The sequence below is a fragment of the Oncorhynchus mykiss genome, chromosome 3 (assembly GCF_057628025.1).
Source record: "Oncorhynchus mykiss isolate SJ-2025 chromosome 3, ASM5762802v1, whole genome shotgun sequence".
In the NCBI taxonomy this organism is placed as follows: domain Eukaryota; kingdom Metazoa; phylum Chordata; class Actinopteri; order Salmoniformes; family Salmonidae; genus Oncorhynchus; species Oncorhynchus mykiss.
In genome coordinates, this window is record NC_143024.1 from 37,997,812 (window position 1) to 38,119,707 (window position 121,896).

General features: G+C 43.2%; 7 protein-coding genes and 2 pseudogenes across 12 annotated transcripts in view; 4 read left to right on the forward strand and 5 right to left on the reverse strand.

Annotated features, from left to right (window-relative positions):
* Positions 1-2,718, forward strand: part of LOC110516250 (uncharacterized) — a 6,194-nt gene extending 3,476 nt beyond the window's left edge. Inside the window, exons 3-8 of the mRNA XM_021594774.3 lie at positions 1-110; positions 270-344; positions 489-689; positions 961-1,233; positions 1,495-1,613; positions 1,752-2,718. The exon at positions 1-110 is cut by the window's left edge and continues 7 nt beyond it. Coding sequence (XP_021450449.2) covers positions 1-110; positions 270-344; positions 489-689; positions 961-1,233; positions 1,495-1,613; positions 1,752-2,033 — 1,060 coding nt within the window. The 3' untranslated portion in view covers positions 2,034-2,718. The remainder of the gene's footprint in view (positions 111-269; positions 345-488; positions 690-960; positions 1,234-1,494; positions 1,614-1,751) is intronic.
* Positions 2,719-2,859: 141 nt separating this feature from the next.
* LOC110516260 (apoptosis-associated speck-like protein containing a CARD) lies at positions 2,860-4,725 on the forward strand. Of its 2 annotated transcripts, none has more exons than XM_021594781.3 (3): positions 2,860-3,293; positions 3,689-3,757; positions 4,324-4,725. In XM_021594781.3, the coding sequence occupies exons 1-3, from the start codon at positions 3,029-3,031 to the stop codon at positions 4,584-4,586; spliced, it is 597 nt and encodes a 198-aa protein (XP_021450456.2). In that variant the 5' UTR covers positions 2,860-3,028; the 3' UTR covers positions 4,587-4,725. The 2 variants fall into 2 exon arrangements, with proteins under 2 accessions (XP_021450456.2, XP_090085317.1); XM_090229191.1 differs by having other exon boundaries at positions 2,869-3,293; positions 4,159-4,725.
* A 4,942-nt stretch (positions 4,726-9,667) lies between these two features.
* On the forward strand, positions 9,668-11,221 carry LOC110503991 (dnaJ homolog subfamily C member 28-like; annotated as a pseudogene).
* A 553-nt stretch (positions 11,222-11,774) lies between these two features.
* LOC110505173 (potassium voltage-gated channel subfamily E member 1) lies at positions 11,775-12,472 on the reverse strand. The gene has a single exon (XM_021584202.3). The coding sequence runs from the start codon at positions 12,329-12,331 to the stop codon at positions 11,909-11,911; it is 423 nt and encodes a 140-aa protein (XP_021439877.2). The 5' UTR covers positions 12,332-12,472; the 3' UTR covers positions 11,775-11,908.
* Positions 12,473-27,017: 14,545 nt separating this feature from the next.
* Positions 27,018-30,268, reverse strand: LOC110516273 (uncharacterized). The gene is made up of 5 exons (XM_021594792.3): positions 29,815-30,268; positions 29,286-29,502; positions 28,061-28,205; positions 27,791-27,845; positions 27,018-27,572 (listed from the first exon to the last, which is right to left on the reverse strand). The coding sequence occupies exons 2-4, from the start codon at positions 29,416-29,418 to the stop codon at positions 27,800-27,802; spliced, it is 324 nt and encodes a 107-aa protein (XP_021450467.2). The 5' UTR covers positions 29,419-29,502; positions 29,815-30,268; the 3' UTR covers positions 27,018-27,572; positions 27,791-27,799.
* Positions 30,269-37,031: 6,763 nt separating this feature from the next.
* On the forward strand, positions 37,032-71,623 carry LOC110503999 (protein Aster-A). Of its 4 annotated transcripts, none has more exons than XM_090229193.1 (19): positions 37,032-37,674; positions 48,397-48,613; positions 50,510-50,530; positions 52,938-53,022; positions 53,171-53,274; positions 53,564-53,659; positions 58,612-58,692; positions 59,261-59,379; positions 59,719-60,025; positions 60,584-60,740; positions 61,625-61,771; positions 62,695-62,816; positions 63,155-63,297; positions 63,754-63,857; positions 64,866-65,084; positions 65,398-65,476; positions 67,013-67,120; positions 68,828-68,948; positions 69,094-71,623. In XM_090229193.1, exons 1-19 carry the CDS (start codon positions 37,556-37,558, stop codon positions 69,193-69,195), a joined length of 2,451 nt encoding a protein of 816 aa, XP_090085319.1. In that variant the 5' UTR covers positions 37,032-37,555; the 3' UTR covers positions 69,196-71,623. The 4 variants fall into 4 exon arrangements, with proteins under 4 accessions (XP_090085319.1, XP_090085320.1, XP_036829500.2 ...); XM_090229194.1 differs by having other exon boundaries at positions 37,092-37,225; XM_036973605.2 differs by lacking the exon at positions 37,032-37,674 and adding an exon at positions 39,070-40,665.
* Positions 71,624-72,837: 1,214 nt separating this feature from the next.
* On the reverse strand, positions 72,838-97,209 carry LOC110516285 (sodium channel regulatory subunit beta-1). Of its 2 annotated transcripts, XM_021594796.3 has the most exons (6): positions 95,436-97,209; positions 84,057-84,223; positions 79,314-79,551; positions 75,371-75,512; positions 75,076-75,147; positions 72,838-74,815 (listed from the first exon to the last, which is right to left on the reverse strand). In XM_021594796.3, exons 1-5 carry the CDS (start codon positions 95,485-95,487, stop codon positions 75,081-75,083), a joined length of 666 nt encoding a protein of 221 aa, XP_021450471.1. In that variant the 5' UTR covers positions 95,488-97,209; the 3' UTR covers positions 72,838-74,815; positions 75,076-75,080. The 2 variants fall into 2 exon arrangements, with proteins under 2 accessions (XP_021450471.1, XP_021450476.3); XM_021594801.3 differs by lacking the exon at positions 75,076-75,147 and having other exon boundaries at positions 95,436-97,207.
* Positions 97,210-105,140: 7,931 nt separating this feature from the next.
* LOC149984531 (uncharacterized) lies at positions 105,141-109,764 on the reverse strand (annotated as a pseudogene).
* Positions 108,712-121,242, reverse strand: LOC110505184 (uncharacterized). The gene is made up of 4 exons (XM_021584224.3): positions 121,057-121,242; positions 114,230-114,592; positions 113,841-114,113; positions 108,712-113,630 (listed from the first exon to the last, which is right to left on the reverse strand). Exons 1-4 carry the CDS (start codon positions 121,130-121,132, stop codon positions 113,521-113,523), a joined length of 822 nt encoding a protein of 273 aa, XP_021439899.3. The 5' UTR covers positions 121,133-121,242; the 3' UTR covers positions 108,712-113,520.
* Between the last annotated feature and the right edge of the window lie 654 nt (positions 121,243-121,896).

Sequence of the window (121,896 nt, forward strand, 5' to 3'; positions counted from 1 at the left end):
TGATGAAGACCTGTCTTTTCTATTGGACAGTAAAGGACCAGGGCAGCAGCAACAGTATCCAGAGAGTTATGGAGAGCTGCAGAAGAATCCATGTCCGTACGACAGCAAAGGTACGCATATGAAGACTCTTCTAGAGGCTGTTATTTGACCACTCTGATAAGCATTCTGGGGGAAAAATCACAAGATAGTCAATGGTCACTGACAGGCCTAACTTCCAATGTTGCTCACGTGTTTTATTGTTGACGTCTTTCATTCTTCTTTTTTTTCAGTAACCTCCAGTGACTCTGTCCTGTTCAACCTGGATTCATACCCAGAGTTTAACTGTTGGGCATCATACCCAAGTGGTGAGTGTCAGTCCCCTGTTCTCCAATCCATATGTTTCTATCATTTTGAGAATGATTCTATTATCAACACCTGTTGTAGTATTAGAAATGAATGAATATTGATCATGATTGTTCATTCCTTTTTCTCTCTCTATCCATTACTAGATGGGCTGACTTTGGACCAGTCTCAAGCGGGGTTCCAGGATTCCACCCAGACGTATCACAGCCTTGTGCCCCTGTGTTCTCCAGCCCAGAGTGGACAGTTCAGCCCGGGCATGGAGGATGCTAGCACCAGCAACTCCTTCCTCCCTGGAAAAGGAACGAGCCACGGCGGGTCCCCCAGCACTGTCAGCCTGGACCACCTCAGTAAGAAAGACCACACATTTGAGACATAATGCAAAAAAAAATGAAATTAACCAATGCATGACCATTAGGCCTATTTGTGTTCAGAAACATATTGGCAGTTGTTGTTTTTTTTGTAGGCTGTGTAATGTCTAATTCAAATCATTTTTCAAGCTGTCTGTTATTACCAGCTCTTCTTGGTTTATTTAACTTGTAAAAATAACCACACAGAAAAATCCATAGGCTATGATTACATGAATAATATATGCAATGTCTAACTCCTCCTCTTCCATAGGTGAAGCTGAACAAAGCTACACCCGTCACTCAGGTGAACAACTGTACGACTCAGAAGCACAGAAGAAGTCACCCTCCTTCTGGCCAGACTACCCCTCTTCCAGCTACAGCGCATCCCTGCTGCCCCCTCACCACCCTCCATCTTGTTCCTCAACCCCTGGACCACAGCAGCCTTCAGAGCAATACTGCCCCCGTGTGGCCAAACGCAAAAGTACACACTCCCAAAGACACGAGAGGGAAAGAGGACAAGTGATGGGAATGTCAGTTTATCCAGGTGAGACTAGTCTCTTATCATGACTTATCATTACTACTGTTATACAAGTGTGAGCGTGGGTAGTGTGTGTCGGTAGTGTGTGAGCCTGATTGTGGGTTTGCTCGAGAATGTGCTTTTGTCATTACTGTGTCTTCTTTTAAATTGAAACAAATTCATAGTATATCTTAAGAGTAGCAGGCAAAAACAACTTTTTTGTTTGCAGTCTAGGGCTAAAGATAATAAAATTCTGATTTTTTTCATATGCATTTTCTCTCTATTTAGGATCAGGGCCCATCCAATTGTGGCAATTCTTACTGGAGCTGCTTCTAGACTCCGCCTGCTGTACCTTCATCTGCTGGACAGGAGACGGTTGGGAGTTCAAGATGTCCGACCCAGCAGAGGTGAGTTTCTCTACTGATTGTGAGATTTTAACCACTCGCACGAGGAGTTGGAAACCAGCATAGGATTGAGCAATGGGAATATGCTATCATGTGTTTGTGGTTATTTTTTAACAATCACCCCCTTTGTGTTTCATCCAGGTGGCCAAGCGCTGGGGCCAGTGTAAGAACAAGCCCAAGATGAACTACGAGAAGCTGAGCCGTGGCCTGCGCTATTACTACCACAAAAACATCATCCACAAAACGACAGGCAAGCGCTACGTCTACCGCTTCGTCTTGGACGTGCAGGGGATGCTGGGAAAGACGGCACAGGAGGTCCTGGCCAGCCTGAACATTTTACCCACGGGGACAGAGTCCTCCTGGCAAGGCCAGGGGGCACCAGTATCATCACCAGTGTCCAGCGAAGCATGGGCGTCGCAGTAGAAGGAGTGTACCAGCAGCACTGGTTCTCATTGGTGCTATTGTCTCTTGATAGTGTTATGGCTACATCACTAGAAATGTGCTATGTAGAACAAGCATGCCTCTTTGACATGTAGAAAAGGAATAACATCGGCTCTATTTATGGGATTTCTATCTGCAACATTAGACAATGTTCGGTGTAACACTTTTATTACCAAGTGATACAGTAGTAGCCATAGCTGTGGGAAGTAGGCGTGTTGAGGTTGCTGCAGCACTACTAAAAAGTATGTAGTAGCCTTCAATTTGATTATGTTTTAGTGTATGACTTACCTCCTATTAACATCAGCAGAGTAAGAGCTCAATGAAACGGTAAGCCCAGCTGTCTCCAATACTGATGTTCTTTATGGTAATGACATGGTTAGTATTGAACAATCCTCCTCCATCCTCAAGTACTTCTTGCCCCCTCTAAAATAATGGGTGCATGACACCCCTGCTTAGCACCCATGCTGTTGAACAATGTTTGACAATAACTTTGACTGTGAGGATCTGTCTATTTTTATACTCTTACATATCTACCTCTTTTATTGCTGACAAAATAAAGCTAAGAGGGACAATGCTTGTTCTGTTGAATATAATGTGTGATTTACATGATTTAGGGAACAATGTTGTTTGTAAAATGATTGTAAATAAACTGTACATAACTTGAAAATACTATTTACATTTTCTGTATTATTTCGAAAGGTATAAAACTAAAACGAGCAGGCAAAAATATATACAAATAATATAATAGATTTGTTAAGATAAATTCGATATTACATTTTTGTAAAAATTGAATGGATTAGGCTGTTTTGTTTCTGCTGGAGTCTGCTGATGGACCTCCCCTCGGCCTATGACGTGTGACGGTGCGAATTGTACAGTATCTTGAAGATAATACAGTCAGTAGCCTATTAGACAACAGAATAGAAGGCACGTAGCCTAATGTTAGAAAACCTTGTTTAAATTACAGTTTGGCATAAAAAATGTCGAAAACCGTTGGCGATATATTAATTGAAGTCCTGGATGACTTGGGAGAGGCTGAATTGAAGAAGTTCAGACGTAAACTCTGTGACCGCAAGCAGGAGCCAAAAGTTCGCAGGGGCATTGTTGAGAAAGCTGACCCAGTGGACTTGGTAGACATTCTGACCCGTACCTTCACTGAAGACGGGGCTGTGAATGTGGCTATAGAGGTCTTGGCTGCAATTAACTGCCAAGATGTCGCAAAGGAACTGATGGAATTCAAGAAATGTAAGTCGAATAAAGTAGGAGGCACGTCCATTGGACATTTACAAATATTTAATTTCATATCTTTGAAAGGTTTAAAAACACTTCAGTTAACCCAAAAGTAGGCTAGAACAAAACTTGATTTGATCTAGGGCCTAAATAAATTACATTGAAATGTCCATAACGTAGGGAAGGAAAACTATAAGGAAGTTGACAGTTTTACTTTCACTTATGCGAGCATTCTATTTTGCTCTTCTGACCAGAATGATAGCGTACAGTAGTATATATTCATTTTCAACTAAAAGTAGGCCTAATACATTCTGCAATAAACACATTTAGATTGCTTGCTGATTTATCTTTAGGCCTACTATTCAATATTTTTATTCGATTGGTGGCGTCTCATGAAGTCTATTTTACAGCTCCGGGATCTTGCGTAACATCTGGTGATAGAATGGAAAGTGCAACTGGACCAACGAAGATGAACCAAGGTAAGCACTAAACCAGGTGTTATATAGCCTAATGTCTCAAATAGGATGACGTTATTAAAATGTACACTACCGTTCAAAAGTTTGGGGTCACTTATAAATGGGCCTCTGTACTCCGATGCATTCCATTACAAATCAGCAGTTTCAAGCTACAATAATCAGTTACAACATTAACAATGTCTACACTGTATTTATGATCAATTTATTGTTATTTTAATGGACAATCAATTTGCTTTCCTTTCATAAACAAGGACATTTCTAAGTGACCCCAAACTTTTGAACGGTAGCGTATGTTTACTGTAATTAGTGATGGTTTATGGGGAAACATTCAATACCCAAAGTATTTATCTTGATGAACAATCACAAAAGTCCTTCCTTTTAATTTCTTCTCCAACATTCTGTAGGTGCTACTGCTGCCCTCTAGGATCTTCAACAGCCTTTTTTCACTCCCCATAGCCTATTTAATCCTGTATGAATTAGAAAAAGTGCCTCACGCCTATCCTCGACATACACACGCAACATTAACATCACTGCCAAAAGTCCCAAGCCATGTCCTGTCTCTACCTCAGATAAACACTTTGTGGACCATCACCGGACGGCCCTGATCGACAGAGTGAGCCAGGTGGAACCCCTACTGGATAGACTCCTGGAGAGGGGAATCATCACCCAAAACGCCTACAGTGACGTGAAGGCTAACAGAACCACCCAGAACAGGATGAGGGAGCTCTACGATGGCCCTCTGAAAGCATGTGGGCCCAAAGGCAAAGATATATTCTTAGATATCCTGATGGAGATGGAGCCATTCCTAATCAGTGACCTGAAGGGGGAATAATGGAGATAGGGGCCATTCACATTTTTTTTTAAGGCAAGCGACAAAAATGTGATGATAATAATGCCCTCTGTTTTACAGTACATTCTTAAATTGGAAAAATGAATTGTCTCCAAAGTTTGCAATAAATTAATACATTTTATATTGGCCTCTGTTTTTTTCTTTTCATTAGCATATACTGTGTGGTGAATTATGATCATCCAGCTTTTTAAAAAACTCAACAATAGAAAACATACGAATACATGTAGTAACATAGTGTTATGCAACCTATACAAATTAGTGAACAATTATTTGTTTCTTGAACATAAACAAGCATACGGCCATTTGAATGTAAACGTCTGCTTAACGTAAGAGAGCCATTGACAGCCTGGTCCTAGATCTGTTTGTTCTGTCTGGTCAATTAGTTGCTATTCTTTGCATAAGGAGCGGCAAGGACTGGCATGATGACGGCACAAACAGACTGGTAACCAGGAGTGTATTTTTTAGTCTCATTAGAGTTTCCATTGGACACATTCAGGTAGGTCCCTCCGTTTCGTTCTTTCTGCTTTGTTTGCATCAGTCTTCTGTTTGGTTTCTTTTGGTTGCTAGCTAGTGATTACAGGCTAACATCCATATATGGCTGTCTGTAAACGTAAACGTAAACGGCATAATGCCGCGTTCATGTGCTAGTTGGAAAAAGGAAACTGCATTTTCGACTTACGAACAGGTTGAGCTAGTCTGAACTAGGAAATTGACATTTCCGACTTCCTTGCTGGTTGTAGTTATACACGTGCTGCATTCAACAAGTTAGCAAGTCGGAAATGCCGTTTCCTAGTTCCGACCAACACACAAACGCAGCATTAGCCAGTTTTTAAACGTTCCAAGTCGTAAATGCCGTTTCCCAGTTCCGACCAACACATAAACGCGGCATTAGCCTGTTTTTAAACGTTCCAAGTCGGAAATGCCGTTTCCTAGTTCCGACCAACACATGAACGCGGCATTAGCCTGTTTTTAAACGTTCCAATGAATTCTGCCTTTAGTTGCATGTACAACACATTCACCGTGTCTTTTTTCTTTTTGGGGAGGACACATTGTTTGAATGTTAAATGACGAGACAGAGGCTTTGTTGCGAGTAACCAGTCTTGTTCAGGTACTTTCTATTGTATGTAAAGAATCCAAACAGTATATCTCTCCACAATAGTGTAAAATCTTCATAAATGTGTTCAATTATAAACCTACTGATGTCTTCCCACAGTTTTCTTACATGCATACAATGCCAAAAAAAATGCACAACTGTTTCTGGGTGGTCATTACAAAAGGAGCAATTTGAGTTGATGTTTTCCTTAAACTTCTTCATATAGTGGTTGGCAGGATAATATTTATGAATAATTTTAAAGGAAACTTCCTTAATTTTGTTAACAAGTAGGTGTGTGGCAACATCCAAACTTTTTTCCAACAGATATTATCAATAAATCCATTCCAATAAGGCATGACATAAGGTATAGATACAACATCCTGCTGAAACAAGGATCGTATCGCTCTGTTGTTGAATGGACCAAAAGAGAAACAAATCTTTCCTACTGATGGGTCAACAGGGTCAACAGAAGGTAGGCTCTGAGGGTCAGGTCTTGACACGTTCCTGAATAACATAACAACACCTGAGGGAATGGCATCTAAAACAATTGCAAAATCTTTAGGTGTTACAGGAATCATTTTTATGTAATTAATTTCATTATTCTTTTGGCCAAATTTCATATACACAAATGTAAATTTACAAACAGAAAACCACATTTTCGTACCCTACAAAAAGAAGTTGAACTGTATTTTAAGACAGTTAAATGCTTTACTAACAAAAAAGCTGTTAGAATTGTAAGTATATGCATGTCCCTTAAGGGCCTTGTGTAATTGTAATGTGATATTGTACCCCCTAGCTCGATTGTCTATTATTTGTAATCTATGTATGCTTGTGTTCCCTCATGTGCTTTATGCATTGATTTGAAATTAATAAAAAAAATAAACAGTCTTGTTCAGGTACGTCACAATCACATCCGGGTATCTCAAGCACACCGGTATAACACATGAGTTGCAGTAATGAACATTTACCAACAGATGGCATCACTGTGCCATCTGACACCCATAACACACATCATCTGTTTAAAAATGCAGGCCACTTGCACAAAATGTCATTTTAGTAGGCTTGTGTGACAATGCTTTGTTTAAACAAAACAAATTAATATTGAACAGTCAACTCAATGTATTAGAAATAAAACGTAATAAAACAAAATCAATAGACCATGCTGCTAGCATATTCAAAAGCCACATTTGTTCACATTAGGTTTGTCTTCAGTGTCTATCTGTAGTTCAAAAAAAACACAGGATTCGATAAAAACGTCTACTCCCTGCATTCATTGGGAGAGTTAGCTAACAGCACCAAACAAGCATGTCCGACCCGTTCTTATTATAACTAGGAGATCCGACCTGATTGTCGTCTGGCGCTGAACCTAGTGTGAAATAATACTGTCTGAAACGAATGAGAAGGGTTTGCATAAATTCGAATCTGGTATCAAGATAAATATAACAATGAGTCACCGATTTTATACTATGTATTTTTTATTAGCTAAGTAATAAATGGCAAATGCAACTTTCGTATATACGGGCTCACTGTAAATGCCACGCAGGGCAGAACAGAGAACTGACAAGATGTATGTAAATAGTGTTCTTATACTGTGATAGACATTGTCCCAACCCGTCTGTTGGCCTATCACAGTAGAGGCTGGGCGTGGTTTAAACTTGCCCAGCCTATCGCAGGCGCTCAGGCGGGTCCCCGCCTCTTGGCGCTTCTTGGAGTCCTCCCTCCGTCGATGTATAGATTCTTACTGTTCTGGTATCACCACCTAGTTATAACAGTTGCTCAGTTCCTGCTATTGTGTTGTTCAGTATTTTTCCATTTCAGTTAAACCTCGTGATGACCACCCCTCCCTATCACAACTTTGTAAGATACAGCAAGTCACACCATGTGCTCAATATTGTTACATACAAACACAAGGACAAAGCATCTGCTGGGCTGTTATCTACAGTTTTGCAACATGCAGGTCACACCATGTTACTCAGTTCTTGTCACACACAAACAGGCAAGTAGCAAGCAGTTGTTTAATCTCATAATGATGCTCCAGTGCACAAATGCAGACACCTCACACAACCAACATCAGATAATATTTAATCATATACAGTGCCTTGCGAAAGTATTCGGCCCCCTTGAACTTTGCGACATTTTGCCACATTTCAAGCTTCAAACATAAAGATATAAAACTGTATTTTTTTGTGAAGAATCAACAACAAGAGGGACACAATCATGAAGTGGAACGACATTTATTGGATATTTCAAACTTTTTTAACAAATCAAAAACTGAAAAATTGGGCGTGCAAAATTATTCAGCCCCTTTACTTTCAGTGCAGCAAACTCTCTCCAGAAGTTCAGTGAGGATCTCTGAATGATCCAATGTTGACCTAAATGACTAATTATGATAAATACAATCCACCTGTGTGTAATCAAGTCTCTGTATAAATGCACCTGCACTGTGATAGTCTCAGAGGTCCGTTAAAAGCGCAGAGAGCATCATGAAGAACAAGGAACACACCAGGCAGGTCCGAGATACTGTTGTGAAGAAGTTTCAAGCCGGATTTGGATCCAAAAAGAGTTCCCACGCTTTAAACATCCCAAGGAGCACTGTGCAAGCGATAATATTGAAATAGAAGGAGTATCAGACCACTGCAAATCTACCAAGACCTGGCCGTCCCTCTAAACTTTCAGCTCATACAAGGAGAAGACTGATCAGAGATGCAGCCAAGAGGCCCATGATCACTCTGGATGAACTGCAGAGATCTACAGCTGAGGTGGGAGACTCTGTCCATAGGACAACAATCAGTCGTATATTGCACAAATCTGGCCTTTATGGAAGAGTGGCAAGAAGAAAGCCATTTCTTAAAGATATCCATAAAAAGTGTTGTTTAAAGTTTGCCACAAGCTACCTGGGAGACACCAAACATGTGGAAGAAGGTGCTCTGGTCAGATCAAACCAAAATTGAACTTTTTGGCAACAATGCAAAACGTTATGTTTGGCGTAAAATTAACACAGCTGAACACACCATCCCCACTGCCAAACATGGTGGTGGCAGCATCATGGTTTGGGCCTGCTTTTCTTCAGCAGGGACAGGGAAGATGGTTAAAATTGATGGGAAGATGGATGGAGCCAAATACAGGACCATTCTGGAAGAAAACCTGATGGAGTCTGCAAAAGACCTGAGACTGGGACGGAGATTTGTCTTCCAACAAGACAATGATCCAAAACATAAAGCAAAATCTACAATGGAATGGTTCAAAAATAAACATACCCAGGTGTTAGAATGGCCAAGTCAAAGTCCAGACCTGAATCCAATCGAGAATCTGTGGAAAGAACTGAAAACTGCTGTTCACAAATGCTCTCCATCCAACCTCACTGAGCTCGAGCTGTTTTGCAAGGAGGAATGGGAAAAAATGTCAGTCTCTCGATGTGCAAAACTGATAGAGACATACCCCAAGCGACTTACAGCTGTAATCGCAGCAAAAGGTGGCGCTACAAAGTATTAACTTAAGGGGGCTGAATAATTTTGCACGCCCAATTTTTCAGTTTTTGATTTGTTAAACAAGTTCGAAATATCCAATAAATGTCGTTCCACTTCATGATTGTGTCCCACTTGTTGTTGATTCTTCACAAAAAAATACAGTTTTATATCTTTATGTTTGAAGCCGGAAATGTGGCAAAAGGTCGCAAAGTTCAAGGGGGCTGAATACTTTCGCAAGGCACTGTATATATGCTAATGGCTATAATGTAAAATACAGAATCCAACATTAGCTAGATACTTTGTTTACCCAAAACTCACGAAGAACGATGCAGTTAGCCGTGGAGTTCAGCACGCTTTAGCTTCTAGCTACCGGGGTAATAAAGATGACAGCTAGCTACTGGTGTTCTTTCATAACACGGGCATAGTTACTGTAGTCACCGATTGATTACATGTCTTTGAGGTTACATGCTGTATCTTTAATGCATGTGACAGTACGTGTCAAATGAAGAAGTGCATAATTCCATCAAATAGTGGACTACTACCAGCATGGGTACCACCAATCTGTTTATAATATCATTCCACTCTTTACCAATCCCTGGCAATGGCATGGAGTACAAGGAGGGGCATGTTAGCAAAAGTGGTTCTGGATTTCAGGCTAGACCGCTACCAACAAAATGTAAACAATGGATCAAAAGCATCCTGTGACCTTTTCAAATGCATGTTTTACATCCCCATGCTAACCATTAAGTGTGGGAACAAGTACAACAGGCATAATCGTGTTTCTTGTCACTGTTGGGTAGGTGTGTGCCTCTGTGTGTCACCAGCAGAGATGAGTTACGCCATACAGCTGTTGATTTACGGTGGTGATTAATGCTGCTCCCCCTGGCCCGCCCAGTTCCTTCTCCGCAAACTGAGTTCTGGTCCCTGTGTGAGCTGCAGCCTTCGGGAGAGCTACCAGCTGCTACAGCTTGAGCTTCTGGATGAGGGTGAGAGTAGCCCTGCGCAGGTTGCTGCGGCAGACAAGGTACTGTTTGCGCGGGTAGAGGAAGCATACGGCGCCCTGCTGGTGCACCAGTCCCGGCTTCAGAGCTGTGGGGGTTTGGTGGAAGATGAGGAGAAGGTGAAAGACGTGGCTCCTCAGCACTGCCACGACCTGAGCTATGAGGGCGTGGGCTCAGGGACGCCTAGCCAGCGCGAACGCCAAAACCAGCAGTTCGGAGTGGATTAGGGAGTGAGGCAGGTCCTCGACTACCTCCAGAAGGAGCTTGAGACGGCGGCTGCAGCCGAGGGGGCGCTGGTGGAATGGGACGCCCGCCAGCTCAGCCGGCAGATCAAGGTCACGCAGGCAGTGGAGAGGCTGGTGGAAGACCTCATTCAGGAACCCATGTCCCGGGGAGACTTCCGCAACCTGAGTGGCGCTGGGAAGCCCCTCAACTGGTTTGAGCACAACCAGTACGACGACCTAATTACCCTCAACCGCATCCTCATCGACAACGGCTACCAGTCACCCTGGATTGTCATGCAGCGTGACATCAGAGAGGACATCGCTCAGATCCGAGATAGACTGCTGTAGGGCTGGGCGCGGCTCACCGACCCCATGGGTCCCAGGGAGCATGCCCAGTTTCAGCAACTATGTGGGGCGGTGGCGGAGGACCTTAAGAAACCCAAGTTAGACGTTGGATAACTTCAACCGGATTGCGCCCATGCTTACCATGCAAATGGTACACTTCAGTTTGGAGCACGAGATCGACCGCGCAGAGAAAGCAGCCATTCAAGGCAGACAGGAGAGGAAGAGGGAAAGAGTGAGGGAGTGGGAGAAGCAGAGAAGAGAAAGAGAAGGGAGCGAGAGAAGATAAGATTAAAACACATCAACACTCTTAGCAAGGTGGCCTGCTGGCATGGATGCAGCATTTACTCAAATGAACAACGGACCATGAAGGCAAAATTAGATAAAAAATGATATTTCAAATCAAACTTTTATCTATAATCCATTTACACAGGTGGCAACACACTTTGAAGAGGATAAGACGGAGGTGGTGAATCATTTGTCTATTATGTCATTTGGAGTGTTTTTGCTACATTGGGTTGATTACAGTAGCGTGTTATAACACACAGAAAACTAGAACCAGCCACTACTACAACACGGTTACGTGACCTTACTGTAACTCAACTGTGCTTTACATTAATGCTACACCGTGTCAGTGTCTGGACCTGAGGACACAATGGTAATGGTATTAGACTACAATAATCCATTTAATGAAATACTTTTTGTCTACGTTTATAAGCTAAGTGATTCTAATTACATTGATTGGCTTCTTTGCTGAATGAAGGAATGAAAGCATAGAATACTCAATGTTCCTTATGAATGAGCAGTTGACTGAAACTACGTACTCAAATACAGGGAAACAGAAACCTCTGAAGATTTTTTCGTAGACTTACAGTCAGATGAAAAAATATGGAAATAGGAGGTAAGCTTTCGGGTCAGTCGACCTTCATCAGAGTCGATTGACCGAATGCTAAGCTACTATGAGTGGAAGTGTTCGGTGACTTTTTCCAGTTTTGCATTTTGCCTCCCGCAACTTCACTAGTCGATTATGGGTGTGCGGTAGATTCTGCCTATGATTGCATTGCAATTAAAAGAGGTACTGTAACTCAATCTCTTTCTCACTTGTCGTCGTGATTATAATATGTTATATTAGGATTGAGAACATCAACACTATTATCTCCTCACGATCCATCCCAATCTATCCTGGGAGCTGCTCCAATGCAGCAGGGTTGAAGATGACCATGGGGTTCTTCCCGTTGTCTCCAATACGTGTGTCTGCCCCGTGCAGTGCCTGTGTAACGGCCCGTGGGAGGGTGAGTCCTTTGGTCCAGTCGTGGGCAATGTACTGGTGATACGGATTGTGGGAGCTCTCTAGCTTCTTGGAGCGGATGTAGCTCAGCATGATACCAAACGTGAAGAAACTAAACATACCTACCATCAGTAGAATGTACACAAATCCCTGAGTTTGAGCCTTAGGCATAGCTCCGCCCACTGGGAGAATGGCCTGCTGGGTAGTGTAGTTCTGAGAGAGTACTAGGACCGGTAAACCTGTGCCATTCAGACATTGCTGTAGGAAGGATAGCAGGAGAGTCTGCAGCTCTGTGCCGTTTAGGTGCAGCATTGCTGACCTCTGCTGTGGAAGGGTACTGCTGCTCTGTCAACTGATAAGGGAGGAGGAGAGTCTTGGTCAGTACACTCGCCCAATGAGGCACACACAAAAACACACATTGCAGAAAGTCTAACACAGACACACCACAGCCAATTCGACATGAACACACACACGAATGCTGTGGACCTCACTTCTCTGTTCTCTTGCTGTAGATCAATGTAATTTTAGCTTTAGTTGCTCGTATGGCTTCTGCTTCAGTTTCTGTTGATCTGCCTGAGAGAACTTGGTGTTACACATCTGAGACACAAGTGTAGGACAAATTAGCAATCATAGAAGAAATATGTAAAATGAAGAGTGCAAATACCTTTGGAAGCTCAAGCTATTGTTGCTCACAAAGGCGCCAGTAGAAGATGATGATGATGGTGACCTTTTAAATAGAGTACTCCGTTGATTGAGGTCTTCATATCCCATAAGAGTATAAACTGTAAGGTAATCTGGTTCCACCTACTCTTCCTCTCCAAGACTTCTCTCTCTGTCTCTCTCGCTCTCTCTCCCTCTTACACACATACACACACACACTGTGGCAGACACAAAGAGCCTTAACCACGTCAACACGTTTAATGAGATATAGATGTCAGGTCAGAGGTCAAGGTCAGAACCTCCCCATGGTATGGTAGTGGTGCTGTATGATTTACTCTTATGACCGCAGGACATCGTGGTTCAGTTCCGGACACTTCAGTACTGTTAAACCTGTGTGGTAATACCTCTGTTACAGTTGTCTCCATAGCTATGATCACCTGGTCAACATGCTTCAGTGCTGTAAGGTGTATGGTCAGTTTGTGGTCATGTCTGTATTGTCATATCTGTATGGTCAGTGTATGTTCATGCGTGGTTGAGATGGAGCCAGGCTGTAGAACAAAGCAGCATTCAGACAGGAGGGAGAGTGGCGAGATTACATTCACAACAGGAGCAAATCACAATTCGCCCCCAAACGTCCTAGCTATCCTACTGCTTTTCCATGTGTGGGCGTGCGTGCATGCATGTGTTACCTGGAGACTCACCTTCAGGGGCCTAAGTGGTGGAGTGAACATTCAGCATTGCAGACGGAATGAACAACATATAATTGTGTCAAAACTCCATTCTGCATGATAAACATATCCCAGTTAGTAGACCCCAGGCATTCTGCACCTAAGGAGTCCTTGGGATAATCTCAGAATTTGCAGATAAAATATTGTTTGACTACGCCTTTAGATGTTTGGTGTAAGCCTATACAAAAGCAATATCCTATAATCCCATTGTATGTTTTTCTGTGACCTCTGGAATAACTGGATAATTTATCCTTATTGACTGTAACTTACTATTTCTGACTGCAATGAATATCAACGTTGTGTGGTCTAAAGTCTCATCCGATAGCAGAGTTTGCCACCTGCTGGTCATTTTGGATTAGTTTGTGACAGAGAACCACTGGCTATGTTGCAAATGTTCAAGACAGATACATATGTCACGTTCGTCATTAGGAATGGACCAAGGCGCAGCGTGCGTAGAGTTCCACATATTTTAATAAATAGAAACTCACCAAACAAAACAAGCACAAATGAAACGTACTGACTGCTCACAGGCAGCCACACAAAAACAAGATCCCACAAGGCACAAAGGGGAAATGGCTGCCTAAATATGAACCCCAATCAGAGACAACGATAAACAGCTGCCTCTGATTGGGACCCATAACAGGCCAACATAGACATATAAATACCTAGATGACCCACCCTAGTCACACCCAGACCTAACCAACATAGAGAATAAAAAGCTCTCTATGGTCATGGCGTGACAACATCCTTCATACACAAAAGGAAAAGTCCAGAGTTTGTGAGCACATTTGATTAGATTTTGCCTTGCTCCATATATGACAGGTCAAATTCTGCTTACAAACACTACGAAGAAATATAGTGGCAGGTCTAGACGATCACACTCAACACTCCCACCTGCAAATCAACAGTCATCACATTCCTAAAACATGCTTAGGCAAGCCAAAGTATCGGTTGATCATGTCAAATCGTTTTTTTTTTCATCGCTTTGGTACTATTTTCACAAGTATGTGATGAAATTTCACAACTCTAACTACATGACTCAAAAAAGATCATCAAAAAGGCAGTTAATTTTTTTTTGGACAAGTCATTATTGCTAATTGATTTCACATAGTGTTAACCACAAGTGGTCACCATATAAAAGGGTGCGTGTCAACACTTGCAATTTATTTCAACATGGAGCAGGATAGACAGCAAGGGTGAGGAAGAAATCAGAGAGGTGGGCATGGGCCCCGTCAAAGAGGTCAAAGAGGTGGGCATGGGCCCCATCAAAGAGGTCAAAGAGGTGGGCATGGGCCCCATCAAAGAGGTCAAAGAGGTGGGCATGGGCCCCTTCAAAGAGGTCAAAGAGGTGGGCATGGGCCCCATCAAAGAGGTCAAAGAGGTGGGCATGGGCCCCATCAAAGAGGTCAAAGAGGTGGGCATGGGCCCCATCAAAGAGGTCAAAGAGGTGGGCATGGGCCCCATCAAAGAGGTCAAAGAGGTGGGCATGGGCCCCATCAAAGAGGTCAAAGAGGTGGGCATGGGCCCCATCAAAGAGGTCAAAGAGGTGGGCATGGGCCCCTTCAAAGAGGTCAAAGAGGTAGGCATTGGCCCCTTCAAAGAAATCAGAGAGGTGGGCATGGGCCCCATCAAAGAGGTGGGCATTGGCCCCTTCAAAGAGGTGGACATCAGAGAGAGGGGGGCAGATGGCAGGGAACTGTTGTGTCTAGTGAAGTCCGGGCCATCGTCGTTGACCATGTGGTAAACAGAGGCCTTACTATGGCAGAGGCTGACAGATTTGTTCACCCCAATCTGGAAAGATCAACTGTCAATTCCATCATGAGAACATTTTGCCAAGAAAACCAGTAGATCTGTAGGATATGCACCATTACAAAACATAGCTGCTATGGCTGACTTGCTTAAACAAATGTGGTTTCTACTGACAATTGAGATGTACAAACTATGACATAAGGGAATGATGAGCGGATAACGATGAGGCATTCCGTAATTTTGATTAAGACATTAATGAGCGAGCTAATACGGACATAGTCAATATAACTATGTGTTCAGCACTTTTGAAATGTGCAGCAACAGAATGCAGAACACGGGCTGCTCTTACAGTAGTCAGAACCGTAGGATTAAGGGGGCATATAAACAGACAATGAAACCTCTAACAGTATTAGATTACATTTCTCAAAAACAGATTATAGGCTACTTGAGCAGTACCACCGAGTTAGAACAGCAACGTTAGGCAAAATTAAGAGGTGAAAATAGACCAAATTATTTTGGTGAGGCACATGGGCTACTAACAGCAAATTAGCTACAATATACATATCTCCCTTGCATATTACATCATTTATGCATCAGCATACAAGACATTATTGGATTTACCTTGGCTTGTGGTGTGCTCACTTAAACATGAAAGTGGCACGGCGGTCCTTTGTCTGAAAATTTGTCATCTAAATCTGGCAGTCTCTGGATTATTGGTGGGAACTCGGACAAAAAAAACACAGCCACTCCATTGAGCTAGCAGGCTAGTGGTTGCTTTGCAATGCTTGCAGTAGTTAGCCACTGATTCCTTCCAAATGACTCTGTAGGAATTTGCGATTTCCAACTTAAATATCTTTATGTCCAATGGCCGATGAGAACCGATACATTTTATCTTTAATTTCTCTTCATTATTTCTCTTCATGTGACAAGGATTTGGCAGTAGATTGCTAACTTGATTCATGATGATGACTTCTAAGACTTTGAAAGTAAGGATTTGACACGATCAGTTCAATCAAAGCTACTGTACATATAACGTGATTTGACTTCATTTTATCTGTGGCCAATGACCTCCTTCTTCTTGGAAGGGCATTTGTAATATAACTTTATGGCAGGACCCAAAGGGCTGAAATTTTGGATGTCTACCCTTACTAAGGATTTAAACTTAACGATGACGTAGTGTCCCCATGAGTGACAGAACACTGAGCCAACCACGGCGCAATGCTCCTATTTTTTGCTGGCTTGCCCCACCACCACAGAAAGCACTGGGCTAGGCTAAAATACCTGTATTTTGGAGTTGCCTTACTCAAGAAAACAAAAGATAGTCTGTGTGTATGTGGCTTTATTAACTCAATGATATATATATATATATATATATATTTTTTTTTACATTGTTTGCAAACTGATATGTGACACATAGTAATGCCGAAATAACATGCAAAACAGGCAAGCCCACACCAAAAAACAAACATATATATATATATATATATATATATATATATGATAGGCTAATTGACATCATTTGAGGCTATTGGAGGTGTACCTGTGGATGTATTTCAAGGCCTAACTTCAAACTCAATGCCTCTTTGCTTGACATCATGGGAAAATCAAATGAAATCAGCCAAGAACTCAGGAAAACAATCGTAGACCTCCACAAGTCTGGTTCCTTCTTGGGAGCAATTTCCAAACTTCTGAAGGTACCACGTTCATCTCTACAAACAATAGTACGCAAGTATAAACACCACGGGACCACGCAGCCGTCATACCGCTCAGGAAGGAGACGCGTTCTGTCTCCTAGAGATGAACGTACTTTGGTGCTTAAAGTGCAAATCAATCCCAGAACAACAGCAAAGGACCTTGTGAAGATGCTGGAGGAAACAGGTACAAAAGTATCTATATATCCACAGTAAAACAAGTCCTATATCGACATAACCTGAAAGGCCGCTCAGCAAGGAAGAAGCCACTGCTCCAAAACCACCAAAAATAAAGCCAGACTACGGTTTGCAACTGCACATGGGGACAAAGATCGTACTTTTTGGAGAAATGCCCTCTGGTCTGATGAAACAAAAATAGAACTGTTTGGCAATAATGACTATCGTTATGTTTGGAGGAAAAAGAGGGAGGCTTGCAAGCCGAAGAACACCATCCCAACCGTGAAGTGGGTGTGGCAGCATCATGTTGTGGGGGTGCTTTGCTGCAGGAGGGACTGGTGCACTTCACAAAATATATGGCATCATGAGGTAGGAAAATTATATGGATATATTGAAGCAACATCTCAAGACATCAGTCATGAAGTTAAAGCTTGGTCGCAAATGGGTCTTCCAAATGGACAATGACCCCAAGCATACTTCAAAAGTTGTGGCAAAATGGCTTAAGGACAACAAAGTCAAGGTATAGGAGTGGCCATCTCAAAGCCCTGACCTCAATCCTAACATGCTGACCAGACCGGACACGTTGCGTGCGCGAGCATCGCAAAATAAATGTAGAAATCTATGTTATTCAATTATTGCACCCACACTGCTCGCGCGCCAACGAGTGTCTGCGATGCCAAGGGCTAAAATAGAAGTCATTCCTATTTCTGATGCAGATTGCGCTGAAAGTCCTGCCTCTCCCATCTCCTCATTGGTTTATAGAAGCAGGTACCCACGTGCCATCTCCTCATTGGTTATTCCAACGTGGGTGATTGAAAGACAAACTGTTTTGCTGGTAGTCGTGGTAATTAATAATATGAAAGTTTAGATGCGATCACCATATAAGTTCAACGATGAAAAATCCTGGAAGGAGGAGAGATGACTAGAAACTATTCGGTCGGCCGTTTTATGTGTGGATTAATTTGTCGGAGGACCTTGTACAGTTCAGGTAAAATAACAACTCAATGTTTATATCCCAGGACAAATTAGCTAGCAACAGCAAGCTAGCTAAATAGGACAAATTAGCTAGCAAGTGCAAGCTAACTAGCTAAATTGCCATACATGTTTAATGCTTTTCGACCTGTCTCCAAATTAATGTCATTGGTTCAGAGTTTGTTTTGATATTTTAACCTGCGTGTCGTGATCGCGTTTGGTGTAGGGGGACAAAATAAATTCATGCACGATAGCGCACAATGGCGCATGCAGCCAGTTATGGTTCCGTGTAAGTGATTTGAACATGTTGTACCCACTGTGACTATTAAAACCGACCCTAACCAGAAACCATGAATGGATGGCAGCATTCGCACAAAACTGAAGGCGCAAACCACTGCATTTAACCATGGAAAGATGACTGGGAATATGGCCGAATATAAACAGTGTACTTATTCCCTAGGCAATTTAACAAGCAAAATGTCGGTATAGGAACAAAGTGGAATCGCAATTTCAAAGGCTCAGACACAAGACATATGTGGCAGGGTCACAGACACCAACATCTTGCTTCCAGACAAACTAAACACCTTCTTTGCCTGCTCTGAGGATAATACAGTGACACCAATGCGGCCCGCTGCCAAGGACTGCGGGCCCTCCCTCTCCATGGCCGACGTGAGTAAGATATTTAAACGTGTTAACCCTCGCAAGGTTGACGGCCCAGACGGCATCTCTAGTCGCGTCCTCAGAAAATGCGCAGACCAGCTGGCTTGTTTGTTTACGGACATATTCAATCTCTCCATATCCCAGTCTGCTGTCCCCAAATGCTTCAAGATGGCCACCATTGTTCCTGTACCCAAAAAGGCAAAGATAACTGAACTAAATGACTATTGCCTGTAGCTCTTACTTCTGTCATCATGATTGAGAGACAAGTCAAGGATCTCATCACCACCTTACCTGCCACCCTAGACCCACTTAAATTTGCATACCGCCCCAATAGGTCCACAGACAATGCAATCACCGTCACACTGCACACTGCCCTATCCCATCTAGACAAGAGGAATACCAATGTAAGAATGCTGTTCATCGACTACAGCTCATCATTAAGCTTGAGGCCCTGGGTCTCAACCCCGCCCTGTGCTTTCAACCCCGCCCTGGTCCTGAACTTTCTGATGGTCCGCTCCCAGGTGGTGAAGGTAGGAAACAACATTTCTACTTCGCTGATCCTCAACACTGGGGCCCCACAAGGGTGCGTGCTTAGCCCCCTCCTGTGCTCCCTGTTCACCCATGACTGCGTGGCCATGCACGCCTCCAACTCAATCATCAAGTTTGCAGACGACACAACAGTAGTGGGCTTGATTACTGTAACGGCGTTCGTCTGTAGGAGGAGGAGAAGCGGACCAAAGCGCAGCGTGGTGGTTATTCATATTTTAATAAATCACTACACATGAACAAACTAACGAAAACAAGAAATGTGAGAACGCAAAACAGTCCTATCCTGTGACGACAAACACAGTGACAGGAACAATCACCCACAAACACACAGTGAAACCCAGGCTACCTAAGTATGATTCTCAATCAGAGACAACTAATGACACCTGCCTCTGATTGAGAACCATACTAGGCCGAAAACATAGAAATGCCCCAAAACATAGAAAAACAAACATAGACTGCCCACCCAACTCACGCCCTGACCATACTAAATAAATACAAAACAGAAATAGAGGTCAGAACGTGACAGTACCCCCCCCCAAAGGTGCGGAGTCCGGCCGCAAAACCTTGACCTATAGGGGAGGGTCTGGGTGGGCGTCTGTCCGCGGTGGCGGCTCTGGCGCGGGACGCGGACCCCACTTCACCATTGTCTTAGTCCGCCTTATTGTCCGCCTCCCTGGCTTACTCACCATGGCCACCCCTCTCAATGACCCCACTGGACAGAGGGGCTGCTCGGGACAGAGGGGCAGCTCGGGACAGAGGTGAAGCAGCTGCTCGGGACAGAGGGACAACTGCTCGGGACAGAGGGGCGATAGCAGCTCGGGACAGAGGGGCGATAGCAGCTCGGGACAGAGGGGCGGCAGCTGCTCGGGACAGAGGGGCAGCTGCTTGGGACAGAGGGACAGCTGCTCGGGACAGAGGGACAACTGCTCTGGACAGAGGGGCAGCTGCTCGGGCGGCCCCTGGCTGACTGACGGCACTGGCGGCCCCTGGCTTACTGGCGGCCCCTGGCTGACTGGCGGCACTGGCGGCCCCTGGCTTACTGGCGGCCCCTGGCTTACTGGCGGCACTGGCGGCCCCTGGCTTACTGGCGGCACTGGCGGCCCCTGGCTGACTGGCGGCACTGGCGGCCCCTGGCTGACTGGCGGCACTGGCGGCCCCTGGCTGACGGGCGGCACTGGCGGCCCCTGGCTGACGGGCGGCACTGGCGGCTCCTGGCAGACGGGCGGCACTGGCGGCTCCTGGCTGACGGGCGGCACCGGCGGCTCCTGGCAGACGGGCGGCACTGGCGGCTCCTGGCAGACGGGCGGCGCTGTGCAGACGGGCAGCACTGGCGGCGCTGGGCAGACGGGCAGCACTGGCGGCGCTGGGCAGACGGGCGGCACTGGCGGCGCTGGGCAGACGGGCGGCACTGGCGGCGCTGGGCAGACGGGCGGCGCTGGGCAGACGGGCGGCACTGGCGGCGCTGGAGAGGAGGAAGGCTCTGGAACCGCCGGACTGACGGGCGGCACTGGCGGCGCTGGGCAGACGGGCGGCACTGGCGGCGCTGGAGAGGAGGAAGGCTCTGGAAGCGCCGGACTGAGTAGCTCTCGTAGCGCCGAACAGGCGGGAGACTCCGGCAGCGCTGGAGAGGAGGAAGGCTCTGGTAGCGCCGGAGAGGCGGGAGACTCCGGCAGCGCTGGAGAGGAGAGAGCCCCTGCAAGGATGGGCCGGAGAGACAGCCTGGTACGGGGAGCTGCCACCGGAGGGCTGGTGCGTGGAGGTGGTGACGGATAGACCGGGCCGTGCAGGCGCACTGGAGCTCTTGAGCACCGAGCCTGCCCAACCTTACCCGGTTGAATGGTCCCGGTCGCCCTGCCAGTGCGGCGAGGTGGAATATCCCGCACTGGGCTATGCAGGCGAACCGGGGACACCGTGCGCAAGGCTGGTGCCATGTAAGCCGGCCCAAGGAGACGCACTGGAGACCAGATGCGTAGAGCCGGCTTCATGGCACTTGGCTCGATGCCCACTCTAGCCCGGCCGATACGCGGAGCTGGAATGTACCGCACCGGGCTGTGCACCCGCACTGGGGACACCGTGCGCTCCACAGCATAACACGGTGCCTGCCCGGTCTCTCTAGCCCCCCGTAACCACAGGAAGTTGGCTCAGGTCTCCTACCTGGCGTAGCCATACTCCCTGTTAGCCCCCCCCCCCCCCCCAATAAATTTTTGGGGCTGACTCCCGGGCTTCCTTGCCAACCGTGTTCCCTCATATCGCCGGCTCCTCTCTCCGGCTGCCTCTGCTCTCCTCGCTGCCTCCACCTGTTCCCATGGAAGGCGATCCTTTCCCGCCAGGATCTCCTCCCATGTGTAGCAACCCTTGCCGTCCAACACATCATCCCAAGTCCATTCCTCCTTGTGCCGCTGTTGCCCGTTACCACGCCGCTTGGTCCTGTTGCGGTGGGTGATTCTGTAACGGCGTTCGTCTGTAGGAGGAGGAGAAGCGGACCAAAGCGCAGCGTGGTGGTTATTCATATTTTAATAAATCACTACACATGAACAAACTAACGAAAACAAGAAATGTGAGAACGCAAAACAGTCCTATCCTGTGACGACAAACACAGTGACAGGAACAATCACCCACAAACACACAGTGAAACCCAGGCTACCTAAGTATGATTCTCAATCAGAGACAACTAATGACACCTGCCTCTGATTGAGAACCATACTAGGCCGAAAACATAGAAATGCCCCAAAACATAGAAAAACAAACATAGACTGCCCACCCAACTCACGCCCTGACCATACTAAATAAATACAAAACAGAAATAGAGGTCAGAACGTGACAATTACCAACAACGACGAGAGCCTACATGGAGGAGGTGAGGGCGCTGAGAGTGTGGTGTCAGGAAAACAACCTCTCACTCAACATCAACAAAACAAAGGAGATGATCGTGGACTTCAAGAAACAGCAGAGGGACCACCCCCTATCCACATCGACGGGACTGCAGTGGAAAAGGTAGAAAGTTTTAAGTTCCTCAGCGAACACATCCCGGAAAAACTGAAATGGTCCTCCCACACAGACAGTGTGGTGTAGAAGGCACAACAGCGCCTCTTCAACCTCAGGAGGCTGAAGAAATTTGGCTTGTCACCTAAAACCCAAACTTTTACAAATGCACAATTGAGAACATCCAGTCGGGCTGTATCACCACCTTGTGCGGCAACTGCACCATCATCAACTGCAAGGCTCTCCAGAGGGTGGTGCGGTCTGCACAACGCATCACCGGGGGCAAACTACCTGCCCTCCAGGACACCTACACCACCCGATGTCACAGGAAAGCCTAAAAGATCATCAGGGACAACAACCACCCGAGCCACTGCCTGTTCACCCCGCTACCGTCCAGAAGGTGAGGTCAGTACAGGTACATCAAAGCTGGGACCGAGACTGAAAAACAGCTTCCATCTCAAGGCCATCAAACTGTTAAACAGCCATCCCTGACACAGAGAGGCTGCTGCCTACATACAGACTCAGAATTATTGGCCACTTTAATAAACGGATCACTAGTCACTTTAACGTATGCCACTTTAATAATGTGTACATATCTTGCATTACTCATCTCATATGTATAGAAACTCAGCAAAAAAAATAAATGTCCCCTTTTCAGGACCCTGTCTTTCAAAGATCATTCGTAAAAATTTAAATAACTTCACAGATCTTCATTGTAAAGGGTTTAAGCACTGTTTCACATGCTTGTTCAATGAACTATAAACAAATAATGAACACGCACCTGTGGAATGGTCGTTAAGACACTAACAGCTTACAGATGGTAGGCAATTACGGTCACAGTCATGAAAACTTAAGACACTGAAGAGGCCTTTCTACTGACTCTGAAAAACACCAAAAGAACGATGCCCAGGGTCCCTGCTCATCTGCGTGAACGTGCCTTAGGCATGCTGCAAGGAGGCATGAGGACTGCAGATGTGGCCAGAGCAATAAATTACAATGCCCGTCCTGTGAGATGCCTAAGACAGCGCTACAGGGAGACATGACGGACAGCTGATTGTCCTCGCAGTGGCATACCACGTGTAACAACACCTGCACAGGATTGGTACATCCGCACATCACACCTGTGGGACAGGTACAGGATGGCAACAACAACTGCCCGAGTTACACCAGGAACGCACAATCCCTCCATCAGTGTTCAGACTGTCCGCAATAGGTTGAGAGAGGCTGGACTGAGGGCTTGTAGGCCTGTTGTAAGGCAAGTCCTCACCAGAGATCACCGTCAACAACATCACCTATGGGCACAAACCCACTTTGCTGGACCAGACAGGACTAGCAAAAAGTGTTCTTCACTGACGAGTCACGGTTTTGTCTCACTAGGGGTGATGGTCAGATTCGCGTTTATCGTCGAAGGAATGAGCGTTAGACCGATGCCTGTACTCTGGAGCGGGATTGGTTTGGAGGTAGAGGGTCCATCATGGTCTGTAGTGGTGTGTCACAGCATCATCGGACTGAGCTTGTTGTCATTGCAGGCAATCTCAACACTGTACGTTACAGGGAAGACATCCTCGTCCCTCATGTGGTATCCTTCCTGCAGGCTCATCCTGACATGACCCTCCAGCATGGCAATGCCACCAACCATACTGCTTGTTCTGTGTGTGATTTCCTGCAAGACAGGAATGTCAGTGTTCTGTCATGGCCAGTGAAGAGCCCGGATCTCAATCACATTGAGCACGTCTGGGACCTGTTGGATCAGAGGGTGAGGGCTAGGGCCATTCCCCCCAGAAATGTCCGGGACCTTGCAGGTGCCTTGGTGGAAGAGTGGGGTAACATCTCACAGCAAGAACGGGCAAATCTGGTGCAGTCCATGAGGAGGAAATGCACTGCAGTACTTAATGCAGCTGGTGGCCACATCATATACCGACTGTTACTTTTCATTTTGACCCCCCTTTGTTCAGGGACACCTTATTCAATTCATGCTAGTCACATGTCTGTGGAACTTGTCTCAGTTGTTGAATCTTGTTATGTTCATACAAATATTTACACATGTTAATTTTGCTGAAAATAAACGCAGTTGACAGTGAGAGGACATTTCTTTTTTTGGTGAGTTTACCATATTCTACACATCTATTACATCTTGCCCTTGCTGCTCGGTCATCGCTCATCCATATAATTTATACGTACATATTCCTATTCCATCCCTTTACTTAGATTTGTGTGTATTAGGTAGATGTTGTGTAGTTGTTAGATTTCTTTTTAGATAATACTGCACCGTCGGAACTAGAAGCACAAGTATTTCGCCACATTCGCATTAACATCTGTTAACCATGTGTATGTGACCAATAAAATATGATTTGTGACCCTATACCTGCTCCCATACTCTCTTTTTCTCAACCCTATTGAGGAATTATTTTCAGCAGGGAGGTAGAAGGTGTACGATTACTTTCCTCATGAGCGTTCCACCCTCCTTCTGGCCATGGATGAGGCATGTGACACCATCAATGCAGACCAATATCAAGCTTGGATTTGCCTTACCAAAATATTTTTACCGCAATGAATGAACAATGACATTCACTTGTGGATGAGAATTTATGGCCAAATGCTCAAGACAGGCTTGATGCAAATGAATGCATGCTAAACGTTGTTTTATTTTCACTTAATTTCTTACATTTGATTACAGACAGTATATCTATGATGCAATCAGCACTTCTAAGGGCGATTTGAAACACATATCTTGCATGGTTTGCAATTGGATTAACTAGTAATTAAAATGACTCATTTGAAAAGATATCGTTGTGTTTTGGTGATTCAAACCAATTCTCATTACATTTCACAATAAACTTGAGTCAATGGTTGTGTGGTGAGATATGTTTATAATCCAAATGAATGCATAATGACAGGTTTTGAATGAAAGACTTGCTGCATTATAAGTGTGACCAGCTTGGAGTTTTGGATTAAGAGTTGTGAAAATAGCACCAAAGCGATTAAAATAAACTTTAACAACATGGTCGTAGATGAGATCTATCTATGTAGATGCATGGTTGTTCCTGCCAAAGCGTTCTATGTAGCTTAGGTGGAACCATCTGTAATCAGAGCTTTGTCAGAACTGTTGATCCATCACGTGATGACATTCTCTGTTGAGTTGACACACTAAGGCTGTTCGGCACCACCTGTCAATCTAATCACCACTCATGCCAGCTGCAACTACCTCGTACAGTAAATCAAGTACATTGTAAACCACATGTGTTACACACTATGCTAAGACATTCAAATGATGTTTCTATGATGTAATAGCCTACTTGTCATGTACTGTCATGTTGTGTCTTGTTTCTGTCCTTTCCCTTCACCCTGTCTCCCTCTGCTGGTCGTTGTTAGGTTACCTTTTCTCCCCCTCTTTTCCCCAGCTGTGCCTTGTCTCCTCCTAACTACCTCGTCACCCCTTTTCCCACCTGTTCCCTTTTTCCCTCTGATTAGTCCTCTATATCTCTCTCTGTTTCTGCTCCTGTCTTTGTCGGATTCTTGTTTGTGTTGTTCATGCCTGAACCAGACTATCGTCATGTTTGCTGCAACCTTGTCCTGTCCTGTCGGAACCTGCCGGTCCATCTGAGCCTACGTTTTGTTTTGTTATTAAAGAAGCTCTGTTTACGTTAATTCGCTTTTGGGTCCTCATTCACGCACCGTAACAGAAGAATCCGACCCCAGGGCGGTTGGTGCCAGCCCTGCTCTCAAGATCTCCAGTACGCCTTCACGGCCCGGTCTATCCGTCACCACCTCCACGCACCAGCCCTCCGGTGGCAGCCCCCCGTACCAGGCTGTCTCTCCGGCCCATCCTTACAGGGGCTTCCTCCTCTCCAGCGCTGCCGGAGCCTCCCACCTGTCCGGCGCCTCTGCCGGAGCCTCCCGCCTGTCCGGCGCCTCTGCCGGAGCCTCCCGCCTGTCCGGCGCCGCGGCCGGAGCCTCCCGCCTGTCCGGCGCCGCTGCCGGAGCCTCCGGAACGGACCAATGAACCGCGGGGTCAACTTGCGAGAAGTGGTCTTAAGGGGAAGGTTCTGAGTGGAGAGCCAAACTCTCTGACCGCGACAATATCTAGGACTCTTAGTTCTACGCTTATTAGCAGCCCTCACAGTCTGCGCCCTATAACGGCAAAGTGCAGACCTGACCCTCTTCCAGGTGCGCTCGCAACGTTGGACAAAAGCCTGAGCGGAAGGGACGCTGGACTCGGCGAACTGAGATGAGAACAGCGGAGGCTGGTACCCGAGGCTACTCTGAAAAGGAGATAGCCCGGTCGCAGACGAAGGAAGCGAGTTGTGGGCGTATTCTGCCCAGGGGAGCTGTTCTGATCTCAGTTCGCCGAGTCCAGCGTCCCTTCCGCTCAGGCTTTTGTCCAACGTTGCGAGCGCACCTGGAAGAGGGTCAGGTCTGCACTTTGCCGTTATAGGGCGCAGACTGTGAGGGCTGCTAATAAGCGTAGAACTAAGAGTCCTAGATATTGTCGCGGTCAGAGAGTTTGGCTCTCCACTCAGAACCTTCCCCTTAAGACCACTTCTCGCAAGTTGACCCCGCGGTTCATTGGTCCGTTCCGTATTTCTCAGGTCATTAATCCTGTCGCAGTTCGACTTTTTCTTCCGCGATACCTTCGTCGCGTCCACCCGGTCTTCCATGTCTCCTGTATCAAGCCCGTTCTTCGCGCCCCCGCTCGTCTTCCCCCCCCCCCCCCCATCCTTGTCGAGGGCGCACCCATCTACAGGGTCCGTAGGATTTTGGACATGCGTCCTCGGGGCCGTGGTCATCAGTACCTAGTAGATTGGGAGGGGTACGGTCCTGAGGAGAGGAGTTGGGTTCCCTCTCGGGACGTGCTGGACCGTGCGCTGATCGATGATTTCCTCCGTTGCCGCCAGGTTTCCTCCTCGAGTGCGCCAGGAGGCGCTCGGTGAGTGGGGGGGTACTGTCATGTACTGTCATGTTGTGTCTTGTTTCTGTCCTTTCCCTTCACCCTGTCTCCCTCTGCTGGTCGTTGTTAGGTTACCTTTTCTCCCCCTCTTTTCCCCAGCTGTGCCTTGTCTCCTCCTAACTACCTCGTCACCCCTTTTCCCACCTGTTCCCTTTTTCCCTCTGATTAGTCCTCTATATCTCTCTCTGTTTCTGCTCCTGTCTTTGTCGGATTCTTGTTTGTGTTGTTCATGCCTGAACCAGACTATCGTCATGTTTGCTGCAACCTTGTCCTGTCCTGTCGGAACCTGCCGGTCCATCTGAGCCTACGTTTTGTTTTGTTATTAAAGAAGCTCTGTTTACGTTAATTCGCTTTTGGGTCCTCATTCACGCACCGTAACACTACTAGTGTAGTGGTAACAATTGCTTGTGACAGAGTTCTCCACCTTTGATGTTTACCTGTTAGATACAAACAAAATACATCAAGATCGAACATCTGCTTTAAGAATAGCAATGCAAAAAAGCATTTGATTGCAGTAAAATGTGTTCTAATTTAGTATAGTGAAAGTAATTCAACTTATTCTCTACAGTCAGCGGTCTACAGTTAAATCTACGGTACAATCAAGCCTATAAAATCACACTGTCAATCATGTGAGAGGATTTCAAAACAAACTCACCGTAACAAGTCACTCCAGAAGCACTCCATCACAATTGTCCTTTGAGTCTAAAGGTCTGTAAATGTCAAAAGATAGACTGAGTTAATGGTCAGGAAGTAAAAGAGACAGAGGGATGAAGAGAGAGAGAAAAATGACATAGAAAGTGAAGTTAGTGTCTGGTATAGAGTAGACTGGAGAATACCTTTAATTCACAAATGATACAATCTCTGTGGTGTGTACATTTGCACAGTATGAAGTATACATTAGCAGATTGTTAAGACTGGCTCTCACTCGTTTATTAGGGCCAGTTCTTGGGCCCTCAAGGTTTTGCGGGCGTCCCACGCCTCGTGTTCAGCCCAGATCTTGTTGTAGCAGTGGATCAGCACCACAAACATCCACAGCTGCAGCACCACGATCAGCACGTACATCATGATCTCTGACACCACCGATTGGATAGGAAGAGGAGAGGGAGTGCTATGCAGAGATCATGTGTACTTTACTGTATACATTCATTTCATTTCTATAGAGCACATGTAGAGTTCAAGGTGAATCAGAATTATTTTAAGTTGCTGGTTAATGGCCTCATTTTTAAATTGGTAGGGATGAGTAAGTAAGAAAAGGAAATGTGGATATTTAACAGTATTTTGGGATTCATCCTATTGTCACATAAATGTGTGTTACATAAGAGACAGTTTTTTTACTAAGAGGGAAAAGAGTCTAAATATGCAGTGTGGTCAGATTGACTGAAAAACTAAAGGGAAGAACTTCAGGACTTTGTCACATACACAACAAAGACCATTAAAGAGAGATTGACTTAAAAGCAAGCTCCACCTCCTTTTCCACTGTGATATATTCATTATCCAATGGAAGGTATGAACGTGGACTTCAGGAAACAGCAGAGGGAGCAGCCCCCTATCCACATTGACGGAACAGTAGTGGAGAAGGTGGAAAGTTTTAAGTACCTCGGCGTACACATCACGGACAAACTGAAATGGTCCACCCACACAGACAGCGTGGTGAAGAAGGCGCAGCAACACCTATTCACCCTCAGGAGGCTGAAGAAATTTGGCTTGTCACCAAAAACACCAAACTTTTACAGATGCACAATCGAGAGCATCCTGGCGGGCTGTATCACCGCCTGGTACGGCAACTGCTCTGCCCACAACCGTAAGGCTCTCCAGAGGGTAGTGAGGTCTGCACAACGCTTCACCGGGGGCAAACTACCTGCCCTCCAGGACACCTACACCACCCGATGTCACAGGAAGGCCAAAAAGATCTTCAAGGACAACAACCACCCGAGCCACTGCCTGTTTACCCCGATATCATCCAGAAGGCGAGGTCAGTACAGGTGCATCAAAGCAGGGACCGAGAGACTGAAAAACAGCTTCTATCTCAAGGCCTGTCTGATGGCCTTGAGATAGTCTCATTACACTTTACAAAAACATTATACACTTACATAATACACACTAAATAATATACAATATATAGTACAGCTAGTACTATGTAGTAGGCCTACTTATGCGGATGTACTCCTCCTCTCCTGTGGCTCTGAAGTACCAGTCAACCGTGGTATGGGCCTGGACCTCCTCTCTCCTCTTACAGGAGATGAAGTCCATGAGGAAGCTCTCCCCGGCCACCGCCTCTGTCATGGAGTCCACCTCGGCATAGCCCCCATGACAATGTAGCACTCGGGTAACCAGGGGATCATGGTGCCAGAGGCAGAGTAAGAGGAGCTGGAGTTGGGGTCAGAAGAGAGAAGAGCAAGGAATTAGACAGCAGTTTGACATGAATACAAAGTCCTCGCCCAATATCAATGGGGTTATAAATTACTACAACACTAACATGATCAGGAACAATACATTGAATTGATAATTGTCATCATGTATAATATAACAACCAAGCTAATATTGCAATTTTTGCAGGCTACATATCATATTATAACAACAGTACATACTTGACTTTTGCATTAGGCCATAACCTTATAATATGTTATGCAGGCTGATCTGTTATCTTTTTGGTCTCAAATGTTTTAAGGGAAAACTTACCACAAAGACCAGGAGTGTCTATAACTGCTTTATCATTTTTCTTCTAGAACTCTTTCCAGCAAATTAATAGAACAAAATGCACCTTTTTTTATTTTCTTGCTTTACTCCCCACGAGTTTCTTCTGACATGAAACGGAGTGAACTAATTTCCAATAGGTTGCTATGTTGTTAACTTCGCCATTGTTAATCAAGACTTTTTCGACCTTCTTCTGGCAAGTTCTGATCTCTGCTTAATCAGAGTTGGTTTGACATTTCCAATTGATAACTGTTCAGATAAAAACGGAATGAAGGTTACGTATGATCTCTATCAATTAATCGGTGTCCATTACCTATTCATTTGCTTCAAACTACCCAAATAATAAAAATACATACAGAAGCTATCGATGCAGTTTTCAGCCTACACTCTAGTCTACACAGTATGAGTTTGTATTTACAATGCTATTTTTAGACCGTGTGAATTCATGCCTGTCTTGAATGTCCAACAGTTTTAGCGCACCAAGGCGAAAGATAGGAAGTTGAAATCATTGTACAGTCATGGCCAAAAGTTTTGAGAATGACACAAATATGCACTTTCACAAAGTTTGCTGCTTCAGTGTCTTTAGACGTTTTTGGTCAGATGTTACTATGGAATACTGAAGTATAATTACAAGCATTTCATAAGTGTCAAAGGATTTTATTGACAATTACATGACGTTGATGCAAAGAGTCCATATTTGCAGTGTTGACCCTTATTTTTCAAGACCTCTGCAATCCGCCTTGGCATGCTGTCAATTAACTTCTGGGCCACATCCTGACTGATGGCAGCCCATTCTTGCATAATCAATGCTTGGAGTTTGTCAGAATTTGTGGGTTTTTGTTTGCCCACCCGCCTCTTGAGGATTGACCACAAGTTCTCAATGGGATTAAGGTCTGGGGAGTTTCCTGGCCATGAACCCAAAATATTAATGTTTTGTTCCCCGAGCCACTTAGTTATCACATTTGCCTTATGGCAATGTGCTGGAAAAGGCATTGTTCGTCACCAAACTGTTCCTGGATGGTTGGGAGAAGTTGCTCTCGGAGGATGTGTTGGTACCATTCTTAATTCATGGCTCTGTTCTTAGGCAAAATTGTGAGTGAGCCCACTCCCTTGGCTGAGAAGCAAACCCACACATGAATGGTCTCAGGATGCTTTACTGTTGGCATGGCACAGGTCTGATGGTAGAGCTCACCTTGACTTCTCCGGACAAGATTTTTTTCCGGATGCCCCAAACAATCAGAAAGGGGATTCATCAGAGAAATAGACTTCACCCCAGTCCTCAGCAGTCCAATTCCGGTATCTTTTGCAGAATATCAGTCTGTCCCTGATGTTTTACCTGGAGAGAAGTGGCTTCTTTGCTGCTCTTCTTGACACCAGGCCATCCTCCAAAAGTATTCGCCTCACTGTGTGTGCAGATGCACTCACACATGCCTGCTGCCATTCCTGAGCAATCTCTGTACTGGTGGTGCCCAGATCCCGCAGCTGAATCAACTTTAGGAGACTGTCCTGGTGCTTGCTGGACTTTGTTGGGCGCCCTGAAACCATCTTCACAACAATTGAACCGCTCTCTTTGAAGTTCTTGATGATCCAATAAATGGTTGATTTAGGTGCAATCTTACTGGCAGCAATATCCTTGCCTGTGAAGCCCTTTTTGTGCAAAGCAATGATGACGGCACGTGTTTCCGTGCAGGTAACCATGGTTGACAGAGGAAGAACAATGATTCGAAGCACCACCCTCCTTTTGAAGCTTCCAGTCTGTTATTCGAACTCAATCAGCATGACAGAGTGATCTCCAGCCTTGTCCTCGTCAACACGCACACCTGTGTTAACGAAAGAAACATAATGTCAGCTTGTCCTTTTGTGGCAGGGCTGAAATGCAGTGGAAATGTTTTTTGGGGATTCAGTTCATTTGCATGGCAAAGAGGGACTTTGCAATTAATTGTAATTCATCTGATCACTCTTCATAACATTCTGGAGTATATGCAAATTACCATCATACAAACTGAGGCAGCAGACTTTGTGAAAATGCATATTTGTGTCATTCTCAAAACTGTTGGCCACAACTGTACTATTGCATGATAGCTAAGCCATCCAAACCTTTTAATGCAAATCATACCCAACTGATTACCATATGGTGCTGTTTTTTTGCACGCACCATTTAAGCTTTGTTTTAATGCTAAGGTAGGCTAATGTGATTAACATGATGTAAGGTAAGTAACAAAAACATTTCCCAGGACATAGACATATCTGATATTGGCAGGAAGCTTAAATTAATTTCAAAGATGATGGTACAAAAATACATGTTTTTTTCTTGGTATTATCTTCTACTTAATGTTTTATATTCTCCTAAATTAATTTCACATTCCCACAAACTTCAAATTGTTCCCTTTCAAATCGTATCAAGAATTTGCATATCCTTGCTTCAGGTCCCGAGCTATAGGCAGTTAGATTTGGGTATGCTATTTTGTGCGAAAATTGAAAAAAAGGGTTTGATCCTTATGAGGTATTTAACGAGCAAACGATTCTTATTTTATCCATCAATTACATTTTTATTTGTTTGGATTCTTTCAGTGGCCTAACGTTTTGATTGAATGGTCTGTCAATGATGGTTTTAATCTCTGATAATAGATGGACCCTATCGGCAATAATACCATTGCAGTTGTAATGCACATTGTCCAATTAACAGTTTGGTTATGAAGGATGATTATTTTGATAAACATGTTGTCCACACTCTAAATGTAGAGAAAAAAATAAATACGTTTTCAGTTTAATATCACTGACCAGGAAATGTGAAATAATATCAAATTTGTTAAGCAAATGAGGCAAGATACAGACATTCGTATGTGTATTCAAATGTGTGTCTGTGTATAGTTTGCTCATAGGACACACATGATGCACAACTCTATAATGTTCCAGTATATCAAACAATCCATTAATGTATTTGTCATTGTTGGCCTTTCCTATTCGTGTCAGAAGTGGGATGGAAAATGAAGTTATTATATTCTATTGTATTCTATTCTATTTCTAATAACTCCCTTGGCAAAGCTAACTTATTTTCAACTGTCAGTCTGATGCATCAACAAGATGTATCAGATGTCCTCAGATATCTTTTATCAGGATTCTGAAGCTCATTCAATGCCAAATTACTTGGAAACACAAGGCTATTGCAATAGAAGGCAAGGTCAACAAAACAGATGACTGAAGGACAACGTAATGACAAAAAGACACAAGGAACAGATAGCCTACGAGGATCTAATAACACGCCGTTCATCACCTCTTTACCTTGTCTGTATGTACACATATCTACCTCACATGTTTTCAAATGTATTTGTTATGTGGTGAAATCTCAGCCGGTTGATGAAATGTGCTCTACTGATGTACAGTAATTTGATACAGTGCCTTGCGAAAGTATTCGGCCCCCTTGAACTTTGCGACCTTTTGCCACATTTCAGGCTTCAAACATAAAGATATAAAACTGTATTTTTTTGTGAAGAATCAACAACAAGTGGGACACAATCATGAAGTGGAACGACATTTATTGGATATTTCAAACTTTTTTAACAAATCAAAAACTGAAAAATTGGGCGTGCAAAATTATTCAGCCCCCTTAAGTTAATACCCTGTAGCGCCACCTTTTGCTGCGATTACAGCTGTAAGTCGCTTGGGGTATGTCTCTATCAGTTTTGCACATTGAGAGACTGAAATATTTTCCCATTCCTCCTTGCAAAACAGCTCGAGCTCAGTGAGGTTGGATGGAGAGCATTTGTGAACAGCAGTTTTCAGTTCTTTCCACAGATATTCGATTGGATTCAGGTCTGGACTTTGACTTGGCCATTCTAACACCTGGATATGTTTATTGTTGAACCATTCCATTGTAGATTTTGCTTTATGTTTTGGATCATTGTCTTGTTGGAAGACAAATCTCCGTCCCAGTCTCAGGTCTTTTGCAGACTCCATCAGGTTTTCTTCCAGAATGGTCCTGTATTTGGCTCCATCCATCTTCCCATCAATTTTAACCATCTTCCCTGTCCCTGCTGAAGAAAAGCAGGCCCAAACCAAGATGCTGCCACCACCATGTTTGACAGTGGGGATGGTGTGTTCAGGGTGATGAGCTGTGTTGCTTTTACGCCAAACATAACGTTTTGCATTGTTGCCAAAAAGTTCAATTTTGGTTTCATCTGACCAGAGCACCTTCTTCCACATGTTTGGTGTGTCTCCCAGGTGGCTTGTGGCAAACTTTAAACAACACTTTTTATGGATATCTTTAAGAAATGGCTTTCTTCTTGCCACTCTTCCATAAAGGCCAGATTTGTGCAATATACGACTGATTGTTGTCCTATGGACAGAGTCTCTCACCTCAGCTGTAGATCTCTGCAGTTCATCCAGAGTGATCATGGGCCTCTTGGCTGCATCTCTGATCAGTCTTCTCCTTGTATGAGCTGAAAGTTTAGAGGGACGGCCAGGTCTTGGTAGATTTGCAGTGGTCTGATACTCCTTCCATTTCAATATTATCGCTTGCACAGTGCTCCTTGGGATGTTTAAAGCTTGGGAAATCTTTTTGTATCCAAATCCGGCTTTAAACTTCTTCACAACAGTATCTCGGACCTGCCTGGTGTGTTCCTTGTTCTTCATGATGCTCTCTGCGCTTTTAACGGACCTCTGAGACTATCACAGTGCAGGTGCATTTATACGGAGACTTGATTACACACAGGTGGATTGTATTTATCATCATTAGTCATTTAGGTCAACATTGGATCATTCAGAGATCCTCACTGAACTTCTGGAGAGAGTTTGCTGCACTGAAAGTAAAGGGGCTGAATAATTTTGCACGCCCAATTTTTCAGTTTTTGATTTGTTAAAAAAGTTTGAAATATCCAATAAATGTCTTTCCACTTCATGATTGTGTCCCACTTGTTGTTGATTCTTCACAAAAAAATACAGATTTATATCTTTATGTTTGAAGCCTGAAATGTGGCAAAAGGTCGCAAAGTTCAAGGGGGCCGAATACTTTCGCAAGGCACTGTATGCGCAATAACAAGAGATGCAATTAATCTCTGTCAGGGAATGTCTAGGTCTTGTTTGTATGTCTAGGACATTCTCATTTGATGTAATCACACACACACACACACACACACACACACACACACACACACACACACACACACACACACACACACACACACACATATATACTTAGGCCTTGAGGGTTGACAACTTTAAAGCTTTAACACAAATATTGACTCATGATAAACACAGTTACAGTTGTGTATGAAACTGATGCCTGTTGATTTAGAGGGAGGGGGGGTCCATTTGTTATGTTGCTTTCACCACTCCTGCATAGGACACACACACCTCCCCTCTATTTATTCCAAACCACACATGCTGGTGTTTTTTATTTTTAGCCCAGATCGGGTTTCTAGCTCCCCATTCTGCGAAGGGAAGCGTTCAGCAACACATCTCTCTGTGACGTGAAGTGGTTGGCGCAGGCATACATAAACTCAGATTCTCGTTGAGTCGTTGGCACCATGGAACTGGAGCTGTCCAAGTGTTTATAATGGGATGTAATTACCATGAAGCGCAAAACTGTAAACCAAAGAGGCAATTCTGAAAATGATAAGTAATTGCGACCAGTATTGGCTATTCTCCGGGATAATTGTCTTGTGAAATAGGCTGATAAACTGAAGCTTGAGTGAAACTAATAAACACCTGTGAGAGGAGCAGCTTTTACCAGCAACATTATTCAGGTATGGACATATAATAAATAGTGTGATACATTTGTTTAATTTGTTTTATATATCTTATTAAATGTAACAAACAAACATACCAACGTATGTTATTGATTAGACTATTGATTTGATCTTTCTATGCATTTTACATATAGCCCTGTAGCCCACCTGTCCCGCAAGTATCAATCATGATGTAGACAAACTGTAGACTGAGCAGTCTATTTCTTCAAAAACGTTTATCACAAGTTTTTGAGGTAACAGCATTACTTATTTGTCACGTTATAGCCTAGTTACACATGTACTTATACAATATAGGCCTACACAGAAACGAGGGTGAGCGGAGAGAGCATATTGAATTTACTTGTGTAAATAAATATTGTCACGTGTATGAACACTGTCCATGTCCCTGCCCCTCTTTCATAGTAAACTAAATATTATACCTTTATATCATACATATTTTTCGGCTACTAAAATTATTATTATTAATTATTATTGTTATTATTATTATGTATTATTAGTATAAATATAGGGAACTGTATTGTGTCTGTTGTCTCTCTGATTTAATGTCCAAGTGGTGCAACCAAATGCTCTTGTTCCTTGTCAATATCCCCTTCTTGCTTTCAGTCTTCTTCCAGAACAAGGTAACCTGTCCTTCGCCCAGGCGCCTGCAGCCGCGAAGTATTCGACTATATGGATAAAGTATCTCTTAGCTCCGCCCGAAATTAATCAATTACAGCCCAGAGAGACTAGCCGATAGCAGCATACACACGCAATCGTTGCAGCAATGGTGGGCCAGTGTGACCTACCTCATAAAGGTGAGATCCGGACTAATAAACATATATTAATCCATAATACCAAGGTTGTTTCATAGTCATTTAAATATTTGTGTATTTAGTTGTACTTTTCCTGTGTGAAGTCATTTTGCATAACATTATTGTGACTGCACATATTTGAATCACAAGAGGGCGCAACAAGTCTATTCCTGCCCTTCAATACATTTCTATATGCATTATTGGACTTGGTTTAAACAGCTCCCATGGTATTAAGTCATTAATTGAGAGGCATTACAGATTGACAGATTGTTGTGGGCGCTTCCAATGCAATTTGTATTCTAGAGTTGATCGTTGAGATTGTGTTGATTCAGTCACCTGTGGCTGAATAAAGTTTCACAGTTTTAAACCCTCCCTACTAGGATATAGCTTCGTCTGATTCGCTTAAAGTGCTTCCCATCATCATGAGAACCCGTTATTTGTCCTCCAGCGTTCTTATAACCAGACTGTACCACAAGTTTTGAGGTTTGGGTTATAATTAAAAGGTATTATGTAACAGTTTTAGCAATTTAGCAATATTTTAAAGCATTTAGAGAAACATCAACCCACAGTTAGATATTTGTGTTGCTTCGGAACATAATGTTACATTTTAGAAGTAGTCAGGAAATATACCAATATATATATATATATGACTGTTGATGCCCCCCTCTTCAAAGTTTTTGTTTGGCTCTGTTGAGATTCCGTTTTTCGGGTTCGATCGATTTCTGTCTTGCAGAAGTTATTTAGCCAACAACTTAAGTGCTTGACACAAAAATGGGAAACATTAAAGTTTCCCATATAAGACTCATTATCGATGTTTAAGCCAACAAGATAAAAGCACAAGAAATACCAGAAAGCAATGTAGGTAGCGTTAGCAAGCCAGTTAACGTCAGACCATCAGCTAGCAGACAACGAACCGCGTTACCCGGTGTTTAGCTAGCTAGCTGGCTTGCGACGGCGTTAGTATAACTAGTTAAGGGTGTTGTTGTTGTTAGCTAGCTTCAACTAGGCAAATGTCAGAATAAACAATACACTGACTGCTTCTATGTTCCACCAGTAGCTAGCTACGTGCATATTTAGCCAGGAAGTTTGGTTAGCTAACTAACGTTAGCTATCTTGTCAGTCAGGTCTCCGTCGGCGAGCTGCCTGCTGTGTTGGCAGCAGGAGTGGAGGGTTTTACTTCTCAAAGGGATGCTGCTAATGGGATCCTGTGAAAAAGTGGATTTTAATATCGCTCCTCGCACTGTCACTCGGCTTGTCTTCGAAGCCGAGCAAGATAATCGAAATGGGGGAAATTCATCAAATGGGAGGTAGGACTGAATGCAACCGTTAACCGTTTAAAATTGGTGTTGTGCAATCAATCAAATGTATTTACAAAGCCCTTTTTGCATCAGCAGATGCCGAAACCCCCAAACAACAAGCAAATCAAATATAGAAGCACGTTGTTAGCAACTTCCTCAGAGGCTCTGAAGATAATGAAAGCTTGGCAAGCCAGTTAGCTAGGCTAATTTTAGCTAACTAGTTACAATACTAATGCATTTTTATTGTACCGACCAAAGACTAGTTAGCTAACTAGACAGACTGTATTGAATACAGACTGGATACCGTTACTGTATTGAAACCCGTTTGAAGTTGTGAATATTAGCAGCCCAACTGTTACCCAGTAACTTCTTGGCCCTGCCTGAACAGAATTGTTGTCATCAATGCCACGATCCTATTTTATCCATGAATTTGTGTCATCGTGACTTTTAAGACTGGAGCCACGTTAGTATTGCACCTACGGAAGCATGATTTGGGGAAGTCCTTTCTGTTGATTATTTAATGCCCACCTGAATCTCTGGTGTGTTTATTGCTAGTTTACAAGATATGGCTGTGTATGAAGTAAAGATGGAGAGGGTCACACGAGTATTACCATTGATTACTCTGAGCAAACAAGAGCATGCCAAGATTTATCTTGCGCAAACAGATGAGCAAATACACTGTGGGGCTTGGGCCTTGACTTCAACAGGTGCCTGCATTGAATTGGTCAAAAGCAGCTATATATATATATATTACACACACACACACACACACACACATATATATATATATATATATATATATATATATATATATATATATATTATGTATATATATATATATATATATTATATATATATATTATGTATATATATATATATATATATATATATTATATATATATATTATGTATATATATTATATATATATATATATATATATATATATTATATATATATATTATGTATATATATATATATATATATATATATATATATATATATTATATATTATGTATGTCTGACAATATAATGTATGTTCGGCATCATCCGTGCTGGCCATGACTGACTGGCTGAGATAGTTGATTTGGCTATGTCGATTAAAATCGCTCCACCATTTCCAGGTTGTCTCATTTCAGTTTGTGACAAAACAAGCAATTTATAGTGTAGAGAATCATTGTACCATCTAAACCTCTGTGAAATATTTTTTTTCCATTATCAAAAATGTTGTATTTTCAGCTGTTTTGAAGCTGGTATACAAAACCGAAAGTAAAACGGGAAGCATAGAAATAGCACACACAGAACAGATCTACCGTTTCTTAGACATCCTATGTGATTTTTGTCTGGTCGCCCAAAAAGTTACATATTGCAGCTTTAAGAATGAAAAGAGGGGATGTTCATGTGGTTGAGCTGGACCTTGAGATTTGAAGGAGGGGAGATGTTGACATGTTGGGGTGTTTGAGCTGATCTTGGAGATGGGATAAAGGATTGTTGTACGCATTGTATATGTTTTTTGTTTTTAAAAAGTGCTTGAATAGCAATAATTTCTCCATTTGACTCCCAAGTGCGCGCTATAATCACTTTTACTGACTTAATACCAGAAGGGAGCAAACCTGCAAAATCTGTCTAACAGCATTTCCAACCAAACAATGCATCAAAAGCAATCAGACACCACTGATATTGGACACGGAATACATAACTTCCATCGATCTGTCTCTCTGATGATCAATAATTCACAAGCCATCTGTGTCATGCTGTACTTCCTGATACCATTTGAGGTCAGATCACAAAACCATTAGAAATAGACATCAACATGTATCAAAGTAACTGGGATCATCTTTTGTCCAGAAAACTGATTTTCTACCATGTTAGTTTTTTTCTGTTTATTAAGGGAGAATTAGACTGTTAGCCAATACTACAGTCTCTCTTCTCAGCCCCCTGCTACAGCCGGACATAGATCGTTATCTCTCTCACTGCAAGTTCAACTGTGAAACTGCACGCCCTGTGAACTTGGCTCAAGGTAAAAGGGAGAGCAGGCGCATCGAAGGAGAGACGGGGACATCGGACAGAGGGAGAGTTTCAGAAAAAGAGGAGGAAGTGAGGAACAAAACTACAGACTGACAAAAAGATGCAAAGAAGCCCTACGCACAGAGCATGAGGTGGAGAGTTAGAAAAGAGAAGACTGCATTGTATTAAATTAAATGAAGGCCCCACCCTGGCTGCAACATTATTGACTAAAATTAGCGGGTGAAGCTAAACGGCTGTAACCTAGTGTCATGCCCTACATTACCATGGAGAATAAAACCTGCCTTCCATAATGGGATCTTTCATACTGCACCATCTGGATGTCACTGGAAACATGAGGTACATTCACAAATGTTAGCCTAGCTGGTCTAGGACCAGTCCACAATTGATTTGTACCAAAAAGCTGTGATCGGATCTCAGACCGACTTCCTCAACATCCTGACTTGGTGTCTGCATCATTCATCTGGGTGTTTTGAAGTAAAACAATTGGTCTGAAGAAGCTCTGAGAGTGATGACCATGTCAGTGCTGGCCACCACCGGACCAGAAAGCAGCGGCTCAATGACGCAGCTCGTCCCCATCCCCACGCTGAACATCCTCCCCCCGTCCTCAGACACCGATGCCTGGTCTCGCTCTCCCAGCCCCCGGCCTCCCCGCCGCCACCGGTGCTCCCGCCCTCACCGGAGCAGAGCCTGGACCAAGAAGAGGAGCGATGGAGAACAAGAGGAGTCACTCAAACCCCGGTGGGACGGCACTGAGGAGGAGGGGAGGTTGAAGGGGAGCGCTGCTCAAAGAAGCCACTCACTTCTCCCTTCACCCCTCTTGCCACCCCACGTGGAGGACGCGGTCCTGGGCCCTTCCTCGGACCTCTTGCTACCCCCGTCTCGCACCTCCTGGTCACGTAGCTCGTCTCCCGGCCGGCGTTCACGCTGGTCCCTCAGGAGTCTGCTCAGCAGGGAGTCTGACGGGGACAGCTGCAGGTCAGTGCTCTGCTCTCTATCTCTCTCCTCTCTAGGACAGGCAGGCAGGCAGCCAGAGGCCTCAGGTTCCCTGCAGACTCACTTCAGAACCCCCTCAAGGCCCTCCCATCTAGGGATGGGCTCAGTTATCTGCTAGCTGCAGGACTTTGGTTCATGGCCTTGTCATGTACTGAATCAGGAAACTGTAACTTAAGGCACTTAGTGCATTTTATGTCTAAGCATTAGGCTAAATGATCATTCACATGCTACATACTTCACTGATATTACATTAGATGAGGAGACTATGTTGTCACAGATAAAAGATGTCACTGTTTGACAGCGACTGGAGTGGAGTTTTCTGTAATGGCACACCACAAGCCAACTATTTGGAAAAGGCACAGCAGACCGGGCTTATTGGTTAAGCACTAAAACCACAGAGGGCAGATTATGCTGTTAAAGTCCTGGTGAACTCCAAGCTGGGTTATATCACAGTTTGATTTGGTCAGGCAGGCAGAGGAACATGTTCATCATGCTCTTATAGTATTTCAGAGAACAAAACCATTAGCCCATGTCACAATATTAAAGGTGCTACCTCGCCATAATAGAAGTAAGCCTGCATCTTAAATTCTATTCAAGAGAAATTGTAACATTTTGAGAGAGGGAGAGAAATAAGCATATGAAGACAAAGGCATGAGGCTGAAAAGAGAGTAGGCTAAATGAAATGTTTGGGAAAACGAGAGGTCTATCTGTTGTAGCTGAGAGCGAGCGAGAGAGAAAGAGACCTCTACTTGGTCAGTCACAAGGAGCAGGGAGGTGGGTTTGTGTGCACTGCTCATCCTGCTTAGAATGCATGACATCACTGCCAGCCAATAGGAGCCCATGCTTCGTCTGATGATGTCACCTCCGTCCAATGGGAGGGGGTGGTGCATTGCCAGCAGTGTCCTTGGTGGGCCTGTTAAAGGGCCATCCAGGCAGGCAGAGGGTGTTCCTCTCTCCGCTCCAAATGAACAGCTGTGCCCTTGTCCTGTTCATTTACCAACCAGTTTTATTGACCCAGTTTTTGTTTTGTTTAATGAAACACATTACTTAGATAGACCTCTGACATTATTTTACAGCTCCTTAATGATACTGCCTGTATTTTCTATGTAAGGTGGTTAAATCTATATTAATTAGTTGAAACGATAACCAAGCGGGCACCCCGCCTCTATTTTGGTAAAAAGCTAAGGGATGAGCCTGGATAAATGTAACCACTTTCAAATTCATAGACCGAGCTATGGATATAAGGACTGACCATCAATGCTGTCGAAATAATAGTTTTTGCTTTTACATTGTTTACAGTATAAAAAATGTGGTACGCCAGATGAACTAAGCTCATTCAATTGTTATCGTCAATAATCAATGGCTATATATAATTAATTCAATGCTTAATCAAGGATTTAATTGATCATTGAATCATTCATTCAGAAATTAAGTTTTAAAAATGTATGTAGCAACTAAGGATTCTAGTTTTAAAAATGAAGGACTTACAGTTGGGAGTTCGTAAGACTGAAACCCAAAATGTTACAGTGCACTATAGGAAAAAATAAAATGCAAGTGTGCAGGCCTAAATGAAAACAGTGCACCCCTATTGTTAGTATGAACAACACCCGTTCACTGCAAACACACGAGTGTTGTTTGTTTAGGCTACATGCATCATCTAAAAGCAAGGGCTTTGTTTATCTACAGTACACACCTCATACTGATCTATGCACATCTCCTACTCCTGTTGTTATCTGAATGTTGCCATTGTCAAATGATATGCCACTGTTTGACAATACATTAGGTTTTGAGTGAATCCTTTTCTAGATGCAGTCAGAGCATCAGGCAGGTAATACAATGAGAAATGGGAGTGCTGGTGGTATTCCTATATAAAACAGAAAAGGCCATGGCTATGAATGATAGTCATCTTGTCATCAACACTTCATTGATCAAGTTGTTGTGAAATCCAGGCATTTTCTGTTTCATTCCGGTGTTTTGTAACACTAGCCGGTCGTCTCTGATGTTTGAGAGGACACGTGAAATTATTAGGCCTGAGACTATTTGGACTCATTCCCATTTAGCCTGGACGCATTAATACAATGAGGCACAGTATTCTTATATCATTAAAACACTAGCCAGTTCATTTCATGTCTTTGGTTACCATTGTTTTTGTCCTGTTGCATGAAATAAACCCACAGTGTAGATGAGAATCATTGACCATTTGACAGCCACACCCTGACGGGAACGGATGATTAAGGCCAATGAAGGCGTTTTAGTTATGGTTAGGCTAATGACTTCTGCGTGTCAGCTGTGGTGGTCTCAACAGAAGGCTGATTTCCATGGGGATCTGAATAACGATTTGCATTGGAAGAACATGGAAGGATTCTAATGCAAATAATGAGTTTTAATACAGTCAAGTATTCTGGGGTGTTTAGTGGGGGCGGCAGTTGATTTGAATCAGAGGCCAACAACTCGTGTGCGAAACAGTCTGACGTGGAGAAATGCGAGATATGTTATGCGAGGCAAGTTCCTACAAGATGCTGTGTAGCCACATCTCCCAGTCATTCTATTGTAGAGACTTGGTAGTTAGTAGACTAAGGCTAATATTATCCTAATGTGATATTACCTCTACCTTAAACCTCAGAGAGGCTACATAGTCTATAGGCTCCTTTTGGCTGACTCCAACACTTTGTTGGTTGGGGACAGCTGTGTTGTGTGTTTTATCTATCAGAGACCAAGTTGGATTCCTCTGGTTTAAAAGCACTTTTCCGTGGTGATCAAACCTCAGTCCCTTGCGCAACACTGACTGCACAACTGTCTAAGCAGTAGCAGAATTGTGGCGATAGTCTGAGCGACGGCGCGGCAACATCCTCCAATATAAGGCTAGTAAATGGCCTTGTAAATAGCCAACAGTTCTGTGTTAGGCTATCAGGTCTCAACACCAGTCATGAAATCAGTAAACATCTTAAAGATTGCACTTCCTTTGGCGGTTTAACAAAGTGTTAATGTAAGACAAACATGACTTGTAACATTCCTCCATAATCTGTTAGGTAACAGAGGATGGATGACAGTAATATGGTGCGTGGGGGAGGGGTTCATATTTTCTCCAGCTCCACCACTGTTGAATGCACACTTGATAGCAACTAAAAGCATCACATTTAAAAAGTAGGTTAGGCATATGTTCTTTACCCTTGGGCTGTTTTTTGTGAACAAGTCGTCAAACATTACTTGCAGACTGGGGTTAAGTTAACTGAGGTGAAGGGAAAACTACTAGCTGATACATGTCCTCCCTGTCTGTGTAGGCCTGACCTGCTTGGCAGACGGATATCTAATTGAGTAATTGGCGTTGCCCCCCCCCCCCCCCCCCCCCTCCAATTCACCTCTCTGCTGGACACATAATCCCATTTGATAATCCACTGACACACAAAAACAACTGCAGATCAATTGTCTACAGGCCAAACCATTGTCTCTCTGTAGCCTATGTTTGAGGCGTCGCCCCCAGTTCATCATATTTATGTTTGGATTAACTTTGACTAATTGAGTTTTGGTTCAGGTCTCCCACTCAGCAGAAGGCTGCCTCAGACATTTATTCTGCTAGATAGTTTGGAACGGGGCCTCACCTGAAAATGTGCTGAGCACAGGCCTAAAACACCACTCAACTAATTAGCTCAAAGAACATTGATCTCTCCCCACTGACGTTGTGCAACCACTGCTCTTTGGTAATAAGTGACTTTCTGTTGAATGTGCTAGGGACCAGATTCTTCTTTGCCCCCTTTTCTCTCTCTGTCTAAACATGTTCTTTCTCTTGCTCCCTTCTTCATCCCCGCCTGCCCTATGAATGGAAGAGATTACAGTAGGCACTCCTGTACCTCAGAAAAGCAGATTAAGAGAGAGGGAGGGAGCGAGCAAGAGAAGGGGGGATCTGCACAGCATGGATTATGATGTATCCTACTCAGTGGGTCTCTAATCCAGAGATGGACAGAGCGATTGTGGGTTGAACGACTGGGTGGGCTTCGGTCAGGTGGACACTGCGGGCAGCACTGTTTAGTGCGGGATAATTACAGTCAGTGTGATAAACCATGTTAGCAAACGGCTGTGATATTATATTACACCATGTTAGGCCTATAATTAATCTGTCTACAACTGGCCCTAATTCATGTCTGCATTTACTCTTTCATAACCTTTCACAGTACTGTCTTTATTGATTTTAAAATAACAATAATAAATAAGTCCTCTAAAAACCTATTTTATTTGAATCTCCCAGTTCAACTCTACACTCTTAGGGAAAAAAAGGGTTCTTTAGCTGTCCAGGTAAAACTCTTTTGGGTTCCATATAGAATCCTCTGTGGGAAGGGTTCTACATGGAACCAAAAGAGTTATACCTAAAAGGGTTCTCTGAAGAACCCTTTTAGGTTCTAGATGGCACCTAGTTATTATTTTTTTTCTAAGAGTGCACTGCTACTGTACATCCGTGCATGGCCTCTCTTGTGCCTCCACCTCCCCCTCTCTCTGCTGCCTCTGTGTGTTCAGTACGGATTACTTATGGGCGCAGCTTGTCAACGCTAGTTTGCCCAGACACGGAATAGGAGACTGGTTGAGGTCGCGCTACCTGCCTGGATGCGAGGGAAGGATGTCGGTGATGGGGAAGTGAAACAGGTCGCACATGAAGTGCTCGTTTCTATTCGGGGACCCCTGTGCGTTTTTATATCCGACAAAACAGACATCGGGATGGACAGTGTAGCGTCGGCTGGCTCGGCGCAGTGCACACAGGACCGGTGCCCTAGTGATACAGATACTATGAAGCAGCGTGTGGACATCACGTCCAAATTTAAAACACCTCATGACATGTTGGAGTAAGTGGCAAAATGATTATTTACGTAATGGAGTTGTCTGCCCTCCAAATGGAAATATTTCGCCTGTTTGTCCTTTATGAAATGCATTTCATAACGGTATAGGCTACACTCGTCTCCATGTGGTTTGGAAACTGGGAGGGTCAGTGATTGCCTATTGAATGATGGGCTGGTAGAAAGGAAATGAACGTCGTTTGATTCGAATGGCCATTTCGGGCACCCGGGTCTGCTGTACTTGTGCGTCTATAGCAGTCTGAAATCCGCGACCTAATTTGGCTAATTTCTGACAGCATCTGTTATTGTGATTGTATAACTCATACTTCCCTAGACAGTGCGATTTCACGGAGTTACATTCTAACCATGTCGTTTACATTCTGTTGTCTGACAGGCGCTATGAATGGTGCTAGCGTACAGTAAGTAGGCTGTGCTTGGATGAAAGTCATTTTCTAAAAACGGATCAAAACAAAATATATGCAATATTTGACAGTCGTTTGCATCTCTACATTGCATGATGTGTGATTTAGTTTGTAAACTCACTGACAGATTGACACGAGCACGATACTGTCCGGTTTGGTCACACCAGTGACATTTTGAAGGGTCACACCCCATATAATTAGAATACTAGGATAAACTTAAACCATTTTGGTCAGGGAGTTAAGTCAACCATGGCTTGCCATTTCTGTGATAAGATATTATTTAAAATAAGGAATTTGAAGAGTTGATCTGCACTGTATGTTAGCTAGCCAGCCAGTCAGCTTTTTTTAGAGGAATGATTCCGTTCATTTGTCAAGTCAACTGCCAATATTGTAACATTCCATTCACACAATGCAATCAATCCACAGCCATACACGATCTGAAATCAGTTGATGATAGGATTTAGACAAGTTGTAAATGTAACAAGTCAGCCTACTGATATTGTATCATATAATAGCACTCTCAGCTTCCCAGGAAAACACAAATTTCTACATGTATGGTCTGTTTGTATATATTTTATAGGCTATTTATACCAAAAATGTGCATAACTTGTAAACTATAATTATATGACAATATTATAATTTCTGATATCACATACCTTTTTAGTTTCCTGCATAAGGAAAATTAGGATTATACCTCTACCGCAATTAATTCCAATTAGACTGGTTTGGAATTCTCCCTGACCAATATGGCTGCCATTTTCCATTCTGGAACTTTGTGTTCAATTACATATCTCCTCTAGTAATTTAATAGGATCTCTATGAGACACTGTCCCAGACTGAATACAACAACAAGCCTATTAGAGTAGGTGGGTAGGCCTTTATGCGGATATAATCAGTCCTACTGTACTTTGACCGTGCACACAGTTTAGTTGCAATGACGTTACTGAATCCTCACCCACCTGTACTGTACTGCAGAGTCCCCCCCCCCCCCCCCCAACCCTACACTGCTGATTCAAATAATCAACGCTTGATGATGTGGTTATTTGAATTAGCTGTGTAGTGCTAGGGCAAAAACCAAAATGTGCACCCAGGGTGGGCCCCAGGACCGAGTTTCCGGAAACTGTACTGTACATAGATAAAGTGCTTTTGAGCAGGCATCACCCCAAGTGTTGGCTCATTCCTATGATTTCATTATTCAGAATCACAGCTACTATTGGGTTTCTTCTTCACAAGGGGGTTGTCACCGTGGCGATAATGCTGATATTAACCCCTAGTCGCCCCCCACCCCCCCTGGTCACCATGACAACCGGCAATTGGACCAGTGTGGTTTCAATGCACTTTGGCAGTAATGAGAGAAGAGTTGGAGGACAGGGCTGAGGGAAGGGAAGGGAGGCTGCAAGGGAGAAGGGGACGCTGACTGAGCTGAGGGTATGGATAGAAAAAACACTGGGGGGGAAGAGGGGAACACTGAGAAAAGAAAAGAGAAACAGAAGGTGCCGGAAGAGAGAGAGAGAGGAAGGGGTGACCAATTTGATTTAGAGGTTGATGGTAGTGTATAAATGCTTGTGGCTGTATACAGTGGAGTGATTACTCAGTGTCTGTGTGTGGGGTATGAGTTATTGTTCGAGATGAACAAAATGATCAAATGAGCTCACACAAGTAGACCACAGTGTCTGTTGAAAGCGACTGTTTGTTTTTGTGTGTTAATAGCTCGTTAGTACGATATGTTTCTGAGAGTCAAAACAGAAGACGGTTGTTAGTTTTCACCGAACTGCAAATGAAGCGCAAGGCTGCAACCATGGAAACGTTTATGATGGCATCAATATAACCATTTTTACGGGGCCATGACCTGAACTCTGAACATGAGATGCACATATTATGACAGCAATATAGGTTTGACCTTGTCTTTGAGTTCAGAATGTCTGCTTTCACTAGAGGGAAGACAACAGGTGTGTAGTATGCTTACACAACCATGCTAACTTGATAAAAGTGCTCTTAATAAAAATCTCCATTGAATATTTTCTGCCCTAATGCGTTTCTCATGTAGGCATATTCATTCTTGCTCCAGTGCCTTGGAAATAAGATCAGTTGAGAAACAGCCCCGACCTACTGTACTATTACCAAGCAGTGCTTTTTTTCCATTTATGTTGATGGTAGAGGAAGGATCCACAAGGTTCATACCACTGCACTGCCACAGGTAGTATATCTAGGGTATATAGGAATGGACAGTGTCTGACCGCTCTAATCGCCACCAATCAGTTGGGAGAAAGGTTAGAGTTAGTGGTTGTTGATTTAGTGTGTTTTTAGCTAAATACAAAAGCACAGTACTTCCATCCTTTCCAGCATGGCCAGATGGCCTTAACTACTTACATCTTTGGCCACTGTGAAATCTTGAGGATGACATGAATATGAATGTCTGTACTCTTTCCCTTAGCCTACCACTAATCTCTCTTCTTCTGTCTCTTCAGTACTGCCAGTAACTCTCCGCGCAGCACCCCTGGCAGCTCCCCCTCTCTGCGCCGCCGGGTGCTGGGGGTTAGTGGTGGGGGTGGAAGCAGGACCAGCGACGCAGAGGGTGGCCCGGGGGAGCGCAGCGGGGAAAGGAGGGGTTCGGACAGCCCCCTGCTCTCCTCCTCCGCCTCCGCTTACCCAATCGCCTCGCGCCATTTCAGCCGCAATGCCAAGGTAAGGGTGCCCTGTCTCATGCCACTCTCTCATTTTGTTATGTCAACAATATACCGGGGCCATATTCAGTAGGAAAAGGAGGTGGCGTGTTGCAGATAGAAATGTCATGACGTGATACCTTTGTCTACATGTCAGAGGCATTTGTGTATTTCTATACTATATTTCTATCTGAACGTTCCACAACGATGTGCCCTGCTGAACACAGCCCTGCTTAATGTAGAGATAAGGACACACATGACAACACAGGGACACAGCCAGGCAGTCAGTAGTCATTCATTGGTCGTGTGAGAATACCCATACTTGTGTTGTAAGTAGTAGCCATTTTGGGTAGGTGAAAAAAGTAATTTTTTTAATAGTATGTGAAATGTGGTGCTTTAAATGTCAGGATGTCATACTCATTTCGACATTTAATCAAATAGAATTCGCTGAACACGCGTGGAAGAGAATAGTCTTTCGAGACCCACGTGTGTGTGACAACAGCTGATAATCAGCTGATGGGACGCGCTGTATCAAAATTGAATGAATGAAGGGAGTAAAAGCAATTGCCATTAGATTATACATTCTCTGTAGGATGCCTAGTATGCTGATATTTGTTGTTTACTGCATTTTGTTTTCACAAATCAGTACGTTCTATATAGTATGTGGTACGATTAGTACACAGTTTAAGTAATGGCGTCAGCATGCTTCAGTTCGGCTGGCGCCTAGCGGAACTCGTCAAACCAAACGAGGGTGCTTGCTGGAAAAACTAGAAAAGGCTGCAATAGTACTGTTTGTCCATTTTGACACACCATAGCCAGTATAAACTTCCTCAAAGTAGTCTGAATTAATCTCAAATAACTCAAGAAATCTGTCATTAATTTTTACTCTTTGCAGAGGAGATCTGTCGCACACTTTGACGTCTAACTAAAATGTTTGGTGCAGTATTTCTTAATGAAAAAATGTGCACCAAATGTCATTAAATGACTGACTTTACTGAAGAATCCCAACTGTTGACCAATCACCGGCGAAGGGGCGTAGACTTTGGATCCGAATTTCGCCTTGCCTTCAGAAAAAATGTTGTGTGCCCGATCAGACGAAGTCCCCCGAAAAATAACTCACGAATTCCAAAATGAACAAAAAATGTCACAGAATGTTGTCATAATATATGCAGGAACTCTTGCGAACTGTTTCGGCTGGGAAGCAGGCGGACGGACGCCTTAAGTAGTAGACGAGCCAGATTTTGGACACGGCCAGTGTTAAATGGATTTGGAATAGATTGACTGTGGGCAGATTGTCAATGCATGAATCATGGGCTACAAGCCAAACGTTAAAGGCCCAGTGCAGTCAAAAACACAAGTTTTGGAAAAATATTGTGACATTTAGAAAATGGTGATAATGTCATTTTAGTGTAGGAGCTGTTTGAAAATACCATCTGGCATTTCAACCTTATTTGGTGGGATGGAGTTCTAAACCTAACAATAACAGCTAGTTTTCAGTTTTTCCCTCCCCACTCCCAGACAGTCTTAGCAAAAATCTTGCTTAAGGAATAGCTTTTTGCTAAGAAGCTATTTTGTTTATTTTTGACCATTTTGATTGTTTTTAATCACAGTAATGTACTTAATCTTTACACAGAAATTATTTAATATTAAGATAAAAACAGCTGCATTAGACCTTTTTACACACATAACAGTCAGAGATGATAGAAACACACACAGCAAGCTTGATGAATGACCAGAACATCAAGGAACGTCGTACAGGCCTAATGGCTAGTTTTTCCACAGTGTCCCATTTTAACCTATTCCCCAACTACATGAATGTCAAAATAGATAAGACTCTACATTTACTGTTTTAGGGATGGAGGTGCCTTTTGGATGTTGTTCATCACTGATTGTGTGCTGTTCTTTCTTTCCCTTGCAGAAAATGCAGAGCTGGTACAATGTAAGTATACACTTTAAGGAACTGTTCATTAAGGGCTCACACTCCAGTGCACTTTATTCTGCTGACGGTAGCTACAGTGTTTCCTAGTTGGAGTGCACAGTACAGTATGAAATAGCACTTTACAGTGAAATGGCACCAATCGATGCCGAAAACGGTTTCTGTTAAATTGCCACCCCCTCGTTTAACCATTTCACTAAGCTTTGAACTTTAGCTGATTTAACTGTTCATTCACCTTAGTGTTCTTCTCATTTACCTTCTCAGTCTGTCAGTTTTACCTCAGGGACATAGCATCTGATGTAATCTCACATGGCAGATGTACAGTGGGGTCCAAAGGTATTTGGACAGTGACACATTTTTTGGTGTTTTGGCTCATATAATTTTGAAATGATACAATGACTGACTAGGAGGTTAAAGTGCAGATTGTCAGCAGTCTTGTTGTGAGTCACAAGCTTGATGTAGTTATTGCGTGCTAGGAATATGGGAACCAATACTGCACTTTTGACTACTTTAATACACCTATTAGTGAATTTGTCCAAATACTTTTGGTTCCCTAAAATAAGGGGGGGGGACTATTTTCAAAAAAATGTTTTTGGTTCACCCGATATGGATGAAGATACCCTCAAATTAAAGCTGACAGTCTACGTTTTAACCTCAGTCATTGTAAGTGCTAGAGTACAGAGCCAAAACAACACATTGAGTTCCAAAAGTATTTGGACAGTAACAATGTACAGTGGGGATACACTGCCGATTTTGCAGGTTTTCCTACTTACAAAGCATGTAGTGGTCTGTAATTTTTTATTATAGGTACACTTCAACTGTGAGAGACAGAATCTAAAGCAAAATTCCATAAAATCACATTGTATGATTAAGTAATTAATTTGCATTTTATTGCATGACATAAGTATTTGATACATCAGAAAATAATAACTTAATATTTGGTACAGAAACATTTGTTTGCAATTACAGAGATCATACATTTCCTGTAGTTCTTGACCAGGTTTGCACACACTGCAGCAGGGATTTTGGCCCACTCCTCCATACAGACCTCCAGATCCTTCAGGTTTCGGGGCTGTCGCTGGGCAATACGGACTTTCAGCTCCCTCCAAAGATTTTCTATTGGGTTCAGGTCTGGAGACTGGCTAGGCCACTCCAGGACCTTGAGATGCTTCTTACGGAGCCGCTCCTTAGTTGCCCTGGCTGTGTGTTTCAGGTCGTTGTCATGCTGGAAGACCAGGCCAAGACCCATCTTCAATGCTCTTACTGAGGGAAGGAGGTTGTTGGCCAAGATATCGCGATACATGGCCCCATCCATCCTCCCCTCAATATGGTGCAGTCGTCCTGTCCCCTTTGCAGAAAAGCATCCCCAAAGAATGATGTTTCCACCTCCATGCTTCACGGTTGGGATGGTGTTCTTGGGGTTGTACTCATCCTTCTTCTTCCTCCAAACACGGCGAGTGGAGTTTAGACCAAAAAGCTATATTTTTGTCTCATCAGAACACATGACCTTCTCCCATTCCTCCTCTGGATCATCCAGATGATCATTGGCAAACTTCAGACGGGCCTGGACATGCGCTGGCTTGAGCAGGGGGACCTTGCGTGTGCTGCAGGATTTTAATCCATGATGGCGTAGTGTGCTACTAAAGGTTTTCTTTGAGACTGTGGTCCCAGCTCTCTTCAGGTCATTGACCAGGTCCTGCTGTGTAGTTCTGGGCTGATCCCTCACCTTCCTCATGATCATTGATGCCCCACGAGGTGAGATCTTGCATGGAGCCCCAGACCAAGGGTGATTGACCGTCATCTTGAACTTCTTCCATTTTCCAACAATTGCGCCAACAGTTGTTGCCTTCTCACCAAGCTGCTTGCCTATTGTCCTGTAGCCCATCCCAGCCTTGTGCAGGTCTACAATTTTAACCCCGATGTCCTTACACAGCTCACTGGTCTTGGCCATTGTGGAGAGGTTGGAGTCTGTTTGAGTGTGTGGACAGGTGTCTTTTATACAGGTAACGAGTTCAAACAGGTGCAGTTAATACAGGTAATGAGTGGAGAACAGGAGGGATTCTTAAAGAAAAACTAACAGGTCTGTGAGAGCTGGAATTCTTACTGGTTGGTAGGTGATCAAATACTTATGTCCTGCAATAAAATGCAAATTAATTACTTAAAAATCATACTATGTGATTTTCTGGATTTTTAATTTTTTTTTTAGATTCCGTCTCTCACAGTTGAAGTGTACCTATGATAAAAATTACAGACCTCTACATGCTTTGTAAGTAGGAAAACCTGCAAAATCGGCAGTGTATCAAATACTTGTTCTCCCCACTGTATATACAATATTCATAGACACGACGGGTTCTGCAAGATTATATTTGATAAAGCATAGAACAGCAACAAAGTAATCTTTCTCTCTCAGGTTCTCAGTCCCACTTATAAACAGCGCAATGAGGATTTCCGTAAACTCTTCAAGAAGCTGCCAGACACGGAACGCCTCATAGTGGGTGAGTGGCACACACGTACACACACACACACACGTACTTTGTGTGCGAAATTGCATCTCTGTGCTGACACTGTGGAAGTGAAGGGCCGACACTGTTGCTTTGTCAGCCTGATGTCTCTCCTCCAACCTCCTCTTCCTCTCCTCCCCAGACTACTCATGTGCGCTGCAGAAAGACATCCTACTCCAGGGGAGACTCTATCTGTCAGAGAACTGGCTCTGCTTCTATAGCAATATCTTCCGCTGGGAAACCACTGTAAGTTATAGACACGCGCACACACACTTTTTGTTCTTCTATCTTCGTCGGGAGCTAAATTTGAGTCCCAATAAAAATCCTATTTTTCTAAACCCAAACCCTAAATTTAACTCCTTACCCTAATTGCAACCCTAAACCTAACATCTGAGCTTTAAATAGCCTTCATCTTCATGGGGATGTGGAATTTTCCAAGTTTTACTATCCTTTGGGGAATTTTAGGTCCCCATGAGGATAGAACAAACCCCCCCACATACACACACACAAACACTAACCCTCCTGTTCTGTTCAGATCACAATCCTGCTGAAAGATGTGACCACCCTGACCAAGGAGAAGACTGCCAAGGTCATCCCCAACGCCATTCAGATCAGCACTGACCACGACAAGGTGAGCCAAGGGGCTCGATATTCAGTCACACAGCCTACTATGGCGGTTCAGAGTAGTGGAAGAACAGTAGGTAAGAGGTGTATCAATGACATGTAAAGGAAAATAACTTTTATTATAGATAGTTGTAGACAGTAGAGGTCGACCGATTATGATTTTTCAATACCGATACCGATTATTGGAGGACCAAAAAAAGCCAATACCAATTAAACGGCCAATTTTTTTAAAACTATATGTAATAATGACAAATACAACAATTACTGAATGAACACTTATTTTAACGTAATATAATACATCAATAAAAATCAATTTAGCCTCAAATAAATAATGAAGCATGTTCAATTTGGTTTAAATAATGCAAAAACAATGTGTTGGAGAAGAAAGTAAAAGTGCAATATGTGCCATGTAAGAAAGCTAACGTTTCAGTTCCTTGCTCAGAACATATGAAAGCTGGTAGTTCCTTTTAACATGAGACTTTAATTTTCCAAGGTAAGAGGTTTTAGGTTGTAGTTATTTATAGGACTATTTCTCTCTATACCATATGTATTCCATATACCTTTGACTATTGGATGTTCTTATAGGCACTTAAGTATTGCCAGTGTAACAGTATAGCTTTCGTCCCTCTCCTCGCTCCTCCCTGTGCTCGAACCAGGAACACATCGACAACAGCCACCCTCGAAGCAGCGTTACCCATGCAGAGCAAGGGGAACAACCACTCCAAGTCTCAGAGCGAGTGACGTTTGAAACGCTATTAGCGCGCACCCTGCTAACTAGCTAGCCATTTCACATCGGTTACACCAGTCTAATCTCGGGAGTTGATAGGCTTAAAGTCATAAACAGCTCAATGCTTGAAGCACAGCGAAGAGCTGCTGGCAAAACGCACGAAAGTGCAGTTTGAATGAATGCTTACGAGCCTGCTGCTGCCTACCACCGCTCAGTCAGACTGCTCGATCAAATATCAAATCATAGACTTAATTATAACATAATAACACACAGAAATACGAGCCTTTGGTCATTAATATGGTAGAATCCGGAAACTATAATTTCGAAAAGAAAATGTTTATTATTTTCGCATATACCCTGACACTGCGTGCAAAGAACGCAAGAGAAGTGACACAATTTCACCTGATTAATATTGCCTGCTAACCTGGATTTCTTTTAGCTAAATATGCAGGTTTAAAAATACATACTTCTGTGTATTGATTTTAAGAAAGGCATTGGTGTTTATGGTTAGGTACACGTTGGAGCAACGACAGTCCTTTTTCACAAATGCGCACCGCATCGATTATATGCAACGCAGGACACGCTAGATAAACTAGTAATATCATCAACCATGTGTAGTTAACTAGTGATTATGATTGTTTTTTATAAGATAAGCTTAATGCTAGCTAGCAACTTACCTTGGCTTACTGCATTCGCGTAACAGGCAGGCTTCTCGTGGAGTGCAATGAGAGGCAGGTGGTTTGAGCGTTGGACTAGTTAACTGTAAGGTTGCAAGATTGAATCCCAGAGCTGACAAGGTAAAAATCTGTCGTTCTGCCCCTGAACTATTCCTAGGCCCTCATTGAAAATAAGAATGTGTTCTTAACTGACTTGCCTAGTTAAATAAAGGTGTTAAAAAACAAAAGATCAGCCAAATCGGTGTCCAAAAATACAGATTTCCGATTGTTATGAAAACTTTAAATCGGGTTTAATTAAATCGGCCATTCCGATTAATCTGTCGACCTCTAGTAGACAGTATGTGTGTATATATATTGTTTATATCAGTGATTGTCAACTGGGGGGGCGACGTCGTGGGAAGTTTACTTTGAAAGGATACCGCTGCAGCGCTTACTGTTGCTGAATTTACACGTGCCGTGCGATTGCAGTGGTGAAATGGCTAGCTACGTTCGGGTTTTCACGCTGCACTCACTCACTGACCAATACAATAACGTTCTTGCCCCAAACACACACACTGATCCAATGAAATGAGAGATTTCTCGACACACTAATCCAATATAAATGTAATTCCGCAACACCATTTTATTTTAAATGTGACACGTCCAATCAGATCTTCTGACAGCTAGCTTGTTTGACAGCTAACTACGCAGTTGTGTTCTGCAGGCGTTGCACATGTGGATAGTTAACTGTCATTTAAGTTTTTAAAACGTGCAGCTCCCTCTTTATCTACTGCTGCTTCCAATGTCAACAGTAAGGCAGACAATCCGGTCCCTGTTGAGAGGAGAAAATACGACCCCGACTTTGTCAAATATGGTTTTACATATAAGACAGCGAGTGTGGACGCAGTGCGTCCTATGCAATGAGCTGTTAGCTAATGACAGCATGAAACCCCTCAAATGAAAAGGGATCTGGACACCAAGCATCCAAGACACAAAGATAAGACAGCTGACTTAAAAAGAGTAAAATGTCAATATCTGGAGGCCTCACAAGATTCATTGAAGAAAAGGCACTTCGCATCATACCTTGTGGCCCAGCGCATTGCTAAGTGCAAAAATCCCACACAAGCGCAGAGGATCTCATACTCCCAGCTGCGATTGATATGTGAACTGAAATCTTGGGAAAGTCAGCCGCCAACAAACTTAAAACCACACCCCTATCCAATGACACCATGAGGAGAATCCAGGACATGTCTGAGGACATAACGTGCCAGACATCAGCGCACATCAGTGCAAATGGCCATTACGCACAGCAGCTTGATGAATCTACAGATGTAGCTCACCATGCGATTCTAATGGTCTATGTCAGACACGTCTGGGATAATAAGTGCTGATTTTCCCACCACCAACACTGCAAAGCCTGTCTTTAACACAATGAGACAGCTGCCATGACGGGAAAGCACTCCAGGGCAGTAAAGCGGATCCTGGAGAGAGCACAAAGTGCGACGTGGAACCACTGCTTCCTACACAGGGAGGCATTGGCAGCGAAGGACATGGTGCCTGAGCTCCACGCCACTCTTCAGGATGTGATCAAGTGTGTCAACTATATCAAAAAGAGTTCCACGAAAAGCAGGTGTTTCCAGGCCTTCTGTGGGGATATGAGGAGCGAGTACCAGCAGGTGTTTCCAGGCCTTCTGTGGGGATATGAGGAGCGAGTACCAGCAGGTGTTTCCAGGCCTTCTGTAGGGATATGAGGAGTGAGTACCAGCAGGTGTTTCCAGGCCTTCTGTGGGGATATGAGGAGCGAGTACCAGCAGGTGTTTCCAGGCCTTCTGTAGGGATATGAGGAGCGAGTACCAGCAGGTGTTTCCAGGCCTTCTGTAGGGATATGAGGAGTGAGTACCAGCAGGTGTTTCCAGGCCTTCTGTGGGGATATGAGGAGCGAGTACCAGCAGGTGTTTCCAGGCCTTCTGTAGGGATATGAGGAGCGAGTACCAGCAGGTGTTTCCAGGCCTTCTGTGGGGATATGAGGAGCGAGTACCAGCAGTTGCTTTATCGTGCAGAGGTCTGCTGGCTTTCCAGGAGTAAAGTGTTGGGTCGCTTTTATGAGCTCAGAGCGGAGATTGCTGCGTTTCCTTCGGAAAAGAAGTCACCTCTGGCCGAACATTTTGATTGTGAGGAATGACTCGCACAGGTTGCCTACCTGGTGGATATTTGTGATCATCTGAATTCTCTCAATGTGTCAATGCAATGGAGGGGGCACAATCGATTTGTACAGAGGGATGTAATGGATGCCTTCAAGATGAAGCTTACCGGTTGGGCAAATCATGTTTTGAACGGGAGTATTGACATGTTTCCTAATGCTGATTTAGGGATTCATAATCTGATCAGCAAAGCGCACGGTGACACACTGAAAAAACGTTAAACAGCATCTTGTCAAGCTGCAGGGACATTTTTGCGACTACTTCCCGGAGGAGAACAGGAGACAAGACGACAGGATACGGGATGGGACCCCTTTCGAGTGGAGATGGGAGGCATCACGTTGCCAAGCAACGAAGAGGATCAGCTGGTGGAGCTGTCATTTGATCACGGACTGAGCATGCGCTTCCCGGAAATGACACTGCCACAGTTCTGGTGCAGCGTAGTGGGAGAATATCCTGCTCTCGCCTGTCATGCAATCAGAATCATGCTGCCGTTCAGCACTACCTATCTGTGTGAAAGTGGCTTCTCTGCGATGGCAGTGCTGAAAACAAACTCAAAGCAGAAACAAACTGGCCAGAAACAAACCAGCCAGCATGACCTCCGAGTTGCCCGGTCAACCATCACCCCAGATTTCAATAATACATAAACGTATCAAACTAAACACCACCAGCTTTCCCACTGATAGGACACACACAGTGAACAATAACTCATGAACCTATGTTAATTCATTCTGACATTCATATTACCTTTTATTGGATCTAGTTAAAAATGTACACCTTTAAAATAAAATGTCAAGGTTGTGAAACTATTGACATTTTGTAATTGATTAAGAATTCCTAATGATTAGTTTTTTCTATCGTAAACACTGGTATGTGTTACTGTTCGTTTAACATTATTAGACTGGTTATGATGTCATGTTCTGAGTGATAATTTATTACACCCAACTTTCTGAACTGGTCGCTTAATTCAAATGTCTTATTCTCTTCAATTGGTACATGTTTTATCAGTTAATATGGCTGTGTAATGACTTTCTTTACTACCACAATTGAGACAGTCTCTATTTAGTAAGTGAAGCCTACCCAAGAAGGAAGCTGCAATACAACATTACAAAATGGAATCATCAACAGTCCATAATATTGGGTCGCGTCTCAATTGTCACTGTCAAATTTGGGTCCCCAGGCAAAACCAGTTGAGAACCACTGGCTTAGATGCTCCCAATGCTTGACAAATATCTTTTATCATGGCAAAATAGGCTATTTCTGTCATGGTTTTTGACAAGCCAAAGCCGAATCAATAGCAATGACCACTAGCTGTCATTCCATCATTCACTCAATTTGTTTTCCTCTGTGCTTGCTCTCTCTCTGTCGTTTCATCCAGCACTTCTTCACGTCTTTCGGGGCTAGGGATCGCAGCTACATGATGATTTTCAGACTGTGGCAGAACGCACTGATGGACAAGGTACCCACCTCCTCTCCCTCCTCCCAACTCCAGCTCTCACACTCCTGACAGTTTGAAATTAATTGGGAATACACTACTGTTCAAAAGTTTGGGGTCACTTAGAAATGTCCTTGTTTTTGAAAGAAAAGCGTGTTTTTTGTCCATTAAAATAACAACAAATTGATCAGAAATACAGTGTAGACATTGTTAATGTTGTAAATGACTATTGTAGCTGGAAACGGCTGATTTTTATTTTAATGGAATATCTACATAGGCGTAGAGGCCCATTATCAGTGTTCCAATGGCACATTGTGTTAGCTAATCCAGGTTTATAATTTTAAAAGGCTAATAAATCATTAGAAAACCCTTTTGCAATTATGTTAGCGCAGCTGAAAACTGTTTATTGGATAATATTCAGTGATGAAATATAACATAACAAAATGTAACAGGACCCAAAATGCATCTAACATTGAACAAAACTATCGGTTACTGATTGATTGAATTACTGATTGACGTTTTAATGTCCTACAAGAGGAAATTCCAAGAAGTTAGTGAGACATTGAGAAGGTTAATGTCTGTTTCCTCTCAGCCTCTGTCCCCAAAGGAGCTGTGGCACATCGTCCATCAGTGTTACGGCACTGAGCTGGGCCTCACCAGTGAAGACGATGACTATGTCTCCCCCACCGGCGAGCACATTAACGGTCTACTGTGAGTGTACATGTTCGCTCTGTGTGTGTGTGTGTGTGTGTGTATGAGAGAGATTCTGTTGACGTGCGCGCGTGCCATTTAGTTTGGCATTGTCCATTAAATTAGAACTGTCGTCCATTAACTTTGATGAACTTCAACTCCTGGATTATCGATCCCTTCAATTAAAAGCCACTACTGTGATTGTGAATTTTTAATCATGCTGTTTTTCCTCCTATGTCTTCCTTCATTCTCTCTAATCCCCCATCCCATACTGACCTTTTTCTGTCCCCTTCATCTCTCTCTGTCTCTCTCTTTCTGTCTCTATCATTCAACCTCTCCTTCCAACCCCCCACATCTCAGGCCAGTGGATGAGTCAGTCTCTGTCTCTGACCTGTTGGACCTCAGCTCCTTGGGGGCCATAGCTTCTCTGGGTAGCTCGCCCCCCTCCATGGCAGCCTTGTTCCCCAGTGGCCCCCTCCTAGCCAGTGGTGGTCTGGGCTCATCTCCCCCCTCCTCATCCACCTGTCTGCCCATAGACATCCCCGGCAGAACCTCCCTGGACCCCCCGGACCCCAGCCCGCCCAGCTCCCAGATCTCCCTGCCCTCCACCACACACTCCACACACACCGCCTCCTTGTCCGCCCCCGCCTCGGCTGCTGCCTCTTTCGTGAGTTTTGTTTGATTTCATGCCAGGGAACTACAGGGTCATATTCATTAGACAGCGTTTTGATACGTTTCACCCTAAGCTAAGGGCATCGTTAGTTAGGGGGGGGTTTAACTTTGAACTGGCTATAGAGATGGTTTATAATTATGACTGTTCCATTGTTTATCTTGATAGGATAAATATACCCCAGTCATACCCCAGTAGATCAAAGAGTCGCTTGTTGGCTCTAAACGGCCATCCGTCTCGGATGTAATGCTAATGTGTGTGTTCCAAATGGCACCCTCTTCCCTTTATAGTGTACTACAGGGAATAGGGTACCATGACCCTGGTCAAAGGTCGTGCACTATATAGGGAATAGGGTGTTATTTGGGACGCATCCCATGCTATGCCTAAAAGAGCCAGTGTTGTTGTCTGACCCGGGCAGAGTAGAGGCTTTGAGGTCATATCTGTCCGCTAAGGCTCATCAGTCGTGTGTGTGTGTGTGTGTGTTTCTGCCTTAATGACCTCACGGCGGGTGGTAACTAACTACCCCTTTCTCTCCCCTCACATGCCATTTCCTAGTATGTGGAGGAGGGCGGGGACAGCTTGTTGGAGTCGGCCAATCATATGGTGCCCCTGTCTGCCACCAGCCTGGGAAACCTCTCCTCATTGGACCAGCTCACCAACGACGACGAGCTGCCCACCGACCCCAGCAACTCCTCAGACACACAGGAAGAGGGTGAGTTCCTGGAGCCCACTGGAGCAGAGTTTCATGGGAAAACATTTTACATTTCGGCAAACATAGAAAATACATTTTCTTCTGATGCAGACATGGGAGATTTGAGAGGGAAAGATGGGATTGTAGACAGTTTTTACAGAGGTCAAATTCTAGCAAACCGTAAGGTGGTTTTCTCTCCTCATCTCCTTTCCTTCATTCCCACTAATCTGAAACAACGGGACAGGTGAAAGCTATTTCCACCCTGCTGCTTTCAGCTCTCCTTTCCTCTCCGATCCGTGCAGATGCAGAAGAGAGCCAGTTGAAACTGCTGCATACACACCCTTCCTATTGATCCCATACTAGTAGTCTAGTAGGACCTACATTACATTAGTCATTGACTCTCCTGAGAACAGACTGTGACTTGCTGCATTAAAGGAAAAACTCCAGAGAAACTTGAGACGTCTGCATTCACTTTTCTGAAAAGAAGGATGTTTTAGTGACTGTGATTTGACCGATTTTAAAGTGCAACGTTCATGTTCCAGAAGTCTAAACTGTACTAGTGTTACTTTACTAGCAACCTAAAGTGAGGACTCTTACACTTCTCTTCTGCTCAAACAGAACAGTGTTAAACTGTGTCCCATCAACAAAAAGCACATTATCCCTCCATTATCGCTGACGTTTTTATATTTTATTTAATCTACGTGAAAAGGGCCATTTTATCTGACACTGTGGAAAAGCCAGCCCCCTTTGGCTATTCAGTTGCGACAAATCCTGGGGGATATATACAAACAAATTGTTTTTAAATATCATAGAAATTCTGATGATAGACGATCTCAACTGTGGTATCTCTGCTAACGGGTGCGTTACTGTAGTTGTGACTGGTGTGTAACTCTGTCCCCATCCAGACGAGGTGGAGTCGTTCTGTGCGGACCTGGCGGGCCGGCTGCACATCAACATGGTGGTGCGCATGAGCGTGGACAAGCTGCACGACCTGCTCTTCTCCGCAGACACACACTTCATCCAGCATCTCTTCTCCCAGCGCCACTTCACAGGTCCGTACAGCGCAAGTGCGCGCACACACTCAGATCGGCCCTTCCTAAAGTCTACTCCGCCAGGGCTTGTACAGTAAGCTTTAGGGCTGCGTCCAAGATGGGCATCCTATTCCCTATCTACTGCGCTACATTGGACCAGGGCCCTGGTCCAACGTAGTGAAATAGGTAGGGAATAGGGTGCCGTTTGGGACGCGGCCTAGGAGTGTTAGTGCGCGAGACGCTCGTTGCCACCCCTTCCACTCCAACGTCTCCTGATGTGCTGGTGCTCGTCTGCAGGACGTCTCTGCTGCGCCACACAGTATGGCTGTTGTCATGTTTGGGGATGGAATGATTCTTATTGTCCTCCTAGTGCTTAGACAGGAGCTGTCCCAAATATTGGCACCCTGGCTTATTCCCTACGTGAATAATAGAGTTCCATTTGGGATACAGTCAGCCCCCCCATTCCTTTCTCTCTTCTCAGACATAGGCCAGTGTATTGTAGCTCTAATGAGCAGTCCACTGTGTTTACGCTGTGTTAACCTTCCTCCATCTCTCTCTCTCTCTCCTCTTCAACACCTCATATGCTATTGTCTGTTTTGAGAGAAGCAGTACAGGGCTCTGCGTATTCCTTGTTCTTAGCACAGTCCCCTAAAGTTGTCATTTATTAGATGCTCTGCCGTAGAGGCGTGGAGTTGGTTGGTTGGTGGCCTCCCTGGTTTGTGCCCCTGCCAACTTTGAGGACACTGTGTGGCTTTAATTAGTGCGTTTCCCTCTGCGAAGCAGTGCTGTGTCCCTCTCACTTTTCTCCCTCTGCCTTCCTCTCATTCTGTCCTCTCTCAGTCCTACTTTCTATTTCTCTCACTTAACGTCTCTCTCTCTCACACACACACTCCCTCCCTCGTTATTTTCCTCGTCCTCCCTCTCTCTCTCTGTCCCTCCGCCAGACCTGTCAGTTCGTGAGTGGCAGCAGGACGGCAGCAGTGGGAACACCAACCGGATCCTGAGTTACACCATCGCCATCAACAACCCCCTGGGCCCCAAGACCGCCCCCGTAGTGGAGACGCAGGTCAGTCAGTCAGCACGTTGGATTTCGTAGTTTTAACAACATTTGGTCGACATGAGTGGAGGCTGGTGTCATGTTAAATCAGACGACAGGCTCGTTTGAAATGAATGGAACCGGGTCAAACATATGGATTTGATGTGTTTGATGCCGTTCTATTCATTTCATTCCAGCCATTACAATGAACCTGTCCTCCGGTTTTTAAAGTGACACCAGCCTCCATTGTCCTCCATGTTCTGGTTTGAATATCCGGTTCGCCCAAAAGACTTGACTTGCCGTCTGAGGATTGGGACACACCTCCTAGGTCATTCGCTCACGCTAACACCTTTCCCTCGTTCCTCCAGACGCTGTATAAGAACAGTGCCCCGGGCGAGTGTTACGTGGTGGACTCGGAGGTGATTACCTCGGGCATCCCCTACCAGGACTACTTCTACACCGTGCACCGCTACTGCCTCACCTCCATCAACAAGAACAAGAGCAGACTCCGGTATACCTACTTCCACCAGCTTTTGACTAGTAGTTTGTGTATGAGTTGCCTGAGCAGATCAAATATCGGGGAGGGGGGGGATTTGAACGTTTTGGTTGTTTGAATCGACTTTTTGAGTGCTCACCTGCTAAATGTTGTGTGTATCAGGTGAACTCACTGCCTTAGAAACGGAGAGTTTATGTTCTTACTTCACATAAAATACACCCCATATGGATAAAGGGTTCTTTTTAAACTGTTCTAAGGGTGATGTATTGCTCACATACACATATTTAGCAGATGTTATTGCGGGTGTAGGGAAACGCTTGTACTTATGTCTGTTGGCGCCATCAGTTCAGCGGCAGATCGGTATTCATTATGATACGTTTCTAGCTTCTTAGTGCATTATGTCTAGTGATACAGAGCGCTGCAGGGATGGGTTACTGGTTACAGAGTGATGGACTGCCTGTGTGTCTGCAGGGTGTCGTCAGATATCTGCTACAAGAAGCAGCCGTGGAGCCTGGTGAAGGCGCTCATCGAGAAGAACACCTGGAGCGGCATCGAGGAGTACTACAGACACATGGGTGAGACTGACTTACATTGTGGTCTTGTTCTCCTACTCAGGATAAAGCCGTGTCTGTGTTCTTATTGCTTACCACCTCTCTTTCTGGTTATGTCTCTCCCTCCCTCTCTCTCTCTCTCCCTCCCTCTCTCTCTCTCCCTCCCTCTCTCTATCCCTCCCTCTCTGTCTCTCCCTCCCTCTCTGTCTCTCCCTCCCTCTCTGTCTCTCCCTCCCTCTCTGTCTCTCCCTCCCTCTCTGTCTCTCCCTCCCTCTCTGTCTCTCCCTCCCTCTCTGTCTCTCCCTCCCTCTCTGTCTCTCCCTCCCTCTCTGTCTCTCCCTCCCTCTGTCGCTCCCTCCCCCTCTCTCTCTGTCGCTCCCGCTCCCTCTCTCTCTGTCGCTCCCTCTCCCTGTCGCTCCCGCTCCCTCTCTCCCTGTCGCTCCCGCTCCCTCTCTCCCTGTCGCTCCCGCTCCCTCTCTCCCTGTCGCTCCCGCTCCCTCTCTGTCTGTCTCTGTCTGTCTCTCCCCCTCTGTCTCTGTCTCCCCCTCTGTCTCTGTCTCCCCCTCTGTCTCTGTCTCCCCCTCTGTCTCTGTCTCCCCCTCTGTCTCTGTCTCCCCCTCTGTCTCTGTCTCCCCCTCTGTCTCTGTCTCCCCCTCTGTCTCTGTCTCCCCCTCTGTCTCTGTCTCCCCCTCTGTCTCTGTCTCCCCCTCTGTCTCTGTCTCCCCCTCTGTCTCTGTCTCCCCCTCTCTCTCTGTCTCCCCCTCTCTCTCTGTCTCCCCCTCTCTCTCTGTCTCCCCCTCTCTCTCTGTCTCCCCCTCTCTCTCTGTCTCCCCCTCTCTCTCTGTCTCCCCCTCTCTCTCTGTCCCCCCCTTTCTCTCTCTGTCCCTCCCTCCCCCTCTCTGTCCTTCTCTGTCCCTCTCTGTCTCTCTCTGTCCCTCTCTGTCTCTCTCTGTCTCTCTCTCTCTCTGTCTACCCCCCCCCCTCTCTCTCTCTCGCTCCCTCCTCCTTTCTCTGTCTCTCCCTCCTTATCAGAGAGTGAGGTGTGTAAGCTGGAGACCCTGCTCCAGTCTGAGGTGTCAGTGGTGACCTCGGGGGATGTGGTGAGGGCAGACTCTGCCAAGACACCCCCGGCCCTGCGGCGACGCAAACGCACCTGCTCCCGGCGCCCGGGGGACCGGGAGAGAGAGGGAGGGGGTGCGGGAGGTGGAGAGCGTGGGGACCGAGGGATGGGAGAGGAGCGGAGAGAGGCGGGTGAGTCAACATGGTCGTGGTGGTGTCAGGTCATATTGATTAGGGCACACTGAAACGTAGTCCCTCCCTTTTTCAGTAAATATTATTCCGTTTGATGCCTAATAAATAAGACCCATATAAAAGATTGTCAAGAAGAGAGTTCAATGTTCACCTCTTGTCAATCAAACTTATGTCTCCAGGTTTATGATAGTTCATACAACTAAATGTCAGATGCCAGTGGTGCTCTGCTTTGCATTATACACATCTGGTGGTGTGATTTGGAACTGCATCCAGGCTCTTCTGGCAATAAGTCACTTGTTTTCCTTTTGACCAGGTGGTCAGTACAAGCACGGAGAGCGGTGGCGTGGCGGAGGCAGCAGCATCTCTACCATACTGCTCATAGTCAGCTTCATGTGAGTACCGACCTCTCGGCGTGCGTGAAAAGAAACCCTGATTGTTGATCGTTTCCCCTGTCCCTTAGTAGTAGTAAACCAAGGGAATGATCAATTGCCTGATCTTGTCCAGTTTATGAGCTTATCAGAGAGCTTTAGGATTAATCCATACTTGAGGTACCGTAATTTCCGGACTATAAGCCGCTACTTTTTTCCCACGCTTTGAACCTCGCGGTTCAAATGACGCAGCTAATTTATGGATTTTTCCCGCTTTCACAAGATTCATGCCGCCAAAAAACTGAGCCCCGTCACATAATGTGACGTAAATCGAGCGCGCTCAAACTTCCCATCATTCTGATTACGGTAGTCATTTTGTCACCCTCATCATGGCAAAGACACGGAGAAATGCATATGATGCAGCTTTCAAGTTGAAGGCGATCGATCTGGCTGTTGGAAAAGGAAATAGAGCTGCTGACAGCGTGGAGCATTGTCAAAAAATCCACTATCATCAACGGGTTTCGAAAGGCTGGACTGCTGCGTGTTGAAGAGGGCAGCGATCCAACATCGGATGAAGCAATTCTGAGGCTATTCAACTCCGACACCGAAGGAGATGACTTCAGTGCACAGGAGGAGGAAGATAGTGACCAATGACTTTCTTGGTAGGCTACTGTTTACTGCTATTTTTTACATTTTTGTTACCAGCCGTGTTTCGTTTAAAGGCTGTGTAAAGTTCATTTGTTTCAATGTACCGGTAGGCACCTGCGGCTTATAGACGTGCGGCTTATTTATGTACAAAATACATCATTTTTAAATAATTCAGTGGGTGTGGTTTATATTCAGGTGCGCTTAATAGTGCAGAAATTACGGTACACACATTTCACACAATTCTCCCATTTGAACTCAATACATAACCTACACTTAACTCAAGTTGGGATTGGTCCGTTTGTGAGTGATTGTGAAAGTGTTTTCGGGGCCTCTCATGCCTGTAGCATTACCGTAACCACCACAGTATGTGAGTTCCACTAGTGTACAAATGTCTGAATGCTCATTTTGTCTTTTTCTGTAATCCATGTCGTCAAAGTGTTTGGGAGGGGGGGTTCAATGAAATGAATATCTCCTCTGCTTACTAACAGCCTCCCGCTGCCTCTCTTTCTCTCTCTCTTTCTCTCTCTCTTTCTCTATCGCTTCATGTGCATAGGATCTGTGTCAGGTACTGTATAATAATTGTCAATGTCTTGTCGAATGACATGTTCAGTGTTGTGAAGTCTGCTCTGTCATTTGATGTAGTATGATTGATTTGTTGTCCAAAAACGTGTGTGTGTATACAGTTTGAGTTGTACAACCACTTTTCCCATTCCTTCTGGAGTTCTCATTCCTGAATGTTGTCCCCTTTTATTCATAACCTAGTCTCGCTCCCTCTGTTTTTGGCCCATACTTATGTCAATACATTTACCCCTCTCTTTCTTTCTCTGCTTTTTTTTGTTCTCTCACCATCCCTTTCTCTCAACTCTCTTCTCTTTTCTTTCTCGCTCTCTCTCTCTCTCTCTCTCTCTCTAGTCTGGTGGTGTTGGTGGCCCTCAACATGCTCTTGTTTTACAAGTTGTATTCTCTGGAGAGAGCTGCACACACACTGGAGACGTGGCACTCCTTCTCTCTGTCTGACAGGTAACCAAGCCAGGATACATCTTTATATTATAGTCATTACTACTTACCCATCAGAGGTTTATTTCACCTTTTATTTAACCAGCTAGTTCAGAACAAGTTCTCATTTACAACTACGACCTGGCCAAGATAAAGCCTAGCAATTCGACACAGTACAACAACAGAGTTACGCATTGGAATAAACAAAACATACAGTCAATAATACAGTAGAACAAAAGAAAACAAAAAGTCTATGTACAGTGAGTGCAAATGAGGTAAGATACGGGAGTTAAGGCAATAAATAGGCCATGGTGGCGAAGTAATTAGAATATAGCCATTAAACACTGGAATGGTAGATGTGCAGAAGATGAATGTGCAAGTTGAGATACTGGGGTGCAAAGGAGCAAGATAAATAAATAAATACAGTATGGGGATGAGGTAGATGGGCTGTTTACAGATGCAGTGATCTGTGAGCTGCTCTGACAGCTGGTGCTTAACGCTAGTGAGGGAGATATGAGTCTCTAGCTTCAGAGATTTTTGCAGTTCGTTCCAGTCATTGGCAGCAGAGACCTGGAAGGAAAGACGACCAAAGGAGGAATTGGCTTTGGGGGCGACCAGTGAGATATACCTACTGGAGCGCGTGCTGCTATTGTGACCAGTGAGCTGAGATAAGGCGGGGCTTAACCTAGCAGAGTCTTGTAGATGACCTGTAGCCAGTGGGTTTGGCAACAAGTATGAAGCGAGGGCCAACCAACGAGAGCGTACAGGCCGCAATGGTGGGTAGTGTATGGGGCTGTGGTGACTAAATGGATGGCACTGTGATAGACTGCATCCAATTTGTTGAGTAGAGTGTTGGAGGCAATTTTGTAATTGACATCACCAAAGTCAAGGATTGGTAGGATAGTCAGTTTTACGAGGGTATGTTTGGCAGCATGAGTGAAGGATGCTTTGTTGCGATATAGGTTCTAGATTTAGATTCTAGATTTAATTTTAGATTGGAGATTCTTAATGTGAGTCTGGAAGGAGAGTTTACAGTCTAACCAGACACCTAGGTATTTGTCAACATATCCTAAGTCAGAACCATCCAGAGTAGTGATGCTAGTCGGGCGGGCGGGTGTGGGAAGTGATCGGTTGAGTAGCATGCATTTAGTTTTACTTGCGTTTAAGAGCAGTTGGAGACCACGGAAGTAGTGTTGTATGGCATTGAAGCTCGTCTGGAGATTAGTTAACACAGTGTCCAAAGAAGGGCCAGAAGTATACCGAATGGTGTCGTCTGCGTAGAGGTGTATCAGAGAATCACCAGCAGCAAGAGGGACATCGTTGATGTATACAGAGAAGAGAGTCGGCCCGAGGATTGAACCCTGTGGCATCCCCATAGAGACTGACAAAGGTCCGGACAACAGGCCCTCCGATTTGACACACTGAACTCTATCAGAGAAGTATTTGATAAACCAGGCGAGGCAGTCATTTGAGAAACCAAGGTGACACTGTCCTATTCTCCTTTTGATTTAAAATTAGATTTAAACTACAACTAAATGCACCTCTGATTCCCACTGTTCTGTTTTGTTCTATGATTTAGTTTTGTTCTCTTCCGTTGCTCAAGAACAAACCAACACTTTCATTGGATATTACTTACCACCAGCGCTGCATTTCTAGCATGTGAACTAACTCCTCTTCTCTTGCTCTCTCTCTCCCTCCCTCTCATTCTTCTCCTCTCTTCTCTCCATCCAGTCCTCTACCCCAGTCTGCAGGAGAGTGGGCCCAGGTGTTGCAGCTCCAGAGACAGTTCCACCAGGCCCAGCTGGGCAAATGGCAACAGATCCTCCAATCCTCAGTCACTCTGCTAGACCAGGTGTGTGTGTTTACTTTCTATGTGCGCACTTCATTTACAAAGCGTACACAAGGCTTACAAACGGCTTCACTGTTATTCATGAGTGAGTCATCATGGCTGTCGTAATGACATTAGCCTTCTCCTCTGTCTTCTCTCTCTCCCTCAGATGAAACAGTCGTTGGAAAAGCTCCACCGTGGCGTCGTCACTCCAGAAGTCCAGCAGGATCCCCCCTCGAACCCCACTTCAGAGTCTCTCACTGAGCACTGATCCTCCAGCCATCACCAGCCCTCAAGTGGGTATGAATAGACCACGGGGGAGGTAGCCAAAGGGGGAGGGTCCGGCTGGGCCAATCAGGGAGAGTGACTCACTCTCACCCGACCCCAAAGCGCCACTCCTGCTTCTCTACTCAAAACAGACAGGGAGATATGTGGGGGGAATGGGAATTACCTGTAGGGGACCTTCACTACCCATAACTCCCCACGCCTCAGTTTGAGCAACCTGCAATGGGGTTGGGGGGTGAGAGACCTTTGGGGGGACTACACTACCCATAATTCCCCACACCTCAGTCCAAGTTCCACCTTCCATAGTCACCACCACCTCTCACGTCCAGACAGTTAGACTGGGAATGTCTTCAGGACTACAGCAATAACATAGTCATTACATTACCATATCTCCCACAGTCAGGGCTAAAGGCTGGCCAGTTTGTATAGTACCATCCGCTCCTCACAGGCAACCAACCATGCTGCTCTCCCTGAACCATCTCCCCTGCCTGAGCAGCCAAGAGACATTTTCAAGACAGACCATCGACTGCATTTCAGCATGTGCAGCCCTGCTGCTGCATTTCAAATGGATAGACTCGGGTCCAACGCATTTCAAATGGATAGACTCGGGTCCAACGCATTTCCAATGGATAGACTCGGGTCCAACGCATTTCAAATGGATAGACTCGGGTCCAACGCATTTCAAATGGATAGACTCGGGTCCAACGCATTTCAAATGGATAGACTCGGGTCCAACGCATTTCAAATGGATAGACTCGGGTCCAACGCATTTCAAATGGATAGACTCGGGTCCAACGCATTTCAAATGGATAGACTCGGGTCCAACGCATTTCAAATGGCCTCGGTGTGAGGGGTCCGCTCAGCTAAGTCCCCCTTGAGCCTCCGGAAATGAGGGACACATGAGGAGAGCGCGACGAGAGGGGGGATAGATACATGAGACTTTCTGTAATCCAACAATTTTAGTCGTTCTTCCTTTCTCTCTTTCTCTCCATCTGGGATCAGCAGCTTCCATCTTAAAGGCTTGATCTCTGACAGAGGCAGTACGTCCACTGGGAGAGTCAATTCAAAACAATACTTTTTATTTTCAGACGTGAATAATACAAAAAGACTCCTAAATCCTCTACTAGCTCATGTTTATCATTAGCTGTCTTTTTGAGGGTGACTGGGTCGTTTTGGGAATTGAGAGAGAGCGAAGGATGATTGTGTGCGCCAGACCATTACAGTATTTATTTTACACGACTTTGATTTCGAAAAGTCCTGTCCCGCTCTCAATGCGAGTGAATTTTTTTCCCTTCTATATGCTCTGTGTTAATACTTCAGCACGGACCAAGAAAGAGCTATAAAATTAATATTTTATATTTCCTGGTCATAGCAATAATGATATTTGGTGATTTATACTACCTTTTGAATGTGTAAAAAGTAGTATGTCACTAAAGTGTGTTTAGGGCAAAATGAGACGAGCAAGCAAAGATCTGGAGTTGGAGAAGAAGACGGAGAAGTCTATGTATTAGAAAGAAGTGTCCTCATCGTCACATCGTCACTGTTACATTTGGTATTATTAAGATTAGTATGATTATGACTTTGTTTGTTTTTCCGCACTCGGTCAACTTCTAATTGTATTATTTGGATCGGACTTGAAGTGTTTCAGGGTTACCGACTACTCTGTAGACCAGTCTGCGGACCAAATAGCACCCTATTCCCTTTATAGTGTGGTGCACTTACATAGGACATGATGTGCCGTTTGGGACGCAGACGCCGTAGTCCAGGTAAACAGAGAGATGCAATAAACTAGTGACTTTCTCGTGTAAACTGGACTGGGACCAACCAGAAGTCTAGGCCCGGAAAAAGATAAAGGGAATCTATTGCAGTACTGTGTTTGTGAGTTCAAATTGATATGTTATTCCTTTTCATTTTATATCTTCATTTTGTAGTCTATCCTGTTTTCTTGTTTTTGTTTGTCGTAAGGTCATCTCATTTTATTTTCTGCCCCCCCCACCCCCCATCTGATTCCCCCCTCACTGTCTATCATAAACCATTTCTCTTTTCCTAATTGTTTTCCTTTTCATCCCCCTTCCTATTGTCTTTCACTCTTCCTCTCTCTCTTTCCTCGTTGTGCTCCCTGCCCCCCTCTCTCCTTCCGTCTCTCGCCTGTGCAAGTGTGTGAGCCTTGCTGTGCACGGCCAAACAGTGAGTGATCAAAGGATGTACTATATTTATTAGGGTCAGGGAGGAGGGGGGGATGGGGGTCGCGGGGAGCAAATGTACTGTAAAAGATTTGATTGTACACAATGCCCTGGAGAGAAATGAAAAGCTCTAAAATATGCAACAACTCATCGGAGTCTTATTTTTTAAAAAGTGTGTGTGTCATTTTAAGCATTTTCATAAAAAGTTGAACTAAAAAGTATTTCAAAACAGTCGGTGTAATTATGTCATCTTTCTGACTTCCCAGCTTGTCCAAATTCAAACTTATCTGTTGCTTTGACCTGTTGAGGCAAAGCATTTCATTGATTTTTAGATGTCTGCCAATCACAGCGACTGCAGACAAAGTCCATGTAGATCGATACTGTCGATTGACCTACAAACACAGTTGACCTACTGGCCTACATCATTACCAAGGAGCAGGAGACACTGTTGCAATCTATTCATGTCACAGGAATTGATCTGGCCTGCTATCTCTCTAGGTTGAAGGGTGGTCATACTGCTTACCGTATTAGATAATATATCATAATATCTGTCATTTAGTAGATGCTTTCACCCAAAGCAACGCAGTCATTTGTTATACCTACGAGTGGTCCCAGGAATCGAACCCACTGTTCCGGCATTGCAAGCGCCACGCTGTACCAACTGCGCTTCAGAGGACACGTTAGTTAATGGAGAACTTCAAACCTTGTCGTTTTGTTTTAAAGGAGAACTTGAACTCTCCTGTGTTTTTGTTTGTTAATTTCATACCTTCTCTGTTAATAAAGGGGGGACTGAGAGGAGGGAGATGCTGTGTAGTCGCCAGGATACGTACAATTAACATTTTAGTCATTTAGCAGATGCTCTTATCCAGAGCAACTTAGCTAGGTGGGACAGCCACATATCACAGGCATAGAAAGTACACTTTTCCTCAATGTAGCTATCAGTCGAGTCAAAGCTAGAATGGGGTGGAGAACGTATATGTGCAGCGCCCTTAACTGTAAGGCCACCCTCAGGCACCTTGTCCATTATGTTAAAGTATATTTAGGAATTGTCATTTAAATAAGAGCAGTTTTAAAAGGTCATAAGGGAAAGTTTGTGTTTGACCTCTGCCGAAGTCGGTCTTGGTTGACGCCATGGTCAACAGACTACACTATCTGTTATCTGACCCTCCTGACTCCCAGTGAGCCCGTCAATTTCCTGGAAATGTTACATCACTGTGACATCACCAGTTTCCAGTCAGGTACTCTATCATGAGGTTAGCCACAGCACATTGACAGCCATACAACATGTGACTGCATGCCAGTACAACAGGCCATTTCTGTCCCACACTTCAGTAGCCCCTATGCTCTTTAGATGAGATCATTACACTCTGTCTCTCTCTCTGCGTGCGAAAGAGACCGAAAAGTTCCCACAAACATTTCCCCAAATATACAAATCTGACACGGTAGAGATTGTTTTGATTTAATAAACCAGACATAAAGCCTACTCCATTCTCACATGACAATTGTATTATGGTATAAAGCTGACTGTTTTGGCAAGCAACATTTCCATAGTAATGTGAACTGGAAAAGCTCTCTTCAGTGAACATTTTTAATTACAGCAGAAGTAGATTATTCCCTGTTTTAAGCCTGTTGTTTTTTCCAACATATATTCCGCTATTTAATGTTGAAGTTCTGTGAAAGGCGAATAGAAACTCTAACCTGACCAAATCGGCGTGACTTTTTTTTTTTTTAAGGAATTTTGAATAATTCTAAATCTTGAACATTAATTCTAATGAATGATCATTTGTTCACGCGTTGCAGTTATCATACGATAACAATCCTATTATTCTTTCACTTTTCTGTACTTCAAATGTAGCAAACCCAGATCCCAATGACATTCTATAAGAAAGTATGTATGCAACATGGCAGTCCACATTAGGCAGTGTTATGCTGCCCCTGGAGGTATAATTCAGAATTGACTGCCAAATAGGAACGACAGGGATGTCAGTTTTCAATAGCAGCTCACTGTACTCTGCTCCATAGGGACTGATCGATATGAGCACTAAGCCAACACTATGTATATAGTATAGTTTCTGCTCACATTAGGTATCTTCATTAAATAACTTGTTTTAAACCAGTTTAGCGTCTTGTTTAAACCATTTCAGGTCTTTGACCAGTCACAGACATTCCTGCTCCAGACACACTGGACAAATTGTGGTAGTTTCCCACGGTAGTAAAATGGTAGCTAATATCACATGCCCTTGGTTGTTGTAAATATGGTCAGGATATTCTAGCAAATTAAGCATTAATGAAATATGGAGAGAATGCAATTATACTGCAATAAATATATGTATAATGTATGGAGGTTTCCAGTCACAACGGTAGAATGATAGTCTCAACATTTAAAAATGGCACTGCTATAATGTGACACTTTCTAGAAGGATACATTGGTGGATAATTATAGCTTTGAGCAATTTACTCATTACCTTAAGTCGTCTGACACAAGCAACCCTCACAAGCTGATGTCCAAATGAATGTCCATGGAATCACAACCGTCCGTTTCTCTCGCGAAATCTCAGAGACCTACCGGTTATGTGAAAATGATTCCATTGCGTTGATAAATAGTTAGCTACAGTCCTTCTCGATCTACAGTATGTACAGGCATGAGTCCTACACTAGACACTGGATAGTGAATTTGCCCTGATCCTAATGTACTTTTTGAGCTTGAGAGAGTTATCCTATTGGTAACATTACTAGAACATTAATGCTTTAACCTTTTAACAGGTAGACAGATGTTGTCAAACAGAAATAGTTGCTCTGGATGTGTACAATCCATTACTCGCAGCTAGTCAACCGTGTGTTAGGCTACTACTCCCCAGGGGGTACTCATTTCATTAACCTGAATGCATAACTTTCTTAAGGTTTTACTGGGATGCTTTTGAATATACCGGTAGGCTAGTCTGGATCTGCGCATAATAGCCATTGAAGGTCTGATCAAGACCGGCTACTGAAGCCAAGTAAGATTGCAGTTGAGTTCTGATCTCTAATTGCTTTGATACAAGCACAATTTAGAATCCTGAAATGTACCTTTAGAAACATATTAATGCCAATGGTTATGATGTATCACTACTATGTATGAACTAACTTAATATAATGTAGGAGTGTTACAATGAAGATTTGGATTGCATAATTAAGCATACGTACTGTATATACAACTCTCTTTGATATTATAGTACACATGCTGTATATTTGCATTTAAATAAAGTAATGTCCCTTTTTTTCCATTGGCTGTTTCACTTCTCATCCATCTGTTCTCTGGACAAGCCTCTTGGCTGCTCCTCCTGGATGGGGTAATGAGATGGTGTCATAATGGAAGTCTGGAAGAAGGGGTGAAGTGTTGAAGGGCTATCGAGAGCTATTCATCGTTTGGAGCCATTATTTAACCTGAAATGAAAACAAAACTTGTAAGAAAACATAGATGCCATGAATCCACTATTAAAAGAGAATTTATATTTTAGGGGGAGAAACTATCTAATATCAAGTTGTAAAATCCTGAACTTCTCCTTTAACATTCAAATGTTGCTGATTTGGTTCTGGGTGCTGATATGAGTTCCTTCCCATCAGTGACAGTATAGGAGTAATGGAAAGAACAGACAATGACCGGCCAAGAGTCCAGTTATGGATTAGTAGTAGGGGAAACCTACCAGTGCTATTCGGTCACTGCCACCATTGCACAATTTTCTTTACTCTCCGAAGCTATAGCTAAGTAATCCGCCCTGAGAGTGAGGAATAGGAGAGAGGGGGGCAGAGAGGCAGTTAGAAAGAGAATAGAGAGAGGCAGTTAGAAAGAGTATAGAGAGAGGCAGTTAGAAAGTAACAGTTTTAGCTAGGAAATTACATAGCAAGAAAATATTTTCAGAAGAAGATTGAGGAAAAAGTGTGTGTGTGCTCTTGTGTGTGTGTCTGTGATGAATTGGACCAGTGTGTGTGTTTACTCACGCGCTCTCTCTCAATGCTTCCTCGCCTTGCGCTGATATCTTCCTGTAGCAGTAAATCATCTCCACCACCAGCCATACCTGCAGCCCAACGATGGTGACATACATCATCACCTCAGACAAGATGGACGCTATCCCCCTGGTCACTAGAGAAAGAGATTGGGAGTTAAGAAGGAGACCGCCTTAATTAATTAGAAGCTATTTCAATGAAAATATACAGGTTTCTGAATTTCTGATGCCTCATATAACATGATGAACCAATTATCCCCAGACATCCACAAGGGTTCAGTGTTTCACTGGAAATGGACCAGTTTTTCATGGTCAACATTAATCTCAACTAAAACTGTTGGAATGACTTCAAGTAGTGGGTGAGTTGACTAAGCTTGCTGCTAAACCCAATACTCTAGAGACACTGCATCGGCCGTTGTGGGAGCTTTTAAAATATTACTTAGGATTATGAAAGCAATTTAGCTCTTGGAAGTCTTTGACCGCTCCTCTCTTGAGACAAATCCTTAATCTGAATGCAGGTCCATTAAAGCAGTACAGTAGGTCTCTATGTGTGTACAGTGCCTTCAGAAAAGTATTCATGCCCCTTGACTTATTCCACATTTTGTTGTGTTACAGCCTGAATTCAAATTAGGATTACATGTATCTTTTTAAATGTCTCACCCATTGACACAGTACACGATAATGACAAAGTGAAAACTTGTTTTTAGAACTGTTTGCAAATTTATTGAAAATTAAATACAGAAATGGCTAATTTACATGTTCATATGTATTCACACCCCTGAGTCAATACACCTTTGGCAGCGGTTACAGCTGTGAGTCTTTCTGGGGAAGTCTCTAAGAGCTTTGCACACCTGGATTGTACAATCATTTCCCATTAATATTTTTTTAATTCTTCAAGCTCTGTCAAATTGGTTGTTGATCATTGCTAGAAAGCCATTTTCAAGTCTTGCTATAGATTTTCAAGCCGATTTAAGTAAAAAATGTGACCAAGCCCCACAGGAATATTCAATGACGTCTTGGTAAGCAACTCCAGTGTATATTTGGCCTTGTTTTAGGTTATTGTCCTGCTGAAAAGGGAATTATTTTGGAAAGCAGACTGAACCAGGTTTTCCTCTAGGATTTTGCCTGTTTTTAGCTCTATTACGTTTCTGTTTATCTGAAAAAAAACTTGTTAGTCCTTTCCGGGGATAATCATACCCATAACATGATGCAGCCACCACTATGCTTAAATATGAAGAGTGGTACTCTGATGTGTTGTGTTGGATTTGCCCAAAACATAATTATATTCAGGACATAAAAAGGTTAATTCCTTTGCCACATTTTTTGGCAGTTTTACTTTCGTGCCTTGTCGCAAACAGGATGCATGTTTTGGAATATTTGTTATACTGTACAGGCTTCCTTCTTTTCACTCTGACATTTAGGTTAGTATTATGGAGTAACAATGTTGTTGATCCATCCTCAGTTTTTTTCCTATCACAGCCATTAAACTCTAACTGTTTTAAAGTCACTATTGGCCTCATGGTGAAATCCCTGAGCGGTTTCCTTCCTGAGTTAGAGAGGGCGCCTGTATCTTTGTAGTGACTGGGATACACCATCCAGGGTGTAATTAGTAACTTCACCATGCTCAAAGGGATATTCAATGTCTGCTTTTTTCCCTTCAATAGGTGCCCTTCTTTGCGAAGCATTGGAAAACCACCCTGGTCTTTGTATTTGAATTTGTGTGTGAAATTCACTGCTCAACTGAGGGACCTTACAATTATCTGTATGTGGCATACAGAGATGTGGTAGTTATTCAAAAATCATGACGCTCTTGCTGCTGATGATTCCTTGATCCACCTCTACGCAGACGATACCATTCTGTATACATCTGGCCCTTCTTTGGACACTGTTAACTAACCTCCAAACAAGCTTCAATGCCATACAACACTCCTTCCGTGGACTCTGTTCTTAAATGCTAGTAAAACTAAATGCATGCTCTTCAACAGATCGCTGCCTGCACCCGCCTGCCCGACTAGCATCACTACTCTGAATGGTTCTGACTTAGAATATGTGGACAGCTACAAATATCTAGGTGACTGGCTAGGCTGTAAACTCTCCTTCCAGACTCATATTAAACATCTCCAATCCAAAATTAAATCTAGAATCGGCTTCCTATTTCGCACAAAGCCTCCTTCACTCACGCTGCCAAACATACCCTCGTAAAACTGACTATCCTACCGATCCTCGACTTCGGCGATGTCATTTACAAAATCACCATGCCATCCGTTTTGTCACCAAAGCCCCATATACCACCCACCACTGCGACCTGTATGCTCTCGTTGGCTGGCCCTCGCTACATATTCGTCGCCAGACCCACTTGGCTCCAGGTCATCTATAAGTCTTTGCTAGGTGAAGCCTTGCCTTATCTTAGCTCACTAGTCACCATAACAACACCCACCTGTAGCACTCACTCCAGAAGGTATATCTCACTGGTCATCCCCAAAGCCAACACCCACTTTGGCTGCCTTTCCTTCCAGTTCTCTGCTGCCAATGACTGGAACGTATTGCAAAAATCGCGGAAGTTGGAGACATATCTCCCTCACTAACTTTAAGCATCAGCTGTCAGAGCAGCTTACCGATCGCTGCACCTGTACACAGCCCATCTGTAAATAGCCCACCAAACCACCTCATCCCCATATTGTTTTATTTACTTTTTTGCTCGTTTACACACCAGTATTTCTACTTGCACATCATCTGCACATCTATTACTTCAGTGTTAATTTGCTAAATTGTAATTACTTTGCTACTATTGCCTATTTATTGCCTTACCTCCTTATTCCATTTGCACACACAGTATATTGATTTTTCTATTGTGTTATCGACTCTACTTTTGTTTATCCTATGTGTAACTCTGTGTTGTTTTTTGTCGCACTGCTTTGCTTTATCTTGGCCAGGTCGCAGTTGTAAATGAGACCTTGTTCTCCACTAGCCTACCTGGTTAAATAAAAATGTTAAATACTATTTTTGCACACAGAGTGAGTCCATGAAATGTATTACATGACTTAGTAAGCAAATGTTTATTGAACTTATTTAGGCCATAACTTGCCATAAAAAAGGGGTTGAATACTTATTAACTCAAAACATTTCAGCTTTTCATTTTTGTATATTTAAAAAATTCTAATTATAGATTCTATTTTGACATTATGGGGTATTGTGTGTAGGCCAGGGCCAAAAAACACAAGGGGTGTGAATACATTCTGAAGGCACTGTATCTATGTCTCTACTGTATGTCTTTTTTGATACAGTATCTACTTAATGGTCAGCTGTCATTGACAGTGATCTGTTGGATAATCAATGGCGTGGCTGTGGCTGAGCCTTTGGATTGTAAGATATGAGACTTAATGACAGCTGTGGCCGCTTCTGTGACGGGGCTACTACTACTTACCATCCATCAACAGCTGTGTAGATAATGAGATGTATGACTGTTTCCTGTTCGCCCCTCTGTCACATGTCCTTGATTTTGATATCAATGCTTCCATTTTGGAACATGGTCCAACCTACCATTGGGCCATCTAACCCTGACCCTAAATCAAAATCATATAACTCATGCACCTTGTTCATCATCCGCTTGGACAATATTGCCACTTTTGTAAATTCAGGCATGGACATTGAGTGTCGGTCAACTCCTGCCCTCTCTTCCCTTCCTTCCTTCCTTCCCTCCCTCTACCCCACTACCCTCTCTCCCCTCCAACTCTTCACCCTCTCCATGCAGGGTGTAAGTACGCCTATGTCATGGCACTACTTTCACAAGGGTGATCTGAGTGTACTACAGTATTTCCCTCTCTTCCACCCTCCCTTCCTCTCTCCCTCTCCCCTATCCCCAGATGAGGGTGTGTGTCTACTATACTGTTTGTGTGTGTGTTCGTTTGTGTCTAGACCTAGACCTAACCCTGCCTTACGTCTTGGCACCACGTTGAGGTGGACGATCTTGGTGACGTCAGTGTGGAACCCGTAGGAGGTGAAGGTGAGGGTGCGGTTGAAGATGCAGCGGTAGGTGCCCGTGTCGTTCCACGTCACGTTCAGGATGTAGATGGAGCCGTCCTGCAGGTCCTTGGTCTTCTTGCTGCCGTTCCAGTCCAGACGCTCATAGAAGCGCTCGTCCGGGATGTCGCTCATTAGATCCTCGTAGCTGTAGATCTATCGGAAAACACAATGGGCTTGCAGTGAGCTTGCAATCCAAACTAATATGCTGTTTCCCCGTTAAATGGACCAAAACAGTTTGGATTGGCCTTGTGGTTAGAGCGTATGCCCTGAGATTGGAAGGTAGGCCGTTTGAACCTTGGTCATGTCATACCAAAGACTGTTAAAGCATTAAGGAGATGTATTTATAGAAAGGCCTTGCAATAGACTAGCATCCTGTCCAGGGGTGTACATCGAGGATCCTGCTATTCTGGCTTGGACAAGATTACAGTGCCTTGCGAAAGTATTCGGCCCCCTTGAACTTTGCGACCTTTTGCCACATTTCAGGCTTCAAACATAAAGATATAAAACTGTATTTTTTTGTGAAGAATCAACAACAAGTGGGACACAATCATGAAGTGGAACGACATTTATTGGATATTTCAAACTTTTTTAACAAATCAAAAACTGAAAAATTGGGCGTGCAAAATTATTCAGCCCCCTTAAGTTAATACTTTGTAGCGCCACCTTTTGCTGCGATTACAGCTGTAAGTCGCTTGGGGTATGTCTCTATCAGTTTTGCACATCAAGAGACCCATTCCTCCTTGCAAAACAGCTCAAGCTCAGTGAGGTTGGATGGAGAGCATTTGTGAACAGCAGTTTTCAGTTCTTTCCACAGATTCTCGATTGGATTCAGGTCTGGACTTTGACTTGGCCATTCTAACACCTGGATATGTTTATTTTTGAACCATTCCATTGTAGATTTTGCTTTATGTTTTGGATCATTGTCTTGTTGGAAGATAAATCTCCGTCCCAGTCTCAGGTCTTTTGCAGACTCCATCAGGTTTTCTTCCAGAATGGTCCTGTATTTGGCTCCATCCATCTTCCCATCAATTTTAACCATCTTCCCTGTCCCTGCTGAAGAAAAGCAGGCCCAAACCATGATGCTGCCACCACCATGTTTGACAGTGGGGATGGTGTGTTCAGGGTGATGAGCTGTGTTGCTTTTACGCCAAACATAACGTTTTGCATTGTTGCCAAGAAGTTCAATTTTGGTTTCATCTGACCAGAGCACCTTCTTCCACATGTTTGGTGTGTCTCCCAGGTGGCTTGTGGCAAACTTTAAACGACACTTTTTATGGATATCTTTAAGAAATGGCTTTCTTCTTGCCAGTCTTCCATAAAGGCCAGATTTGTGCAATATACGACTGATTGTTGTCCTATGGACAGAGTCTCCCACCTCAGCTGTAGATCTCTGCAGTTCATCCAGAGTGATCATGGGCCTCTTGTCTGCATCTCTGATCAGTCTTCTCCTTGTATGAGCTGAAAGTTTAGAGGGACGGCCAGGTCTTGGTAGATTTGCAGTGGTCTGATACTCCTTCCATTTCAATATTATCGCTTGCACAGTGCTCCTTGGGATGTTTAAAGCTTGGGAAATCTTTTTGTATCCAAATCCGGCTTTAAACTTCTTCACAACAGTATCTCGGACCTGCCTGGTGTGTTCCTTGTTCTTCATGATGCTCTCTGCGCTTTTGATGGACCTCTGAGACTATCACAGTGCAGGAGCATTTATACGGAGACTTGATTACACACAGGTGGATTGTATTTATCATCATTAGTCATTTAGGTCAACATTGGATCATTCAGAGATCCTCACTGAACTTCTGGAGAGAGTTTGCTGCACTGAAAGTAAAGGGGCTGAATAATTTTGCACGCCCAATTTTTCAGTTTTTGATTTGTTAAAAAAGTTTGAAATATCCAATAAATGTCGTTCCACTTCATGATTGTGTCCCACTTGTTGTTGATTCTTCACAAAAAAATACAGTTTTATATCTTTATGTTTGAAGCCTGAAATGTGGCAAAAGGTCGCCAAGTTCAAGGGTGCCGAATACTTTCGCAAGGCACTGTATTTAGTTTCGTTTCTAGGTTATATGAGACAGGGTTTGGTGAGCTAACACACTCATGCTGGGCAGATCATATTAGGATTTTTACATTACTGGATGAAATCTGTGCAGCAATTTAATCAAAGCACCAATGTTCTGCATCAACAAGGGCTCGTATCTCTGGACTAACAAGGGCTCATATCTCTGGACTAAGTGCTCAATCAGGTACTTTGGTTCTGTTATGATTTTATTATGGAGTGATTTCAAAAAAAGATTAAGTAATGTCTAAAGCAGTTTGGTTAGTGCAGTATAAGCAGTGTGGGAAAAAAGCACCCAATTGTCACACTTGAGTAAAAGTAAAGATACCTTAAGAGAAAATAACTCAAGTAAATGTGAAAGTCACCCAGTATAATCCTACTTGAGTAAAAGTCAAAGTATTTGCTTTTAAATATACTTAAGTATCAAAAGTAAATGTAATTGCTAAAACATACTTAAGTATTAAAACATTTCAAATTCCTTATATAAAACAAACAAGACTCCACCATTTTCTTATTTTATTAAAGTGTACGGCTAGCCAGGGGCACACTCCAACCCTCATACATAATTTACAAACAAAGCATGTGTTTAGTGAGTCTGCCAGATCAGAGGCAGAGATGTTCTCCTGATGAGTGTGTGAATTAGACCATTTTCCTGTCCTGTTAAGCATTCAAAATGTAACGAGTACTTTTAGGTGTCAGGGAAAACGTATGGAGTAAAAAAAAACATCCAAGTATTTTTACTTAAGTAATTTACATCAACGAGTATAAATATCATGTGCAGTGTTTTTCCTGGTCCAGCATGCATGTCTATAACAGGGATTCTTATTTTTACAGTAAAACAATATAATAATAATAATATGTCATTTAGTGTATACATTTTAATCCAAAGAGATTTGTATTAGACAATGCATACATTTTAGAATATGTGACCCCAGAAGGAATCGAACAACAACCCTGAGGTTACTAGTGCCACACTCTTACCAAATGAGCCACACAAGACCACCTACAGTGACAGGTGAAGTGACTGGTCTACAGGCCTAAAGGTCTTCTGACTGCCCCTTGACCCCTATGAAACAACAGGCTGAATAGCATGGTCAGAGGTCTAACCCCTGTCACTCTGCTCTTGACCTCCACCCCTGACCTCTCCTTGGGGTTCGGTTTCACGAGATCAATCTGAGCTTTCTTTTGTTTGAAGTTACTGGATGGAATACGAGGCCCCTACTAGCGGCTATTGATGCATAATAGTTTAGGGCCTTTATTGTTTTTGAGTATATGCTTTCAGCATTATGCTCAGCATGTTGTAGTAACTGAGGGCTGAATCCTAACTTGTATGGATATGTACACACAATAACTCATGTAAATCATGCATTGCTATCAATAAGAGATTGTTTTAGTTATGCACACTGGTCTAAAATGGATTCACCACTTATCATCCAAACTTTTGTTTCACAGTTTCCAAATATTGTAGTGTCAAACCAGGCAACTGGCTGCGGCCACTCCCAGCAGGAGCCCTTGTTGAGGCCGTCTTAGTCACGGCCTGCCTGCATCACTTCTTGATGCATTAGCTGTTTAGAAACAAACAGAGCTAATGGGATCTCTCTCCTCATGTATGCTGTTATGTGCTGGAGGGATTTAATGGCTACCCTGTATTGATGTTGGAACAGACTCCTTCCTTGTAGGGAAAGTTGTGTATGTTTACATCTGACACTGAGGATGACACTGTGATGCTCTTTCTCATGATAAATGATAGCTCCCATTTCACTGGAGAAGAGACTACTTGTTTTGCTGAAATAGAAATGGCATTTTAAATGTAACCATGCTTGTTTTGATTGATGTGTTTTGTCTTTTTAGTGAATGAGTTAAAATGATCTATCTTGATGTGTCTCCATTGTACAGCAAGTGTGATGACTTGGTAGTCATTGTGTTCAGTTGTGCTCTAACATTCATGAATTGCGTATGAAACCTTGTTTCCAAATTGAAACTAAAAGGCCTGCCTTTGTTGCTGATACAACAGACAAGCCAACCTGCTTAGCTACCTCATTGACTCTCCGTGGGGTCAATCCCCACAGAATGAATGGGGATACTTTTTAAACTCTGCTGGGAGGGATCACTTATTGTGCACTTGCACACTCCCTGTCATGGATTTAAACCCCCTCTAGCCAATGTTAACACCAATCCAATCCTTTAAATCCATGTCGGTGAGTGCGCGAGTGCACACTTTAATAATTGATTTGTTATGTTCTTTATAGCGGTTTTCATCATCTCAAAGCTGTGTCAAAAGCAAAAAACAAACAAGCAACACATCACGAGTAGCCTAGCCATAGTTAGCTAGGTCAACCAATAGTGTTTTTTAGTTTAGGAGAGATGTGGAGAATTGAAGGTGTGTCTCAACAATAAGTATTTTCCCCTGAAGTGTGCACTCATTCACTACTTCCCACAAATGTAAAAGCACTGCAGTCGGGCTAGTGGGAGTACCATACTTATTCTACCAGTCATTTCCTTTTAAATCAATGATGGGAAGTGAACAGGCTCACATTCTGCGAAGAGGAGAGATAATTGGGATATATCCCACTACTGTCCCTATGGATCCGTGTCTACTCACTTTTGTGAACTCGCTCTCCCCTTTGGGCATGAAGGACCATTCAACAGTGGCCTCGGCGGGCACCTCGCCCCTCATCTTACAGGAGATGCAGCCCAGCTTAAAGCCTTCGCTGACCACTGCGTCAGTGTCAGAGTCCACCTCCACACAGGCTCCATGGCATAGAGACGCTGAGGAGAGAGAAAGTACAACAAACAGACAGTTAGCCATGGATATTTGGTGCTAGCCATGGATATTTGGCTTTACAGCCCACTGGGTGAATCAACATTGTTTCCAATGTGGCATAGACGTTGAATTGACGTCCATGCCCAGTGGGAGTGCACTCCTCTTTTACAGTGGTCACATCCGTGCAGCACGATAATTTGATCACTATAAACGGTTGGTCACTATAACCACGTTCACTTAAAATGGAGTGCAGTGTACGAGTAAATCTGAAGTAAGCCTGAGAGCCATCATGGGTGATGATCCTTGTTCATTGATCCATGGCTTGAGAACAGGCCGACACAAGACCAACGCTCTAGTGATATTATCTTAATACGTTGCAGGCAAACTGTCTCCTAATGCTTGTCAATTGAATTGGCAGATAATATGATAATGATATGGCAATGATATAATTAAGAGTTTTTGTTCTGCGTGCTTGCTCCTATCGCTCATAGCATGCTTGTCTTTTTTTCAATATCAGGGCATAAATTCTTGCATTTTTTATTTATTTCCACTCATAATTTCGATATACGTTTTGTTGTCGTTTTGGTCATTTGTGTTTTGTTTTTTTCAGATTCATATAGTCTATTGACGAATTAGCCAAACAAGCTACAATGGCTAAGGGTGACCTGGATGTAGAAATTGAGGGGAAATAAACAGATTGCAGTGAGCGATGCTAGTCTCCTTGCAGCCTGTCTGCGAGGTATATATAAGTAAGCTACTTGCATATATAGACGCATAAGTCTATATATGCCATCATGTCACATACTGTACATCGGCCGAGAGCAACACACCTGTAACTGCAAGTGTTTCTTTCTCAAACTGCACCCTGCAGTTTCCACAAAGGCATCTGCACCTGCATCGCTCTCAACCAATGATCTCGGGCTATTTTCAGCTTTGACCTCTGGCGATGTGTTTTGTTCAACCGTAATGAGATGAGGGGACAGGATACACATTGCACAGGCTGTCAGATGAAAAGTGACTTGAAAAATAAACCAATGCATAGTTTGGTTGAATTTCATAGTCACCATTCATAATATACTACAGTACCTGATATGCAACAACGTGAGAACTCTCTGAAATAAATATTGCAACACTGAATGCTGATACAGATGAAGACAGAGAGAGAGACAATGCTGCAGAATACTGCAGAGAAAGAGGAAGAAACAGGGAGGGCATGAGGGAAGGAAGGAAAGGGAGGAAAAGAAGGTGGGAGGAAAGAGAGAGAGAGAGAGTTAACAGCCATTTCTAGGAGAGGCAGAGGAGGGCACAGGTGTAATTCCTGCTGATTCACTGCAGAGAGAGGTGGAGGAGGAGAGAAAGTTAACATCACAACAGTTTAATCACATCAGCTACTTCTACACGGGGAGAGGGGGAGTCGGGAGACAGCCCATGCAGACAAACATGTAGAAAGGGGACTGGGATGGCAAGTTTTGACTGCTCAGAAAGGAAAGGACCTGGAAGAAACACAGACATGAGGACCCATAACACTTCACACGACCAACATTTCACACGACCACCATATCATCCATCAAATTAGAGAGTTGGAAGGGGGTTGGGGGAGGTCACAAGACTGGACATAATGCTGACACACAAACAGTGGCAGGCCGTTGTTTGAAGAGGAGTGAAGAGAGGAGAGAGGCACAGTGGGGAGGAGTGGATGCTGCTGCCGGCTGTTCATAGCAGAGACAGCGAGAGGAGAGGAGAGAGGCACAGTGGGGAGGAGTGGATGCTGCTGCCGGCTGTTCATAGCAGAGACAGCGAGAGGAGAGGAGAGAGGCACAGTGGGGAGGAGTGGATGCTGCTGCCGGCTGTTCATAGCAGAGACAGCGAGAGGAACAGAACATGCAGAGTGGATAGACGCATCCAAACAAAGTGCAGACTCAGTGACCTACAGTTGAAGTCTGAAGTTTACATACACCTTAGCCAAATACATTTAAACTCAGTTTTTCACAATTCCTGACATTTAATCCTAGTAAAAATTCCCTGTTTTAGGTCAGTTAGGATCACCACTTTATTTTAAGAATGTGAAATGTCAGAATAATAGTGGAGAGAATGATTTATTTCAGCTTTTATTTCTTTCATCACATTCCCAGTGGGTTAGAAGTTTACATACACTCAATTAGTATTTGGTAGCATTGCCTTTAAATGGTTTAACTTGGGTCAAACATTTCGGGTAGCCTTCCACAACCTTCCCACAATAAGTTGGGTGAATTTTGGCCCATTCCTCCCGACAGAGCTGGAATAGCTGAGTCAGGTTTGTAGGCCTCCTTGCTCGCACATGCTTTTTCAGTTCTATAGGCTTGAGGTCAGGGCTTTGAGATGGCCACTCCAATACCTTGACTTTGTTGTCCTTAAGCCACTTTGTCACAACTTTGGAAGTATGCTTGGGGACATTGTCCATTTGGAAGACTCATTAGCGACAAAGCTTTCACTTCCTGACTGATGTCTTGAGATGTTGCTTCAATATATCCACATAATTTTCCTCCCTCATGATGCCATCTATTTTGTGAAGTGCACCAGTCCCTCCTGCAGCAAAGCACCCCCACAACATGATGCTGCCACCCCCGTGCTTCACGGTTGGGATGGTGTTCTTCAGCTTGCAAGCCTCCCCTTTTTTCCACCAAACAAAATGATGGTCATTATGGCCAAACAGTTCTATTTTTGTTTCATCAGACCAGAGGACATTTCTCCAAAAAGTACGATCTTTGTCCCCATGTGCAGTTGCAAACCGTAATCTGGCTTTTTAATGGTGGTTTTGGAGCAGTGGCTTCTTCCTTGCTGAGTGGCCTTTCGGGTTATGTCAATATAGGACTTGTTTTACTGTGGATATAGATACTTTTGTACCGGTTTCCTCCAGCATCTTCACAAGGTCCTTTGTTATTGTTCTTGGATTGATTTGCACTTTTCACGCCAAAGTACGTTCATCTCTAGGAGACAGAACGCGTCTCCTTCCTGAGTGGTATGACAGCTGCATGGTCCCATGGTGTTTATACTTGCGTACTATTGTTTGTACAGATGAACGTGGTACCTTCAGGCATTTGGAAATTGCTCCCAAGGATGAACCAGACTTGTCGAGGTCTAACTTTTTTTTCTGAGGCCTTGGCTGATTTAATTTGTTTTTCCCAAGATGTCAAGCAAAGAGGCAGTGAGTTTGAAGGTAGGCCTTGAAATACATCCACAGGTACACCTCCAATTGACTCAAATTATGTCTATTAGCCTATCAGAAGCTTCTAAAGCCATGACATCATTTTCTGGAATTGAACATGCTGTTTAAAGGCACAGTCAATTTAGTGTATGTAAACTTCTGACTCACGGGAATTGTGAGTTATAAGTGAAATAATCTGTCTGTAACAATTGTTGGAAAAATGATTTGTGTCATGCACAAAGTAGATGTCCTAACCGACTTGCCCAAAATATAGTTTGTTAACAAGAAATTTGTGGTTGAAAAACAAGTTTTAATGACTTCAACCTAAGTGTATGTCAACTTCCGACTTCAACTGTATCATCAACCTTCTGCAAACTAATTTCCGGTAATGTGACAGACACAGAGCACAATATCCAAATCCGTTGCGTAATCTGTTGACGGTTGGGCAGAGATTTGCCTTATGCAACTAATATTCCAGAAACTGCAGATTAGATTAGGAGGAGCCCATGCGGGGATTAGCCGTTGATATCAATTTACTGAATGCCCTCAGTGTGAATGCAACAATACAAACTGGTGAGTTATAGTTCAGTCCCTGAAAAGGCTGTCTATCTGTCAGTCCCCACAGACTGATGTTGGTAAGTCAACTGTTAGGAACGGAAGGGATTGCAAGAGGATGGATGGAGGTCATTCTCTGAGCCAGAGAGGAGATAGAAGGAAAAAGCAGAGAGAACATACAAAAGAGAGTGATCTACAGTAGAGTGAAGGAGGGACAGAGCGAAATAGAGAGAATGAAAGAGGGATCTATAGAGCGAAGGAAAGAGGGAGAGAGACCGAAGGGAAGCAGATCACATCAGTTTCCATGACAAGGTTATCACCCATTCACAGTGGAGATGTATACACACCCTCGGCCTGGGGAAATAGCACACATCCATGACATGTCCCTGGACACTAACCAAGAAAGGAACGTTCCATAGGAACAAATATGTGTAATGTACTGTTTGTTGCATTCATTTTCTCAGAGAAATTGACACATCTAGACCAGCGTCGCTGGCAGCTAGTGAAGTGACTGCATTTGAGGATGCCTGAAGAATTCTTGGACCTGTGCTGAAAATGGCCTCTTGACACTCCCCTAGGCTTTTTCTATATTTGAATTAGAATCTCCAGGGAAGGAGTTGTCCATAGTTCTGTACATTGAAGTGTGGTCTGGGGACTTCTATCAGTTCAGGCAAAGAGAGCATGTCACATGCCCTAAAAGACACATCTATAGAAACACCGTCCTGCCTTTAAATGCTCAAAAGGCAGCATCTTGTCGATTGGGAAACAGCCTGCAGTGTTTGTTGTCTAATATCTATCTAGTAGGGCCATTTATCCAACTTTGAAACAGACTAAAGTATATTGATGAACTAAATGCTCTCCCGTAAATCACTACCTCCCTGCTTAATGGATACCAAACCCACTAGTGATAATTTATCCTTGTCTGCCTTTGCTCAACTCCATATCTCTCTCATGCTGCCTATCTCACTCTGTCTCGGTCTCTGACACACACACACACTCAGACGTGTGTGTGTTGTCGTGAGACACCCATCAGGAAATGACTTTGGAGCACTATCCTCTCCTCTCCCTGTCTCCAGGCCCAATACTCTGTGTGTGTGTGTGTGTGTGTGTGTGTGTGTGGAGGTTTTTGTGTGTGTGAACTGCTTCAACCTGAGGCTGAACTGCTTTGACTCATGGGCAGACCCAGAGAGAGAGAGGGAAAGAGGGAGGGAGAGAAGCCGCCATGTCCCCTCTTACAGAGGACCCCGCATCAGTGGTGCCTGCCTGTCTAGACTGACTAGGAACAGAGTGCCAAGAATAGAGGCTCTATGACCAACAGTCAGTTTATCTACCGCGTGTGTGTGTGTGTGTGTGTGTGTGTGTGTGTGTGTGTGTGTGTGTGTGTGTGTGTGTGTGCGTGCTCAATTAGAACATTTAGTCATGGTCCAGATTAGCGGATTAGATTAAACGGATAGATTACACCTTCCATCAAATTTACAGATTTGAATCATTTATTTTATTTTGAGGCTATTCTGAACACCTAGGAGAAGCTTGAACCAGATCACAACTGCAAGTATATGAATGATCTTATCAGTGAAATGGCTGCTGCATTTCCATGTTCAGTCTTCCTATCCCAGATGTTAGCACACACAATTTCAGTCCATCAATCAGGATAGCCTTTGGGAGGGCTATTTGAAATGGGCAAGTGAAGAAATGACGTTGATCTTAATTGAAGCTATGAACTATTGAATTGATCTCATCCAGAGTGCTCGAGATGTTTGGAGAGGCTTGCCACTTCCAGTATTCCACTAACATTAACCTCGTCCTCTAGCAATTCCTGCTTGTCCATTTGACAGGATATGGGTCTATGGGCCTGTGCTGGTCTCTCTAACAGCGAGGATTCCTCAAGGCTGCCAGTCTTTAGAGTTGATATGTGTTTATGTTTTACACTTGTCAACAGCAAGGACAAACGAGGCAAGGTAGTATACAGTTTAGTCATATTGGGGAAAAATGAGATCGGCCCATTTTGGTCTTCTTGTCTCACTCCCATGTACTTGTCTCAATCATCTGCTTGTCCAACTCTCATCTACCTGTCCAACTCTCATCTGCCTGTCCAACTCTCATCTACCTGTCTCACTCTCATATATTTGAAGACCAGACTTATTTGAGGATTCTGTCTGTCTGTCCTTATCATCACCCATTGTCTGTCTCCCTGTCTGTCCTCTCTCATCTTCTCTACCCTGAATGGGTACAGATGTGCACAGCACGCCAGACCCTGTCTCTCTTTGGGCTGCCCTCAGTTGGCCGGTCCAGCAGACAGACAGGATGCTTTATTTACCTGTTACACAAGTGCTGTTGCATAACACTCATACCTCCACCCCAACCTATCTCTTCCTCCTCCTCCTTCTCTCTCTCTCTCTCTTCCTTCTCTACCCCCCTCCCTTTTTCTCCAAAACTATTTTTTTCAACCTGGTCTCATTGTCCTCCATCACTCTGCAGCTCTCTTTGTGCAGCAACTCTCCATTCTCTCCACCCCCCCCCATTCTTTTGCTGCACTGACATCATTTTAAGAGAGTTGGCTGTAGTGCTGCCAGCGAGGGTAAACTGTGTGTCCTGAGGGTACTGCTAACGGGGGCAGGTTTAGATGGGGACATGGTGGGGCATACTGTGTGTCCTACATTTGGGACAACAAGTGGTGGCAGCGGTTGTTTCGTTAACAGGGGCTGGGTGAGAGGGGGACAGAGTTTGGCTGGGGGAGATAAGCTCCCCCTAAATCTCCCATTTAAGGAAATGCTTCCTATTTTGTATTCAGAGCCTCAGCATAAACAAAGCATGCGACACGGAAGCAACACCACACAGCACGTACTTAAATACATAAATACACACATACAGTATACATTGTACTCTCATAGATCAGACCATGCATCAGAAAACCTTCTGTCTGATTTGTGCTTTCACCACCACTCTGTAATAGTTAGGGCCACGTGTGCGTAATTACCTGACGCCTCTGAAATCTTCCGCTGTTCTGTTCACTACACACTTCAGTCTGACTGCAATCATTGAAGTCATTTGTGGTGACGTCAAAATGAGGGGTGGTGTACAAAAGTCATCAGCGATTGGATCATCTCTAACCAATCCGAGTAACAAAGCCGATGACGAATTCTCCAAATGCTGCTTTACCCACATCAGAATGGTAAGAATTCATTAGCGTTCTAGAAATCGTCTGGGAGGTACTCAGATCCAGACTAATTGCGGAGAAGAAACTAACGTCCGTGGTCGTGGTGTAGCATTTGGCCGGAGCAAGGAGTTTGGGTAGACAGGCAATGTGTGTACATCCATTCAACTAAAAACATGCAGTTTTTTCACACAGAGTTGGGATCATGATCTAGATTCCGCATGGTGACAATTTTGTTCTTCAGGAAATGGTCGGGGGATGGGACCGTTATTACAAATAATTTGAAGACAGCAAATTAACTACAAGAAGCCCAAACAGATACACTACATGACCAAAAGTATGTGGAAACCTGCTCGTCGAACATCTCATTCCAAAACCATCAGCATTAATATGGAGTTGGTCCGCCCTTAGCTGCTGTAACCCCACTCTTCTGGGAAGGCTTTCCACTAGACGTTGGAACATTGCTGCAGGGACTTGCTTCCATTCAGCCACAAGAGCATTAGTGAGGTTGAGCGCTGATGTTGGGCAATTAGACCTGGCTCGCAGTCTACATTCCAATTCATCCCAAATGTGTGCAATGGAGTTGAGGTTAGGGCTCTGTGCAGGTCGGTCAAGTTCTTCCACACCGATCTCGACAAACCATTTCTGTATGGATCTCGCTTCGTACACGGGGGAATTGTCATGCTGAAACAGGAAAGGGCACTCCCCAAACTCGGATTGCCAGATGGTGAAGCTTGATTCACTCCAGAGAACGCGTTTCCACTGCTCCAGAGTCCAGTGGCGACGAACTTTACACCACTCCAGTCGACGCTTCGCATTGCGCATGGTGATCTTAGGCTTGTGTGCAGCTGCTCGGCCATGGAAACCCATTTCATGAAGATCCTGATGAACTGTTCTTGTGCTGACGTTGCTTCCAGAGGCAGTTTGGAACTGTGTAGTTGCAACCGAGGATAGACATGATGCTGCCACCCCCGTGCTTCCCCTTTTTCCTCCAAACATAATGATGATCATTATGGCCAAACAGTTCTATTTTTGTTTCATCAGACCAGAGGACATTTCTCCAAAAGGTACGATCTTTGTCCCCATGTGCAGTTGCAAACCGTAGTCTGGCTTTTTTATGGCTGTTTTGGAGCAGTGGCTTCTTCCTTGCTGAGCGGCCTTTCAGGTTATGTCAATATAGGACTCGTTTTACTGTGGATGTAGATACTTTTGTACCGGTTTCCTCCAGCATCTTCACAAGGTCCTTTGCTGTTGTTCTGGGATTGATTTGCACTTTTTGCACCAAAGTACATTCATCTCTAGGAGACGGAACGTGTCTCCTTCCTGAGCGGTATGATGGCTGCGTGGTCCAATGATGTTAATAATTGCATACTATTGTTTGTACAGATGAACGTGGTACCTTCAGGCGTTTGGAAATTTCTCCCAAGGATGAACCAGACTTGTGGAGGTCTACAATTTTATTTTTGAGGTCTTGGCTGAATTCTTTTGATTTTCGCATGATGTCAAGCAAAGAGGCACTGAGTTTGAAGGTTGGCCTTGAAATACAGTGCCTTGCGAATGTATTCGGCCCCCTTGAACTTTGCGACCTTTTGCCACATTTCAGGCTTCAAACATAAAGATATAAAACTGTATTTTTTTGTGAAGAATCAACAACAAGTGGGACACAATCATGAAGTGGAACGACATTTATTGGATATTTCAAACTTTTTTAACAAATCAAAAACAGAAAAATTGGGCGTGCAATATTATTCAGCCCCTTTACTTTCAGTGCAGCAAACTTTCTCCAGAAGTTCAGTGAGGATCTCTGAATGATCCAATGTTGACCTAAATGACTAATGATGATAAATACAATCCACCTGTGTGTAATCAAGTCTCCGTATAAATGCACCTGCACTGTGATAGTCTCAGAGGTCCGTTAAAAGCGCAGAGAGCATCATGAAGAACAAGGAACACACCAGGCAGGTCCGAGATACTGTTGTGAATAAGTTTAAAGCCGGATTTGGATACAAAAAGATTTCCCAAGCTTTAAACATCCCAAGGAGCACTGTGCAAGCGATAATATTGAAATGGAAGGAGTATCATACCACTGCAAATCTACCAAGACCTGGCCGTCCCTCTAAACTTTCAGCTCATACAAGGAGAAGACTGATCAGAGATGCAGCCAAGAGGCCCATGATCACTCTGGATGAACTGCAGAGATCTACAGCTGAGGTGGGAGACTCTGTCCATAGGACAACAATCAGTCGTATATTGCACAAATCTGGCCTTTATGGAAGAGTGGCAAGAAGAAAGCCATTTCTTAAAGATATCCATACAAAGTGTTGGTTAAAGTTTGCCACAAGCCACCTGGGAGACACACCAAACATGTGGAAGAAGGTGCTCTGGTCAGATGAAACCAAAATTGAACTTTTTGGCAACAATGCAAAACGTTATGTTTGGCGTAAAAGCAATACAGCTCATCAACCTGAACACACCATCCCCACTGTCAAACATGGTGGTGGCAGCACCATGATTTGGGCCTGCTTTTCTTCAGCAGGGACAGGGAAGATGGTTAAAATTGATGGGAAGATGGATGGAGCCAAATACAGGACCATTCTGGAAGAAAATCTGATGGAGTCTGCAAAAGACCTGAGACTGGGACGGAGATTTGTCTTCCAACAAGACAATGATCCAAAACATAAAGCAAAATCTACAATGGAATGGTTCAAAAATAAACATATCCAGGTGTTAGAATGGCCAAGTCAAAGTCCAGACCTGAATCCAATCGAGAATCTGTGGAAAGAACTGAAAACTGCTGTTCACAAATGCTCTCCATCCAACCTCACTGAGCTCGAGCTGTTTTGCAAGGAGGAATGGGAAAAAATGTCAGTCTCTCGATGTGCAAAACTGATAGAGACATACCCCAAGCGACTTACAGCTGTAATCGCAGCAAAAGGTGGCGCTACAGGGTATTAACTTAAGGGGGCTGAATAATTTTGCACGCCCAATTTTTCAGTTTTTGATTTGTTAAAAAAGTTTGAAATATCCAATAAATGTCGTTCCACTACATGATTGTGTCCCACTTGTTGTTGATTCTTCACAAAAAAATACAGTTTTATATCTTTATGTTTGAAGCCTGAAATGTGGCAAAAGGTCGCAAAGTTCAAGGGGGCCGAATACTTTCGCAAGGCACTGTACATCCACAGGTACACCTCCAATTGACCCAAGTGATGTAAATTACCCTATCAGAAGCTTCTAAAGACATTACATAATTTTTCTGGAATTTTCCAAGCTGTTTAAAGGCACAGTCAACTTAGTGTATGTAAACTTCTGACCCACTGGAATTGTGATACAGTGAATTATAAGTGAAATAATCTGTCTGTAACAATTGTTGTAAAAATTACTTGTGTCAGTGGTTGTGGTTGTGGTTGAAAAACGAGTTTTAATGACTCCAACCTAAGTGTATGTAAACTTCCGACTGTCAGCAATGGGTGTGGCATAATTTGTTTATGAAATGAATTAAATAAATATGTAATTGTTGTGTCATTTGTTCTCTCAGGTTCCCTTTATTTAATATTAGGTTTTGGTCGAAGATCTGATAACATTCAGTATCAAAAATATGCAAACGGAGAGAAAATTTGAAAGGGGGCAAATTAATTTTTCACAGCACTGTACATGTAATATGGATTCAGAACGCATTTGTGCATACTGTAATAGATTTGTTGTATGCATACCATAGTGAAGCACACCTCACAGCACAGTCCATTCTGTTCTCCACGATGCTAGGGGGGTAGACACAGCGGGGTTGTGTGGCAGATTAAGCAACAGTGAGTACAGGTACTAATCTACACTGTTCTAGACTGGTCCATGCTGCCGCTAATGAGCCCTCCATTTTAACTCAAACGCATTGCCTCATCTCATCTCGTTATTCGCTCTGAAAACAAGAACAGCTATTTTAAGCTTTTAGTGAGCATTCCGGCAAAATGAGGGAAACGCACGCACACACACACACACACACACACACATATACAGAGAAGTACACACGGGTCTTGTTTATTGCAGTCAATGGGAAGGAACACTTGGTTAAACAGTGCACAGGACATTCAATATACTGTATCTCTATTATTTAACAATCAGTGTTACTATAACAGTCAGAGTCCCTGTAACTAAGGCTAAACCAACAAAGATTCACACACCCTTCTCCTCTCAAAAGCTGACCATGCACACAGCACGGCCACTCTGATCATACCACAGTACTGGACCTCTATGCTTATTGGCCCCTATAAGAACAGACAAAGAGTGAAGACTGGACTGTGGCCGTGACAACCACCCACTGCCCACTCACCTTGCAGAGCCCACAGCGCCAGCGGGACCAGCAGCAGCTGAACTGCAGACATCCTGGCTTTGGGAAGGGAGACGCTCTCACCGGTGCCAACCCACAAGCACTCTCTCACACACACACCCCACAGACAGGGAAAGACAAAGCAAGACTGTAGGTCTGCGTCTATTATCAGCTACTCCAAATAAATGTGATCCCACAGTAAGAACCTCTGGATCTTCAAAAGGTCTTCACTCTCTCACTCCGGTGAGGATGAGTCAAAGAAAACTCAACTGGAGCGTCCCAACCAGTCTGAGAGAGGAGAGGAGGACCTCTTCTGGTGAGGCGCAGTCAGAGTAACCTTTTTGTCCTCCTCTTCAGCTGCTGCTCGGCCTGGGGGCATCCCTCTGTGTGGGGAGGAGGGGGGGTGGCCAGGTGAGGAGGAGGTCAGCTCTAGGCTGAGTCCTTGTCAGTGCCCCGTTAGTGTCAGGAATATACAGCCTCCTCCTTACCTCACCGGCCTCCGTACTAAATCAGACTCGTGCCTGTGCAGCCTGTACAGAGTCCACAGTCTCCACACCCCCGTATTTAGTTACCAATGATGAAGAAATAATGCACTGCGCCTCAGGTTTCAGTAAACCTGGTTGTTCATTTAAAGCTTTTGTTCAACTATTTATAATCTGGACGCATTGATTGGTTGGCAATGTGACTGGGTGCACACAGAAAAAAGCAACATGTGGTAAATGGACTAGCAGCTGATATGATCAGTGATTCTTTGCGATGAGATTTTTCAGGAAAACATGTTGAGTTTAGGCTCAGAAAGTAGAAAACAACAGTGTGTCTGATGGAATTTGTGCATATCCTGGAAGACAGATCATTGTGTAATGAGTTTAGGTGATGTAATGCACTATTCAATGTAAAAAAAAGTGTTATATTTGCAAAAAAATAAGGACGCAGGTCCATCAACAAATCCTTCCACAACACTTATGATAATTGATGTTTTACATTTATATTTGAGTAATTTAGCAGATGCGCTTATCCAGAGTACTTGCAGTCTGCCTACTTACATTTTTGTTCTTGTTCATACCAATAAACCGGTGCATGTTTTCATTATTATTGTTTTGTTGTTGGTAACACTGGTCCCTACAGGTCAGGATAACAGGTCATTCCATAGACAACAATTAAGAGTGATTGTGGCCAAGAAGGCATGTAGAAATAACTTTACAGCAGGCCTATTGACCGATCTAACTTTGTACCATTTGTTATTTTAGCAGTGGTCGTATAGGTACCATACTAAGCTACATTCCGATATATTGTTGGATATGACTATACAAACCCACCGAATTAATAAATAAAAATGCCTAATTAAAAACCGAATTAAATTCGTGATTTTCTCTACATCTAGCCACTTCACATTTGAAAAAGATATGCTGCGTTTATGAGCAATATCTGTCCTTACGTATGGTCCCTCTTATTCCTTTGTGTCTTTCCCCATGTGTTCCTCTTTAGATTAAATTCTCCATTGCGTCTACTCCAAGGTTTTGTGTCGACTGTTGCCTTCCGGGCAATTCGGTGCGTTTGAGAGAAACCTTCCGCTGCGCGGGAAGCGTGGCACAGTTCAGCAAAAATACGCGAAGATTCTCATTCTAGGCACTTTCAAATAATATCCACAGTAGGCATACGAACCGGCTAGTTTTCAACATAATTTGATATTGAATAGGTGACCAGAGCGCCGAGGGGAAAAAAACGGATGAGCCTGCGAAATGACATGGTCTTCGGAAGGCTATCTAGGCTATATCACTCTTTGGGACAGGGAGCGCAAAGAGAGGTTGGGGAGGGAGGTGAATGGGAGGAGGGGAGGAGTAGTGTTTTGCAGCAGTGGAATGGAGAGGGATGATAGGAGAGGGATGATAGGAGAGGTATGTGGATGTGATGGCATTTATTATTTAATGTATTGTTTCCATCCCATGCAAAACCCACGTATGTTTCTTGAACATACTGTATAGGCCTATTATAAGTGTAAAATGGGCAAATCCGAGCCTATATATAGGCTTATGAAACGGCGCCGTAGCGTAACGCTGTGGCGGGTTTGGCAAGCACTATGCTTTTAATTTAAGGATCAGACCCTTTTGTTCAATTTTTGCATAAAATGACATACCCTAATCTAACTACCTGTAGCTCAGGACCTGAAGCAAGGATATGCATATAGAGTAACCATTGCAGTGAAAAAAATATCATGCTATTGTTTAAGGAGAGTGCACAACAAAACAAAACACTTTTATCAAGGCAACTGGTTTGATACATTCACCTCTGAAGGTAAATTATGTGCTTACATTCAGTAATCTGGCTCTGATTTGTCCTCCTAATGGTCCCAGAGATAAAATGTAGTACATTTTTGTTTGATAAAATCAATTTTATATTCAAATGTATGAACTGGGTTCTACAGTTTGAGCCCGTGCATGTATTTTTCCATTGTAGTATCTTTTACCAGATCTAATGTGTTATATTCTCCTATACTAATTTCACATTTCCACAAACTTCAAAGTGTTTCCTTTCAAATGGTAGCAAGAATATGCATTTACTTGCATCAGGTCCTGAGCTACAGGCAGTTATATTTGGGTATGTCATTTTATGCAAAAATTGAATAAAAGGGTCTGATCCTGAAGGGATTATAGCTTTCACCTGGATTCACCTGGTCAGTCTATGTCATGAAAAATGCATGGAAATGTTTTATACACTCAGTGAATATGTGTGTTGAATGTGATCGGGTAGGTGTGTCTTGTCTGTTTAATTAAGAAAATAACAAACTATTGATTTCATGTAGATGGCGCATGGCAGCACCTGTAACATAAGCCTAATTAAACTCAAAATATGCTATTCTCTTCTTTTGAAAATGCATTTTATTAGTCGATTAACGCTTCTTAGGACATGCCTAAACAAATTAATAATGGATTTATTCAAATAAACCCCCACCCACATCTGCACACCACTACTACCACTTGTCCCGGCATGTACAGAGAGGTGTAAAAGTTGTATGCAGGCAAGAATGTGGTAAAAGTGGGCCTGTTGGTAAGGGGGTCATTATACACTGCTCAAAAAAATAAAGGGAACACTAAAATAACACATCCTAGATCTAAATTAATGAAATATTCTTATTAAATACTTTTTTCTTTACATAGTTGAATGTGCTGACAACAAAATCACACAAAAATTATCAATGGAAATAAAATGTATCAACCCATGGAGGTCTGGATTTGGAGTCACACTCAAAATTAAAGTGGAAAACCACACTACAGGCTGATCCAACTTTGATGTAATGTCCTTAAACAAGTCAAAATGAGGCTCAGTAGTGTGTGTGGCCTCCACGTGCCTGTATGACCTCCCTACAACGCTTGGGCGTGCTCCTGATGAGGTGGCGGATGGTCTCCTGAGGGATCTCCTCCCAGACCTGGACTAAAGCATCTGCCAACTCCTGGACAGTCTGTGGTGCAACGTGGCATTGGTGGATGGAACGAGACATGATGTCCCAGATGTGGGAACGGGCGGGCCAGTCCATAGCATCAATGCCTTCCTCTTGCAGGAACTGCTGACACACTCCAGCCACATGAGGTCTAGCATTGTCTTGCATTAGAAGGAACCCAGGGCCAACCACACCAGCATATGGTCTCACAAGGGGTCTGAGGATCTCATCTCGGTACCTAATGGCAGTCAGGCTACCTCTGGCGAACACAGGGAGGGCTGTGCGGCCCCCCAAAGAAATGCCACCCCACACCATGACTGACCCACCTCCAAACCGGTCATGCTGGAGGATGTTGCAGGCAGCAGAACGTTCTCCACGGCGTCTCCAGACTGTCACGTCTGTCACATGTGCTCAGTGTGAACCTGCTTTCATCTGTGAAGAGCACAGGGCGCCTGTGGCGAATTTGCCAATCTTGGTGTTCTCTGGCAAATGCCAAACGTCCTGCAAGGTGTTGGGCTGTAAGCACAACCCCCACCTGTGGACGTCGGGCCCTCATACCCCCCTCATGGAGTCTGTTTCTGACCGTTTGAGCAGACACATGCACATTTGTGGCCTGCTGGAGGTCATTTTGCAGGACTCTGGCAGTGCTCCTCCTTCTCCTCCTTGCACAAAAGCGGAGGTAGCGGTCCTGCTGCTGGGTTGTTGCCCTCCTACGGCCTCCTCCACGTCTCCTGATGTACTGGCCTGTCTCCTGGTAGCGCCTCCATGCTCTGGACACTACGCTGACAGACACAGCAAACCTTCTTGCCACATCTCGCATTGATGTGCCATCCTAGAATGAGTTGCACTACCTGAGCCAGTTGTGTGGGTTGTAGACTCCGTCTCATGCTACCACTAGAGTGAAAGCACCGCCAGCATTCAAAAGTGACCAAAACATCAGCCAGGAAGCATAGGAACTGAGAAGTGGTCTGTGGTCCCACCTGCAGAACCACTCCTTTATTGGGGGTGTCTTTTTAATTGCCTATAATTTCCAATGGTGGTTGGAGGATAATGAGGAACAGTTGAAGAAAAAAGTAGTCTGAGATAGGAAAAAAGAAAGCCTATATAGAAAAAGAGAGGGCTGAGATATATAAAGAGAGGGCTGAGGTATAAAAAGAGAGGGCTGAGAGAAAAAGAGAGGGCTGAGATATAAAAAGAGAGGGCTGAGATATATAAAGAGAGGGCTGAGATATAAAAAGAGAGGGCTGAGATATAAAAAGAGAGGGCTGAGGTATATCAAGAGAGGGCTGAGGTATATCAAGAGAGGGCTGTTAGAAAGGGAAAGGGCTGAGATATAAAAATAGAGGGCTGAGAGAAAAAAGAGAGGGCTGAGATATATAAAGAGAGGGCTGAGGTATAAAAAGAGAGGGCTGAGAGAAAAAGAGAGGGCTGAGATATATAAAGAGAGGGCTGAGGTATATAAAGAGAGGGCTGAGAGAAAAGGAGAGGGCTGAGATATAAAAAGAGAGGGCTGAGATATATAAAGAGAGGGCTGAGATATAAAAAGAGAGGGCTGAGATATATAAAGAGAGGGCTGAGGTATATAAAGAGAGGGCTGAGAGATAAAAAGAGAGGGCTGAGATATAAAAAGAGAGGGCTGAGATAGTAAGAGAGCGCTGAGATAGACAAAGAGAGGGCTGAGATAATAAAAGAGGCGGCTGAGATAGACAAAGAGAATATTAAATGGGAGGCAACAGAGGGAAATGAGAAAGAACAAAGAAATGATGGAGAGAGATAATGACAAAATCGAGATTGAAACAATGAGGAAATAATTGGAAGCCATTGAAAGAGGGAAGACAACAATGGAAATGGAAAGGAAGGTTTTAAATGAGATACAGGACCTAGTGAGGAACAAGAAGGATGGGAAATGCCAAATATTTGGGTACGCCAAATAAAAATGTGATTCATATAATTATATTTTTCTTCACATTTTCAAACAGTACATTTATATTTTCCAACGGTGCTATATATGTGGGTGAGGTTTTTTCTCGCCTGAGCAGCCTCGTTTCACTGCCCCCCAAAAAATGTGACCATCTAGTGTTCAGCGAAATAACAACACAGGCTAGTCAAATAATTAACATCCAATCACATTAACCGTTACTCTCTCATAGGAAACCTTCACTCTTGAGAAGACATTTAGAAACGAAACATGACAATTAGAAAAATAAACCACGGGAGTTTTTTGAGTAAGAATAAAGATGACTTTCGAGGAGTAAGACATGTATAAAAGCAACAGATACCATTAATAAGAAGGGGCTAGAAGCGTCTTATATGGTGAGCTACCGAGTGGCTAGGACAGGCAAGCCCTATACTATTGTGGAGGACTTTCTTCCTACTGCTGTGGATATGGCTGGGACAATTCTGGGGGAAAAGGCCAAACAAACTATACAGACAATTCTTTCATCAAACAACACTGTTTCACGACGCATCAGTGACATGTCAGGAGATGTTTTGAAACAATTACTGCATACAAGCCAGTGAATTACATGCGTTACAGCAAACCACTGGAAACGAGAAAACATGAGAAACCATTTTTAAAGTACTGGACAGCTTTGTGACATCAAATGAACTTTGGTGGTCAAGATGTGTTGATATCTGTACTGATGGCGCAAAAGCCATGACAGGGAGACATAGTGGAGTGGTAAAGCGCGTGCAAGTAGCAGCATCCACCGAGAGTCTCTTGTTACCAAGGGAATGCCTGACAGCTTGAAATACATTTTGGACACTACAGTGAAAGTGGTTAACTTTGTTTAAGCAAGGCCCCTGAACTCTGGTGTATTTTCTGCATTATGCAATAATATGGGCAGCGACTAGGGTTGCAAAGGGTCGGAAATTTTCCATGGAAAGTTAGGCCCTGGAATTCTGGGAATTTTGCTTAAATTAATCAAAAAAGTTTGCTTATAACAGTGAACCTTTTATGTGGGATACACATGAGGCAATTATAGGTATTGTGGCATATTTTGGTTAAAATATCCCCAATTCAATGGAATTGCAACCCTCTGCATGCACAGTGCATTCTTCCATCACATGTGCAGTGCACTCTTCCAACACATGTACAGCTTATTCTCAAGATCTTGCACACTAATGAGATGCTATTGAGCCCACACTTCTACACTGTCTGAAGAGAGCCTCATTGAAATTGCAACAAGCAGTTCTGTGAAAATTGAATTTAATCAGAAGCCACTGACAGATTTCTGGATAGGGCTGCGCTCAGAGTTTTTTGCCTTGGAAAATTGACACTGATGCCCTTTGCAACCACGTGCCTATGTGAGAGTGAATTCTCGGCCCTCACTAGCATGAAAACTAAATACAGGCACAGACTGTGTGTGGAAAATGATTTAAGACAGACTCTCTCCAATACAACCCAACATTGCAGAGTTATGTACATCCTTTCAAGCACACCCTACCCATTATCCTGTGGTGAGTTATTCACAATGTTGATGAACACATACGTTTTATATGTAAGATGGCGCAATAAAGAGCAAGATTATTGATTGTTATTATTTGTGCCCTGGTCCTATAAGAGCTCTCTGTCACTTCCCACGAGCCGGGTTGTGACAAAAGCTCACCTCATTGTTGTGTTGAATAAATATACTGTATAGTGTGTGTGTGGCAGGCTTACAATGATGGCAACAAACTACTTTTCAGTGCGCTGCCGCCCTGGTGCTAGAGGGGGTACGGAGCTGGAGGATGAATGTTTTGAAGGGGTAAGGGACTATAAGAAGTTTGGGAACTACTGCCCTAGAGCACACAAAAAACGATACATACCTCGGCCTAAACATCTGCGCCACAGGTAACTTCCACAAAGCTGTGAACGTGCTGAGAGATGAGGCAAGAAGGGCCTTCTATGCAATCAAAAGGAACATAAAATTCAACATATCAATTATGGTGTCTGGTTAAAAATGCTTGAATCAGTTATAGAACCCATTGCCCTTTATGGTTGTGAGGTCTGGGGCCCACTCACCAACCAATAATTCACAAAATCGGACAAACATCAAATTTAGACTCTGCCTGCAGAATTCTGTAACAATTTCCTCTGTGTACAATGTACAACACTAAATAATGCATGCAGAGCAGAATTAGGCCACTACAACCACCTAAAAGGAAGCGATTCCCAAACCTTCATAACAAAGCCATCACCTACAGAGAGATGACCCTGGAGAAGAGTCCCCCAAGCAAGCTGGTCCCGGGGCTCTGTTCATAAACAGACCTTAAGGACAGCAACACAATTAGACACAACCAAATCGTGAGAAAACAAAGATTATTACTTGACACATTAACAAAAAAACGTAGCAAACTAGAATGCTTTTTGACCCTAAACAGAGAGGACACAGTGGTAGAATACCTGACCACCATGACTGACCCAAACTTAAGGAAAGAATTGACTTTGTGACTCAGTGAGCGTAGCCTTGCTATGGAGAACGGCCGCTGTAGGCAGACCTGGCTCTCAAGAGGAGACACAGGCTATGTGCATACTGCCCACAAAATGAGGTAGAAACTGAGCTGCATTTAATAACTTACTGTCAAATCGATGACCATATTAAAGACACATACAGTTGAAGTCGGAAGTTTACATACACTTAGGTTGGAGTAATTAAAACTCATTTTTCAACCACTCCACAAATTTCTTGTGAGCAAACTATCGTTTTGGCAAGTCGGTTAGGACATCAACTTTGTGCATGACACAAGGAATTTTTCCAACAATTGTTTACAGACAGATTATTTCACTTATAATTCACTGTATCACAATTCCAGTTTACATAAACTAAGTTGACTGTGCCTTTAAACAGCTTGGAAAATTCCAGAAAACGATGTCATGGCTTTAGAAGCTTCTGATAGGCTAATTGATATAATTTGAGTCAATTGGAGGTGTACCTGTGGATGTATTTCAAGGTCTACCTTCAAACTCAGTGCCTCTTTGCTTGACATCATGGGAAAATCTAATGAAATCAGCCTCTGAATGTTTTTGTGTAGAACTCCACAAGTCTGGTTCATCCTTGGGAGCAATTTCCAAACGCCTGAAGGTACCATGTTCATCTATACAAACAATAGTACGCAAGTATAACCACCATGGGAGCACGCAGCCGTCATACCGCTCAGGAAGGAGACGCGTTCTATCTCCTAGAGATGAATGTACTTTGGTGCGAAAAGTGGAAATCAATCCCAGAACAACAACAAAGGACCTTGTGAAGATGCTGGAGGAAACAGGTACAAAAGTATCTATATCCATAGTAAAATGAGTCCTGTATCGACATAACCTGAAAGGCCACTCAGCAAGGAAGAAGCCACTGCTCCAAAACCACCATAAAAAAGACAGACTACGGTTTGCAACTGCACATGGGGACCAAGATCGTACTTTTTGGAGAAATGTCCTCTGGTCCCATGGTGTTTATACTTATGTACTATTGTAGCTATGTTATCATAAAAATACAACTCCAAGCTAGAAGTATCAGAACACTTAGAAAGGTAGTTCTAACCTTAAATATGACTGGGAGAAGTGTCAAGAATAAGAAAGCAATGTATTCCATGGTACACTAGAACCCAGCAAAGCATGAACAACAACCGTCTAAACATAGCTGAGGGCAATTGAGCAAAATGTCCACAAGATGACAGCAAATGGACCTTAGTAGTGCTTCCCTTCCTCCTCTTTCTATTAGTGTATGTAAACGTCTGACACACTGGAATTGTGATACAATGAGTGAAATAATCTGTAAACAATTGTTGGAAAAATTACTTGTGGCATGCACAAAGTAAATGTCCTGTCCGACTTGCCAAAACTATAGTTTGTTAACAAGGAATTTGTGGAGTGGTTGAAAAACAAGTTTTAATGACTCCAACCTAAGTGTATGTAAACTTCCGACTTCAACTGTAGGAGCACAAATGTCCACTTTTAGAACTTCCACGTTTTTTCCCCCGTTTGAGCATAAGAAACAAGATACTGAAACATGGATGTGAAAACCACAGTGAGGAAGCAAAAGAGTTAGAATTCCCCTCGTCACGCAGTGAAGTTAATTTTATAACAAAAATCTATCCTCACACGAATGTGGTGAAAAACTTGATTTGATCAAATAAAAAATAATACAGATAATAACATCCACCGCTTTCATGAATGGCTTTCAATGTGTTGTATAATGAGCCAATGGAGCCGTCAGTCTTACCGTCTGACCTGCATAGGACTAGATGTCCCCAGTAGAAGTGACACACTGTAACTGTATGGTCTGTGTACGTAATGACTAAACACTACCTGGCGTCTCAAGCGGCTGTTCGAAGGGCTGGCTCATTATCATGGTGGAGCCCAGGTGGATTTGACACTCATAATGATCACAAACAGGGTAACAGCATGTTGGGGTGAAGAGGATGAATGGTGTGTCCGTCTTGTAGCAAGGATAAGACAAACCGATAATCCCAGGAAACATTCACAGCACACATGATTTGGGTCTTATTCTCATGGAATTTGGATTAGACATACAGAATGACACGCACACACACACACAAACACACATTTGTATCATAACATGGTCTGGTATATGAATTTAAAAATGGCAATTAGTGGACAACATGACAAAAGCATAGAAATTGTATCATTACCATGTATCAACAGCTTAACACCGCTCCCTTTCGTCCTCTTATCTTGTTTGGCGGCCCTATAAGACAGTTTACACTCATACTTTCCACGGCTATCCTCCCACTGGACATTCTTCAGAAGTACAGATCTGTTTGGTGAGTTGCGGTCACTGTCCAGAACATCCACACGATCCTTGTATAGTGACTCTGGGTCAGGCCACAGTCTTGTCATTTGGGTCAAACTTGTTATTTTATTCCAATAGAGAATGGGACTCGTTGCTACCTGCTAGTCTGGAATGTGAATGAAGTAACAGTCCAATGTTGTATTCTGAGCCAGTTTTACAATCTCATCAGGTCTCAGGATGAGGTCTCTGGATAATTTGATGAGTCTATAGGTATAATGTCCTGTATCTATTGTATGGTTAAGCTACGTAATCTAGAGAACTTTATACGAAACACACCACCTGTTTTTTAATAGAATGAAAACAGTTGTTTTTTTTGTCTGTGAATAATTCATCCCTTTCAATTTAACTTTGGCATATGAGTTGTTGTGCAAGTGATTTGACAAAGTTGGCTTTTTCTATTCAAACTTTGGAAGCCTTGAACTTTCCAGCTGAAATACTACATTTAATAAAAATGTGATATAAATATCCTAAAGCAGAAATATACGAAAATAATAAATCTGATGAAATGTCTTTAGAAAGGGGAATGAGACTGGGATGTCCTCTCTCCCCTCTCCTGTTTGCACTGGCATTTGAACCTCTTACAGAAAGCATTAGACAGGACTCCTACTCTACAGCAATCCTTTAAGTAGACCACAAAAACATAATAAACACTTAGGATGCTTAAAGAGCAACAACAAATATTTAAAAAGGTAACTTTATCCCATTACTCAACAATATGAAAGCAGATAAAAATTAAAATGGAGCAATCTACCCATAAATCTTACAGGTAGAATAAACCTATTTAGAATGACATGGCTACCAAAGTTTTTATATTTGTTTTTGGTAATACCAATTACCCCACCGAAGACACTCTTTAAAAAAGTATACTTGGCAATTACAGACTTATTATAGGCAAATACAACTCATAGAATAAATAGGAAAGTTTTACATGTCCTTAAGTCTGAGGGTTGTTTTAGCCTTAGAGTTGTATCAACTCGCCTTTACTTGTGACATAGTTAAATACACTAAAGAGGAACAATGGGTACATATTGAAGATGCCCGTGTTCATCCCCAGAATCCTTTCACGTGTCTGTTTTCAAAGGATGAATCTAAGAACATGAACAACTTCATAGCTACGAACACTATATTAATATGAAAGAAAATGAAGCGTATTCTACAAGAACCAATAACACACCTCTATGTAACACTCTTTGGATAGCTTTTCAGAATTCACCAATAAATTGGCACACGTGGAAAATTAAAGGCATAGAAACTGTACATTTGTAATATGGAATATAATGATTTCCAAGACAGAATTAAAAAGCAATTTTGGACTGTCCAATGTAGATATTTTCAAATACATGCAATTTAAAAGTCTTATATAATGATATTTCGAGAACAATGTTGAGGGAATTTTATTTGAGTCGGAAAAGGATACTCATATAATAGGTAAGATATACAAAACCTTGCAGAAAGCCTATATAACTGACAATCTCTTAGAAAAAAATATAAAATATTAGAACCAAGACCTAAAAATAACTGATATTGGCACAAGATGAAGGCAGTGTTGGAACATAACTAGCATTAAATTACAGTAAATTAAAATGAATGCTTATTCCAGTATAAACTAATGTACGTGAGAAGAGAAACATCACAAATTCGATAGCACAATGGCAGAGTCATGTCTTAAGTGTAAAACTAACAGTGACTCAATGATTCACGGCTTGTGGGAGTGCTATAAAGTCCAAAAGTTTTGGGCGGAATTAGAAGGTTCGCTGTCAGAAGGTTTACAATATGAATGTACTTTTAATACGTCTATAGGCATATTTCAAGACATGGCATATGAGAGTGCTCGGTGAGATACCCAATGGGTTGGACTGTACTTTTTTCGTCAATCATTTTGAATAAACATTTGCTTAAAAATTGGAAATCAAATGAGCCGCCATCGTTAAGACAGTGAATGAATAAAACACATTATTATTTAAATATTGAAAAAATATGGGCTACATAGAGAAACAGAACACTGCAATTCGTAAGCCTATGCAACATTGACCAATAAAAAACAGTACCATAGCAATGAGGTTTTGTTCAGTAAGCTATAGGCCCAATACATTATCATCATATATTGGCCTTGCCAATGCATTGTTGTTCATGACATTTTTTATTTGAGGTAGGCTATATGATGATCACACCGGTAATAGTTCCGTTGTTGTATTACTTGTGAGGCACAGCTGAGTGAGCATACATTTAAATCATTTCTTTGTATTTTTATTTTACTGGGCTGATGGTGCTTGCATCTGATGGTCAGTCTCAGAGGACGGAAGAGAAGAGAATGAGGGTTTGCCTCTCAACATCTCTTCTCTCCCTTTACTCCATTGACAAAATGGGACACCATCTTCCAGCTGATTGGGAAAATCGAGTCGCACCGCATTATTTCTTCCTCATGCACAAATTCATGTTGTTACTCTTATGAACTGAGAAAGTGAAACATTTAGAAATGACCCAAGCCACTAATAATAACAACAACAACGCAAGCCTATAGATACACTTTCCTACTCATTCATTACAGCTGCACTGCTTGTTGTAGAGCTGAGTGGAACAGTGGAGGCTTCTCAGAGGAGGAAGGAGAGGACCTTCCTCAGTGAATTTCATAACAATTGTAAGTTAACCTTTTTAGATAAAACTATACTAAATATAATCACGTCATCAAATAAGTGATTAAAACTCACTATTTTGCAAAGAAGGTCTACAGTAGCCTCAACAGAACTCTGTAGGGTAGCACCATGGTGTAGCCAGAGGTCAGCTAGCTTCCATCCTCCTCTTGGAACATTGACTTCAATACAAAATCTAGGAAGCTCATGGTTCTCACCCCCTTCCATAGACTTACACAGTAATTATGACAACTTCCGGAGGATGTCCTTCAGCCTATCAGAGCTTTTGCAGCATGAACTGACATGCTGTCCACCCAATCAAAGGATCAGAGAATGAATATAGTATTGAAAGCACAAGCTGCAGCTAGCTAGCACTGCAATGTATAAAATGTGGTGAGTAGTTGACTCAAAGAGAAAGACAATAGTTGGAACAGTTTTGAAAAAATGTATTTTTTTCCAAAAAATGTCAAAAATTCACTTAGTTTCACTTAGTTAGCTAGCAAATGCAGCTAGCTAGTTTAGCCTACTGAAACACCCTGCTCAAACAGAGGTAATGCTATGACTTTCCAACACAACACTGAAACTCTTCCAAGTGTAACTGCTTACTGACTATACACTGTAACTTTACTGCATGATTCTAGCGGGTTTATTAACACATTAGTTATATTAGCTATGCTGCCTATGACATTACTTTAGCTAATATGGTGACAACGATGCAGGCTGTTTGTAGAGGTTTGGCTTGGACAGGTTCTCTCACCTGGTCACATACAGCTGATTTGTTGTGCATTGAAGTCCACAAGCGAAGGGAATAGAAGGAATACCACGTGGCTGTTATGATAGTGAACTCTGTTTATGCATGATCAGGGGTGTATTCATTCCGTGGATTCTGTTGAAAAACATTTATTCTTATGGCTTGGGGGCAGTATTTTGACGTCTGGATGAGAAGCGTTCCCAAAGTAAACTGCCTGTTACTCAGGCCCAGAAGCTAGGATATGCATATAATAGATGTAGTAGATTTGGATAGAAAGCACTCTAAAGTTTCCAAAACTGTTAAAATAATGTGAGTATAACAGAACTGATATGGCAGGCTTTCTGATATAGTCATGGTTTTAAACATTTTGAAATCTCACAGTATCAACTTTGCTGTAGCTTTCTTTTATGCCTGCTACGTTACTGCCGACACAGTAATTTGAGCCATCCGATTGGCCAGTGGTAGGCCTATTGGGCACTTTATTTGCTCTCTGGGCCCGCTGGGAAGGCAGAGTTTGTACCTTCACAGACCGAGACGAATAAAACAAAATAGAAACAAGGCTTTATAGTTGGGTTTTTTACAGAAATGTTTGGCAATCGATTAGGAATGCCTTGGAGATTGACCAGTTGATCGCGATCGACCAGTTGGTGACCACTGGTATAGAGTCTTACAAGCACTGGAAATTGAAGCCGTGAGAACACGTCGGTCTGAGCACGTGTGATGTCATCGATGTTTGTGTGTGTCTGTCTATTGTATTGTTCATTTGGGTTTGAAAAATGTAACATTTATCTTTTAAAAAAAAGGAGTTGGACAACAATTGAAATCCTGTCAAGTGTAGCACATGACAATAAACATACATTGTCTTTCTTACAAATCACACAAGTGTAGTTCATCAAAACACCTAAGTGACACGTTACACTATAACTTGCTGTGGAAAAAAGCCAACACATTATTTGGAAACCTGAGAGGTGGTGTTATAGGTTATGAGACTTCTGAGTCATTTGGTTGTTGCAGATGGAAATTGTTTCGTTGAATGTGTCAAACTGCAATAAAAAAATTCTGAACTTCAACATGCATGATATCTACTACTGAAAGTTTGAGGGAGTTGGAAGGGGTAGAGGAATCTGTGTTGTTGACAGTCCTCCAATATGTATAAAATCCCTTAAACAACGTTTGTGTGTTAGATTTGGTACATAGCACTTTTAAAAACAGTTTTAGCTGTTGACAGACTTGACATAAGAGAAACATACACTATATATACAAAAGTATGTGGACAACACTTCAAATTAGTCGATTTGGCTATTTAGGCCACACCTGTTAACAGGTGTTTAAAATCGAGTACACAGCCATGCAATCTACATAGACAAACATTGGCAGAAGAATGGCCTTACTGAAGAGCTTAGTGACTTTCAACTTGACACCGTCATAGGATGCCACCTTTCCAACAGTTTAGTTAGTCACATTTCTGCCCTTTTACTAGGATTAAATGTCAGTAATTGTGAAAAACTGAGTTTAAATGTATTTGGCTAAGGTGCATGTAAACTTCCGACTTCAATTGTATGTCATAAGCTAACAGTAAAATATACAAATTTAAAACATTGAATGAAATTGTGAATATGGCTGAGAATTGAACTAAATATATTGAGTGTCAGTGTTGTCAGTATATAACATATAGCAAGCTCATAGCTTGTTCCCACTGGCTGCCAGTGTCAAGATGATGATGTAGCTGCCTCCAACATACAGCAGATCAAATAGTTATCCAATACACACATGCTGCATTCTAACTTTTAATGAGACTGTATGATCTGTAATCCTAATTCTGTCTAACATTTAACAAATGTTAAATGTTATGAAAAATAAAATACAAATATCTTGATTACATAGCTATTCAACCCATGTGTCAATAAATGTTAGAATAACCTTTGGTAGTGATTACAGCTGTGAGTCTAATTGGGTAAATCTTTAAGAGCTTTGCACACCTGGATTGTACAATATTTGCACATTTTTATTTTTTTAATTCTTAAAGATCTATCAAGTTGGGTGTTGATCATTGCTAGCCAGTCATTTTCAAGTCTTGCCATAGATTTTCATGTCCATTTAAGTCAAAACTTTAACTAGGCTACTCAGAAACATTTAATATTGTCTTGGTAAGCAACTCCAGTGCATTCGGAAAGTATTCAGACTCCTTGATATTTTCCACATTTTGTTACGTCACAGCCTTATTCTAAAATGGATTTACAAAATAAATGTACTCATCAGTCTACACACAATACCCCATAATGACAGTGAACAAACGTTTTTTTTGCAAATGTATTTAAAAATGTATATAAGTATTCAGAGCCTTTTCTATGAGACTCGAAATTGAGCTCAGGTGCATCCTGTTTCCATTGATCATCCTTGAGATGTTTCTACAACTTGATTGGACTCCACCTGTGGTAAATTCAATTGATTGGACATGATTTGGAAAGGCACACATCTGTCCATATAAAGTCCCACAGTTGATGGTGCATGTCAGAGCAAAAACCAAGCCATGAGGTCAAAAGAATTGTCCGTAGAGCTCCAAGACAGGACTGTTTCGAGCCACAGATCTGGGGAAGGGTACCAAAACATGTCTGCAGCATTGAAGGTCCCCAAGAACACAGTGGCCTCCATCATTCTTAAATTGAAGAAGTTTGGACCCACCAAGACTTCTCCTAGAGCTGGCCACCCAGCCAAACCGAGCAATCCGGGGAGAAGGGCCTTGGTCAGGGATGTGACCAAGAACCTGATGGTCACTCTGTCAGAGTTCCAGAGTTCCTCTGTGGAGATGGGAGAACTTCCAGAAGGAAGAATCTCTGCAGCTCTCCACCAATCAGGCCTTTATGGTAGAGTGGCAAGACAAAAGCCACTTCTCAGTAAAAGACACATGACAGCCCGCTTGGAGTTTGCCAAAAGGCATCTAAAGGACTCTCAGACCATGAGAAACAAGATTCTCTGGTCTGATGAAACCAAGATTGAACTCTTTGGCCTGAATGCCAAGCGTCATGTCTGGAGGAAACCTGGCACCATACCTAAGGTGAAGCATGGTGGTGGCAGCATCATTCTGTGGGGAAGTTTTCCAGCGGCAGGGACTGGGAGACTAGTCAGGATCAAGGGAAAGATGAATGGAACAAAGTACAGAGAGATCCTTGATGAAAACCTGCTCCAGATTGCTCAGGACCTCAGACTGGGTCGAAGGTTCACCTTCCAACAGGACAATGACCCTAAGCACACAACCAAGATAATGCAGGATTGGCTTCGGGACAAGTCTCTGAATGTCCTTGAGTTGCCCAGCCAGAGCCCGGACTTGAACCCAAACGAACTTCTCTGGAGAGACCTGAAAATAGCTGAGCAGCGACGCTCCCCATCCAACCTGACAGAGCTTGAGAGGGTCTGCAGAGAAGAATGGGAGAAACTCCCCAAGCGTGTAGCTTCATACCCTAGAAGACTTGAGGCTGTAATCACGGCCAAATCATTGCCAAAGGTGCACAACAAAGTACTAAGTAAAGGGTCTGAATTCTTATGTAAATGCAATATTCAGTTTTTAAAATTTTTATACATTTGCAAAAAAACCTTTTCACTTTCACCAATCCAAAATTAAATCTAGAATTGGCTTCCTATATCGCAACAAAGCATCCTTCACTCATGCTGCCAAACATACCCTCATAAAACTGACCATCCTACCGATCCTCGACTTCGCGATGTCATCTATAAAATAGCCTCCAACACCCTACTCAACAAATTGGATGCAGTCCATCACAGTGCCATCCGCTCCACCTTATCTCAGCTCACTGGTCACCATAGCAGCACCCACTCGTAGCACCCGCTCAAGCAGGTATATCTCACTGGTCACCCCCAAAGCCAATTCCTCCTTTGGTCACCTTTCCTTCCAGTTCTCTGTTGCGAATGACTGGAATGAACTGCAAAAATCACTGAGGCTAGAGACTCACATCTCCCTCACTTGCTTTAAACACCAGCTGTCAGAGCAGCTTACAGATAGATCACTGCACCTGTACATAGCCCATCTGTAAACAGCCCATCTATCTACCTCATCCCCATACTGTATTTATTTATTTATCTTGCTCCTTTGCACCCCAGTATCACTACTTGCACATTCATCTTCTGCACATCTACCATTCCAGTGTTTAATTGCTATATTGTAATTACTTCGCCACCATGGCCTATTTATTGCCTTAACTCCCTTATCTTACCTCATTTGCACTCACTGTATATAGACTTTTGTTTTCTTTTTTCTACTGTATTATTTACTGTATGTTTTGTTTGTTCCATGCGTAACTCTGTTGTTGTACTGTGTCAAATTGCTATTCTTTATCTTGGCCAGGTCACAGTTGCAAATGAGAACTTGTTCTCAACTAGCCTACCTGGTTAAATAAAGGTGAAATCAATTACAAAACGTTCTGAATGCACTGTATATCTGACATTGTCAGTCTTACTATCTCCTGTCTTATCTACTTAGAACAAGAAGGGCTGTGAGCAGAGTCAGAAGCACGGTGATGGGGACCAGGAGGATGGCCACGAACAGGAAAACTGGTTCAGGAAGCACCTTCTCTACTGCTGAAAAACACAAGAGGAACAGACATAGGGGTGGCGTCAGTCATTTAGTGGTATTGCAGATACGGAGAGAGAGCTACATTTCATTGCTATGCACCGACCCAAATGGCTGTATACTGTATGATAAACCTGGATATAAGTCGACTTGGCAGTCTTCAGTAGATGTGACACAGTGTAACTGTAAGGTCTGTGTACGTAATGAGAAAACACTACCTGGCGTCTCAAGCGGCTGTTTGAAGGGCTGGCTCATTATCATGGTGGAGCCCAGGTGGATTTGACACTCATAATTCTTTCCCTTCTCCAAGGGGAGGATCACAGACAGGGTAACATACAGTGACATGCTGGGGTGAAGAGGATCAATGGTCTTTTGGAATACTTTAGATCCGTCTTGTAGCAAGGATAAGAAAAACCCATCATCCCGGGAAACATTCACAGCACACATGAGTTGGGTCTCATTCTCAGGGTCAAGCCCAAAGAACATCGAATCTGTTTTAGACACACAGAAAGACACACACATTTGTATCATAACATGGTCTGGTATAGGAAATGAAAAGTGGCAATTAGTGGACAACATGGCAAAAGCATAGAAATTGTATCATTACCATGTATCAACAGCTTAACGCCGCTCCCTTTCGTCCTCTTATCTTGTTTGGCGGCCCTATAAGACAGTTTACACTCATACTTTCCACTGCTATCCTCCCACTGGACATTCTTCAGAAGTACAGATCTGTTCGGTGAGTTGCGGTCGCTGTCCAGAACCTCCACACGATCCTTGTACGGTGACTCTGGGTCAGGCCACAGTCTTGTCATTTGGGTCAAATTTGTAATTTTATGCCAGTAGAGAATGGGATTCTTTGCCACCTGCTGGTCTGGAGTGTGGATGAACTGGCAGTCCATTGAGGCATTCTGAGCCAGTTTATACACAACCTCATCAGGTTTCTGGGTAACTGTCTGGGCCCAGGCTCCTGAGAAAGAAAGTGTATATGGAGGCTCTATGATGAGTCTGAAATTATTGGAAGCCTTGATAAAGATGAGCAAAAAAGACTGCATCAAATAAATCATACAAATATTGAGATTTATTGTATGCTCCAAAAAAATGGGAAATTATATTATGTCATGCTAATACAATTTCGCAGAGAAAAATATTTTATTTCACTTCTTATGGCTGCAGGGGCAGTATTGAGAAGCTTGGATGAAAGGTGCACAGAGGTGCCCATATTCAACGGCCTGCTCCACAGTCATAGTTGCTAATATTTGAATATTAATATTAGTATTGGATAGAAAACACTCTGAAGTTTCTAAAACTGTTTGAATTATGTCTGTGAGTATAACAGAACTCATATGGCAGGCAAAACCCTAAAAATTCCACTTCTTGTTAGTTTTTTTCTGGGGGTGGCAGATTTTCAACCAAGCTCTCATTGAAATTACAGCGAGATATGGATGAGTTTTCACTTCCTACGCCTTCCACTAGATGTCAACAGTCAATAGAACTTTGTCTGATGACTACTGTGAAGGGGGGGTCAAATGACACAAGAAATAGTCCCCACTACCACGAGTTGACCATGCATTCACTATGTGCGTTCACAGGGGAAGGACCTGCGTTCCACCGGTCATCTGAAGTCATTCTAATTCTCAGTTTGGAACGTCATTCAAGATATATGTAAACAACATTCTTTTCAACATCGTTTGACATGTTTCTACTGACTGTTACGGAACTTTTGGACATTTCGTCACGTTATTGTGGACGCGCTATGTGACTTTGGAATTGTTTACCAAACGCGCTAACCGAAGTAGCTAATTGGACATAAATAACGGACATTTTCGAACAAATCAAGCATTTATTGTGGACCTGGGATTGCTAGGACTGCATTCTGATGAAGTTCATCAAAGGAAACATTTATCAAGTATTTTCTGGTTTCTGTTGACTCCAACATGGCGGCTAATTTTCTTCCGTTCTGAGCGCCGTCTCAGATTATTGCATGTGTTGCTTTTTCCGTAAACTTTTTTTGAAATCTGACACAGCAGTTGTATTAAGGAGAGGTATATCTATAATTCCATGTGTATAACTTGTATTATCATCTACATTTATGATGAGTATTTCTGTTGAAACGATGTGGCTATGCAAAATCACTTGATGTTTTTGGAACTAGTGAATCTAATAAACCAATGTAAACTCCAGATTTTTTGATATAAATATGAACTTTATCAAACAAAACATGCATGTATTGTGTAACATGAAGTCCTATGAGTGTCATCTGACGAAGATAATTCAAGGTTAGTGATTAATTTTATTTTTATTTCTGCTTTTTGTGAATGCTATATTTTGCTGGAAAATGGCCGTGCTTATTGTGGTTTGGTGGAAACCTAACATAATCGTTTGTAGTACTTTTGCTGAAAGGCCTATTCGAAATCAGACACTTTGGTGGAATTAACAACAAGATTACCTTTAAAATGATATAAAACACATGTATGCTTTAGGAATTGTAATTATGAGATTTCTGTGGTTTGAATTTGGCGCCCTCTATTTTCACTGGTAGTTGTCATATCGATCCCGGTATTGGGATTGCAGCCATAACAAGTTTTAACAAGTAATAAAAACAATAGAAAAAATAAACAAATAATTAAATAAATAATTTGTGCGTATAGTGTTTTGCTATAATGCAGCATTTCTGTTTGGTGCACTCAATGTATTGTAGTTTAGTAGCCAGCCTAGGTTACTGCTCAAATGTTGCTGTAATAGGCCTACATGATACAACTTTGCATGGTGTTTTGTTTTTTAGGTATTCAATATCAAGCTTTAAAAACCAAGAAACCAGACTGCAACATTTTAGTTATCTTTGTTTTCTTTATTATTTTGGTTAGGGTGTGATTAGGGTGGTATGTGTTTGACCCTGTCTAGGGTTTTTTGTATATCTATGGGGTTTTGGTATGTCTAGGTAAATGTAGGTCTATGGTGGCCTGAATTGGTTCCCAATCAGAGACAGCTGTTTCTCATTGTCTCTGATTGGGGATCCTATTTAGGTTGCCATTTTCCATGTTGGTTTTACATTGTCTATGTATAGTTGCCTGTGTCAGCACTAGTGTTTATAGCGTCACAGTCGGTTTGTTAGTTTAAGTATTCGGCGTTTAATAAAGAGGAATGTATTCTCATCACGCTGCGCCTTGGTCTCCTCGTTACGACGAACATGACAAGTAGCCTAGCTAGGATTGTGGCATGTGTCTGTAAACTTTCCCTCCTCTGCACGCTGTGTATTTACCAATGTAACCACATCTGGCAGTAATTTCATAAAGTAGATAACTCAACTGTTAACTCAACTGTTAACTCACTCATACTCGTTTGTGTGTCCTATTCAGCCCATGGGCCTTGTGTTTGACACGTGCGCTAGCCTATTAGCCACCTTTTGACTGACTTCATTACCCTTACTCGTTTGATTATATTGACATTCCCAGCCTTAATTGCAGTCATCCGTTTTTGTTCAAAAGATTTGAGTAATTGAAACTGAAACAGTGTATCCCGAACATTTGGAGGCAGCAAACAATGTACCAAGCCAGTTGTGATTTACAACCTGATAGCAATAATTTTTGGACTACCAAGAAATGTATTGGTGAATTATACTGAACAAAAATATAAACGTGACATACAACAATTTCAAAGATTTTACATAGAAATCAGTCAATACATTCATTAGGCCCTAATCTGTGGATTTCACATGACTGGGAATGCAGATATTCTGAGATTTTGTGACCAACAATCATTTGTTGGTCACATATACCTTTTTCCCATGGATCAGAAAACCAGTCAGTATCTAATGTGACCACCATTTGCATCATGCAGCGTGACACATCTCCTTCGTATAGAGTTTGCAAAGTAGTTAAAACGCTGTCCAATTCACTTTAAACTGAGATCAATTATGTTTTAAAGTCTGATGTTAATATAGATAACATTTTGGTAAACAAAATCTCTTTCTCTGAGCAATTGTATTACTATAAAATAACAATTGAATTTTTTTAGCATACAATATAATAATTATGCTATTTAGCAGATGCTTTATACAAAGCGACTTAGTCATGCGTGTATACATTTTATGGAAGGGTGTTCCCGGGAATTAAACACAATACGCTGGAGTTATAAGTGCCATGCTCTACCAACTGAGCAAAGGACCACTATATCCACTGAGTATACCAAACATTTGAAACATCTTCCTAATATTGAGTTGCACAGATGCCATTGATGACGTGGATGCTACCCTATCGGACTGTTTTGCTAGTACAGACAGGAATATGTTCCATGATTCATCCAATGGCATTGAGGAGCATACCACCTCAGTCACCGGCTTCATCAATAAGTGCATTGAGGACGTCGTCCCCACAGTGACCGTACGTACATATTCCAACCAGAAGCCATGGATTACAGGCAACATCCGATTTGAGCTAAAGGCTAGAGCTGCCGATTATCAAGGAGCGGGACACTAATCCAGACGCCTACAAGAAATCCCGCTATGCCCTCAGACGAACCATCAAACAAACAAATATTCGATACAGGATTAAGATTGAATCCTACTACACCGGCGCTCGTTGGATGTGGCAGGGGTTGCAAATTATTACGAACTACAAAGGGAAACACAGACGCGAGCTGCCTAGTGACGCAAGCCTACCAGACGAGCTAAATGCCTTCTATGTTCGCTTTGAGGCAAGCAATGTATGAGAGCACCAGTTGTTCCAGACAACTGTGTGATCACATTTTCCGTAGCCGATGTGAGCAAGACCTTAAAACAGGTCAACATTCACAAGACTGAAGGGGAAGACAGATTACCAGGGCGTGTACTCAAAGCATGCGCAGACCAACTGTCTTCACCGATATTCTCAACCTCTCCCTGACAGTCTGTAATAGCTACATATTGCAAGCAGATCACCATAGTCCCTGTGCACAAGAATGCAAAGGTAACCTGCCTAAATCACTACTGCCCGTAGTACTCTTTACATTTTTGTATTTTACCAGGTAAGTTGACTGAGAACACATTCACAGCAACAACCTGGGGAATAGTTACATGGGAGATGAGCCAATTGTAAACTGGGGATTGTTAGGTGACCATGATGATATGAGGGCCAGATTGAGAATTTAAGCCAGGACACCAGGGTTAACACCCCTACCCTTATGAAAAGTGCCATTGGATCTTTAGTGACCACAGAGAGTTAGGACACCCATTTAACGTCCCATCTGAAAGACGGCCCCTACACAGGGCAATCTCCCCAATCACTGCCCTGGGATATTTTTTTAGACCAGAGGAAAGGGTGCCTCCTACTGGCCCTCCAGCACCACTTGCAGCAACATCTGGTCTCCCATCCAGGGACCTACCGGGACCAACCCTGCTTAGCTTCAGAAGCAAGCCAGCAGTGCGATGCATGGTGGTATGCTGCTATCTACTGATTGAGGTTGGTAGCCATGAAGTGCTTTGAAAGGCTGGTCATGGCTCACGTCAACGGCATCATCCAGGAAACCCTAGACCCACTCCAATTCGCATACCACCCCAACAGATTCACAGATGACACAATCTCAATCGCACTCCACACTGCCCTTTCCCACCTGAACAAAAGGAACATGTATGTGAGAATGCTGTTCATTGACTACAGCTCAGCGTTCAACACCATAGTACCCAAAGCTCATCACGAAGTTAAGGACCCTGGGACTAAACACCTCCCTCTGCAACTTGATCCTGAACTTCCTTACGGGCCGCCCCCAGGTGGTAAGGGTGGGCAACAACACATCTGCCACGCTTAGTCCCCTCCTGTACTCCCTGTTCACTCACGGCTAAGCACGACTCCAACACCATCACCATAGTGGAGCGGGTCGAGAGTTTCAAGTTCTTTGGTGTCCACATCACCAACAAACTATCATGGTCCAAACACACCCGAGACAGTAGTGAAGAGGGCACGACAACACCTTTTCCCCTTCAGGAGACTGAAAAGATTTGGTCCCCAGATCTTAAAAACGTTCTACAGCTGCACCATCGAGAGTATCCTGGTTACATCACCGCCTGGTATGGCAAATGCTTGGCATCCGACCGTAAGGCGCTACAAAGGGTAGTGCGTACGGCCCAATACATCACTGGGACCAAGCTTCCTGCCCTCCAGGACCTATATACTAGGCGGTGTTAGAGGAAAATGCCAAAAATGTCAATCTCCAGTCACCAAGGCTTAGACTTCTCTCTAAGCCAAGCGGTCCAAAAGGCTCCTTAACAGCTTCTACTCCCAAGCCATAAGACTGCCGAACAATTAATCAAATGGCCACCTAGACTATTTACATGAACCCCCCCGCCCTTGTTTTTACACTGCTGCTACTCGCTGTTTATTATCAATGCATAGTCACTTTACCCCTACCTACATGTATGAATTACCTTGACTAACCTGTACCCTTGCGCATTGACTCAGGACCGGTACCCCTTTTATATAGCCTCTTTATTGTTATGTAATCTTATTGTGTTACTTTATTTAATTTTTTATTTTCTTACCTCTATTTCTTGAACTGCATTGTTGGTTAAGGGCTTGTAAGGTAGCATTTCATGTGACAAATAAAATTTGAATTGATTTTAAATTTGGTTTGAATTGTCTCAAGGCTTAAAAATCCTTCTTTAACCTGTTTCCTCCCCTTAATGTACACTGATTGAAGTGGAGTTAACAAGTGACATCAAACAGGGATCATAGCTTTCACCTGGTCAGTATATGTCATGTTCTTAATGTTTTGTATACTCAGTGTATATAGCTCAGTATTTGTATTATTCATTTGATAGTCTTTTTTTTGCTGATCTTTATTAAGGGTGCCAATATTTTCAGATGTGACTGTACCTGAAACTAGCCATGATATTTACTTGTGACAGACTTAACATAGTTTATTCTTAATATACAGTTTGGGGCTACGTGCTTATAATGGTTTAGTAATAATTAAGGAGTCCGAATTATTTAAAACATTAAAAGGTGCAGTCAAAAACATGGTTTCATATACATTTCCACACTATGAAGTAGGAATAATACTGTGAAAATGATGATAATGCCCTTTTAGTGTAAGAGCTGCTTGAAAATGTCTTGGTCAGATGGAGTTTTGGCCTGCCTGGTGACATCACCATTCGGTCAATTAGTTAATAGACCAATAAGAAAGAGAGATCCAAACCTCTGCCAATAACAGCTAGTTTTCAGTTCTCCCCTCCTATTCAGTCCACTCCTAGCAAAGTTATTGACAAATTGCTCTTTGCTAAGAAGTTACTTTTTGAAAAAAATATATAACATTTTGATTGAAAAAAAAGTCAGTTACTTAATTGTTACCCAGAAATGATTTAATATTGAGGTTAAAAAACACAGCTGCATTGGACCTTTAATCCATTTGGCCAAAACATTTAAAAGGTGGTAAAAGTTTAATGAGCTTCAAAAATCTTACCTGCAGTGATGAGGGCAATACTTAGAATGTTCCACAAATCTCTCTTTGAATTTGAAGTCATCAAAACTTTTGCCATCTTCCTTTTAACCACAATAATTATCTGATTAGACTTTTATCAGCAAGAGACGAAAGTGATAATACAAGCTGTGCTGAAAATGATAATTTCCTGTCTCTGTCTGTATGGTTAAGTTTCGTAATCTATTGTAGAGAACGTCATAGGAAACACACCCACTGAAAGAGTTGGGCTGATCTGTGACTCACTGATATCTTTCCAGTCAGAGGATTGAAGGGACATTTCACTCAAAAAACAATTTGGGCATTTTATTCATTAACCCACTGTTGATACAGTCCCAAAAATATATAGTTTTTGAGTGAAATTGACCTTTAAGGCAACCTCAGAGAGTGAACTTTGTTTCCAGAGGACACTTGAGATGTAAAAACTAGGTGGCAGTATGCACCCTTTCAGTTTGTCTACCAACTCATAGAAGTAGTAGAAGAAAATTGACCACTTCAAAATGGAAATTGCCTCAGTTGCGCTACCTGTGCACTCATATACACCACAATGGGACATACACCAACCTGAAACACAATGTATTGGGGCGGACTGTTCTGCCATCTGCATTTCAGACCAAAGTGAGACAATCTTAAAGCTCACTATAGACCTATTTAAACAGGTTAGCCTCTACAAAGTCTTTGGATGGATTTGCAGTATGACTATACTGTGTTCTGTTATTTATTCGTCTTTTCCAGTCCTAACTGAATGGGCAATTCGTGTATTTACAGTGTGATTGTGTGTTCTGTTTCTCCTGTCTCTGTCCTCCATACTACTGGTTTAAGTCT

Excerpts from the sequence above, each read along its gene's own strand:
- LOC110516260 (XM_021594781.3), top strand. The coding sequence starts at position 3,029 with ATGTCGAAAACCGTTGGCGATATATTAATTGAAGTCCTGGATGACTTG. Across the intron at positions 3,294-3,688 it reads ACTGATGGAATTCAAGAAAT|CTCCGGGATCTTGCGTAACA; the intron begins GTAAGTCGAATA and ends TCTATTTTACAG. Across the intron at positions 3,758-4,323 it reads ACCAACGAAGATGAACCAAG|ATAAACACTTTGTGGACCAT; the intron begins GTAAGCACTAAA and ends TCTCTACCTCAG.
- LOC110505173 (XM_021584202.3), bottom strand. The coding sequence starts at position 12,331 with ATGCTGCACCTAAACGGCACAGAGCTGCAGACTCTCCTGCTATCCTTC.
- LOC110516273 (XM_021594792.3), bottom strand. The coding sequence starts at position 29,418 with ATGACAGAGGCGGTGGCCGGGGAGAGCTTCCTCATGGACTTCATCTCC. Across the intron at positions 28,206-29,285 it reads GGAGGAGTACATCCGCATAA|AGATCATGATGTACGTGCTG; the intron begins GTAGGCCTACTA and ends CGGTGGTGTCAG. Across the intron at positions 27,846-28,060 it reads GAACTGGCCCTAATAAACGA|ACCTTTAGACTCAAAGGACA; the intron begins GTGAGAGCCAGT and ends TGACATTTACAG.
- LOC110503999 (XM_036973605.2), top strand. The coding sequence starts at position 40,199 with ATGACCATGTCAGTGCTGGCCACCACCGGACCAGAAAGCAGCGGCTCA. Across the intron at positions 53,023-53,170 it reads CACGGAACGCCTCATAGTGG|ACTACTCATGTGCGCTGCAG; the intron begins GTGAGTGGCACA and ends TCTCCTCCCCAG. Across the intron at positions 61,772-62,694 it reads CTCCCAGCGCCACTTCACAG|ACCTGTCAGTTCGTGAGTGG; the intron begins GTCCGTACAGCG and ends TCCCTCCGCCAG.
- LOC110516285 (XM_021594796.3), bottom strand. The coding sequence starts at position 95,487 with ATGTCTGCAGTTCAGCTGCTGCTGGTCCCGCTGGCGCTGTGGGCTCTG. Across the intron at positions 79,552-84,056 it reads GGGAGAGCGAGTTCACAAAA|ATCTACAGCTACGAGGATCT; the intron begins GTGAGTAGACAC and ends GTTTTCCGATAG. Across the intron at positions 75,148-75,370 it reads GAAGCATTGAGAGAGAGCGC|GGCGGATTACTTAGCTATAG; the intron begins GTGAGTAAACAC and ends CCTCACTCTCAG.
- LOC110505184 (XM_021584224.3), bottom strand. The coding sequence starts at position 121,132 with ATGGCAAAAGTTTTGATGACTTCAAATTCAAAGAGAGATTTGTGGAAC. Across the intron at positions 114,593-121,056 it reads TATTGCCCTCATCACTGCAG|GAGCCTGGGCCCAGACAGTT; the intron begins GTAAGATTTTTG and ends TTTCTTTCTCAG. Across the intron at positions 114,114-114,229 it reads CGTTAAGCTGTTGATACATG|ATTCGATGTTCTTTGGGCTT; the intron begins GTAATGATACAA and ends TGTCTAAAACAG.